Source organism: Fringilla coelebs (assembly GCF_963513975.1).
Source record: "Fringilla coelebs genome assembly, chromosome: 6".
In the NCBI taxonomy this organism is placed as follows: Eukaryota; Metazoa; Chordata; class Aves; order Passeriformes; family Fringillidae; genus Fringilla; species Fringilla coelebs.
This window is the reverse complement of record NC_140034.1, coordinates 16,681,966-16,814,378: the sequence shown is the minus strand read 5'-3', so window position 1 is coordinate 16,814,378 and position 132,413 is coordinate 16,681,966. Positions and strand designations below refer to the sequence as shown.

At 40.8% G+C, this 132,413-nt stretch overlaps 2 protein-coding genes across 2 annotated transcripts; both read right to left on the bottom strand.

Annotated features, from left to right (window-relative positions):
- Positions 1-2,107: 2,107 nt before the first annotated feature.
- GPR68 (G protein-coupled receptor 68) lies at positions 2,108-3,184 on the bottom strand (the record flags this gene model as incomplete). The annotated part of the gene is made up of 1 exon (XM_084207317.1): positions 2,108-3,184. One exon carries the CDS (start codon positions 3,182-3,184, stop codon positions 2,108-2,110), a length of 1,077 nt encoding a protein of 358 aa, XP_084063443.1.
- Positions 3,185-27,980: 24,796 nt separating this feature from the next.
- Positions 27,981-122,956, bottom strand: CCDC88C (coiled-coil domain containing 88C). The gene is made up of 31 exons (XM_084208149.1): positions 122,542-122,956; positions 122,344-122,444; positions 114,982-115,090; positions 84,697-84,766; positions 75,625-75,683; positions 73,937-74,020; positions 72,516-72,656; positions 71,632-71,816; positions 71,016-71,097; positions 70,407-70,565; positions 64,015-64,161; positions 62,522-62,666; positions 59,663-59,844; positions 56,593-56,730; positions 54,122-55,192; positions 51,770-51,897; positions 50,750-50,891; positions 49,947-50,135; positions 49,414-49,575; positions 48,016-48,293; positions 43,228-43,371; positions 41,700-41,886; positions 41,321-41,466; positions 40,038-40,127; positions 39,028-39,269; positions 34,936-35,118; positions 34,505-34,573; positions 33,663-33,731; positions 32,576-32,877; positions 31,413-31,628; positions 27,981-30,208 (listed from the first exon to the last, which is right to left on the bottom strand). Exons 1-31 carry the CDS (start codon positions 122,599-122,601, stop codon positions 29,207-29,209), a joined length of 6,282 nt encoding a protein of 2,093 aa, XP_084064275.1. The 5' UTR covers positions 122,602-122,956; the 3' UTR covers positions 27,981-29,206.
- Between the last annotated feature and the right edge of the window lie 9,457 nt (positions 122,957-132,413).

The following is a 132,413-nucleotide window of genomic DNA, read 5'->3' as shown; positions in this document are numbered from 1 at the left end:
CAGCAGCTGACCAAAGCTGACCACATCAAAGTTCCCTCTCGAATGAGCCTTAATCCCTCAGATGACAACTCCATGTAGTACAGCAAACTCTGCATTCCAGTTGTCTAATTTAAACAGCATGGGGAACTGTAAAGGAGCAACACAAGAACACAACAACAAACATTTAATCCTAGAACAAACCACGCGTGTCTTGCAGCCTGACAGTCGTGGGGGTCCAAGGAGTTGGTGCTTAACAATGTCCAAGGTCAGCTCTCCAGGGAGGGAGTCCCTGCCTTACAAACCCCTTGGAATTCACAGCGGAGGAGATGAAAGATTAGGAGAAAATAAAGCTAAACAGTGCTAATAGTCAGGAGAAAAAAATGTAGATGTAAGGTAATTAATCCAGCTGAGTGGTCAAAGTATAAAGAAATGTAAAATAATTAAACAAACCAAGTGTTAACCTAAGCAAACCTAATCCCATCTTGGGACTGGGGACATGAATCCTTTCTGCAAGAGGAGGGAGGAGAGGATCTGTAGTCTCACAGATAGAAACTGTGCACCAAAGCTAAAGATAGTTATTTCAAACATGGTGTGAAAAAATATAAAAAGAAAATTATAAAAACATTCTTTATTAAACATATCCACTAATTATATCCAATATTGCACTCTCAAGGTGGTTCCCAGAAAACTGTTAGAATACATTCCTTTTGGAATATGATGACTAGCAAGGCTGCGTTACAATGACATATTCAGATAGCAGGAGTAGACCATCTGTCTAGACAATCTTTTGACTCAAAAGCAAACCAAACAAAACTGATTATACTGCTGGAAGTTATCAGCTCTGGGTTGCAAAGAGAGAGAGAGGTGTTTCAAGGAAGGTTTGAAACCAGAGAATTGAAAGGACAAGGCAATATTCATGGTGTAACAGCTGCAGGTAAAAGGAGATGTGATGAGCAGATCACAAAGAAAAATCACACAGGAATCATTAGTGTAACAAAAAAACCCTAAGAAACCTAGAGAGGAGGTGGTGGTAGAAACAATACTGTGGAGCACAACTCCCAGGTCTTTAAAAGCCATTATTCCCCACTTACTCCTATATTTTGTTTCTGTCTAAACCAGGACACAGATCATTCATACATCATATTTCTGATACTCTATTTACTGAACAATGATCCAACCCTAAACTGTGTTATCTGTGGGCAAAACTATGGTTTAAACAGAATTCATTCAACAGTTTCCCTGACAAATGCATTGTTATTTAATTGCCTGCATGGTCTGTGCTGCACAAGATACACAAACTGCAAAGGACACAAACAAAACCTTAGCAAGGTGTAGCAGAATTTAGATGTAAATAAATACTCTTGAACACAGTGACTCAGAGAAGCACATGGGGTCAAAGTGCCTCACATACCACCAACTTCTTGTTCTCTTCCGAGTCAACAAACCAAGTTATTGACACCCACTGGAGCCCAGAGTCTCCTACTTCCAGAAGTCTCTAGGAGACTTACCATGAGGTTTAACAGTCTGAGGCTCAACAGTGCAATAAGAGCCTGGAGGTCTCAGCAGCTGCTGAGTTCCTCGTGCATGTTCTCCCACGTCTCGCACTATCAGACTGATTGTTTTAGGAATCTGGTTCTGACATGGTCTCTGCAAGCTTTGAAACTGGCAATAGGATAAGTTTTTCAGAGAGTTACAGAGATGTTGCAGAAGGGTTTTGTTGGGCTTTTACTTTTAAAAAGTATATATGGGGACATTAATTTTTTTTGCCTCTAACCTTTTCAACAGATGATGACAGCTTGTAGAGAATTACTTTCTCTAGATGCAAACAGAAAGCAGGTAAAGATGAATTCACCAGAACTACACACCGTGAGTACTGGCTTATTCCAGTTGGTGCAGTCATCAAGACAAACAGGTTTTAAGTGGTAGCATAACAGTGGTAGCATAACTGACTTAGCACATACTTTCCTCACAATTGCCAGGGTCCAAGCACCTCTAGAAACATCTTCACTGTACAGCATTGCTCATAAGCCTTTTGGAGGCCACACTGTTGTAATACATGAATAATTCAGACAGATCCACAAACACGGCCAGAGCTGCAGGTGTAGGATTAAGGTCCTTTTGATAATTGCTATAGGCTGTCTGCATTAGTTGTGAAGCAGTCCTTCATTCCAGCACCATCAAGTGGTATTTGTAATAATCCTGGTTGTTGTTCATGCTGTTTTCTGTTGGGAGTTTCAGTAGTGTTTAGTGGATAGGATTCCTTTGTCTCAGTACTCAGATGGCCTAAACATGATAGACAAGAGTCTCTCATCTTGACAAAGTTCTGGTAAGTGCTTTCACTGGAAAAACAGTACAATACTGGGTCAGCAACACAGTTAAAAGTAGTTAACAGGAGAGAAATGTGGTAAACATTAAATATTTTCTCAGCAAATGAGCAGTTGTTCTCCAACAAGCTACGAACTACAAGTAGGATGTGATATGGTCCAAAGCAGACTAAAAATATGAAAACAGTACTTGATACCAGTCTTTTAATTTGGATTTTCTTCTTCTTTTGGGTGCCAGGACTCTTGTGGACAACTCGTAAAATCCCACAGTAGGAGAAGGCCAGCAGAAAGAAGGGGAAAAGGAAGCCAGCAGAGAAGCGGTAGTAATTGACATTGTGCTCCCATTTCTTGATGGGGTAATGCTCAAAGCACACCAAGTGGCTCTCAGCATCCATACTGATCTCCCCGTGTGTGAAGACAAAGCAGCATGTGATGATTTCTTTGGCCCAGATGATGATGCTCACGATGGCAGCAGCCTTCATGGTCCGAAAGCGCTGGAAGCGGAAGGGGTGCACCACGGCCAGGTAGCGGTCGATGGAGATGCAGCACAGGAAGCCCACGCTGATGTAGATGTTCTCATACAGGATGATGCCACAAACTTTGCACAGCAGCTCATCGTAGGTCCAGTTGTCATGCTGTAAAGCATACTGAAGCCAAAAAGGCAAAGAAAATATGTACAGCAGGTCTGCTATAGTCAAATTGCAAAGGTAGATACCTAATTCGTTTTTAGCCTTGATCTGTAAATACCCATAGTACAGTGACAAGCAGTTAGCTGGCAAGCCTAATATAAACACAAATATGTACACCACAGGGGACAGTGTCTCGTGGATATCATGATTAATACTGCACTTCTCAGTCGCATTCTCTGTGAAATTCACCATCTTCTACTTCTCCCTGTGTATCACTCATCAGGGTCCTGAATGTAAGACTTAATTACATTCAGTTTTCATGTAGAGTTTTTTTCTTCCACAAACCTTTAGGCTGAAGTGATGACTTGCTGCAGGATGTTAATAACCTGAAGATAAAACACAAGGAAATCTTTAGAAGGCATACGATTGTTAAATATATAGTACACTTTTCAGAAAGCTGCCTTTTCTTAACCCTAAGTGCTTGATAAAGATAAAGCCTGTCTGGGAAATCAAGATTCACATAACTCCTAGTACATAACAGAAAAGTGCCAGAAAATTACGAGATTCAGAATCACAAAGCAAGTTACAAATATTTGTTGTTTTAGCTTTGGAGGTATCTAAAATGTGAAGAAATATCATCTCTGGTTTACAGATAGGGGCAGAAAAGCAGAAATCAGATTTGACTGTGATGGAAAAGGTGTCTCTGGTAAACCAGCAGTCCACACAGACTTTCTCAGAGGATGTAGGGTGCACAAAACTCTTGAATATTAATTTCCATTTCTTAAATTTCCCTTTACATACAAGATACCATGTAATATGCAGTTTGATTAAGCAGGATGAAAAAAAAAAGGAATTTTTAGCACCTTCTCTTACAGTTACTTGTAAAAACAATCCTGAAAGCAAGGTCTCTTCCTTGTTGGAAGGACATGGTGAAACTCTAGTACAGTGCATCTCCATAGTCTCAATTCTACAGGATATGCTATTAAATATTCCTTATTTGCCATCAACTCCAAAACCGACACATTTATGTCTGATTCATTTGTATCTTTCCTTTCATCTTCACTGAAAATGGATGTAATTGTTTCCACCTGAAGAATCTGGTATAATCCAAACACATACTCATAGAAGCCATTGCTATGCTATGCTATACTATACTGAACTGTACTATAACAATTTAATACACAAAACCCACTGCTGACAGTGGATTAGCACTCAGTTCCACTAGGTCAAGCCTGGACCCAGCTCACAGTGATGAAACCCTCAAGTGAACAGTGAAATCCCCATCCAGCATTTTATCACCTCATGGGCACAGATGCTCAGCACTGGAGAACAGCAGGGCAAACTGTGCCTAGTCTGAAGGGAATGCATGTTTTACCTGGTGGTGCAGAACAGCAAAGACTGTATTTCTTTCAATCTCTCCTCAGAAGATTCAGGGATGTTGGGTATACCTTTGTAAGGTTAACAATGTGTACTCTTGTGCGCTCCTTTCACAGCTTCAGATACAATGGATTCAAAAGAAGCACTATCCAAAGATAAGGCCTTGCTGCTTTTTCCTGTTTGCTATGCTAATTTGCATTTTTGTCATCATCTTCTGTCCCATCTGGGAACATAAAATTTCTTCCAAGGCAATGCTTACAAAAACATGACCACACTACAGTAAAATTACTGTCAGCTTTAGCATTTGAGGATGCTACTGTCAAATTAATTTTTTAATATATGTGGGTTTTTTTAAAATAGTGATAGATAGGCTTTACTCCTGTAGAAACTGAGAAAAAGTAATTTGCTTTAAGCCAGAAAAGAATTCCCTGGCTGAAATAAGTGATCAAACCTGCAAAGAATTAAATTTTTTAGCTTCAACCAGCATAGTTCCACAGTATTCACAGTAAACACATACAAATAAGAATTGGGATGTAGTTTTCATCCCTTTACTTTTGCTTTCCAACAGAGGGAACATCATCCCTGGTTTTGGTGGAAATATGCTCGGGAGCTCAGAAACTTTCAGTCATGAAACAACAGGTCAAGGTAAGTTCATCTCCCTCAAAACTTTTAACTCCACCGTCCAATGCAATTTGTGTGAAAGACTGCTCAAGTCTGGCACTCTGCCCTCCTCCACCTCTCAGACACAACAGCTCCTTTGGGGTTTAAGAGACTCACACTCCCCAATACTGTCACCATAGTTAGAGCTCATTTATCAAGCTCAGCGGGAGAAATGCTGTGAGGGGACCCAGGCACAGGTACCTGTGCTTCAGTTTGAAGTTTGTTCCAGGAGATTGCCATAACCTTCCCCTGGAATAAACATGACAATGTTAGCAGTGCTGACATGTACAGCAGAAATCAATCACTAAAGTTATGTACAAATTTCCCCAAACACTGATACCTAGGAGCCATTAGCTCCCCTGTAACATTATGCAGTTTCTCCAAGGCTTCACACCCACCACATTTCTCTTCCATCTGCAGACAAGGGCAGTGCACAGAATCTTTGCTGAGGCAGGTTTGATAACCTCCTTACCCCAACCCACCTGAGTTTGTATTTTATAACATTTCTGTATAATGATTTGGTGACTTTTACATGTAAGGGTTTGCCTAACAGGATGATGATTGGCACACCTTAGTTATTCTCTAAAATACCTACAGTCTGAGACCTGTCATCATATCTACCAGCACAGTGCCCAGCCAGTGTCCAGCTCCTGTCAGTAGGGGCAAATAGTAATTCAAAAGCTGTTGACAGTTTTGAAAATTCAGAATTGTCTTTATATGTCTAGCACTGAGTTTCATTCAGTGTTACCCAGTGAGTCATTATGGATCACAGTATCACAGTATGAGGAAAAGCAGATGTACTCTACAGCTGCAGTGTTTTTTTGAAAATGTTTCTTTTCCTCTAAGAACTCTAAATGTTTTTATCAAATTATGTTTTCATACAGAGAATATAATTCTCTGTAATAAGTAAAATCATTTCTGCTTAGTTTAAAAGTCTTGCCAGAATGCAGAATGTGAAGGAGGCAACAAAAGTCTTATTGATACAATATTATGGTAATATAATATACACTTATGATTACAGCAACATTTCCTGCTCCTGGAGGAAATGCTGGATTGGGGTGTTCGAAGGGGGAGGAAGAGAAGGTTGGCAGTAACAAATCTCTTTTCCTTGTGCTATCAATCCCTCCCCAGTTTTAAAGATGGGGATGAAAAAGAAAGATCCAGATTCTTGTGCAATAGCTGTCTTATACTGCTGTTCTGGTCAGTAGCAACAGTGAGCCAGGAAATCCTTCCCTTGTTTCAGCCTCCTCAGTGTGTGGGCTCTGGGCTGCCTTTGCCCCCTTTGACCACTCATGCCTGGCTAAGGACAGACTCAGCAGCCAAATGGAAATACAGAGGCAGTTCAACTTTTCCTCAGCACCAGGCTCCTAAATATAGCTCTGCACCAGCCAGGGAGTGAAACTGTAGGATTTTTGCAACAAACCTGGTATCAAAGGAATGCACCGGCAGGTTTAAACAAAGGCATGAGGAAGAGCCCACTCTGTTATTTAGAACATGTGACACAATACTTTGCAAGCTGTCTGAAAAAGTGGAACATGAAGGAAAGGTGATGTAGGGTATAGAAGAGAAAAGATAAATAGCTTCCCCATTACTTATTGGCCACTTCTGTACAGAGGGAAGAGAAAAATTTTAAATGTTGCTCTATGAAAAACATCTGGGGTGCAGACAATCATAAAGCTGAAAGCAGTTATGAACAGGAACACACAGGCATTTCTTTTAGACAGCTTTAGTATGGATATTGTGCAGCTGTGTGACTTTTTTTTTATCATAATTTATGCAACACCTTCAGTATCATGAGTCTACAGACATTTCCATGCAGTATTTCTCTCTCCTATATGCCCACATCTTTTATATGATACCCATCTAAGCCTAAGTCTTGGCAATAAATTAGAAGACTCTCTCCATCTACTCAGCTCCAAATGATTCTCTTGTTCCTGGATTAAAAACAAAGCCAAGGATCCCAGAGCTTCAGAAAGCCTCACTTTTGCATGGTTTAAACAAGCCAACTTTATTACTCACTGGAGAGTTCAACAACAGTTCTTTTCTTTCCCAACTCCTGCGTGCCTTTGCTGTTAACAAACACATGACTTGCCCTGCACCATGAACCATGGGGCAGCTCACATGGCAAGTGCTGCCTGCTGGCAATGGCACAGGAAGCAGCCAGAGCCAATGGCAGCAACAGCCTCTTCACCTTGGACCAAGTAGTAGCATGGAGCCCAGGTGGGTCTTTTCAGTTTCAGTGAACACTGCTACAATTTTCATCGTAAGAAATCTGTCTGCAACTAGGCCTACTTATTTTTGGCAGAGACAAGAGGGACTGAACCAAAGAATTTCCTAGCTGGAATCTGCAACCGTTGTGCACCCAGCTTGTCTCATCCACAAAGAACCCAGTTCCATTAGCAGGGAGTGTAGCATGCTTGTGTGCCTGCATGGTCTCTTGCTACTTAATCTGTCCTTGCACCTGTCATACAGTGCAGACAGGCCTGAGATGTTTGGCTGTCATTGCAGGACTTCAACTGCCCTGCAAATCTTGGAATCAGAAACCCAGGGTGGTTTCAGTTTAGGATTTGGTTTGGGTTATTGTCTACACAAACACCAGCCCTAAAATTCACACGCTAAGCTTCCTTCAACACATGCAGGTTTGTCAGATTGTTTGATCCTGTTTCACAAAGCCTGGAAGCACAAGGTCAGATAAGAAGGCAGGGAAGCAATGAGCAGCAGAAGAGACTAGGGACTGGTCAAACAACATAAAATAGGAAGGAAAGGCATAATACCCTTAGAGTAAGTTTGAGGGGAAAAAGAAGTAGAGGAAAGTAGAAATTTGGGTGTATCACCAAGAATGAAGAAAAAGCACAATGATATTTGGGTTTAATCAGAAGAATGATGATGCAAAAGATGCATCTGTTGGAGCACAGAAACAAGACAAGAGGGGTGGAGCACTTCTCCTGTGAGAACGGACGAGAAAGTTGGAGTAGTTCAGCTTGGAGAAGAGAAGGCTCTGGGAAAACCTTGTTGCAGCCTTTCAGTACCTAAAGGGGACTTACAAGAACCATGGGGACAGACTTTTTGATCAGGACTTGTAGCAACAGGATAAGGGGCAACGGTTCTAAACTACAAGAGGGTAGAATCAGACTACATACGAGGATGAATATTTTTATGATGAGGGTGATAAAACACTAGCCCAGGTTGCCCAGAGAGGTGATGGATGCCCCAACCCTGGAAATATTCAGGGTCAGGTCTGATGGGGCTCTGATCAACCTGGTCTATTTGAAGATGCCCCTGCTCATTGCAGGAGAGTTGGACTAGAGGGCCTTTAAAGGCCCCTTCCAAGCCAGACTATTCTGATTCTAGAAGGGTATCAAGTAGAAGGAGACATTAAAGGCAATGGAAGATATTTCTATTAACACATACTAAATAAAGGAAAAGAAAGACAAGTACATATGAAGCACAAACTCAAATATATATATTTGGTTTTATAATACAGAATTTAGATAATATAATATATAATAATATAATAATATAATAATATATTAATAGTATCTGTATTATATATTATATAATATGTATAACAAATATACACTATATATTTAATAATATATATAATATATAATTTATATGTTTCTATTGTATATAAGTATATTTATATTTATATAAAGATAGCTGAAATATTTACTGTTGATTTTTATTCCAATCTTTAGAACCAGAATTATTAACCAGTATCTAACAAAATTATTTTTAACAGTATCTAACATAATTATTTTTTAATAGGATGGGGAATAGAGGAGAATAGATCAGCGAAGGCTAACAGGTATTTTTAAAAACTGTTTATTTAGGGGATTTAGTTACAGCAATTTGTGAATTATTGCTGGCTGTGTTTCAGAAATTATGACAAATTAGGGTAAAACAGACACAACACTTGTGAACAAGACACTTTCACTTTGTGAAAAAGAGGAGTCAAATTGAGCTTCTAAACTAAAGTAATTTACATCTATGCAATATCCATTCAGTGTTTGTAACTTCCAAGTGGATTTTTCTAATGTGAACTTTTGAGTACAATAATTATTACTCTGTATATCTGTTTCAGGTGGAGGGAACTGTAAAAATGTTCTGTAAATTACAAATTACTTTTGTCATTATCAGATGACTCGTCTTATAAACCTATTGTCAAAGAAGGAAGTTGGCAACATTTTTTTCAGAAGCCACATAAACAAAAGACTAATTAGTCATCCATATCCAATTTTTCCTCATACAGACATGCAATTTTTTACAGTCTTGAGTAAATCATTCCATTTGCTCCATCTTTTGATATTCTGAGAATTCCATGTACTGTTTCTATACCTCTCCATTTCAGATTTTTATGACTTTGGATTTCTTTGTTTATGCCTGCACTTATAAAGGACAACTCGAGATGAAGGGCAAGGGAGGTAGGTGGGATAATTAGCACAGTTAGTCCAATATCACAGAATCACAGAATGGTTTGGGGTGGAAGGGACCTTAAGAAACATCTAGTTCCAACCATGGGCAGGAACAGCTTCCACTACACCAGGTTGCCCAAAGTCCCATCCAGCTTGGCCTTGAACACTTAGGGATGAGGCATCCACAGCTTCTTGGGGAAACCTCGTTCAGTGCCTCAGCACCCTCACAGTAAAGAATTTCTTCTTCCTACTATCTCATCTAAACCTACTCTCTTTTAGTTTGAAGTTATTCCCTCTGTCCTATCACCTCATGCCCTTGTAAAATGTCTTCCACCATCTTTCTTTTAGGCCCCCTCCAGGTACTGCAAGGCAGCAATTAGGCCACCCTGGAGGCCCCTCTTCTCCAGGCTAGGAAAATCCCAATTCTCTCAGCCTTTCCTCACAGGAGAGGTGCCCCATCTCTCTGATATTCTTGGAGACCCTCCTCTGGATTTGCTCCAATAGGTCCATGTCCTTCCTGTGCTGGGACCCCAGAGCTGGATGCAGCACTGCAGGTGGGGTCTCAACAGAGCAGAATGGAAGGGCAGAATCCCCTCCCTCACCCTGCTGATCATGCTGCTTTGGATGCAGCCCAGGACACGTTTGGTTCTCTTGGCTCCAAGAGCTCCTGTCCAGCCTCTCATCCACCAACACCCCCAGGTCCTTCCCAGCAGAGTTTCTCCAATCTGTTCATCCCCCAGCCTGTGTTGATACTGGGGGTTTCCCCAACCCAGGTGCAGCCCCTTGCACTTGGTCTTGTTAAACCTCATGAGATTCCCATGTACTCACTTCTTGAGCTTGTCCAGGTCCCTCTGGATGCTGTCCCATCCTTTAGGTGCAACACTCCTCTCTTTGGTGTCATCTACAAATCTACAAATCTGTTGAGGCTGCCCTCAATTCCTTCATCTATGTCATTAATGAAAATGCTAAATAAAACTGGTCCCAGTATGGATCCCTGAGGGATACCACTTGTCACTGAGGTCCTTTAGGACTCTGAGCCATTGACCATGAGCCTCTGCTTGCAGGTGTTCTACCAATTACTTATGCACCTAACAGTCCACCCATCAAATCCATCTCTCTCCAATTTAGAGAGAAGGATGTTGTGGGGAACCATGTCAAAGGCTCTGCAGAAGTCCAGAGAAATGACATCTGTGACCCTTCCCTTAGCCACTGATGCAGTCACTCCATCATAGAAGGCCATAGGCTGATGAGGCAGGACTTGCCTTGGTAAAGCTCTGCTGGCTGACCCAAATCACCTCCCTGTCCCTGATGTGCCCTAGCAGAGTGTCTAGGGGGGTCTGTTCTGTGATCCTCCCCAGACACAGAGGTGATGCTAACAGCTGGGTAGTACCCAGGGTCTGCTATTCTACCCTTTTAAAAGATGGGTACAATGGTTCTGTTTTGCCAGTCACCTGGGACTTCTGACTGCCACGACTTCTCAAGTATCATGGACAGTAGCTTGGCAAATACATCAGCCTGTTCCCTCAGACTACTCACTCTATCTCAGCCTACTACTTATTCTTTATCTAGGATTAGGGTCTTTTTACCTCATGTGAGGTCTGAACAAGTGGTTGAGCACAAGAAAGTGCTGGAAAAAAATCTTTGGAAAATCCCTATTTATGGTAATAAGAAGTTCGTGCAATGTGTAATTTCAGGCAAGCAGTCCAAGTAGTATCAGGGAGGTGAATCACAGCTGAAATTAGTCATGCTATAGCTGCCTCAAAGCTTAAAAAAATGACCCTCATTTGCCCCCCACTTCCTGCTGTTAAAGATCAACCAAGTGGACGACATGACCCTCCAAGTATTTCACTGCTGAGTTACTATGACTAGATCCTACCCACGGGGCATGTTGAAGCTTCGTGTATGACTTGCTGAGTACAGAACAGTGGGTGGAGGGAAACACATCACACCACTTCCTCCAGACATCTTCAATCACTCTATTACTTAGAGAAAAAACTCCAGATCTTCCTTTCCCCTGAAATAAAACCTCAACCAAGTCAGTCCCTCTCCCCCACAACCCTTCTTGACACAAAAGCCAAAAAACCATCCTGTCTCTGTTGAAGAAGCAGCAGGCAAGTAATAATCAGTCATAGACAACAGAACTGCTTATAATTCCAAACTTGTACACTGATCATCATTAACAGGACAATGCAAGAAAAGCCAAGATTACACAGGTCTTGCTTATTAGACGTGACAAAAGCCATGATCAACATACAATATTAGTAAGGAACAATGACTAGAATAACTGTTGTAGCCTAGGATTGAGATATAGGAACTTCACCCTTCTGAGTTAAATGAGCTCTGATTCATTTTACCATTTACAGCCTTGGGTATAATCATCCTTCTGATTCATTTTCCTAAACTGTATTATTACCTCTTGATGCTGCAGCCTGCTCTGACAACAGCACAGTGCTACATCAGGCAATGCTAGATATCTTGCATTGAGGTCAGTGACTTCAGGTTGAGTTCATATCTGTATTGCATTTCAATGACTTTTGCCTTTCTCGGATTACCAGTGTGTCCCTGTAGCCCCAGGACTTCCACATAGTCCCTATTTCAGAGTGGCTACCCAAAGGGAGCCATGGGAGTCACCCACAGATTTCTCTGCTGCCCATGGGCCACAGCATACTGCAAGCACCCCATCCTGGGCAGAGCATCCCATCCTGGGCAGAGCATCCCATCCTGGGCAGCACACACCAAGGCTGAGCAAAGAACTGGCTGTCAGCCTCTACCTTCAGCCAGGTGCTCATGGCTCTGGAGCCAATGAGTGTACTGAGAACAACCTGCTCTCTGTACCCACATGCTCACGCAGAAAGGGAATGGAATGCCAGCAACGTGCATGGCAGTCCTTTCTGTCATGCTTCCCCAGCTTCACTCAAGGGAAAACTTGTTCAAAAACTGGCAAATTAGAAAATGAAGCAGGGACCAAATTATCTTTCTGCTTGCATCTTTTGTAATGCCACTCTGAACCCAAGGAGCAGAACACCTTACCCTCCAAACAAAACTATCTCATTAACTAAAAGTCATTTGGAAAGCAACCAAACACCCATCTATACAATTTTTTCTCCTTGTTTACTGATAATTCAACGGACAGGACTTATTGCACAGTGCTGCTGATAAGCTTGGGACATCCATAATCAATGCCTGACTAATAGCACTTGACAACCAGCAAAGGCTGTCTGAGAGAAAAATTGCTAGGTCTAACAGAAATGTGGTTGAAACTCTGGCATGTCTAAAGAGATTGAGCAGATCTCCCATTTAAGGAGAATGTTAGCATTTTCATTATTTCATGCATCAGCAAATTATGATACATTCAATAAAGTAATCTCTTTTTAAAATGCCCTTTTCTGCATATATGATTCAGTATATGATTCATTTTGTACTGCAAAAGTTTTAAGACATGTTAAAATGAAAAGCTGCTTACAATATTTGAAGACTTTTCCCTTCCACTCCTCATTTTTCTTTGACTTAATTATTTTTCTTTTCTTCTGTTTGGATTTATCTTAATCAAAGAGAATAAATTCATCATGGGATAGGAGCCTGTTCAACTGAAGCACCTAACACTGTGTGCACTGTTGCCATCTAAGAAACCAAAATCATTCTTCTGTGCCTTTGTACTGTTTGTGTTTCCAGCTTACACTGATCACCATTGTGCACTTCTGACATGTTTCTGTTCTAGATCCAATTCTTCCTAGTCTAGCACACCATCCACCCTTCCACACACTTCTGTTTAGTGAAGCTCATTTCCTTTCAGGCTCAGTTGAGTCTTTTTGGCTCTTGTTATGTATTTCTGTATTTCTTCCTAGGATACAGAATTGGAGGGGTGGTGTGTGGGGTGCATTATGCACATGTATTTGTGCATGTCTTCAAATAGTCCCCATCTAGTTGTTAGAAACATAACTCTACTAAACTATCCCTTATTGCTATCTTTAATTAAATTTCTTCTCTTTTTTTCAGTTTCCCTTTTGGAGATTAACCAAGTTTCCTGAGTAGAACTGAGTCAATATTCACATGGAAGACATGTTCTTCCATTGTTATTTCTCAGTGTTCTCACGAGAAGCAGTGTGCCTTGCAGGTTTCCTCTGTGCTCTTTCCCTCGTTGCTGTTCTTGCTCCCCAGATGACTATTGAAAATGTCAGTCCTTTTTTTTTCACTTGAGGGTACAGGACTCCAACAACCTAGTTCCCAGTAGATTAATCACTTTAAATAAAGAGCTGGCATCTGTATCTGCAGGTTTGCTTACATTACAGTTTCCTAATTTTCCATTTTGGGATAAAAGAGATTCAACATGAAAACTGAGAAAAATAGTTGGAGAGGCATGACCTCATAGAAATGCAATTCCCCCCCCCCACCCCATTAATAGTATTAAAGAAGCAATTCACAGCAAAAGCAACGACCTTGCTGTAAACCATTCACACTTCCAAACATGCTTCTGACCAGAGAAAAGGGAGAGAATCAAATGCTTGTTACAGGGGAGCTCATGAGGAGATGGAAAAGCTGGCACAGGAGACGTGAGAGTCCAAATTGAGAGCTGTTCAGAAATCCAGGTCCTGCTTTGGGGTGGAGGTGTAAAACCAGCTCTGAAATTTGGACACAAATTCAAATTCCAAATAATAATGTTCTGACATGATAGTCTCAGAGATTTTAGTTTAAGACTCTTGTAAGTTTAAAAGACAACTGCTATTTTAAAAGCTATGTCTGAACAGTTCTTAAACATGGAGCATAAACCGGATACACCCTCTAATTAGATACCAGTAGACACTAAATCATTATCCATCACAGAGTAAAAGCTTTCCTTCCTTGGCAGAAGGAAGATGAAATGTTTCCAGATATAAAATGGAAACATTCTAATGGTTACTAAAATACTGAGTTAAAAGAAAGCCAAACCAAGAGATCCCGGACATATTTCCATTCTTCCCTACTGATATTTTCGCATTTTATTCTGATGTCATTAAAGTGACTGAACCTACATTTGCTTTTGTAATTAATTTGTTTTTTCTCTCCCCTTCCTCTGTTGGCAACTCAACCTCTCTTCAAGGCTTTGTGTCTTTACTGCTGGCCCATAGGACACAACAAGAGAAAGGAAGCTTGAAGCCTTGCTGAATAAAGTAACAATGTTCAGAAGGGGAAGTCCAGGCTCATCCCAGCAGCAATAGCTGTCTGTAGCAATATCTAAATGGAGAATGTCAGGAGGACAGCTCCTGTGGAGCAACAGGAACAGCAGCAGAGTTCCCTCTCTGTTACATGTAGGTCAGATCAGTTTTGCATTTCTATTTGATTCTGGCATGGTGACAGATCTGAGCCTAAGGTATCCCAGATCAAACTCCAAGACAACCCAGCTAAAAAGAAGTTTGTTGCCGCAGAAACAATTTCTGGCAAGAGGGCTCCATGTAGAGGAACAGAGCATATTCTTTCAGGTGAGCCTGTTTCTCACTCTCCCTCTAACAGGGTTTTAAACCTGTTGTCTACTCTTTTTCTCTTTTTCAGAAAAATTAGCTACAGCTTCCAGACAAAGTGCCTAAAAAGCTCTTGTTTTCCTACCCTATTAACAGAGTTCAGAATGTGTTTCTAGTGGAAGTATCCCTTAGAGAATAAACTGCAATGTTTTTCTTAGCTGCTGTTGCTTACTAATACCTTTAGTTAAAATTATTGGTCAGTTTCTTCTAAACATTAAAGCTGTTCTGTGAATTTTCAAAAACAGTTGCCACCAGCTGTCAGGGTCAGCAGCTCTGCAAATGCTTCAGCTGGCAGAATAATTCATAACAAGCAATAAAAGCACTCAGAATAAGCTTTATAGAAAAACCAAATATATTAGAGGAGACAAACAACTAGTTATAAGGTAATGAGCTTCACAAGGCTGCTGTGTCTGGAGTTCTCTTTCCACAGTTCTTCCCTTACAAATAATTAGATGTCCTCATGAGTGGACATAACTTTCTTTAGTTACCACCACACTGACACAATACAGCCATCAGTAGTGAAGCCCCAGTGCACCATGAATACACCCTCAGGTCAGGACTAGAAAAACTGGAAGGGAAGAAATTTTCTTCACCAGGCACTGTTCGCTGGGATGCCACGATAACCCACATTTAGAGCACCAGCTGGTTAATCTGAGTGACATCATCCACAAGGCTGGTTAGGGGAGGAAAATTTACTTTAATGCCCCCACCCTTGAACACCTGGCCCTGTGCAACTGTGCTCAGTCATAGGTAAGAGGCTTCCTGTCTGTCTGACCTCACAAGCAGCCTCAGGCTCACCCTAATCAATGACATCTAGTACAATGACTCCTGTGTACCCCTAGCTCTGCAGAGACTCACTTCCCTCCCTTCTCTTCCCTTTCCCCATATCCCACTTCTCTCTTTTCCCACTACTATAAGATTGCTTACAGTCCTCAGATCCAGAGCAAAGGGGGTCAATTTTTGTCTACCAACCACAAAGTGAAATAAATACCTCTCACTGAAGGTGTCAAGTGAAATGAGATTTTTTTTAATGAGATATTGGAACCACCAAATCTTTCTTCATCTAAAACAGTGATATTCAAATCAAAATGCTGCGATGTAGACATTTTTACCTCTGCTGTCACAGAACAACATACTTGTCTGATCCTATAAACCCAACATTTTCTTACAGTATTCTTCCTAGACCCTGTAAAGACTTTTGAACTTTGAGATGTACTTTCCATGTTTTCATCTTACCTACAGCTGTATAGCACTGAATGTTAAATAAACTGGAAATGGAATTCTTCTGCCTCTTCACTCATGTAACAGAAAAGCTTTACAAGAGCATGTGCAGGAGCAGCCTGATATGGGAAACAACAACATCGCAGCAGCAAGATGGGGAGGCAGAAAGGACAGGGACAAGGACAATAAAAAATTATGTTTCCTTAAAGAAGAAATGAAAGAGTGGGTGTTAAATACACAGGATTGAGTACCTTTTACTGGCTTCTTGATTAAAGAAAACTTGAAAGAAGAAGTGGTTAGACACTCTTCTCTTCTGGGACCAGTGTGAACGCAGGGTGCTAGTGTGGAAAAAAGTCACAGTGGGCACTGACTAACAGACTGCTCACAAAGTCCCATAATGCTCACAGTGACACTGTCACATCTTGTGAGCCAACATGTAGCCATTTTTACTGACTTTACTGTTAAGTTCCTTTATATTTTTATTAAATATCTGCATGGGTTTTGAACAGAACAGGACAAGCTGTTATATTCTTCTAAACTCTCTATTTCTCAGCTTTTCTCCCTATGCAACACACAAAAGAAGAAAGCATCACTCAGTGAATTGCTTTTCTTGTTTCTTTACAAAGACTGACAAGAACAGGAAAAATATTCTCATAACACGGACAAGCTACACTAATGAACACAAGTTTTTTATCCTATTGAAAAAAAAGATTAATTTGTCACCTGATGGATTTCCCTTCCCTAAACAAATCCTCACATTTCAAGTTTTCCAAGCTAGATTCTGAACAGCAGGAAGAAAAGCAGCTTAGTGTTTAGAAAATATAGTAATGACATACATTTGAGTTACAAAGACAAAACTATATAGGTGTACACAGAGCACCCACACATCAAGGTATGTGGTTTAGCAGTTTCATATTAGGTGTAACTTTTGGCTTGTGTTCTCAGGGGAAATAAAGTCACTTACTAGTCCTTCAAAATATCTTGTATCAGTACTAGTACACAGTCTTGTACAGTACACCAGTACTTTTACACAGTACTAGTAAGAGCTCTGAAAATTACTCCAGGAACTTATCTACAGGCTACTGCTCTGATTACTTGCTGCAAACAACAAACAGTTTCTCAGTTTATCTTAACAATTTCCTTTCATCAATACAACTTGAACATTCAGCTCTCCTTTGCCGAATTGGAACTCAAGAAATTTTTTTTTGGGAAAACCTTTATTCAAAGTTCCTGTTAGTAGGAACTTTGCCAAGGAAATTAATTTTGAAGTTGTGAATTTTTTTCAACACATTGCTTTGGTTGAGTCCTTGGAGCACCTCACTGTTTTGCTTTAACAACTCACCTAGAAAACTCTCGCCACCTTTCCAGGGGTGAGACCTGCTCAGTGATGGCAAATTAACTTGCTTTCAAGAATGAATAGATAAAAATGAAACTCACCTGTTAGCAGAGTTTATACAAAGAGGTTTTGCCTGCAATGTGAAGAGCACAAAACTTCCCTTCTCCTCACTCCTGCTCAGGCTGCTGGTGAAGCTTGTCCTCCTCCCAGCTGTGAGCAAGCCTGTCCGTGAAACAGCGCAGGAAAGGAGGAGGAGATTGTGTTTCAGCTCCCGTGCTCTTTATGGTTCATCTGTGAAGGAGTCAGCCCAGCCCTCTCCTCCCTCACCCACTCATTCATAAGAGAGAGATGAGAGTGCCAAAAGCAGGCTCTGAATACAGAGATTGCAAAGTATGAGCGGTGTTCCCAGCCATCCCCACCGGCACACGCACTGACCAGCAGAAAACTGTACTGTGATCACAGCAGCTGGTGCAGAGGCCAAATCCAGCTGCTTCCAGCTTATCTAAACACACCCAGATGTTGCCTCATGCAGGCTATTGAAAAGTATACAGAGTGTTAGTGTTGTTATTAGTATCATTTACAGGAAGTTGTTTCTAAAGCTCGAGTAGATCAGACCTTTACATCCAAACACAGCAGAAGGTGATCACTGCACAAGGAAGTATCTTCTCTCGCTGTGAAAGAGCAAGGGCTGTGAGGGGGGGCAGTGCCTTCCTCTCTTGTCTACACAGCCAGACAGACTACGGAGGCATAAACAGACTGAAGAGCTTGCCCCAGGTCATCCAGGAAGGGTGTAGCAGATGAAAAAGCTTACCTCCTGCTAACTCACACCCCTACTCCCACAGCAGTGAAAGCTGCACTGTGGGATATGTTTAAATTGTCTCGCTCAAACTGAAACACACTACTTTTAAAAACACAGATAAATACAAATTACACCATTGAAGCTGGAAACAAAAGCTGTTACAAGCTCAGGCTCTAAACTGGTGTGTAACTCACCTGATGCAGGGCTCTGCCATGCAGCTGTAGGGACACCAGCGGCACTGCATGGTCAGAGCAGCACCCAACTAGAGCTCCCTTCTGCTCACTGCAGTGGGCAACAGTGCTCTGAGGACAGCCAGACACAGTGAGTCTGGAAACAGAATCTTGTACAGGGAATTCCAAGATGTGTTGTCCATGTCCAGCCTGGTGGAAAGCAGAGTGACATAAGCACAGAAAAAAATTAGAAAAAATTAACCAAAACAGGAGAAGACACAAGAACATTTATTTAGAAAACTTGGAAATAGTCCAGGAGTACCCATGGCTAACATCATAACCAGTATCAGAAATAACTCCTCATTCCAAACACAGGCAATGGGCTCTTCAGGTAGAGCAGGCTACCAAATGGCAGAGCCCTTCCTCTCGCAGGGCCTCTGGCAGATCACAGATCTAAAATGATCTGCAGGGTTAGGAAATGTTGCTGAGTTTCTGAGGAGGGAAGCAACAAAAGAAAAAAGGAAGTTCTTGGATATGGTCATGAAACTCTGCAGCAAGCAGAGAATTGTCCTCTGCAGGCTCACTGTGCTGCTTGGAAGATGTCAGAGGTCAGGCAGCACATCTGGCTGAACAGGCAAGGCACAGTCTCCTGGAAGCACAGCCAGAGGCTGAACACCCTCTGCAATATTAAGAAATATGAATGGCTGGTGTCAAATTTATTAGGACTACTGGGACTACCTTTGTGTGCCAGGGAAAGCAGAGATACTGGCAGAGGTAACATTGTGGGCAGTATCTCTTTCCTGGTTCCCACCTTGGCTGCAGTTGTCTTGTCATGCTGATATGTGTACATGCTCAAAGATGTGTTACACCAATGCTGGATACAGATGGACAGAATATCCAGAAAGCACTGCCTGGACCTTGCTCATCAGACACAATACAGGTCTATCAGAGCAGGCTAAATGCAGCACCTGACCGAGGAAGTTGGTAAATTACACCTTGAAAACGGAGCAGAAACAATGACTTCCACAAACCTCCCTCTCAGAAAATGACAGAGGAAAGTGAACTCCAGAAAAATCCTGGGTTTGTTTCTTTTTCATCCAGACATTCTATTTTCTTGTCTCAGCATGCAGATGCTGTAAAGCAGGTAACTAAAATAAGGGGATTTAGGGGCTTGGGCTGTCTGCCCTCATCACTTCCAAGGAGGCAGAGCCATGCGTTGCCACTTCCATCACACACAGCCACAGCATTTTGGCAATATTTAAAACTCTCAAAATGAAAAGAAATAACTTTTTTTTGTAGCCTTTTATGTCCATGAATTATACAGTAGTTATGAAAGCTGACAAACAGCTATTACTCGCTGCAAGTAGCAATTCTAGCTTTTTGCTCACTTTGGTCAAATCATTTTAATGCATGTGATGATTAAGTAACACTGTTGAATTGAATTGCTCTTGGCTTGTGTATGTCAAAACCAGAAGCAGCTAGATTCAAAAAGAATGGAGCTAAACTGGTGTTATAAATGTCACAGATGCCACGGAAATGCAGCAGGAAGGAGGTAATCTAGACCATTTCCTCACCCATTGAGGAAAGCTAGACTAGCTCCTCTAGAGCTTTAGATTCTCTTAAATTGCCATTAAGGAAGACTCTGCCTTGCCTCTTGCAATGTCTCCATTCCATGGCTAGGGCTGTTCTTAAGAAGCTTGCACTAATATAAAAATCTTTACCTTCCATGTTTCCAATTAATTTATCTTTTTATTGCCCTTCTGTGAATGTACATGAAAAACAGACTATTACTACCTTTCTCAGTATCGATCATTTAAATGTCTGAGGATTAATCATGCTGTCCCTCTTAGATTTTTGCAGATTAAGCAACCCCACTTTTTCAGTATTTTTTGTAGATCATGTTTTCCAGGCCTCTGCTCAGCCACACTGGTCTCATTTCCAGTCATCAGCATCCCTCCTTAAGCACATTCCAGCAGAGACCCTTTCTGGCAGTGTCAGCCTTGATTCCAAGTACCCGATCTATGCCTTGCCTATGAGGGTCAACTTTCTGATGAAATTTGATTTAAATCCTTTCAAGCACCCATTTTGGTGAGGAAAAGAGGAAAACAAGCAACTTCTCTCTTTTGCAGTGAAAGCCACAGAGACATTCCCATTTTCTACAGGCGACTAACAAGAACTTGCTAATGCTCTTCCTAGTGCCACCCCAGAATCACTGCTGGGCCAGCTTTTACACTGTCTGGCAGGGTGGCTGTGCAACAGAATGCTATACTTGTTTCAGAGGTTTCACTGCAGCCAGGCATCTTGCTTTATCCAGCTATTCTCCTATTTTCCTTTGCTACTGCTCCTGGTCCCATCTGCACTGCACCCACAAGTTAGAAGGGCAACAGGTTGTTCACAGGAACATGTGGACAGGAGGAAATTCCCTCTGTCCTCACTATGCTGGTGTTTTCCAAGCTCCTTCAAAATTTAAATTCAAAAGCACTCAAAATGTCCTACTTTTGCCCACCTCAGTAGAGGCAGGAACCTGGAAGGGCAGCAAGGACTCAATAAGCTAGGGACTCAATAAGATAGGGACAGCAAGCCATCCCCACAGGGTTGGGGTTTTTTGCTATGTAACATATGCCTCTCTACATGTTTCATTTACACTGAAAATGCAATTTAACAATCTTTTGCACCTAGACTGCAAAGAGACAGAGAGACAGAGACTTCATTTTGCACACTAGAAAGGGGCTTCCTAGGGGTGAACTTGGCAACCAAGTAATACCAAGTATGGTGGCTACATGTGAATTAAGGACCTGTAGAGGATCAGCTGGCCTGTCCTAAAGTGCTCTGTGGTACAGCTGCAAGCACCCAGTTCTTCCCTTTGCCTATAAAGGCAGAAAGGCCTCACTCTTACAGAGGAGTGAAGAGTGAGGTGGTATGAGCATCACACAGCTATCCAGGAGCTCTGCCTGTTTCTGTTGACAACACCCAACAGCACAGATGCAGACACAAAGGAAGTGGAGAATGTAGAAATTTCTATGCCAAGACTATCAGAATGAATAAAAAAGGTTTTTCAAAATCTCAGCATCAAGGGTAGTGAAATTATTGGTAGGAATTACAGCTACTCCAGAGTCCAGGATCAAAATACCTCTGCTCTTGTTATCTGCAGAAGACTGAGTTAATTCTTCCCCAGTTATGGTGCCCCTAGAGACAGGCTTTGGTTGCAAGGACCCATGGATGATTTTGGATGTGTTGGTAGACTATAAAGGTATGCATGAACTTCCATTCCACTATGGAGAAGAAGGCTGGTCACAGATAAGTGGAGTTCATCAAGAGGGACAGCCATTTGGACTTGATTTCCTGTGCTGCTCCTCTTCCCCCTATTAACATGGATGTGGGAATTTTAGCTTGAGAAGAATCGTAGCCATAAGGTAGTCCATACACCAGTGCTCCGACGCAGTGAGGAAGTTGGGGCCTAAATGCCCTTCAACCAGTACTTCAAGGACAAAATATCCCCAATCTTCTATCAAGGTATGAATGTTCATAGTTCCTCAGATACTGGTGTTTACCATAAAACACTGCTACAGACATCGTGCTAAAAACAATAGACAGGAGTCACTGTTCACTTTTTGCTTTCCTTCTCACATTCAGTTTTAGATTCCCCTCTAAGCATATTGTCCTTTTCCAGACAAACCCCGTGAAACAGATATAACCTGAGAATTTAACACATGAAGGGAACATTTCTTCTGATTTTACTTATAAAAATTAATGAGGATAAAATTTGATACAATAAAGTCTTCTTGGTATCTGTTTCCATTGATTTGCCTGATTACATAAGGAGAGAACAAGCACATGTTCATATAGGGGAGAGTGGGAATTCAGGATCTGCCAAATGGGACTCTGTTACCATTGATATGGCTGGTTAAATAAACAAGGAAAAGGATCTGTGTTCACGAGAGCTAAATGTAGGTAATGGAACTGGGCTTCAGGAATTCCAAGTTTTTTTCAATTAAAGAAGCCAAAATAAGCAAGGAAGGAAATTCTAAAACAATGAAAATGATGTGGAAACTTGTACTGTTGAAAATACTGAAGACTAAATAGAAACAATACTGCCTCAATATGCAAACAGTGACACGGATCTTCTTAAATGTGTCATTCTATGAGTGTTTTTAAGTATTAGCTAGTTCCCACAGAGAATAAAGATAATACTATGGGGTGAAGAACAGAAAGATGTCTAGTGCTGGCAAGGAGAAATCACAAAGGAAGGAAATTTACTGGGCTTGGCCAGACTCTAGCTGGTTGCACTATCTGAACTGTAGGACAGGACCTAGCAAGAAGGCTCCTTCAAACACTTCATGCAAAAAATTTTCTACCAACACACCCTGTGGTTGTTGTTGGATGAAATAGTTTTAAGAGCACACCAAAACACTAAAAATATACTGTTTCACATCAAACATACATAGCCCCACCTCATTTAAGCCTCAGGTATCCAGGAGCAAGATGCCACTGTGTAGAAACACAAGACAAAATAGCAATAGCAGAGAGATCCTCCCGGCACTGAAGGTACCAAAGCTGCATTCTGGAGTGCACACAATGGTTCCCTCACTGGATGCTGCTTTAAACTTTTTGTGCTCTAACTGATCTAAAGCTACTCTGCATGAAGAAGGACCAACTGTCTCAGAAAGCTGGGAGGCATGATGGAAACAGAGTACATAAACTGCACAGTCCTGCTTAATACAGCCCACAATGCTCTTAATACACTTCCTAAACATTCTACCTTTACATCATTTACTGAAGGACCAAAAATGCTGTGAACGAGCTCAAGAGACTGAGATAATTTAAGGTTACCAACTTCAGCTTAATTTTAGTTAAATCCCAACTAAACTGATACAAGGGCTATCCCATACAGTTTGTGCCTACCTGTTTTCTCCATCTGCCTTTTCACAGAATCACGGAATATACTGGATTGGAAGAGACTCAGAAGGAATTGAGTCCAATTCCCTGCTCCTTGCAGGACTATTTAACACTCAGTCACATAACTAAGAGCATCATCCAGATGCTCCTTGAACTCTGACAGGCTTTTACAATCCAGTGAGAAAGCAGTCCTTGTTCAGAGGATTGCAGGTGTAAAAAAAGGTCACAAGATTTTTCCTTCACATAAATTTTCCTGATTTGCACAATTTCTTTTACTTCCACTTATAAATAGCCATATGGGCCCTACAGGGGCACTCAAACTGATTGGGAGTTTTCCATCCTGTAGAAGGCTGAAATACTGCAGCTGAACATCCTCAGCAGCTCTAAAACACACTTATCTGTAGATTAGGTATTTAGTGGGCTCACAGTGTACACAAATGCAAGTCCAAGTTTTGCATAACTAGGGAAAAAAATTATCTTGCAAAGGTGCAAGGAAGAAATGTTTCATGGGTTTAACAAGAATGGGATAATTTTGGTTGGAGATAAGGGGACATAGGCTTCCAAATCACATAACCTCCAAAATACCCTGCCAAATGGTAAAACAATCACAGTACTAGCCCTGTGAAACACTCACCTCAGTTCTTCAGATATACTTTTCCACTTCTTGCAGAAAACTCCCTCTTCCCTCCAATGCAAGTCTCTAGAGATGCCTCAGCAGTCCACTGGCAAGTAGATGTGCTTCTCCATCTGGAATATCCTTCTTAAACTCTCATTTCTTCCTTAGCAGCATGTTCCCAAACAAAAATGGTGCTTTTCTTGCCATCAGTGCATCTTGCACTTCCAGACCACTCAACAACTGCAAAAATGAGGTGATCTTTGACTTGTAAATTTCAGTGGTTTTTTACATGGAGAGGGTGCTTTCTGTTCCCAGTGTGGAATCCACAGGCAGTCAACACATGATGTTGGAGAGGAAGCAGGAGGATTTTATACTTTTATCTGATGATGTTTTCTTAAAGCAGATGCTGTTAAGCTCTCTCATATGATAAATCAAAATAATTATAACACTATGATATTCTAATAATCTATTTCATTTCATTAGAGCCTGGTGCAATGAATCTCACCAACAGCTTCATTTTCCCTTGCCTAAGCACTCTCTCCTTTAGCAGAGTTTCAGATCAGCCATAGGGTGTCACTCACTGCAGAGGGAGCTGGGCTGCTTTTGGTTTCCCTCATGCAATACAGCTTTTCACAGGCTGGTGTCAATACTCAGATTGCTGCTCTTTTTCATTCTGGTGTGCAACACACACATCACACACTTTGGCATGGTCTCACCATCAGAGCCACATAATCCTCAGTTATGATAATCTTTGGATAAAAATGTTCAAGTATTTTAACTAGAACTGATTAGAACATCTGGGAATGATGAGCTGACAGTTTCCATGGCATTCTATGTTATGTTTTGGAGATGTTTTACATTCCTAGTTTCTGGGGAATAATCACATTTTCATCGTCCTGTTCCCAGGAGAAAACCAGTTTTGCTTCCCTACCATGACATCCTAACCCCCCACAAGAGTCAATAAATAAACTGTCTCTTCCATGTTTCAGCTGAGAGAAGCACAAGTACCCTTCCACTGGGGCCCCTTACTCATCCATGTTACTCTTTAATGGGATTCTTCACAATCCTTCAAATCTGAACTAACCTCAGCTTTCTGCCACACTTCACCAACTCCCATTTCTGTCTTTAGGACACAGGTTAGCCTTTTAAGGACTCTCCTATTTGAGAAGCTATTGAACAGAAGCCCTTTATTTCCTACTGTTCTCTTCATACTTTCAAAAAAAATCCTTGTAACTGGAAAAATACCATTTAGTTTTGTAAAACTTGCCATAGCTTCTTCCAGTAACTTTAAACTCCTCTCAGTACTCTATTAAATCATAATTTTTTCACCATTTTCCACCTGATGCCATTCTCTGCTAGTTCATATGGCAGCCTCTAGCACCAACCTTCAAGAAAGACCTTCACAGCCCAGTCTAGTTCTCCAGTCTAGCAGCCCTTCAAAACAATAACTTCATTTATTATTTCCAGTAACTGAATTATCTCACTCTGCACTGTTACATCAGGTTAATTCTGCCTGGTACTGGTGATTTGTAAAAATATTCACAAATTTTCCACCTTGTCTTGAACATTTCCAGTGCTGTTGGGATCTGATATTCCATGATCATGATGGGCAGGGAAGCAAATTTTAGGACAGATTTTTTTTTGTAAAATCTACAACTGATTCCACACTCTACTTTCCCCTTCATCTAAAAAGGGAAAACCACAATCAAATGCTCTCTGGACAGCTGTGTTCATGTTCAACCAGAAAAAGAAATGAAATTGTGTTGTTCTTTGTACATCAGTTTAATATCCAGGCAGCAATCCTTTCACACGAACTAACAATTTCTGTGTAAATGTCTTCCATGTTCTGTCTTAAAAGCCATTTACCTGTAGGTGAGCTAGTATATCCCCAAATGTCTGGACAATCAGATATAATTTCTGACCACATGCTGATGCACGTTTTCCTAAGCTAAGCACTAGTTATTTTTGCAATATCCTTAACCTTTAGAATTTCCCTCATTATAGAACGAAAAAACTAAATTCTATTTTTTCAAATTTTTCTTCTGGTGGTTTTAACTTAAACTTATGAACTCAACTGAAATCAGAAAAGTTCTGCTCACTTCACAATCAGGTCTCAAGTCCGAGAGCAGCAGCAGAATCTCTAACGGGAAAAGGTTTCCGTGGCACGCTACCCCTGTGAATGACCTCAGATTTCTGGCAAGGCACATTCTCTGTCACTGCGGAGCACGCAGCCCCGCACCTATTCCCTCAGCAGCCATTTATTTATCGCACTTCAAACGCACACCGTCATTTGTTTCCTCGGGTCAAACAGCTTCACTGACTGCAGAGTCTGAGCCCACAGTCACAGCCCTTCAGCCCTCTTGGAAACCTGCTGCCAGCTCAGCCGCCTCCTCGGGATGGATCCCCCTCGAAACCCCTGCCTTTAATAAGCACTCCATCTCGAGAATTAGCGAGCCGCTGAACGGCTTGAAGCGTTGAATCGAGAACCAATCGCAGCAGCACTTAGCACACAATTAGCAACTTCACAGAGCACACCCTTCCCTCCTGTCAGGAAATATCAGCAAAGCCAGTGTGCCGAAGGCCGTGGCGCCGGGAGATCCCCTTTCCCCGGTGTGCAGGGGGCAGCGGCGCCCTCAGCCAGCCGGCCGTGCCCCCCCCGCAGCCGGGCCCGGCCGCACAAGCTGCAGATCGAAACTGCTGCGATTCCATCTGCGCTTCTCGGAAGGCAACAAGCAAGGGTCGGGCAGCTCCGCGCCATCCTTTACCGTCCTAGCAACACCTCTCCCCACAGCTCCCGCCACCTCCACCTGCACAAAGCCGGGAGGATGTGCCGATCTGTGTCTCTCTAAACACAATGGCTTTCCACCTTCCCCTCAGGCACCAAGCGCGTTTTACGCCACCGCTGGCTCCGGGCGCCCGAGGAGGCCGAAGCGCAGCAGCCCCGGAGCTGAGGGCAGGCCCGGCCCTTCCCGAACCGGGCGGGGCACGGCCGGGAACCGCCGAGCACCGACGAACCGAGCAACGGCAAAATAACCGCACCTGCCAGGGCAGGGCAGGCACCTCCACCAAAACCTCCCGTAACATCCCCAGAGAGCCCCGAGGGCCACAGACAGCACCGTGTGCTTCAACAGCTGTTCCATGGCAGAACTTCTGTGTTTAAAATTATTCCACATCTGAATGGTACTGCAAATGCATTCAGTACTTTTTAATTCAAGCTCACTAGGATTGAGAAGATAAACAATTGTAAATAACTCCGAAACTGTCAACTAAGGTGTGCCACTGGGCAGGTATTTATAGCAAAAGCAGATCTACAGTATTTATAGCAAAAGGAGATCTACAGTAACCAACAAGTCACAGACCACTTCCTCAGCAGCTCAGCTTGCAGGTGTCCTCCAAAAAGGAGCTGAAACAAGAGAGAAACACCAGTCTCAAACCTTTAGTGGTCTGGCCAAGAATCCATTTTGAGATAAAATTTATGGAAGCAGAATTTCAGTTTACTAAGAACATTCACTATGTTCTAAAATTGCCATATAGCACACATTAATTTTAAATTCATTGTAGAACTATAGTTTGCAATTAAAATTGTACAGAAGGCAGAAATGGTTTTTTGCCATTCTCTCCATGTTGAAAGATGAATAATTTCTCACTTCCATAAGGCATCCTGAGAGTGAAGTACAACACAGACTATATAAGATGCAAGCTTGGTCAAAAATGAGAACGTTTGCCCTTGTCTGAAGTGGTCAGAGAAGCATAAAAATCAAACAGTCCAATTATGGATTGAATTTTAAGTCACTTATTTTTGCATGTTCAACCCACCTGCAGTCTTCAGTAAGAAGGTTACAATTAAACAAAAAGACTTCTGGTACACCTTCTATGTTATAAAAACAAACATAACTTCACCACATAGACATGAAAATCAATACTAAGGCTTGTGAAGAGCTGTTGCAGACAGATCTCCAGCATTGTGAATCAAATTTTGGGAGTTTTTATTTTTCCAAGGACAAAAAGTAGAACATCAATCTATTTTATTTTAATCTTTATTATAAACAATTTCGTAGTTTTCAGAATGGGATTGCTACATATTAGATAACAAAAACATCAAATGAATCAGTTTAATCTTTTACTAAATTAAATCTGAACCAGCAAAACAAGTATTTTGTTTAAGGACTTAGTCTACTGCAAGAAGAACAGCTTTACAAACATGGAATTAAAGATAAACACTTGATCATATATACATAAGCAGCTGATGACACTCTGGACAGAAACATACAAAGAACTTCTTTGCCCATAAATAGATTTTTTAAAGTATATTTCTTTCACATGTGTACAAAATTATTTTGCTTTCAAGACTGAGAAAAGTTCTTGGAGACAAACAAGGATTTCTAAGAGACAGAAGCCCACACAGGATGTGGGCTGTCATGCACACAAGAATGTAATAATACAATTTACACAGCATTCTTATACAGTACTTGAGCTTCTTATATACATACTTACAAGACACTTTTGTACACGAGATGCCACCTTTGCAATTGAAATGGCATCTCCCCTGAAAAGGCTGCATTAGTTCCAGTGTTTGTATAAAAGATAAAACAAGTTTCAAAAGGCAGCACCACTCTGCAGAGTCAGGGATCCACTGAGCTGCAGCTATATTGAAGGCAGTGGGGTAATTATGCTGGCTTCTGTGTTTACACAGCCCAAGTGGGAAAGGTTGAGATTATGACCCTTGAAGTCTATACAATACCTTCTACAAGATGTGTCTGTGGCTAGAAAAACAGATTTTACCAGATCCATGGCTAAAGCCACACACTTTTGCTCTTCATCTCTACGCTACTTAAGTCAAGCATTTGCTTCTGTCTTTGGGGGAGAAGTCTGGCTTTCATATGACCTTTTCAGTATGGTTATTTACCAATGGTGGGGCTGAGTTTAGCACACACAGGACCTGTGAAACGTTTCTTTAATGCATGCAGAAGGGGTGCACAGTGCAGCAATGACAGGGGACCCTGCGAAGCTTCTGCTGGACTGGGGAATGCTCAGAACCTGCGAGAATCAGGTGCCAAGTTTGCCATGAGATTAGGTCAGGCTTCCACTTTGTTTTAGGCACAAGTGTCAGAAGGACTGGGGTTTTGCTCCTTGATTCTCTTTATCACACTTTGTCCAACTAGGAAACAGTACCCAGAGAAAACTCAGAGCAACCTACAGGTGATGCCTTTTAAGACCTGACAGTGTCTAGATAAATGGTACCTGGACATCAGCCATACCAAACATACGCATTACAGCTACACCTGTGGCTTACACACAGCCATACTCATACCAAACCGTCTGCTGATCCCCCTGGGGGTCAGGAGACCCAGGAGTGCTGTTGGAGCTGTTTGCTCTCACAGGCTCCTCTACAGCCCCAGAGCTGCTTTCCAACAGCTTACCCTGGCACTTGGTAAGTAGGGCATCACCCTGGCCTTGTCCTGGGGAAGTATTTGCCTCAGTGCTGCTGCAAACAGCTCTGGCAGAGGCCTCCTCAGTACGAGGTGCTGACTTGGGTTTGACTTTTGAGGGAGTATGGGATGCAGAGGAGTAGTGTTGCCCTGTGTTCACACGCTCTTGCTGCTGGACATTCAGACTGCTGGTGGATGCAGTGGGTGAGGCAGAGAACTGATGGAAGGAGAGTGGCCTCTCATCTTTTGGTGGGACCAGGGAAAGGTGCCTCGCTTCAAGCTGCCGACAGCGGGAATCGGCACCTTGAACAGAACCTGCCACCTTTGCGGACTGCGGCCTCTCTCTTAAGGGTGCATGGGAGCTCGTTGGCACAGAAGCCCTAGTGCTCTGGCAGACAGTGTCCTTGCCCCCAAGCAGCTCTGCTCCTGACTTCTGAGGGCTCTCCTGCCTGTAGGCCTCTGGGCCAGCAGCCCTGAGGAGGTCTGCAGAGGCCAAGCTGAATGCCCTGTTCAGTGACGTGCTCCTCCTGCTCACGGTTCCAGGCTGCTGAGGCTGTGCCATCTGCCGCATCCCGCTGGCAGACTGGTGCTGTGCCGGGAGAGGAAGCTTAAGCGACCCTTGGGGGTTTGCCAGAGCATCAGGTTCAACTTGTCTGAGGTTTTGCTTCATGTAATTGTCAGGCTTAGCCGTTCTTCCTTCTTCACCAGGCATGGCCACCTTCAGAGTTGGAGCAACAAGACTAGTGGACATCTTAGCAGCCTCCTTTCTGGATGGCTGAACCAGCAAGTTTCCAGTAGCTGAAGGCTCATTTGCTTTCCTAAAATAATCAGCAAGCAAGTCATCTCTGTTTGTGGAGGTGTCCTGGTGTGAGAAAATATGCATGTCACATTAAAGACAACACATTTTGTTTAAAGAATCATGCAGAACTCTGTATTCATAAAATCTTCCTTCCCACTTAATTTAAACCAAACACGATAATAGATTTTACATAGTGGAAACAGAAGAGATGAATGTTTAAAATGGGTATAAATCCAACTCAAGGAATAATGTGCTTATTGTAATTAGATTGTGACAACCCTGCTTGCCAGGTTAATTGTCATAATTTAAAAATAATTTTGGTTGCAACCTGGACAGCCGTTCTTTTGCTTCCTTTCACATCACCCACTTTAACATCAATATCATACTGATGACATCAGACCTTGTTATCAGCAGGTATCAATTATATCTGTCATATTCCAGAATACACTTCATCTGGATAACTCTCTACTGTAACTTCAGGAATATAACAGAAGTCAATACCTTGAGGAGATGTGCTAGCATTAAAAAAAATTTCATTCCTTCTTCATTGATTCCCCTCACTTCTCCCATTCAATATACTATGTATGTTAAGAGCTGCATGTACAATACAATGAAATGTACAAAAATCATTACAAAAATTGTTTGCCTACAATTAACTTGCAAATTTCACGTCAGACAATTAACCTGGCAGTTAAAGAAAATATACAGTGAGTATTTCATGGGGATGGTCCATGCAATCCAAAAATGGTGATGTTTGATCAGCTGCCATTGTACTATTAGTAAAAGACATGCTCAGAACAGTTAAGGGACATGCTGTCATTACAAACAACAATGCTAAACAAACTCATGAAATTTACTTCTTTACTCTTCTCTAGGGAGCATGTTTAAAGCTTAATACACTTATTTCACTAGTGTTCCAAATATTTTTTCCAGTCAAAAAACTCATTTTCCATAAGCAAGCACCATCAATGGCAATAGTGCAGTGTGAAAATTTCTAAGCTCAACTAAGTGTTAAAGTGTTAAGGTTATTTTTAACTTTATTTAAACAGCTGTTACGGGCATTAGCATTACAGAATGACGAGTCCTCCGAAAACACGCATGTGTACAAACAAACGCTGCAAATACTTCATGAGCAATTAATGCAAGTGATCTGGCAGCCTTTAAAGTAACAACTAGGAGTAACATTATGCTTCTACAGGTATTAATATGCTAGCAAAAGCTGCGGTAAGTCAGGAGCTGTTGCCTTCATAATAAGAACAATGGATACCCTGGGGATATAGAATGAAGCAGATCTCCTATGTCCCCTGCCTGTTCTGTGCCTCATGCTGCTGGGATATGAAACACTGAGGACGGATTCGAGTGACTGCGAATGTTCCTGATGAATAGAAGGACATAGGGAGTAGCAAGAGGGGTACAGTGCATCAGCTTCTAACAGAAATTGGTGTAATGAAATCATTTCACTCTCATTTAAACTGCGCCGATGCTGAAAAGGAACAGGATGACAGAAAGAATGAAAATGGACATGGTCAGGTAGGTACAGACACACAAAAGTAATAATTTTAAACATCTCTAAAAGCTAAGAATTGTACTTAGGGTAATGAGGGAGTAGGAGGTATATTTCAACATTACTGTGAAAATTCAAGGACCAGAATTTACTGATGCCACAAAATGGTACAGCTCTGCTGATTTCAATACTTTTACTAAGAAAACAGAAATCTCCATTCACTTACACCATCAACTAACTGTTTTTAAGATATTAACCTGTTCAATAGTGCACTGCTTCACTATTGTACAGCATGTCTGAGTAGTGAAAGACAAATGCCATCTTGAAAACAAACATTTAGTTCCTGAAAAAAGCACTTCAATGAGTGACATATTCTTGCAGTCATTGAACCAACAGGGCAGTGTCAGTCAACACGCAAACATGGTGAAAGTATCAAAAACTTCCTTCTGCAAGAAGAGCCTTTCTCAAACCCACTGATATTTTTAGATTATGAGATGGTTTTAACAACTGCCATTTTGCACTTTAGCTGAAAATTATTCTAGGTTTCATTCCTAATTAGCAGCTGAAAATTACACGGAAAACTTACCAGTTTATAAATAAAGATACCTGGAGCTGAGAACTGATGATACGAAACCTTGACCACAATTATTTGCTAGCAAAAAGCCCCAGCAGTCCACTACACAGTACGTGCAGTGAATTATCTGACTTGCCAAAGCTGATAAACAAAAATAAATTACCAGAGTGCTATATGAAAGCTAATTTTACCTTAGTTATTGAAACTGTCTCATTGGTTTTGCAAGATTTGATAGTACTTGAGTATATGAACAAGGATCATCTTGTCTGTTTCCCTATGCCCTCATCCTCCTAAATCAGCTTTGAACAGTTTTTTGACATCTGAAATGGGCTATCTAGCTCTATTTACTTACAATTGGTACAGACAGCCTGTTGCTCTCTTCCAAGAACTCTTCCAAAGTTACCATCTCACTGCCAGGCGAGGCAGATCGCTGCCTGCCTGTGTGAGACTGGGATGCATTGCTCCTCTGAGGTATATCACAGGACATCAAACCATTCCTGTGGGAGGAGGACTCATGCCTGCTGCCAGGGCTTAAGAAAGCAGCAGGAGAGTGAAGGGAATATGTATCTCGGAGCAAGACTGGTGCCTCTCTGCTTGGCACCATATCTTCACTGCTGAGGCTCTCAGTTCTACCATGGATATGGTCTAAGGAACCTGAGGAGAAGCATAAATACCATTAATGACACTGCTCTGACATAATTTTAGTGGATTTCACACTCAGGTGGGAACTTACCACCCAGGGCTGTTTCCAGACAGACTGGGTGGCATTTTTTATCTTCATTTTTTTCTCCTACAGAGTTCAAAGCAATCAGAGCTTCAAAAAATCAGGACTACTAAATATCTTACAGCACCTTAAACAAACACAATTACTTCACCAAAGAATAAAAATAGCACTGGGGGCTAATAAGCCTTATATTAGTAAGATAATATTGGGGTGTCTCTTTACAACCCGTGTGCCATGGAACGATCTCTCAGTCTTGGCTGTGTGATCTGAGAGTTAGAAGCTGACAGTGGAAAAGCAGAAAGTGGATTTTTTCACAGTATCAGGTCTCTTGGCATCCTTCGAGGATGCACAGTTTGCAAAAGCAAATCTCCAGAGCACACTGATTCCATACACAAGCTGTGTGCAGAGTAAGAACCACAGAGATCTCTTGTTGTAGAGAGCCTGAGAGTGGCCTGCTATTTCCCACAATACGATGCCAGACAGACTGAAGCAAAACTCGACTGTCTGCCTTAAAAGCCACTCCTTGCCAGAATCAATCTCAGTAAAGCACTTCTTGCCAGCAGTTTTGATTCCCAAGAGAGCCATGTCCAGATTGCATAATCACTACCATTTCAAAACACATCTTCAAAATTAATTGGAAGGAAAACAGCATTTTACGCACAGTTTCATGGAATTTCACTTCCTGTTTGTGACAACTCAGCTGTAAAAGCTTTACCTTTCAAATTGAGAGGTGAACTACTGCTGGAAGCGTTCCTACTGCTCTCTAAACTGTTTGGCCTGGACACTGAAAAACACAAATCAAGCATTGAACAAACAGATCTTAAGTTCCTTTAATTCTCTAAAGGACTTGGCTACAGTCTCCCTTCTGAAAATAAGACCTGTGCAACTACATCACTTTGAAAACATTAACAACATAATACACACAAGATGCCAAAATCTGGACAGAGTAGAAAACATCTTCAATTTTCAAGTTGTTTAGGATCCATCTTGTTTATCTCATTTTTTGCACAAAGAAATACATTCTGGGTTTGTACAGTAACTATAAAGTAATGCAGATACCAAAAAAGTTCAACAGTAAGTTGCTGTCTCTTTTTCAGTTTTCTTTGGAAGGAGCTGGTGGCCAGCTTGCAAATTCAGTCTTCTGCAGCCTCTAAGCAGGCAGTGCTACTGCTTCAACAGCATTCCCACTGTGCATCCACAAGCCCCACACCAAATTTCTCCTACTGCTGATTCACTCCCTTAAGGAAGGAATTAAACATTCTCCAGAAAAATCAACAACTAATCTGTAGGACATGCATTAAAAGGTCTGATGGTGGTGAAAGGCAACTTGCCTCAATGCCAGCATTGTTTTGAAAATTCATTTTGGCAAAATATCCACTAAAAGCTTCAACAGAATACCAGAAGCAGTTAGAATCCCATTCCCAAAATGGTGCTGAATTACTACACCTCCTTCTATAATATAAATGCAACTAAACCACTCCAGGACAGCTCATGTGGATGCAATGAAACAAGTTTTAATGCAGATGTTTAGAGCACTCACACATGCTAAAAGCTTACCTTGCCGTCTGGTGCTTGCAAACTCCACCTCTGGGGACTCTTCACACAGATTATCTTCTGAATTATAGCCTGGAAAAGAACATAGAACTTAAAAGGCCAACTGAACACAGAAAGGTTAATCCTTCAGGTCTGTCTCCAACACATTCTAGCAGTGTAGAAGACTGAGGTAATCCATAGGGTTTTATAGGCCCATCTTCTAAGCACTGGGCAGGGAACCACTGAAGAACTGACACTCAAACACGCTCTGCCAAGTTGATGACACTACAAGAGGGAGCAAACCCCACACCTCATCAATTAAACCATTCAGCAGATAAAGTAGGAGGAAAAGTAACAGTGCTCTGCCCTTGTACTCGAATGGCACTAGTAGCCTTGCAGGAACAGTGAAGCAGCCTGCCTGGCATTACCAGCTGCTGTATCAAATGCACACACACCTTTTGGCCTGCTCTGGAGCCGGGAGATGGGGGTGGAAGTGTGCATGTGAATGGCTGAGGTTGAGTAAGTCCTGGGACCCATTTCCACACAGCTGGCTTTTGTTGCAGTGTCTGCTGAGATTTCAGCATTATCATTGCTGCCTCCGTGATGGGAATTCCTTTTTTGCTTTAGGTCCATTAGCACTGGTGGGGAGAGAAGTAAATGAATAAGACTCAGTGAAAAATAGCATTAGGGGATTTGTATTTATCTGCCCATACAAACATGACAAACAGGCACAAAGAAACTGCACAACAGAGGCGCTAATTTGGCAAGCTTTTCCATAAACAGTGCAATAGTGGATAGGAAATTTCTGCCACCAGCTTGTCAATCATGTGTGCTCTCTGTAAAGTGTGGGAGTGACAAGGGCTGCTTAGTGCCAGTGGGAGGGCTGATATTATACATGCAACAATTACTGTGAAAGGAGGAAGAAAAGGAGCAAAGACATGAATCCAGAAAAGATAAGTGAGGTGTGAAATTCCCATAACATTATTACTCGTAGGTGCATTTTATAAGAACTTCAGTAATAAAATAGAATAGGGAAAGAGTGACAGTAGTCATGCTCTTACTCAAAGAAAAATAATGCTGATTTGAAAATTATCTATCATGATCCATGCACTAAGCTAACTCCTTTCAGGTTTATATCTCTGCTGTGGATAAGAGCTCAGTCTTTACAAGGCTGAAACTCTGCTCTTACGATGTCCTGGTGCAATGATTTTTAAGTGGAGTTCCTGGGATCTTAGTGGGAGAACAACAAACTGTCTGCTAGAATATTATCTAGATTAAGCATCTGAAAAATTATTTTCCACTGATGAAGCAGGTTAATTAATTTCTTGTAAGTTCAATGCAATGCTTTAGGGTACACACAGAACAAAATTTAAACAATTTACTGCAGAAAACACACCTAATGAGATGCAAGAGTCTAGATTTTATATATTTCTACGGAACACTTGATTAAGTAACAGAAGCTAAATATTGAAAATGCAGCAGAGTGCAGCAGTCGAAATAAACAACTTGCAGAGACAATGGACAGACAGTTCAAAGCACAGAGCAGCTGTGAAGTTGTATTAGAGAAATGGACCAATCTGCTTTCATCTTAGGTGGCCCCTGGAAGCTGACTTCATTCAGGAACAGTATTTCCTCCCTAGGTCTGCATGGGCTCTACAGACTGGGTCAGCACTTGCACTCAGAACTGAAACATATGCCATGCCTGCAGGGGCAACTGCTGGTAAAGCAAACCTGTATTTCTAATTGACTCCATAGATACACTTAACACCTTCCATGAACATCAAAAATATTAATTGCCCTGGAGACTAACACTCTCCACAAATCCCCATATGGCAACAAAAACCAGGCTGTTCTGCCAGAGTCTGCTGATTGTGCCACTGGGGACAGTTCTCAGAGCGAGAAGGGAAACAAGATCTTCTGGCCTCTCTGTGAGCCCCCGGTAGCACAGTGCCTGTGCTGCATCCAGTTCTCTAACAGGTGGGGACTGGACCTGCACATTCATTTCAGAAGCCACCAGGTCAGGAATATTAGGCAACAAGAGTTCTGGGCAATGGATTAATGAAGGTTATTCCCAGCTTTAATAGAACAAATCTACATTCTTCTTCCAAAAAAATCTGTTGAAACTGAAGCAGAAGAAACTGAAACATCAGCTCAATTCAAGATGAATTTTCTTAATTAGAAGTACAAAACCTTGCTAAATATCAGGTCTGAACGTGAGCATCAAGACACTTGGCTGAGAATAATTTTTCCGGTATCTTCCATTTAAAGCTAGACTACTTAAAAGCAGAAAAAGGTGTTATAAAACCTTCCTTTTTGAAATGATTTAGTAGCACAGACTATTGGAAAAATCCCTGGATCTTGAGACTGTATTTTTATTTTAGTAGGACTACCACACTGTAGAAAGCATAGCAACAGGAAATTAGTTCAACACTTTAACTGGACACAACGCAAGTACGTGACTGCAAGAAAATATTGAAGCGAATAGCAACTTCACTTACTGACAACATGCACCACAGCCAATATACATACGCAAACTGTATGCCATGAGGTCCCCTAAAGTGTGCTGCATTGAAGAAATGATCCACAGTGTGCAATAGTGATTCATCTTCTACAGGAAAAATTAAGTCCATGTTCACTAATCTTTGCTTGTATGTAGAGTATTGTATAGACATGCTGAGTGTCTCTATCAATGTGCGTGTTCTTTTATGGCATGTGGGTTGTTTTTTTTTTTTGGTTTTTTTTTTTTAGTATTTGTCAGAAATAAAATGAAGATAAATGTTACAGAGAAGGTGTTAGAAAACTCCCAGTTCCGGGTAAGAAAGAATTTCATTAGGAGAGGATGGGATGTCGGAAGAAGCCCAGAACCGGAGCCGATTAGAGAAAGACTGATGATTCGATGGAGACTTAGGAGACTTTTCTTTATCCTTGCTTTTGCTTCTCAAAAAGGCAATCTTTTTGCGCTGTGCAGCTAAATTGTTATCACCCAGGTATCCCAAAAAGAAGAAGAAGAAAAAAAAATAAAACTTAAAATGTCTTAACACAGATTAAAGACTACACAACCAGTAAAAACAGAAAAGGCTAAAACAATGACCAACACCTATAATGGAGGACTGATGAATGCATAGCTAAACATACCTAATCTGACTCAGATTAAGGCATAGATTAACACATATACACAATATTTAATCAAGTCCACTAAGAAATTACTGTTAGATCATTCAAAATGTTTTTGCTTTATAATATAAAATTTAGTTGGTGTACATGTTACTCAGTGATAACACCCTCAAATTTCCTAGATGTCTCCTAGGCGAGCCTCACCTCCACTTAAGTGTGGCTCACATAACATCAAAATGAATGAAGCCCCAGAGACCTCCTGTTGTCTCTGACACTCTACAAGGGCCTTGTTCTGTGGCAGCCCAAGCCCAACTTCCCATGCTGAACTTGGGATGCATGTTAAACACCGGGAATCATATGGATGATCTTATTCCATAAAACATCTCTTTTTACTTTAAGTGAATAAATGACCTCAAAGAATTAAAGTAGAGAAAGGGTTTTACTCAATCAAAACAAAACCTTCAGACAGACAGGTACTTGCAGTAGTTTATAATAAGAGCTCTTTTCTCAGCTACTCCCCTTCTGTTTCCCACCCCCCACAGTTGGGAAACAGGAATTATTATTCAAATATCGATTTCAAAATTGTTTCTTGGAAAGTGTTCCTGGAGTACAACAATCTATATATAGAAGCTGACAGAAATTATCTCAATGGAATAAACAGAGCTTGGGACATAATATATTACCTTTAATAAGGATGAAGAGTATTTATTTTGAGAAACTTTCTTTTAAATTTCCCATAATTAGGAACACCTGATTTAATGTATAAACTAACTTAACAGAAAATCATTCCATCTTCCTTACACAATCCTTAGTGTTAAAAAAAATAATTTCATCATTTTACATGAAAAAATTTCCTAGTTTAATTCTATATCAAAACATGGTATTGTCTCCAAAATCACCACATTATGATAAACTGGTTATTTACAATAAATGAGTTATTTGTTCTGCACGTGCACCACCTGCTGGCAGTGGCTGTCAGCCAGCTCATAGCCCTCAAAGAGCCTGAACCACACACTATTCCATAACCCAGCTTTAAATGCTTTGCTGCAAAACTCCCGTAAATGAAGTGTTAGAACCAACTTATTCAGTAACAATGTATTATGCAATACATAAGGGCAAACAGAGGCTGAAGGGAGAAGTTGTAGATAAAAGGAAGAAAGCAAACTAAAACAAAAACAAACCTATTCTCTTCTAGAGTTTACTCAAATTTCTAGCTTAGGGTTTTATGCATACTAAAACTTCTATTGCACTAAAAAAAATCCAACCAAACAAATCCAAAACCAACCAACCAAAAAAAAAAAAACCCACTAAAAAACCCTAAAACAAACAAAAAAGGACATAAAATATAATGTGATTGGGTATTAACATATCCTATATATTAAATCTTTTTAAAAAAAATTTCAGCTCATGAATTTAGGTTGGACATTGCTTACCTTTGTTTGAAGAACACCCAGGGCTCTCTCTCTCTTCCACAGGGTTTGACCCTTGAGAGGTATTATCCTGAGCCTCGTGTTGATGTTTCAATTTTTGGGAGGCAGATGGAGAGTTTACCATCTCTGGGGATTCAGAATGCCACGTGGGGCTTTCTGCTGCTGGTCTCAACCGCTCCCTTGGGGTCTCCTTCTTTGGCTTGATAAATTTGACTAAGGCTCTGGCTCCAATCCAGGGGTTTTTCCTGATAAAGCAGGTTTTGTGAATGAAATTCAGAAAATGCTACAAGAAATACTCCCCAAAGAAGTTTACAGCTGTGCTAAAGTCATCAAGCCATCCTACATTTTTTGTTTGCTGTCATGAATTGGTTCAAAAAATGCACCATGAATTTCACAGCACTTGATCCATTTCCCTAGTGAAGTCAAAATTGCTTTTACAGAAATATTTCTTCAGCATGAGAAATGTGAGAAAGACAACTGTTCCCTCTGCTAGAAATCTAAACTACACATATGGGCCACATAAGACATTCTTACAGTGTGACAAACTCCACTACAGGAACAGACTGAGGAGGAAAAATGAAAGCTGCTTTGAAGCCTCATTGCTAAGGTTATCAGTCAGAACTATGTATAGTGGAATTAATTTGGCTCTTTTTTGTTGTTTTTAGTATAATTTTTAAGTCTTTCTCTCCAACAGACTGGTTATCCCTTGCTTTGAAAGAGCAGCTCTGAAAGCTCCTAGTGCTGCTTAGTCACCATACAGGGAGCAAAGTGGTTCTTTCCCAATTGTTTTGGGAGGTTCAGATTCCTGTATTAATACAGAGGGTCCCACATCAGGCTCTGTACATTGGCACAACCTGCTGCTTCAAATAATATTTTGCAGAGTAAGAGGGAAGAGACAAGTGGAGACGACACTACCCTTAATTCAGATGAAGTTTCTGTTATCCCCAGTTATGGAGAGCCCTTTCTTGCCCTCACTGATGTGTACAGCAGAACTGAATCCATGTGGAACCTACTTTTTTGGAGCAGGATCATGGAACTTGTACTGGTCCATTATCTTCTCTTCAAGCTTTTCCTTATGTCTTCTTAAGGCATTCAATTTATCACTGTGAGGAGGGAAAGCATATTCTGAGTCATCTGTATGAAATTAAGCATAATCAAAAAACTGAAGACCAAAAGCCACCAAGAGAAGAAAGAGACTGAAATACCTTCCTCTCCTGAACCTTCAGGATTCACAGTCTGTTTGGAGAGGGCAAATGCAAAAGCCTACCAACCATGCTGATGGGTGATTTTTGTGCAAAAAAGCATGAAAGGTGAAAAAACAACAGTAGATGGTGGTGCAAGATTGCAAACTAATATCTCAGGCAGATTTTGTTTGGTGGGTGTTAAGACTAACTGTGGTTCTTACTGATTATTTTGTTAACCTACACAGGGAAGTTGGCAAATCTTATTTTCATTCAAGTAGTAAGGCAAATGTACCTCCATCAAAGAACAGTCAGACACCAGGATAAACAGATCAGAGAACATCTGGACTGTATTCAACCTATTTCAGCAAACTATTTCTAACACTTCAATTATATAAGCCAGTAGTGCCATAAAACTCAACTCAGTAACTCCTACATCATCCTGATGTGCTTAAACTAAAATTCTTGGGGTTACAAACATTTTTCTTCCTTCTTTCAAACCTACAAGAGAAATTCACTGCAGTGAAAACAAGATTCTTTGTAAACACACAGTGTATCTTTAAATAGGACAGCTCACTTCAACCTGGGCATGAAGGACACAGCAATGTCCATGTATGTTGATGTCTGTATCCTTAAAAACAACATGAAAGCAGGTATTTCTTGAAATGCAAATGAAAAATGCAAGAGGGGTATGAGTATTTCCTATTCTCAGGAACCTAAATACAAAATAACTCTAATAAGACTATATTTTTGTTGCAACTTGGCTGTTTTCCAAAACCTTAAAACTCTTTCCCAGCCTCCTCTTCTTTGAGAAGTACCACTGGGTTTAGCATTCCATCTTTTCTAACTGTATTTTCCACATAGGTTCACCTGTATTATTTGAAAAGAGCTGTGTTTGCCCAGGTGTTTTGTAAGCAACCCTTTGCAGTAAGGCAATGTGGAAACATTTTGGGCTCTTCCATTACACTTATCTCCTACCAAACATCCCCTTTTCCAATAGATATCAAGAAGACCTATCATTCCACTGCCTGCTCTTCTAGTCCTGATACATTATTTGTATTCTGCATTTGTTTAGATTACTTAAGGTTTCACAATTCAAATCTCTTTTTTCTTACATGTACTGTTTCTGTTCTTCATGATACTGCTCCTTGCTCTCCATGTTCTGCTCCAATAACATCTGATTCTGCTGGCTCAGCATCTGAATCTGACTCAGGAGATGATGGTTTTCTTCTTCCAGATTTCCCTTTAGACGGGACAGGAGCTATTAAACAAGACAAATTAATCTTTCCTCTTCATCTGGCTTCCCTGGAGTGCACCATAATCAAGATAACACAATAGCATTGCAACCTAAAATAAAAACGATACACTTCAAACTATATGGGGGTGCTGTTTCATAGTTTAACCTTCTATATACAGCAGGTCCAAAGCTTCACACCATGTATGGCGGCTCTCTAACCCAAAAGCAGCAGTAGCTGGGTATTCACAGCTACTCACCTCACAGTGGTTATCCAGCTTGGTCAGAGAGATATCCATGGATTGGTGCTGTTCTTTCAGCTCATCATAGCGAGCTTGCCAGCGATTCAACTCCAGCTGAGAGTTGTTCAAGGAAGTTTTCAGCTCTTTAGTGTGTGAATGGAGCCCTTCATACTCTGCCTTTAGTTGGTTGTGCAAAAAATTCACCCTAAACACGAAGAAGACAGCCCATGAAGGACACTTCCCAGAAATGACCTCCCATTCAAAGACCACACCATCAGTTTGCAGCTCTCACTAAATCAAGCATAGTTCCAAAGAGTCACTCCTAAGGACATTTTTATTCTAAGCATTCAATACAATTTTAAGAAGTAGTGGTAACATTACAAAAAAAATTCAAATTTACAAAATAACTGAAAGGAAAATACATGAAAAATAAAACTGCCATTTCTTCAATATGTAAGAAACATACTACAAATTTCTGAGGCACAATGTATTTAAGAGCATTGGGATATAAAGACAGCTCTATGTGGCACAAATAAAGAAAACTCACATGTTATTTTTTTATCCTGATGCATGAAATATGAGCATTTAAGTGCCCTGAAGTGTCAAACACTGTGGTGTTGTAAGAAGATACTGTGGCATTCTTTTACACTTTTAGGTAAATCTAAAAACGTCTACAAATCATGAAGGCATAACATTAAATAACTAAATGAACAGATTAAATTCTGTATCTGCTGACAGATAAGCCAGCCCTGCAATCAACATTATGCAACATCTTTGTCCCTAGGAAAATGAATTAGGAACAGCAAACTTGAGAAAACCTCTCGAGAGCCCTGTACTGTTCTCAAGTACACTTGAACAACTGTAGCTCAACTTAAAATGTGATTTTTAAATATGATTCAACCTGACATTGCTTTAACTTGATATGGTCTTGGATCCTTATTCGTACCAAAGAGATTGTCAAAACACCTTTGTAGTATGAACAAGGTTACAAGGAGGACTTTGGGTACGGCTCTCAAAAGGGGGGCTCTGCCCTAAGTTAACAGCTACCCACTGATCAAGAGTCTCTAAGACTGCTTTTAATAACAGGAATGGCAATTTTCTCTGGGCAGCAGAAAATAAACAATGGTAACTCGGAGCTAAAATCATATTGTGTAAAAACCACAAACCAGTGCTGCACAAGGGGAAAAAAGCCAGTATAATTTGGGGGCTTGAGCACTTGCCTTTAGGCATTTTTCTACCTAAAGGCAAGTGCTTGCAAACAATTCACTGCAGAAAATGCTTTTGAACTGAACCAACCACATGTAGAAGTTTATTTTGTATGAGCCAAGGTCCCAGGTCTGATCACAAATTAACAGTATTGGTTGACAGTATTCATGAAGCTGACAATCTTTAACAAGTAAAAATTACCAAATCAACAATAACAAAATAGAGAGAAAAGAACAGACACGTTATATGAAGGCACTTCAGAGCAAAGGCAAAACATACATGTTTTGCATAATTGACTTTTAATTGATATATATATAACAATTTAGCAAAGAAACCATACCTGTCCAGTTCCTCCCTCAGCTTCTGATTTTCCCCAGTGGTTATTGCATTTGATCTTCTCTCTTGTTGCAGAACCTCTCTCTCACTTTTTAAAACTAATTCCAACTCCTCCAATTCTGCCTTGTGTTTTGTTAAACTGTTGTATCTGCAAAAGGAAGAATAGCATACACTCAGCTTTCATTTAAACATTTTTCTTTCTCTGGGTTAATATTTTTAATAGGTAATATCACAATGATTAGAACACATCTTTTTTTCTGGCTTTATTTATTTCATCCACATTTATGTGATTAAGCTTCTAAGCTGAAGAATTCAACACTCTGCATGAAAATTCAACTTGTATACAAGTCAGCAGAGAAGACTTCAGGAAAAAAAAAAAAAAGAAAAAGAAAAGCATATTTTAAGGAAACTGAAACACAATTGTCAGAATCTTACTTCAATTTCAAATTCTGGTCATTCAGTAAGAGCATGAGATTCTGCAAAATAAGTGGAAACTACACCACTAACAAGAATCCCAGTCACAAATAACTGACAGTGGCAACTAGAAAGTAACTCCCAAAAAGCAAGAGGAAAACAGTGCAATGAGCAAGGGTTTGTTAGGTAGCCACCTAATCCATATTAGGTTATATGCATTGGTAATAGCATCCTGCACATCTACTGATCTCCTGCATATTTCAGGCAGATGATGAGGTATCAGTGAGTTGACAGCAAAACACCTTTAAGCAGAGACTGCCTCACCTGCTTGAGTTGCTCTATTTGCTCATTAGTGAAAAAACCAAGAGCAAAACCAGTGCTCGCATCCAGGCTTCCACTATTACCTGGTTTATATAACTTGTGCATAAACCATTCAGAGCAGGGAGATGGGGAGAGAGAGAGGGCTGATGCCATCAGCCTTCTCTTTAATTTTGATCTCTAGAATGCTAAAATAACCGAGGTGTGGAACAACTTCCCTGATATTTAGCACAGACATGGATTAGGCATGCTCAGCCTCCCTGAGGTGCAACACCACCTGCACCCAGAAAACTGAGAAGAACGAGGTGGACTGAGGCAGCAAGCTGTTCCCAGATCTTTTTTCCCCTCTGGTGGCTTCTGTCAGAATCTCTCTGTGCCCACACACACCAGCAGAGGCCACTGGGGCCACTGGTGCAGTAAATGTCCAAAGTCATCAGCACAATTTTTGGTCACTGTAATAAAAGGGTATTTCTCCAAACTATCACATATATCTGTATCAAAAATGGAGAAATACTCTTCCAAGCACTTTTAAAAGAGAATCTAGGCCGAAAACGCAGCATTGCTTAAAAAGCTAAAGAGAACAAGCATCTTTCTGTGACTCTCATGCCAGCAGAGATGAATGCAGAGCAGTTACTCTGCAGCCATGAAAACTTCAAAACAAAACCAAAACCAGCAGACAGCACCAAATACACTTACTCCTGCCAACTTGTTTTTCTTTCAGGCTACCATTCCATTCATCCCAGGGTCAAATTACAGCCTGTCCCAAATTCCAGTCCATTGAAGGGCCACACAGGAAAGTACCTGTCTCCTAGACAGAAGCTGCTTTATGCTACTCATTCCCAGTAACAGCAGTAGAGTTTAATTAACCTTATTTATTTGTTTTCTTGCTTCATTCAGCTCTGGGACATTTCAAATTCAATGTCCATACAACAAATGGAAGAACCTGAAAGCAGAGGAAGGTTTCACATCCAGCTCCAAGAAGCATTTTAGACAAACTGTGTGCCAATGCAGAGTCTGAGAACACAAACTCCAGTCAGTCCTTTGGCAGAGATTACCATGGCTGTCTCTGCAGAAATTGCACTGTAAATTCTTTTGCTGTCTCTGTATGTAGGGCTACTCTGTTCATTTTTTTCCAACTCCTCTATGTTTTAAAGAGGGCTCCTTAGAGAGGAGGAGGATACTGGTCCAGTGTTACCAGCCAGCCCACCACCACAGGCTGCCACACTGAGCCTGAGGTAGACCACAGCTGCTCCCCTAGTTGTTAGGTGAGAGGTAGGAAAGAGGAGAGAGACTGTCTGCAAAACTGGAAATGACTGTTCATGTCTGATGAAATGATTTTGTCCTAATGAAATCCTCAGGCAAAATCTTCTTGTAGTACAAATTCAGCCTGGAGTTTACAATTTGAGCTCAATCTGTGCAATCTCTACCACCAGGGACCAGGTTACCTTTCCTGTAGGTTATTCAACACTCATGTTCAGTTCACTTTTTAAGGCATCAGGCTTTTCGACAGAAGAGTTTCAAAAAGATTTTCTTATACATGCATATAGAATTCATTTTGGCTGTGACACAATCCATTCCTAGGACTGAGGAAATGTAGTCCTCTTTACTCCTTTTGACTTTTATTCTTTCTCCTGCTTTTTGAAGAGAAATACTATGGCTAGATATTTGAGACTGAGACAACTTAAGATGATGTTCAGCTATGATAAGAAGTGTGACAAAAGGAACCCAGAAAAATAACTACCAGGCACCCCGGTAATATAATAATACAACTCCCTGTAATATGTAACCCTACAAAGCAGGGATTCTTTTCCCAGGGTCTCTGCAGGATTAGACTTCTCCAGACTAAGCCACAAAGAAATGCTCAGAGATCTGTTAATCATCTGTAGCTACAAAATTATTACCTTCCCTTAGTAACATGCAATATGTAAAGCAGTTTCAAAAATGCAGAAGAAGCCAGCCTTTCTGTGTTCACTGAGACAGTCAGACAGACACCTCAAAGTCAAAAAACTGCTATTAATGGTAAATGACCCTAACATACTAACTCTTCTCTTCTTGCTGAGCCAAACCCACACATCTGTGGTTTGCTGGGCTATGACAGACCATTTCACTGCAGTTACAAACAACCCATTATTAAATCTCCACTGCAGTGTTAATATGTGCAGACAGAACTAAAAGAGGTTTAATGAAGTTTGCTCAGGTGCAGAAAATATTCTGTGGTTAGAATGCAGCAGAGTGAACTACACAAACCTTTGGGACCTTGGCTATACATATTGTTGGATGTGCACAAACTAACTAAAGTCGCTGTGGATCTTCCTAGACAAGCTGCAGTCATAGCTTTGTGTGGAAGTGTAATCAGGCCTTAAGCAAGAGAACTCTTATTACAATGCTATCACCAGCTGAGGAAAACCAATCACCTTGGAGTTGTGACAGGCAAAATCCATCTCCTAAACACCACACAAGAAAACTTCTTGGTTGCACTGAGCTGCTCAGGGGAAAATTTAGCTGGTGGTGCATTCTAGCTGAACTTGAAAGTGAAATATCCCATCTTAGCAGTCAAATACCTTAGTTAAAAAGAAGAGGTGTAAGAAAACTTTTCTTATGTTACTCTTTCTCCCTTCTGCTCCCTCAGTAGCATATGATGGAGGGAGAACAAAACATGCACTAAAAAAGTAGCTTGTGGCTTTTTTCCTGACAGCCAAATGGAGTCCTTGGACAAATCACCTTGATAAGCATCTTTTAAGACTGATCTGCTGAGGAGGATACTGCACACTTAGTACTGCCAAACTCAACTTGTTTTGAATATAGAGAAGGCCACCATCTGCTCCCCTGCAACACCTCTCACCAGGAGTCACATCTCAGAAAGAGAGTCCAAACTGTTAATGATTACAGCGCACCAAGCACCCACCTCTATAGATAACCTATGCTTTTGAAAAACACTTTTTCCTTAGGCTAGAGCTGCTTAGTGTTTGGTACTCATCAAGCAAAGAACACAGCAAATTGCCTTAACACACTGAAGTGTAGTAATCTCAAGCAAAGCCTGAATCAATGAGAACCATTAATCAGTCTGAGAAAGACTTGGTAAGCAGGAACAGTGTCTGTGTAATCACTTACAGCTCATTTAGTTGACAGCCAAGCAGCTGTCCTGTCACACAGCCTCAGTGGATATTTTAATCACAATAGTTTACTTCTGTACTTTATAAAAATCTAGCACATATTGTACTTGCCAGCTCCTTAGTCTTTCGGGAAGAAAAGTTTAGCACCAGTTTTTAGTCACCATCAAGGATCACCACTAAGCTGCTCTGAACCCAACTCATGATCTTGCACAGAAATTAAATCTAAATAAAAGTGTTTTGAGGAAAATCACTGAAAAATATAAGAGACTGAGAGGTAGGCAGAGCAGCATTTTTATAGTAGTATATTATATATATTGTTCAATCCATGCACAATTGTCAGAAAATGACAGTGATTAGAGATGAAACAATTAACAGTTTACTGATTTCCTAATTCAACTGAAGGGCCTGAAGCAAAAGCTACAGATTATGAGAACTACAAGAAAATTAATAATACATCGTTATTTCATAGGTCAATATAGCTTCCTTCAGAGAGCCTCCTTTGACATGACATGGATGTCACAAGGTTCAATGATTGAAATTTCTCAAGGTACACACTACTCAGATATAGGTGACCTGCAGACTTTATGGTAAGGAGAGAGACTCCACACAGTAGAAGTGGAGAATATTTTTAATGCTGTATGTCATTATACCACAAATCCTTAAATGCAGTAGAAGCATTTAAGTTACTTCTGACAAAGCATCCAAGATCTAAGCCCATGTTTGCTGAATATCACCAGAGTCACCTCTGTTCTGCCACCTTTAGAGATCTAAAATCTAGAATTTTCCAAATATTTTCATCTAATATCCCAATGACAATAGGAGTGACTAGGCACTTTTTCAGGGCAACAACTTTGTAATTCCTGTTTGTAATTGGAGACAACATTTAAGGCTAAAATTGTAACATAGGCACATTCTCGCTACACTATACCCCTGAGCAGTGAGCGTACCTCTCACGCAGACCTTTGTGCTCCAGATCCAGGGTTTTGTGTAATGTTTTCAGGCAGCTGTGCTGATTTATTAGCTTTTCATACTCTGCAGACTGCCGTTCATGCAGTGAAGCAAGGTGTTCATGGTCCTGAAGCAATGATTCATACTCAGCTTTCAGCTGCTCCTTCTGTTTCAGTAGATTTTCATTCTCGTTCTCCTTGGCTGTCTGCTGATTTTGCAGTAAAGTATTCTGGGCCGTCAGTGAAGCACTCTGGGAGCTGAGAGTTGAATTTTCTACCTGAAGTTTTGCAAGTACAAAGTATTACTTATTCACATCTCCTGGTACATACAACAAATATTTTCTAGCAGCTTACATCCATATAGATTTAGTCAAGAATGCCTACACTGCCTTGTCAACTTAAGACATCGATGTACAGTTTGGCATCATTTTGGGATTACTGCTGGCAGTATGCACCACAAAAAGCTATGCTGTCAGTAGTATGAAAATTATCACAATAACCTCTAAATTGAAAATACATTGTTTTACCAGAAGCTCTTGAGCCGAAAGACCAAGATGATCTGGAATACTTACAACTCAACTGCATCTGACAATCATGATCAGAGTCAAAAGTTATTCTGTATTTGTGTACAAGTAATGAAACTCAAGTTCACCCTAATTCAGAAACATTAACTGCGCTACTGTGTATGTGGACAGTACTCCTAACAGGTCTGGTTTCAGTAGAAAGATGGTGCACTAATTTATATAAGTCAATTACAGATAGGAAACAATTAATGAGAACAAAAAACCCCCATCTCTCCACCTCTGAACATGCAAGAGGAAAACCTTGAAAAGTGCAAGTCATGCAAGAGAAACAGAGTTAATCCAATGTTGTCCTTCGAAAGTCGTCATCTTCTCAAAGTAAGTTCATTTTTTCAAGTCAAGTAATTTTTATGAGTATCTTTTCCACTGGCAACTTTGACATTTGGTCTGAAAGTCTGAAAACTGTCACTGGAGCTCATTGCAACAACGCCTAAGGGGAGCTGACTTGCATCCTCTTTCCATTTCTGCTGAGCTCTTTCACAGGCATAGCATTAACACGAAAAAGAAAAGCTTTTTTTTATTTCAGAAGTGTAGCTTCTGGAATAACACATCTGGATTTTGCTATATTAATTTTAATTTATTCTCTCTAAATAACCACCTTCTTGCTGAACGTAGTTACCAGACATTAGCTACAGACCCAATTTCCCTTCTAGCTTGGAGATATTCAGACCTCAAACGGAGCTCCACCTCCTGGGCTTCATCTTTCCATCACTACATCAGCCTACCAACACAAACATTTCATTATTGGCTGTCATCTCCTCCACACTACTGTAATCAAATCCAACCTCCTGGTACAGAGGCACAAAGATGTTCTAACCTGAAGTTTGGCTGTCTGTGTCTGCAGGGCAGTGTTATGCTCTTGAAGGAAGACATTTTGCTTCTGTAGTGTCAGGATCTGATTGTTGAAGGAGACATTCTGTGATTCCAAATGCTTTAGCTGTTCCTTAAGTAGCTGCTTCTCAGTATGCAGGGCTGCATTCTGAAAGAGAGATGGCATTGAAGGGGTGACAGGAAGAAAAGAAACAGCTGTCCTGATTATCTGGAGTCTTATCACAGATGAGAACCAATTAGTGATGATCATTCTGCAACAAAGGCATAAAAAAACCTCTTTGCAGCATTAAAAAAAGGTAGGACAGATGTTAACACACAGGATTACTCCTTGCAAAGATGGGACAAGATGGACACAAGACACAGGAAGCACTTTCCTACGAGACACCCAAGGAATCTGGTAGACTTGGGTGCTCCAGAAAGCCTACCAGCTTCCTTTAAGCTCAAAAATCCAGTTTCCACCAACCCACTCAAGAGCACAAGAGAAGTCTATGAGCTAAGAGGAAACAGGAGAAGGCTTACATTCCTTTCCAGTTCAATGGCTCTGTCCTTCAGTTTCAGCAGCTCTGTAGTAGCCTCTTGGTGCCCTGCTTCCAATTTCTCACTCATTTGCTGGTTGGCAATGAGCTTCTCTGCTGAATTCCTCAGTGACTTCTGAGCATACTGCCCATCCTGCTGACTCTGCTTGAGTGCATCAAAGTCCTTCTTTACCTACACAATCAACAAGCAACAACCTTCAACACTGAAGGAACTGGAATAAGGCATTGATAATAATGGGATATGTCACTCCTCTCTTGCACTGTACAGACTTTCAGAGATTCAACAACCATTACCCCACTTCACAGAGAAGGAAGCTGAGACACAGACAGGTGGAAGAATCCACGTCTCTTGGCCTCCAGTCAGGTGCCTTTAGACTCAAGCTCACTGTCACCTAACAAACAGGCTGTTCTTAGGGGAGATGTTTCAACTGCAGTCTTCCTCAGCCTATGTCTCCACTAAACAAGGCAGAAAAACACAGCCATGCCAATGAAAAAAACCATGGGAAACCAGATCTACAAAGAGCAGTTAATCCAAGAATTTTGTGTCATTACATAGAAAGGGACAAAAAAAAAAAAAAAAAAAGAAAAAAAAAAGAAAAAAAAAAAGGAAGTCCAGTGGAAAAAAGGTTCTTAGGAAGGATGTGTATAGGGAAGGGCAACAAGAAGAGCAAACCTGTTCTTCAATTAAAAAAAAAAAAAAAAAATCAAACCTCAAACCAAAAAATCCCCAAGCATATGAATGTGCAGAACTGCAATGTGAAAATTAAAATTCACTTAAGCTCTTACCATATTTAGGTCATTCTGTAACTGCTGGTTCAAGTTCAGAAAGTCTTTCACTTGAGCTTCCAGCATTGCAATCTTCTCCTCTTTCACAGCTAGAGTTGATTTTAGTGCTGATTCAGTTTTGCTTTCCAAAACCTTGTATTTTCTGAAAAATATGATAATAGCTTTCAGGTGTCTGGCAGTAGGATATGAGCCACCATCTAAACAGCAGACTTCACCTTCACCCGTTCCAAATCTCACTGCATGTTAAATTATACATGCCTGCCTCTTCAGGAAAATTATTTCCTCTACTGCTGCAGTTTACTACTGATATATTATAGCTGGGGCATTCACTTATGGAAAATCCAATCAATTTTAATAGAGATTAACACCAGCATGGTTCTACAGAAATACCAAAGAGTTACATAACTTGAAAGAAAATTAATTTCTCTCTTTTTCCCATAATTACACCACAGAAAACTCTTCTAATGGCTCTTTTGTAGATTCTTAACAAGGAGGAAGATCCACAATTTAAAGATTCCTACAAGATGGGGAGGTTTCTCTAAGCAGGTCTTACCTTGAAGCCAATATACACATAGGTTATTGGGATTTTCTGTTCATTACTATAGAACTTAAAAAGGAATTCCTTGCCACCAGATATTCCTTAGGCAACATCCATATTTATATTAACAGGTATCTAGACCACCAATTACATGAAGTAATGACAGACACTGTTTAATAGACACCATTCTACATGAAGAGAAATACACACTGAAATAGCTACCCAACTACTCTGCTGGGGAGTACAAAGGAACTGTAACACCACTACTAGCATGGAGACAGAAAGTGGCATTTCTTCCTTTCGCTCAAGAAAATGCTTTGCAAAACTTACATTATACTGCCAAGCTTGCCTCAGAAAAATGTGGTTTATGTCCAAAACTGTTAAGGGTAATGGCAAGGAGGCAGATGAGAACCAAAAAGAAAGGCAAAGGGCTTCAGTCAGGCTGAGTCAAAAGAATGACTAGAAGAGCGCAGTTTCCTTACGTGTCATCATTGCCATTATCATCCTCCAGCAGCAACTCTTTGTTCAATCCCATCTTCTCCAGTTCCTGGCTCAGTTTGTCCAGCTCACTAGACAACTTTTGACTCTTCAGCTTCTCCAGGACCAAATCCTGAAACAGCATTAACACAATTAGTTGCTATGCAAAGGGTGGTGGTAATTATCCAGCACTATACATTTTTTTAAGAGTACTGAAAAATTCATTGGATAAAATCCTAGTTTCAAGTAGGTCAGCTAAAATTCTTCATCAGTGACAGCTGAGTGCAGAATTAAACTGATTGGTTTTATTTATAGGTCACTTGAAATAAATCTGCAGAATGCTTCTTTTGGCCTTTGTTTCGCTCACTGTACTGAACTACTTCTGCCAACACTGGCTTTGTGCCTGCCTGCTGAAAGAGGGAATGTGCAGACCAGGAGACACCACGCCATCTCTGTGCCACACGAGGATGTGTGCAGGGCAGGGGACACCAGCAGGGGGAGTTTCCACCTCTCAGCTAGGACAAAAAGCCCTGCCAGCACTGGCACACGCACACAGGAGTAACAGGACTTCAGTATGAAGTCTCCTGAGGTATTGTGGCTATGATGTTATTACCAAGGGACTTGGTAACAGGGTCAGCAGTGAATAATGCACTGAGTTTCTCACATATGGTAAATTACGGCCCAAAATTTCAAAAGTGTAACCACATTGTAGAGTAAGAGACAGGACAGCCCTGGACATGAGAGCTTGGTCACTTATTCTGGTATCTACTGATGCAGCCTGGTTTCATTTAGGTTTCTTTGGGAAGAAACTAAAGCAGAACCCAGCAAGAAAGTCATACAAGGAGAAAACTTGGTGGTGCTGTACCAGAAGGTATATTTGGACAATGCTTTGCTGTTGTGCCAGTAAAGTGGTCTGTGTGGACATGGCCTGGAGAGACTCAGTGCCACCTGCATTTCTAAAAAGCACAGATTATTTTTGAGGCATAGCTAAGTGCAAAGATCCCTACCATTCAAAATTCTCTGAAATACAAATGCACCATAGAGATCTACACTGCTTGTGTTTCTAAAAGTTTTCTTAAACATGTGAAGAACAAAAAAGCTACTGAAGAACTTTTAAATAAAAAAAAATTATCCTGAATATCAAACAGAATGAAAAATAAAATTTTATAAAATTACTTTGTCAATCCGTAGTTATTCAATAGTCCTCTGACATCAAAAATTTAGCCATGAATTCATTCACATGGCAAGGTAAAAAATATGGTTAAGGTCAGTGCCAGTCTAGTGATCTGTAAACAGATCAATATCCATTAACTCCTTCTGCAGGATCCATAGAAAGTAACTAAAGAAAAGATAGGCTACTCTATGGGTGTGCACCACCAGAAATCTGCAAAATTCTGAGACTGGAAAGATTATAGAGCAGCCTTTTCAGAAATTATATTATTTTAGTAATTTTTAAGGAAAGTCAGATAGAAACAGAAATTGGGACTGTTTCAAGTGTCTCTGACAGACTTTATTTCTCCTCCTCAAAATTACACTAATGCTTCAAAAATTGAAATAAAACTAAACCTTGAGGTAAGCAATTGCTTACTGTATTAATCTTGCTAAACTTATCTGTTTCACTGAGCTACTGCAGCACAACCCTCTTCCATTTTAATAGTCCTTCACAGGAAATCTGGTGCTGGCAGGACAAGAGCAGCCAGGACAGGCAATGAGAGCAAACTGCAATAATCTGAATCTGCTCATAGGCCATGTATAAGAGTGTCAGGCTCTGGGACACACATCCTCAGACTGCCAATGTCTTAATGCTTGGCACAGGGAGAGATCACTGCTGCTTAGCATGCCCTCATCCAGCAGGGAAGCATTTGGGAAAAGATGCTGTAAGGTAGTTGTAAAGCAAAATCTTGGTGCAGCTGGTTTAGGTTAGTCATTTGGGATGGTTTTGACTCTCAGGTCTAGAAATTTCTAGCACTTCCTGAGGACACATAGACATCCCTGTTCTGAAAGAGACAATCTCCCTTGCTGGAGATCTCAAGTTAGCAAATAATTTTGTAGTCATGGTTAGAGAAAGCATCGAAGTGTTTGGTTAACAGGCACCGCATAAGAACTGCTGTAAAATTTTATTCTGCATGAAAAAAATATGTAATTTAGAGACTGTATTGTGGAGACACAAAATGGATACTGCACAACTGCACCATGCAGTTCTTGGCATGTTCCACTTTCCAAGGCAACACTTTCAAGTGACAGTTGTTAAGGCTGTGAAGATCTCCTGTGGGACAGATATATCCCTTTAGTACTAGACTGAGCTGAAAAAAAAATAAAAATAGCACCATCAAACCCAGTAGAAATAACTTGCTTACCTCTCTCAGTGTAGCTAGTGTTCTCTTATCAATTGTAACTTGCTTTAGGAGGTCTTTATTGTCCTTTTCAAACTCTTTCAGTTTACAAGATGACTCTCTGAATCGAGCAATTTCCTTTTCTAGTGTCTTGTTTTCCTTCTCAGCGACTGCTAGCTTTACTGTACTGTCATCCAAAATAGCATCTTTCAGCTCCACTTGCTGCCAAAGCCGTTTCGTTTCTTTCTCTAGCATTTTTTTGTCTTTTTCTAGCTGAGACATTCCTTGTTCAAGGGCTTTGTTTTCCTTTTCTAAGCTCTCTAGCCGTTTGGCAGAAACCTTTAGCTCTTCAAGGCTCCTCTGGAGGACCTGATTTTCACTCTCCATTCCTTGAACTTCTTTTTCTAATTCCTGGATCCTTTTACTGCTGTTCTCCACAATTTGCTGAAGTCTCTGGTTTTCAGAACTGATACTCTGATAGCTTAGCTCCAGCCTCTCTGATTTCTTGTTCATTGCTTTTAACATTTCCACATTCTTTCTTAAGTCCTCTTTCTCCCTCTCCAAATCTTTATTTTCTGCTTCTATTTGTGCCATTTTTGCGCTAGTAAATCTCATGGTCTCTACCACTCTTCTAAGCTCCAGATTTTCTTCATCCAATTGCTTGTTGTCCCTTTCCAGGTCACCAAGACGGATGGAAATATTTTGTAATGTGTCCAAGGATTTTCTTAATTTCCTATTCTCCACTTCCAGATCACCATTCTCCTGCTCAAGAACTTCCATTTTTTCTGTCACTATTTTCATCGCTGCTGCTTTTTTTGTGAGCTGTTCATTTTCTCTCTCCAGCCGGTGGAGCTCTTTTTCCATCTCTTCCACTCTTTCCACTTTTTCTCTAACCTGGTCAAAATCCTTTTGCAATTGTTTCTTCTCAAATTCCAGCTTGCTCAGTTTGCTACTTGTCTCCGTTACTGTTTCATGAAGGATTTTGTTTTCTTTTTCAATGTCTTTCACTCTTGCCTCGCTGCTCACTTGTGATCTTTGTCTCAGGGATAAGACAACTTGATTAAGGTGATCATTTTCTTGTTTAAGATCTTTTATCTACATAAACAGTTGTGCAAATGTTATTCACCTACTTACAAGTGTGGTACAAATTAGTCCTAAAGCAGAGAGATGACTGTTAACAAAATCATATCCATTCAATCCAAGACAAATTTCTCAGCAAATTATTGATTTGGTAACCAAGAACCCAAACTATTAAAAAAATTGTTTTTAATAAATTAAATACTGCTACATTACTGCTACCATACAAGAAGGCTGGGGCAGAAAGAGAAAGCAGACAGAGGACCTTCAGAGAACACCTTGGAGAAGATGCTTTGCTACAAATCATTCTTAATAGAGGGTATCTTTCAATCTACCTTTACCTTCATCTTGGGGACCTGAAGACTGAAATTATCCCTGGTAAGGTACCAGGAACCTCAGAATACTTGAAAATGTAGAGCAGCTACAGATGTCATTAAAGACATGCACTTCCTGTAAGGACAGTAGACTTACCCCACTGGTCAAATTTCAGCTGATGCAATTGTAATTTAGACTGCAATTTGCATTTGATTCTTATACTAGACAACATCCACACAAATCAAAAGGGCCTAGACTTGAAAAAACCACAAACTATTCTTTTTTAACAACTGGGAATATTTCTGGTTTTACTTCCTGCCCTACCTTCAAACCATTATTAATTCCTGCCACAAGGAATCTGTATTTGTTCTAACTGAAATTTAAGACTTTGTTGGTAAAGTGCAGTTTCCCAGGGAGAAGTCTGGGTAAAAATTCTTCAAGATGAAAAGAACTACACAAATTAGACATTTTGCTATTTAATTTTCACCTCACCAAAACTTAAGAGTAGATTTTAATACAGGTTGAGACTATTCAGACCAGTCTCTAATGATCTGTGTCTGTATTTTTTTAATTTGTCAAATCAGTACAGATGATACTTGCACAAACCTGCAATAGGAGAGTTTTCAGGCATTGCACATTAACTGCAGCACAGTGGTAAAAGCTGAAGGGCAATTAAAATGTCAATCCAGAAGACATAAGTACTTTCTCAGCATCTCTTTTAAACAGAGCAAAAAGGCTGGGTGGCTAAAGACCCTCAACCAAACCAATCATGCCATACAGGTGGTGGAAGACCAACCTTTAGCAACAAAATGGGGATTTATTTGCACATCCTAAAACCAGCTGGTATTCCATTTAGTAAGATCCAAGGGCTTTTACCCCTCAAGGGGGAATGTCTGTTCATATAATAGCCAAGAGCAGGAATCAGCAAAACATGCTGGGCTTTTACACTTGAAGAAGATTTTAACCTAGATTTGAACAAGCTCAACCTGCACTTAATAGCTCTTAAATTGCCTTATCTCCCTGAGAGAACCAGATGCTGTAAATGGCATCACTGAATTACCATTACTGAGCAGGTTGTTATATTACATTTGAAAAGTTCGCACCTGTCTGTCTTTGTCAGCTTTTAGAGTCTCCATGACAACTTGTAGCTGCTCTTTATCTTTTATCAGCTCCTCACTCAAAGTTTCCAAATCTTGATTGCTTTGCTTCTCTTTTTCAATTTGATTTTGCAACTTCTCAATCTGTGAAGAGAACACATGAAAACACATCAACCACAGCTGGACACAAGGACTGTCTGCACTTTAAGTCATTTTGAAGACCAGAGAGAAATGAGATAGGGACTATGGCTAAAAGATTAGATCCCTCTCTCCTGCAGTTACCAGTCTCAGAGGAGGAAATGGACTGTCTTGTTTTCCTCACAGCGCTAAGAATCTTCTTCATGCCTTTTAAGATCAGAGCATATAAGGCACAGCAGTAAGAAATGCTTAGTTCACCTGCCTGCTGAATGCCCTGTTGTGCTCCTGTCAACCGGGATTAAGTTTTTGGTGCTCCCCTTCCTGAGGAACTTGCCTACTCCTAGCCTCTCCATCACTTATCTACCAGTTAATGCAGGCAGTTATTAAGACACTTCAGTGAGCAACAGCACTAAAAGACCAAAACAACAACCTAAAACAGGAACAGAGGAAAAACACTAAAGCACTGGAGTGATCAAGTTCATGCTCCCACTCCCTGTGTTCTGTTCTGTGTTCTCTTTTCCCCAGCAGGTGACAATACCACATTGGAAAGATTTGTGAATAAGGCTCCAGTCCTACAACAAACAAAGTTTTCTTATTATTCATTTTGAAAGTTGTAATGCATGAGAAGCAGAAAAGCAGTAGCTCTTCAGTACTTAGAACAAGAGGTTCTGGGAACTGTACTTCCCAAGTCAGGAAATAATTCCTTTTTAAACTTGCAAAGTACTATGAGCACCTACAGCTCTGCACAAGTATCAGCTCATTTTTGTTTTGGTATTATCAACTCTGCCAACAGTGAAAATGTCAATGAAAGGGGTATTAAACCTAATTCTTACAAGTGGGAAATAGCTGGAGGCTGGGCTCTGCCTATGTCAACATGCCCCTCATTACAGGAAGTGTTTAAACAAGCAGGGGCTGCCCAGATTGGAGATAAGGAAGGCTCAGCAGCCACAAATGTAACCATGTGGAGGTTCATTGGTCTCAAAGGAGCTGTTCAGAGAAAGCTGCAACAAACTCAGTAGCTCAGCAATAGCTGATCTTCATCTGCACTTCCCAGAAAATGGGAGGCAAGTAAGACATTACTATTTACAGCTCTTTTCAGTAAGTCAGAAAGGCAGAGACAACAGACAGGTACTTGGACTGCTACTACTTGAAAGTGTGCCTGAAAGGAGGGTTTTCTACTACCAGCTCCTCTGAAAACCTTGTAAAAAGGAAAAAAAAAGTACATAACTTCTTTATAACATCTCCTCTGGTACTACCAAAATAATCTTGCTTCAGCTTTTTGATCCCACCAACCACTAGATCAGCAGATAAACAAGCACATTCAAACAACAATTTTTGAAAGTCTCAGTCAGTGGATGAAATCTCAGCTCAGTTAACTTCAGGGAGACAGGATTTTACTATAGCTATCTCAGGAATGTTACCAAAAGAACCCCAAAGACATAGAACATTTGAGGAAAACACTTCTTCATCTTTTGTCCACTGACTTACACATGCTTGACTTTAACACTCCTCCAGAGCTCTTGCACTCTCCCCTGCCCACCTTACTGCATTCTAATTGAGGGGACTCACAACTGTTGGCACCAATACAGTGCCATAACAGGAGGTGCCCACAGGAATCTGCCTAGGGCAAAGCCAGAGATTAATCACAGTTGTTCAAGTGACTTAAATTGCAGTACACCACAGGTATCTGCTGAGCACTTTCTATGCCTCCATCTCCAGTTTTAGGCATGTAAATTAGAGCTGGATTGAATTACTTATACACAACAAGTCATAAATGGAAGTGTGGAAGGAAAATTAGAGTGAACTGAATCTTTGCAGTTTTCCTTTTTCACAAAAGAAAGTAAAAAAAGGAGAAGTGATCTCAACTTAGCAAATGAATTGAAGATGGAATGATCCAGTGCTGGACACTGCTCTCCCTAGCAGAGAAATGGGCATGTTACAATCTAGGAATCCACAAGCAGTATTTCATATGTAGGTGCTTTCTCCCCTTGTCCTTTAAGGGACTCAGATAGCTCACAGGCAAGCCAAACAGAACTGAAATCCTTGCATTGATTTCTCACACACACACAGGTGTAAGTAATGGAAAAAGGAGAAATGAGCCTTATATTCTGGATAATTTATGAATCATAGGAAGGTGGAAAAAGCCAACATAAAAATGCTTTATACTTTAGAGTAGGAAGCATCCTTTTTTCCCAGCAGCATTTGGCTCAATTCATCAGAACTGAGGAATCAAGTAACTAGTCAGACAAAAAATAAGGCTGGTAGCTGGAGGTGAACTGAGCAGTGTATTTCACAAGGACAAGGACTGAGCTGGCATTTGAACTAAATGTGATCAAAGTTAATAACAGAGTGCAACACATGTAAATTTACAAAGTGATGACCTACATGTTTGTTACAAAGATGGAAAGAGCTGAGGTCTTTACAGAGAGAAACACTGGAGAATTTATAACAGCTAAGAGGACAAGAAAAAGAGAAAGCAAGTCCAGGACTCTGGAGAGCAAGAAAGACATTTAGAATACACTAACCTGAATTCACCTGTATAATTTATTTGACTTAATGTAAAAATTATTTAACTTTCAAAAACCAAAAATAGTTCAGTGTGACCATGGCTTCCTTTCTGTGAGACAACAGAGGGACACAATGAACAGTACAATCTGACAGGGGCAAAAAGGCACTGAAGGCCACCTTTTATTTAACAGGAACAGTCACTTTTTCTTACTATGATGCACGTAAGCAGGCAGTGAAGTAGAAGGCATTAAATAAAATTATTAGAATTCAATTGCATTAGAATGCAATTAAATAGAACCAAAATCATGGTCAGTCTTAAGGGGATCACGAGTGAACTCCCTGAAAACTCTCATTCAGGAAAGCTGCACAGCCCTTTGTGCACTGTGTTTAAAAAAACTAAGAGCTCCATTTGCTCCTGTGAGCAAATTACCTTTTTGCTAAGCTGCTGATTTTCCTTTTCCAGTTCCACAAACTTTAGGCTGCTCTCTCTGGAGGTCAAGGAGGCATCTCTCAGCTCTTGGATTGTGTTCTGCAAGCTCTGATTATCCTTCTCTAGCTTCAGTATTCGACTCGAAGCACATTCATTCAACTCAAACACAAAGGACTTTCTGGCTGTTGAAACATGAGAAGCAGAAGGTGGCACTAATCAATTCACCAACGTCTCCTTCTGAGGTGCACAAGATCCACTTAGATGAAGATTATTGCTGTCAGTCTTACAACTTCAGCTTGACTGCTAAGTAAATACTTGGTTAAAACCAGAACCCATTTTCACAGATAACCATTAATACTTGGTTAAAACCAGAACCCATTTTCACAGATAACCATTAATACCTTCAATAAATAGGTACTATCTGAACAGCCAGCCGTCTAAAAGTTGCTTACTTTCTTAACTCATCTTAAATTTGCTTTAGTCATGTTGGGAGCATGTCTACTGTTAGTAAAAAAATATAGTGTGATATCATCTCAGAAATAAACTGCGGCAGAAAGTAAACCCCTGCTAAGCTTTTGCTAAAACAGCAAGGTGGTGCACTACCAAGAACTAGTGAAAACTCAGGTATTGAATCAGATTCAGTCCTAGAAAATATTCTTACAAAAGAGAACTCCAGTGCTTATCTTTATAGCTTCTTCATCAAGAGTATGCTGAAGCACAGAGAATAATTTACTACTAGGTATCCAGGCACGGGACACCCATCATAATGCTGATCTGAGAAGTGTCTGAAGTTGAAATCTGAGAGCTAAATTTATTCAAGTCTTACAACAGAGATGTTGTTTTACTCAATGCTTGTAGATCAAAAGCCTCACTACTTCTCAGCCTCCAATCCATCACCTGAGCCTCACTGCTCTGGTAATTTCTCTGCCCACCATTTGAATAATTACAAGAGCAACCTTCTTGTACACATGAAGTAATTGCTACCCATCACCTCAAAACCACATTTCATATGAAACTGACTTTAACACTGTCTTTAAACCTAAGAAAATTAGTAACTCCTTCTAAATAAGCACTACAGCACACTGAGTACTTTAAGCTGGCAACTTTCTGAGATTGGTAAAATTCTGTTTGTCTCTTTTGCAGAGCAGCACCTGGAAAGCTTTGGTCAAGTGAAGACTCAAATACTTAACATTTACTAACTAAATACTCCAGTTGAGTTCTGTTCTGAAGTGAAGTCCACCTAAATTACTTTTTCCCATTCTTATTTTTAAAATTATTTTTAATAAAAAATACCAAACTAGCTGGTAAACTCTTCTATCCACAAGCCTTGCAGACTCAACTTGATATCCAGGAATGGGAGATTTTCCAGAAGAGTTTTGCAGTCTGACTCTATTTGTACAAACAAGCTACTTCAGAACAGCAACATGGATTTAAATAAAACTTCTTACAGAGAATTACTGTAAAGTCAGAACAGCACTTCCATGAAATAAAAGTTCAAAGTTATATGTTCTTTAAAAAAAAAAAAAAATCTACTTCCTTCACCATTTTATTTTCCTACTGAATACAAATTTATGGATGTTCTCAGTTCCTCATTCTTTTTCTTTGGTTATTTAGAGAGCTTCTGAAACTCCAGGGCTAAAATGCTACACATCAGTGCAGTGCTAAATCACGCAAGCAAATTTTTAATATTATGTTTGGTAGAAATTAGTAAATAAGAGGCAGCTAGCATTCTTCCTTCTATTACATCAACAGTGAAAGCAAATCAGGAACGGAACAAAATGTGGTATTTTAAACGGACCATAAAATTTAGGTATTTTTACATTTTCCTGAAATACTCTTGATAAAAATTTTTGAGTTTTGAGAGAACCGTATTTTCCTCCCATTAACACAATGAGCAATATTGTTGATTACACAGAAGGAGTAATAGAGTGACATTCATTTCTCAGGCTAACATAACCTGCTCTGCAAGATTATTATTTAGAAGTAACTATTAACTAGCCATTAATCTCAGTGAAGAGAACTCGGATCCTAGACAGCAAGAAGATTCCAGAATTGGTGTCAGCCACACACAGCTGTTTTACAAAACAAAGCTATTCTAGACAGTTTCACTGAAAACTTAACATCTGCTGATTCTAAACTGTTCCTGGCTCACAAAGCCAAACATGCGAATCTTAACAAAATACGGTGAATACTCAATACTCAAAGCTGCATGTTGAATTAGAGAAAATAGCTTGTATTTCCCAAGTTCCACTTAGAATCATTATTTAGGCTGGTGTAATAGACAGAAGAAGTTTTAAACACAGGAACCAATGCTAAAACCTGTCCAGTGAAGAAAGAATAAGCTATGTTTGTGATAGCTACGGAAATCAAATCAACCACTCAAAGAAAAAAAATTAGCCAGTTATTTTAACTGCACACATTTTTCAGTATCTTGTAAAAATAAATGACTTCAGCATACATTACTTCCTGGGACTTAAAGACCACATAACTGTCTGTATTAACTGTACTAAAGAATACTAAAGATCACAGACTCCACCCAACCATTCAGTCAGAAATATTTAATGTGACATTTCTGCTGTGTCATTTACAAAGCTTGCTTTATTTTTTAATTTTTATTAAAGTGTAATACTTAAAAGTCATTCAGTGATGAACATAACAAAAGGAAAACATTTTGATGCTTTCAAAAGATAGTAAAAGGAAAAGGAATACATTTTAGAAGTTCAAAAAAATGAAGGTCAAAGTCAAGTGGCTGAATGAGAGAAGCTTTCCAATACTGAATTCAACTTCTGTTCCCATCTCAGTTAACCATTGTGTTTATTCTGAAACACAAACACCATAGCTACCCCAGGTGGTACTCACTATCTGCAAGATCAGTGCTTTTAGACAGTTGTTCTAGCTCCCAGCCTAGGTGTGCAGACTCGTTCATGCTCTGTTTCTGTGCAATCTCCAAGACCATGTTCTCCTCCAGCAGCTCTTCAATTCTCTTCTTGTCTGTGTCCCGGTCCTGTGCAAGACACACGTGAATGAAAGAGTGCTCAACTCATCTCTAAGACTGCAGGCTGAGCTGCTACAAGCACAGTTTATGTTGAGGGTAGAAGAATCTCCTTAAACACTGGGGTTTTATAATGAAATACATCTTCAGCATTAAATGTCTGCTGTGGGCTACCTGTATGAGCCCCAGAAAGCAAAGCCTAACTGGCCCTGTTCAGCACCAGCTCTGGTCCACGATACACTTGGAGAGAAGGGAATGGCAGCAAGAACTCACTGGATGATGACAGCGCCACTACAAGCCAAGACTAGTATGGCAGACTGCATTCAGTATGTGTCCAGAGCTAAGCTCTTCAAAAACATGCAGCATCATGCTCTGACACACTGGAAGTTTTTCAGATAGAACCTTCAATTCTGCAGAGCTTCAACTCATCACATCAAGCTTGGACACAAGTCGTATGGATCAGCAAGTAACGCCTGCCTCATAAGTTGAATTCTAACTCCTGAAAACAGACCTGGAGAATTGATCTATTGTTGCTTCTTGTGACAATTTGGGCCATTTACTTTTGTTGGAACTGAAATGTTGGAATCTTCATAAATGAAGATATGAAGTAACACTGGTCCCAATATGGATCCCTAAGGGACGCCCCTTGTCACTGATGTACATCGAGATTCAGTAATCCCATACAGCACCCTCCACATTTTTATTTCCAACAAAATCTGTTGAAAATCCTCTATAGATAAACCACAAGAATTCAAATAATGGTGGGATAAGAGGAAGACTCTGAAGTAAAATACAAGAGATAAAAGAGTGTTTATTATTTCTAGTGGTTTATGAAGTCCTGCATTGCTTTTTGTTTGTAGATAATAGTCTCCCACTTATTACCTTTCCTTATTTATGAAGCAATAAAACATATCTCTGATTTACACATAAAGAAATTCTAGAATTTTGTGTCTTTTACAGTGGTAATAGATTCTTAAAGACTCTGCAATGGTTGGGGATTTTGTTTCCAACAAGAAAGACTATTTACTGGAGTAGATTTAATTTCCTAATCTAAGAGATTTCTACTTAAACAGATTTTAGTATCTCCATTAACGAAATGTATGAAACTGTATTATAAAATTGTGATGTACCTTCTGCACAAAAAACCGTCAGTCTCATACAATGTAGCATTGGCAATAACTACACTGTTAACATTGAACTTTCTGTACATGATTTCTTGAAATAGTGTAATCTAAAAACCTCTTCAAAAGCACTACTGATTTATTTGCCTGTCTCTACCAGCTTCTGTGACTTGATTTTGCAATGTAAAGACAAAAACGGAAGTTAAAAAAATTAGCATAATGAAAAAGAAAGTGCATACCAGCTCTACATCATGAAGTTTGGATTTCAACTGCAAATTTTCCTTCTCTAATTCATGCAGCTTATCACCACGAGCTCTTGCCATGGTTAGCTGTTCTTCTAGCATGGCTTTTGTTTCAATTAATACAATGTTGTCTTCTCTCAATTCCTAGGAAAAAAGTAACATTATTAATTTCTTACTGACTTTTCACAGACCAAGTGATTTAATAAAGTGACATTGCAAAAAACAAGAATGAAATCTGAAATGCTTGTTTCATAGCGAGACTTTTACTTAATATTTTAATGAGAGATGATAGTAGTTTTTATTACCTTCGAGTCACTATGCAAGTAAATCTAATATTTTAGGGTTTTTTCCTGAATTTTACAAGATTAACAGATTTTCTTTTGCTTTATATGAGGCTAGATCAAAAGACGCACACAAAAGAGCAACTGTTCAATTCCACTGTTGTAATTCCTTTGCCAATTCATCATAGTTCCTTGTTTTCCCAGCTTCAAAATAGATTATTTACTTTCAAGGGATGGGGAACAGTATCCATCAATACGTTCAAGATCCACATTCCTGTTTCAGTACACTCATGTGCAAATGTCTGTTTAATAAAGTCTGTCTCTCTCTCATGAACAGAATTTTAATTCACTTGAACAGCAGAAGTTGTTTTATACTTAACACTTTATCACTTGACACTCCCTGCCACTTCCCTGCTAAACACATGAGCGTGAACTGCACCAGCCATGTCACTCACTCATTAGAGCTTTAGGATCTGGTTTTACTGAGTAGAAGTTCAATTTATTCCTTCTTTGTAGCCACAGCATTGGGAACAGGTGAATTAGACTGCACTGCAACTGTTCCTTAAATGGCAACTCAAATGAAACTCTGTTCATTCAAGTATCTTATTCTGGAAACATGAAATATCCAAAGCATGAAATCTGGCCATGAAATGTTAGTCATGTTTTAAACACATTTATCAAAAATGTCTCATTTTAAGCTATAATACCTCACTGCTAGCTTTTACTTTAGTTGATCCTCAGGTAAGTCTTGAGTCCAAGACATATGTTCTATGGCTGGAATTCATCAGCATTTCAAGATTAAATGGATACAGTAGGGAATTTTCCCCAGATGAGTTACAACAGGGCAAGAAGTAGATTGATTCTCTACAAAAATTTCATCATTCTCTCCCCATGCACTCTGCTGTTCCAATGATATATACAAAACCAGAAAATGTGCAAAGAGGACAAACTGCTAGACAAGTTTATTCCTGGATAACTGACTTCAATGTGATGTTTTTGCTGACAGTGTTCATGTCTGGTCTCTCAGACCACAAACATCCAAACCAAGTAGATTCCTGAAAGATCACCAGGCATGAGCAAATCACTTTCACAACTTAATCAGTAACTATCTTCTCATTTTTTGGGGTGTAATCAGCTTTAAGAAGCCTTATATAAGCTCATTTATTTGCAAAGCAAACAGAAAAGAAGAAAAAAAAAGAAAGAAGACAGATGTAAAGAATGAGTTAAGAGTGTCTGATGACAGCCACTCCCCCTGCCTTTTGGTACTACAGGGGGCCATCATTTAAAAGCCTTTCATAATCATAGTTGTTTGTTGCAGCTTGACTGTATATGGCATAATATGGAAAGTCTACCTTATGCAGTACCATACTGCCCTTGATCTCCCAGTGGGTCAGCTACCAACTTGCAAATCATGAGAGAAAAAATTTCCCTACTATAGTAGCATTAAAAGGACAAGCATGTCAGTGTTTGTGAAGAGGTTCATCCTCAAATTAAAATGTCTGAGTATGCAAGTAACTAAAATAACAATACTGAAACACTAAGGTTCCAGAACCTGCATTTTGGGCCAAGTCTGATCTAACAGGGTCACTTCAGGGTGGGCAAACTTAAAAGGCTGACACTGAACCGATGACAGACCAGAAGAAGTACATGGCACAAAAACTGCTGGGTGTTATGGAAGCTGCCAGAATATCTGTAATGAAACAGCAATGTGCCAAGAGTTTACTTTGCTAGATCACCACACTCAATCTGGACCACAGCCCTAAGAACTGAAGTGGTGTCTGACCTCAAAGACATGACCTCATAACTATCCTTAAAACTGCCTACCAAGCAAGAACTAGTTATTTTAGTGTCTCATCAAGAGCCAAACTATGTGCCAAGTACATACACATATGCAAGGCTCTGGTACAAACCACAAACCAGTGGGAGCTGCACTATATGGAAAACTTTCCATTGAGCACCCAGGATGGGCAGTCATGCCAGTTCAAAGTAGTTCTGATGAAATATTAAATTAATAACCAGGTGGAAATGCCTGCTGTGATGATGTAGACATTGCTCACTCTCAGATCTGAGGTTGTCTTAATACTGAAAAGTTAATATAATTTAAATAATTAGTCCATGGGAGCTTTCCATGGGAAGAAAAGCTGTCCTAACTAACACATGTCAGCACTAACATCTCCCAGAAGTTGCTGGAATAACACAGCTGACCTAAAAATCTAACTGGCTACAAATCGCACTTGTTAGACAGTCAGCAGGTGGTGGTCATGGGGTGGTGCTGCTTCCACTGGAATTAAAGTTCATTTTTTAAATCAAATTAACAAATTCAAATATAAAAATAACCAAATATATAATTCAAATATAAAAAACAACCAACATTATTTTATAGTTATACGGCTATTTTAGAATCAGCAACAAAAACTGTTGGCTGTAGATTTTTTTTTTTTGTTTAATACACTGGGTATAACTCAGATTTTGCACTTTCTAAAATGAATTACATATTGTGGTTGGATGACCTTTCAACTGTAACTTGAAATAGCTTTAACAATGTGCACCGTGCATTCAGATGGTTACAATTAACTCTGGGGATAAGTGGTTGCACAATCAGGGTGTGTTGTCACCGGGAAACATTTTAAGAAACTAAAGTAGCAATGAGATTGTTTAAATCTGAAAAAAAAAAGAATTTTCACATGCATCTGGCCCAGTTCAGAAGCTGTTGCTACTGAGCCATAACACAGTTAACATTTTGTGACAATCAAACATTGAACACTAAAATGACAACATACAAGACATGATTTTGCTTTTATTTTTTTTTAATTGACAAGATATTCCTCCCATCATCCTGCATAGAAATTTGATTATGATGAGAAGGAGACAAACTTGGCAAGGCATACTGCTTGGCCTTAGAAAATAATCTCATCTCAAGGAACAACAAAAGGTTCAGTGGAGATGACCCTGGAAGGGAGCTTTGCACTGCAAGGAAGCACCTCCATGGCGGAAACCCTGCACTGAGCTGCTCCTTCACATTCACAGTTGTGACCTCGTTAAGCAACCCCAGCAGTAAGGCTCCAGAGAACATTCATGTTCCTTGAATAATGGTTCAACTAAAATGTCACTCCTGAACAATTTGCCAAGACATACAGAGAAGGGAAACACCACACAAGCCTTAAAAAATGTTACATTGACATACAGATTTCAACCTTTTGCACTCCTCCTGCAATACCAGGAAGGAAAATATTTTAAGGACTCATTTAATAGCTTTCTGCATTGATGCACAACATTAAATTCTCTTTTTCTTCTCACCTACCAATCTGGCACTGCTTATTAACAACCCTGTCAAGACCCTACGAGCCCTAAGGTGTCACATTACCACAGAAAAGCAGCTGATGCTGAACACACATTTTCAGTGTATGCTCTGGATGATTTGTTCAGGTCTTAAGGGTTAGAGCTTAGTAAGCCATTGGCAACCAGTAAATGCCATGAACTGAATAATCACTGTACTGTCTAGAGGTAAAAATCTCTGCCATGTTATATCCCTGAACAAATCTAAGCAGAGACTATACTGACCCCAGACATTAATTCTTCTTTCAGATGGGGCAGAGGACTTGAGTCAGATTTGACAGAAAACTGAGGCCCCGTGGAAAGCTGGATATTGGCTAGCATGCACAGTCTTTGTGCTACTCTATGACCATAAAAACATAGAACAGGGCCCTGAGGAATCCCCTGAATGCACCAGTCTGACACCAATAGAGTTTGCCGGCTGCTCAATGCAGTCAGTCCATGGTTGGATTCAAAATTTGATCAATGATGCAAGAGGGAGTGGTGAGAATGTGAAACTCGCTGTCTATTCTAAACCACACAGCACCCTGCACACAGCTGTGCAATCCTGCTGCCTGTTAGAAAAGCTCCGTTCCTACAAAAATGACTTTTGCTAAAGGCCACACTATGGCTCCAAATTAGACACGTGCCAGATCGATGGGAAATGTTCCTGGTTCCACTACTATATTTGTGCTGGTTTTGGCTGGGGTAGGCCAAATGGCTAGTATGGGGCTGTGTTTTATGTTTGGCTGAAGACAGTGCTAATACAGACATGTTTTTGTTATTGCTGAGTAGAGCTCACACAGAGCAAAGGCCTTTTTTGCTTTCTGTGCTGCCATGATGGCGAGGAAGTTCGGAGTGAATGGGAAACTGGGAGGAGACAGAGCCAGGACAGGTGACTCAAACTGACCAAAGGGATATTCCAGACCATATGGCATCATGCTCAGTATATAAAGTAGGAAGAAAAAGAAGGAAGGGGAGGACATTTGGAGTGACTCTTTCACTTTCCAAGTCACCATTACATGTGATGGGGCTCTGCTCTCCTGGAGGTGGCTGAACACCTGCCTGCCCATGGGAAGCAGTGAATTAACTCCTTGGTGTGCTTTGCTTGTGAGAGTGGCTTTTCCTTTCCCTCCTAAACTGTCTTTATCTAAATTCATGAGTTTTCCATCATTTACCCTTCCAATTCACTCTCTAATCTCACTGGTGGGGAGTGAGTGAGTGGCTGTGAGGGGCTTGGCTGCTGGCTGGGGTTAAACCACGACAGTATTGCAGGGAGGTATCCCTGGAGAGCCAGCACTAATCTCTGACATTCTGCAGTTCCACCAAAAACGGACAGGATGGAAGAGAGAGCAAGGAGAGTTAGAAGAAATTTGAAACTAATATGAAAGTCTCTTAACTGAATGCTATGTTAAGCAGGATTAGCAGTGCAGCACATGCAGCCAGCAGTCCAGGAAACTGCTGGCTCTGGGACAATCAAGAAAGCTACTCCCTTGATCTCAAATGAAGGGGACACAAAAACTCCTCTCCGAGCTCCAGGTAAATCATCTGAGCAGCAGGTAAAGCTAAGCACCTCCAGTGCACAGCCAGGAGGGGAAGGTCAGGATGGCTCACTGATACCAGTGTGCCAGGGCAGAGCATGACTGATTTGCCAGCTTGAGGGAGGAAAACAGAGAGAGGCAGAGCTTCATTCTTCCTAATGCAAACTGGGAATTACCGAGAGGCAAGACAGGCTTTTGCAGTCTATTACTACATTTAATAACCATCCATTTTAGTGAACCTATTCATAAGAAGCAGCAGCTAGCTGCCCCCTTAGGTTAAAGAAGGGGAACAAAAATAACCTACAAAGTAGAGTTTATAGAGCAGAAAAATAAGGTCTGTGCTCTCAGCCAGAGGTCTGGCAACATCACTCTTCTACCTCAAGACTTGGAATTTTATCTAATTATAGTGAGGCTGTCAATTACTGAACCTCCATTTGGTTCAGCAATCTGGATATTTATTTGACCTTGGCTGAAGCACTATGTATGTGGATTATTGAGACTCTTGGTGTGAATTCCTCAAAGAACTGAAAGAAGAGAAAGAGAAGTCCTGCCTAAATTTAACATCAGCCATGCTGAGCCAATGAGTTTGGCCAGATGATCTCTAAGGTCTTTTGCAACCTAATTCAATTAATAATTCCAGGATGGGCATAGCTGCAGGTGACTAAGCAACTGACATTACTACTGGAACAAAGCCACACACTTCTCACTGACATACCCCACTCATGACAACTAGGGAGGATCCAAATTTTTTCTCCTTTCTTCTACAAATAACAGTTTCAAAAAGGGGTTGCTAGAATTTGTCATCTGAGGTGATCCTTAAAAATTTTAACAGTTGCATCTGCTCCAAAGCCCTAAGGAAAAACACCCAGAAATTAACTAATTTATAAATGCTATTTAAAATGTTTGTCCAAGGAACAACTTTGGAACAGAGGGAATTTACCTGAAGCTAAACTAGAGATCTGGACTCTAGCAAAAGCATCCAGAAAAGGTCTGTCCTGTTTAGCCACATAATGCTGAACTAAGCAGAGTTCTTTAAAACTAATGGCCATCTATTTTGTGTGCACCAAGTACTTCCTCTACTGAAAGAGGTTTTAATAATGCTCAGTCAATAGCTACAATGTATGTTATGAAACTTCTACTTGCTCTGATGTTCTGCTACAGTCAGCTCAATGACAACTGACACATGAACCAGTAACACAACAAAAGCCAAACATTAAGGATTACTCAGCAAATCTTTCTCCTAATTTTCACTTGCCTCCATGCGAGCTTTGTAGAACTCCACATCGTGAAGTTTCTCTTTGCACCGAACCAGCTCCATCTCCAGTCTCTCCACGCGGTTTGCCCTCTCTCTCAGAGAATCCAGCTCATCTCTGTAGGCTCGAGCAGAGCGAGCATCTGCGGCAAGGTGCATGTTCTGCAAGGGATACGCAGGGAGAAAAACCTAAGTTAATGCTTTTAAGCATGCACTTTAAACTTTATTTTTTGTATTTACTTACTGATTGTAAGCATAAACAAATAGCATTCCTCTGGTTAAGGAGTAAGAATTCTCCTAGTAGCCAGTAAATCCTTTACAAGACAGAGAGGTTCTTCAGCCTGTTGGACCTCTGACATTACTAATGCCTCATGCTGCATAAGCTTCAGGCACTACTAGGCTATCTGCAAGCTGAACAGATGAGACCACTCTCAACAGTTAAGTGGGAAGCATAGCACGGCTATGCCACAACCATAATCTTTAAACAGCTTGCTGGACTAAGTTGATTTCCTCATTATAAAACAGACATAGCAGTAATCTTAGCCTCATACTGAAACAGGATTTTTTTTTTTAAATAGGGAAAATTGTTACAGTAAAACGAGCCCATCTCACCTCTTGCTTTATTTTTTGCAGCTCTAGGGTGAGCTGCTCAACTTCATGCTTAGAATCTGCAAGCTGCTCAGACTTCTCTTCCCTGAAAAGGATTAGAAAAATCTTAGTAATTTTTTTTCTTTCCTCAAACAATATTGATTATATGGACACTGCCAGGAATCTGTAAAGGAAGAGAAAAATCTCCCAGCATATTCTTTGTTATGACAGCTTCATCATTTTCTCATGGTACTGTACACATATCACGGATCCGAATTTGCAATCCTGTTTTTATACCAAGTTCCTGTGTCCAAATCTCATTGGTGCACTGGCTGTCATAGATAGCTTCCATCTCAAGTTAAAAAGCAGAGCTAGCAGCTGGTATTTTGAATGGGGAAAGAGAGAGATGAGACACCAAAAAGAAGAATGCAAGTAGCCTTCACTCTACATTTAAAGGCCAATTATGAAAGAAGAAAAGATGGAACACACTACTAGCTTCCTACTGCTCTGATTTGAAAGGTGTGCTTCTGAGAGCACCTAAGGAAGCCAGTGTATTGGAGCCAACAGGCTCCTGCACTTTCAGGATGTACAAGACTTAATATGCAAGTCTCTCCAGAAGAACAAAATAATGGTGACTTACAGCTCCTGACGGATTCTTCTCAATTTAGCCTTTGTGTCTGCCAGCTCAACTGCAAGGTGCTGCTTTTCTTCATTAGAAAGAGGGTTTGCAGGGATTGGTGAAGAATCTGGACTTGGTACTTTCAGAGGGCTTGGTGGTTGCTGAGACTGCAGATAATCTCTTTCTTGAGTGAGATCTACAATGACCTGGAAATACAGAAGACTATGTAGTTCCAAGAGATTAACAGTGTATTTATACATTGTTTTAAAAATACCTAAAAATTATTTTTAGATTTGGGAAATTACTTCTCTGGCATGATACAGAATTCAAGTGACAGCCAAGAGTGAAGGTTTCACAGAAAAGGAAAGGAATCTCCACTATGCTCCAACTACTAAAACATTCCCCTTCCAAAGCTCAAAACAAGTAGTCTGTTTCCCTTGAAGAATTCATAAACACCTGTAACAACTAACAGTTTTAACTAACACAACTGCAGTCAAAAGCATGACAGAAGATTAACAGGCTAAAGAAGAGAAGGCTTCTCCAGAGATCTGAAGGGAAAGGAATTGATGAATCAAAAAAACTAGAGGAGACAATGGAGCCCAATGGCTAGATGCCAACAGAGACTAACAAGCACTGCCTGAATGACTGGACAGGCATGAGAGACATTTGGTCTCCCCTTGGTGGAGACACTGCTCAACTGCTCTTTACCAATCATTTCACCACATCTTAGTGCTTACGCAAGAATCAATAGAAAAGTCAACATCTTTCTACAAATTTTCAGAGATGTAGTAGAAAGGTCCAGAAGAAATAGAAACCTAGTTCACAAACAAGACAATGAGAGAAGGAATGAAGGCCACATCTGCTGCTTCTCATGAGCTCTATATGGGAGAGATATGTCCTCATACTTCTGTGCATTCATCTCTCTCATCAATGAGCCTCCTGAGATGGAAAACCATATTCCTGGAGAGAGACTCTAGTTCTTCTGGGGCCATATCTGGGAGCTCCAGCCACTGCAAGTCGAAGACATTCTCCTGATTGTGAGTCACCTAGGAACAGGAACAAAAAAAGTATGTGTTTCCACTGGTTGAGCTGAAAATTTGTTCACCGTATAAGCAGCATCCCCCCATTTCTTCTACCCATTAATTAAAAAATATATCCATTTTACCAAATCCAGCCTGAAAATAATAAATGCAACTACTTCAACTGTAACACTACCCAGAAATTTTTGGTATTTGCATTTTTTATAATTATTATATCTGATTTTTAAAAGTGATCAGATAAATATTATGATCAATTGTATGTGCCCTCACATATTAGAAGGGTGCAGCTGTCTTACTGACCCAGAAGTGATCTCCACACAGAAGGGACTTACTCCACACTGAACATTACTGAGAAGAATCCCTGATATCAATGAATTTGCAATTTGCAGCTGATACAGCTGGGAGGAGCTGTATCAGCTGCAGAAATACCTCTGGTTGCTGCCAGCAGTGTATCTTTCAACTGTTACCCTACCTAAATTGATTTACTCTGAATCATTTAGCAGAAACATCAGGCATGTCTCTCAAGCTCTCTGAAGTTAATGATTGTTCCAGCTTTTGTTACAAAACATGTGCTTAGCTCATCAAGATTTTTTTTCTTTCCTAAAAAATGAACTATTTTTTAAATGTTAAGAAAAAAGTTCCTGTCTTAAGACTTTCCCTATTTATTCCTCAAATTTGAGTGTACCAGGCTTTCTACGCCTGCATGCACTGACACCTGGGCACAGTCAGCATACATTCCCAGTGAGGAGCACCTCCACTTGGCTCACCAAAATAAGAGACTTTCTGTATTCTTTGGTAAGTCATTCCTTCTGAAGCCTTAGAAATCCAAGAATGTTTGCCATTGTATCAAAACCCTTTTTAAACAGAACATATATCCAATTTCAGCTCTTCAAGATCATCTAGCTCAGAGGTCACTGTCTGAAGCAATTCACTGGGCAGACTGTGCCACCTCCCACAGGGCTTGGGGAATGTGCAGCTTCTAAGACACACATACATTTTGTCACTACTGCACATGGATCCTTACAACAACTCCTTCTGCATAGCCTATAAGCAGCAAGCAAGGCATTTACCACGTCATCTCTTTAAAAAAACCACTGAGCCAAGTAATGATCCCAATACTAATAATTTTCATCTTACAGTTTGAATGCAGCAGCATATTTCATTTTCTTTTTTGTGACGTTTATATATCCATTATGAAACTCCAAGCATTATTATTTTATAGCAAAAAAATCCTGCTAAGGAAGGGAGAGATACAACACCAAAACAGACAATACGTAGAATCCTACCTCTTGAATGTGTGACACAATGGCAGCTTGGGTTTCAATATCCAGTTGTTTTATTCTGTCAATAAACTCTTCTTTTCTTTCACACTGTTAAAAGAAAGCACACCCTGAAACAGTGCTACACACCCTAAAACTTACTGCTTCATTTTTCATTTAAATTTAAAAAAAACCACCAAACTCAAACAACTTACACTGCTAATAAAAAACTGTTCAAGATCTACACTTTGTCACACTAGAAGGTATAAAACTTCACTGCTCCATATGGAACATGAACCAAATTATGCATTAAATTATTTAAACTTTTTAGTCAGTACAATCAAGGCTAAGTTAACTGGCTGATTTTGCTCTTAAAAACAAGTTCAACATGCAATGTGATCAAGATCAAGAGGTGGGGAAACAGCCAGAGGAAATCATCACAGCTTCATGAATGGAGCTGCACAAATGCAAACCTTCATTTACACTACATCATTTAACCTGTCTGCCTTGTTGTTTGCATTTTGTTTGGTTTTGGCAATGAAAAGAGATGCATCACTTTAGATACTATTTACATCAACACTCAATGTTGATTGTTGGAATAAATCAACATATGCTTCAGATAAAAAAAAGAAAACATTCTGGATAAAAATGAGTGACATTTCAGACAAACAGATTTTAGTAAATCTTTTACTTAAGGCTTTAGGAGAGGCAGACATCTGCTATCTCTGTATCTGTGATTGTGCACTAAGAACGTTATTGCCTTCTTGTAACAACACTGCACTGTGAAGAACTTAAGCAGTATTTAAAAGGGTGTTTTTAAACTCATTTAGAGTGTCCTTCTGGGCCTGGTTCTGAGACTCAACCATTTACTTTCTTGGGAAGAACCTCAGACCAGCAAATGAGAACTGAGAATGCTCAGCAGCCAAAACAATTCTTTGTGCTGCAATGCAACACTAACAGTTCAGAGCAGCAATACACAGACAGCTTTACCCTGACATAATTGAGCTGACATAGCTGAGCAGGGTAAGTGTCCCAAGGCATGGCAAAAACACAAGGCAGACCTACAAACAAGGTCAATTATCAGCAAAGGCCTTCCTGCAACGCGGCCATTGTTTGCTGCCACAGAGGTTTGGTAGGGAGAACACTGATTTCTTTATCTGGTAACTGCTGTGCATTTCTCCAGAGTTTCCCATATACATTGTCTCTCTATTTATTTAAACAAATGTCACATCAAGATCCCCACACTAATATACAAAGTATCTATTAATCTGGTATTTTTGACACATAATATTAAATCAAAATATTGTGCAAATAAAATCATGATTCATTAAACAAATGTTTACACTTGTTAAACTGTTTGGCATTAACATGTACTGTTCCATTTTATATTTTAAAACAGTAAGAAAATAAACCAACAACAATCTTGATATCAAGAACACTGTTCAAAACTTATCTCGTCCCACTGTGTTATGGAAGTTAAAAAGCACACATCCTGTGTCTGATTAAGCACTGGCAACAAATTGAGGCTACTGCTATCACACAATGTGCTTCCTCTCCCCTGCATTTCTTTCCTTCACATACTGTGTTTCTCACAATTTAGCTCATGAGCCGTCTTGAGCTCAAGATTTGTTCATACAGCACTGATCTTTGGGTAGATTTTCTTATTCCAGGAAAAAAAACAGATTAAAAAAATCTTAATTTCCATGAATTATCACCTGCACAGCACATCCCAGAACCAACAACAGCAGCTTCTTGATTTCATCCATGCTTTTACCTAGAGAGGCAAAAAAAGTCATCAGTACATACATATAAGTACTTGCAAGTGATCCTCTACAAAATATGTGCCTAAAACAAAAAGACCTTTGAACAAGTGCCTGAACAATATATATATGCCTGTTATAAAGTTACCGCAACAGTACAGCTCTCATGGATTAGTTTAAAATCCCAAATCCAGCAAGACATTTTTCACTTGATATGCCATCCTCACCCATAATTTTCTAAGCTTTTCTGATCAATGCATTACCAAAAAAAAATCCATTAAATAGTTCAATACATATGACCAGTGCTTGTCTCTTGTGTTGTTAACAAAGGTGCAAAAAACCCCAACAAACTACCAGCAGCTCTCCCCCTTCCAAAAAACCCCATCAAAATAAAACAAAAACACCATGGGTGAGGCAAAGGAAGGTTACTCACAAAAAACGCCCTAAATTCTTCTGTAAAACAGTTGCCACTCAGTCTTTCCAAAGCTGAATACCATTCTGTGCATATAAATTCTCTCTGAGATAGATGTTGCAGCAAATAAGTTCTGCCCGTTCTGCATCAAAGCCTGTTCACACTTTGAAGCTAAACCCCATGTGGTAAGAGAGCAGAGAATGAGGCATGGCAGAGGGATACTGACCATATGCTGGGAGCCGTGGGGAGAGGAGACACAGCCCTGCTGCTGCAGGGAATCCTGCTGTGACCAGCAGCCCTGCCTGGCATTTCCCACTGTTAGGAGAGGGAAAGCCTCAAGTTCCTCAAGGGGAACTGGTGCAGCATAGAACCAGCTTGTTTCAACAAAATTTATGTGGATTGTTGCATGGTGAAGGAAATTATGTATGTCAAGGTTAGACAAAGGGCAAGACTAAGAGGGCAAAAGGAAGGCAAGGAGTTTCAATGAGAAAATAAAACATCTTTACAGAGCTAGTTTAAGAAAAGCCTGTCCTCGTCCACACTGGGGGAAGATGAGGAAAGAGAAACAAAGAAACAAAACAGGCCACATGCACATTTCTCTCATCCCTACACATTTGCATTCTTCCTGAGTGTGTAATTGTGGGATTAAGTCTGTCATTTTACACTGGGTGCTCAGTTGCTCCTATCACTAAATAGACACTAATAGATACTAGATTTCTGAGTGCAACTGTGCTCCTCCACCAACACCGTGCCCTTGTGAGGCTGCCCTGGCAGAAAGTCAGAGGCGTGTGCAGGACCCAAGGCCAGGGAAGGGGAGTTAATCTGACTCATCAATTAAACTGCCACAGCCCCACAGCTGCACAAAGGCACTGACCTAAATTACCACAGGGGCTCCTGCCATTCCCACAACCTTGCAAGCCAGCACAGCCATGTGCAGGCAGCCTAGGAAGTAACTTGTTTCCCGATTTCCGGGCACACAAACGTCCTAAACCAGTCTTTAAGCATACCTACAATATTTTCAACAACTTTTAGGTATGTTCATCTTTATAATGACTCAATAATGCCCTACAAAAACCATCAGTAGACTGTATGAATGAATACTACAATTCTCAATATCCAGGTCCTGCATTAGTAACCATTAGGATTTCGCAAGCAGAAATTCTTCTCTTCAGCAGAAACAGCTATCTTTAAGACATGCTAGCTCACACTTCACTCTGTAAATACAAGCTTATTCCCCTGCAGAATATTTGAAAACTGGTTTTGCAAGACATAGAATCATTCTTACTCTTCTCCCTGTATGAAGAAGCACACAAATCTTCCTCTTTCCTGAAAAGCTGCAATTTCATATACAAATTCCATTTCAGTCTGTAAAGTCTGATTGTTCTGTAGAATTCTCAGTAACATAATCTTAAGCACAGACAATGACACAAAATCCTCCACCAACAGCAAAAGAAAAATAAAAAGAAAAAAAATCAGTTACTTCATGAGCAGTTCCTTTGAGGGCCCTACTGGGACACTATTTGTTTGGTCAGAAGGTATTTTTTCAAGAAACTGAGTTCTCAGTAGTTTCAGCACTGGGTTTCATTCTACAGCAGCTTTGAAGCAATACAGAACAGGTACTAAATGCAGAACGCGCCTGTAGGACACAAAATCAAGTCCTTAAGTTATGGAGACCAAGTGATGTGAGCATGTCTCTCATTGACCTAAACTTACTCAGGCAGAGCATCTCCATGGAGAGATTGAAGGAGTCAAGACTGCTTGCTCTGGATCATGCCAGACACAAGATCTAACCCTTGTGTGCTCTGGGCACCTTCATCTGTCAACCATAAATTCCAATCTGTGCACCATAGCATCCCAAGTCTCCTTGGGGTGAACACAGTGATATGACATCACTCATTTTAGGAAACACCATGGCAACTTCCCAACTGTGACAGCACCTCTACCATCCTAAAGACATGTGAGCTACTTAAAGCCACTCAAACAACACTCTACCTCTCTGCAACCAAGGCTCTACTATTTTCTCAGTGAGGTAACAGATGGGCGTTGGTGTTGCTGCATGACCCTGTGAGGTGAAACACCTTTGGCTATTACAGCAAAGTAACTTACCAAGGTCAACCCTGGTCTCCCAACAGGTACTGACCTTGCCTGGAAATAGCCCTTTGAGTGAGACCTCACCCCACTCCAGTCCTCCCATGAGGAAGTGAACTGGAGGCAGACATGGCAATCCATGGCAGGGATGGACAATCTGGAAAGCTTGGACAAGCTCTTTTCTATAAAAGACTGAGAAATTAAGACTTGAGATAATCATGAACTACTAGTTTCTTAATGCTTTAAGCATAGCATTTGGCAGTCTGCTCTCTCCCCTAGCAGCTTGCAGTGAAAATTTAGCTGTCAGGATTATTCCAAGGTTTCCTTTTCAATAATTTTTTCTATACTTGCAGACAAGCTACATCATGTAATAAAAATGAGCCTGTACTACCCACTAGAAGCACTTCTAAGGCTTAAAGGTCCACTGAGCAGATATACCAGCCACACAAGTGTTTCAGAAGATATGTGATCGAAAGTTCCATTCCTTGGGCTTTGATTCAGAAGTTGTCTCCCATGGGAAGGAGACAGTTTGTTGACACAAAGGCACTCCCAGATCATTCATTCTCAAGCTAGGTTTGAATAACATTTTAAAGCCTTGTGGAATAACACTATTTACCAAAGATTCTTAGCAAAAACAGGGTACAAGTATAAAAACCTCTCTACCAACCTAAAGTGCTTTAGAGTTTTCAATTAAACTTCAAAACAAGCCAGGAAGGGATTAATTATTCCTCTGCCCTTTCATCTCACCCACAGTAGAGCTGAGCTACCACACACTTCAGTGGAATGCCCAGGTAGACAAAGTGAGTCAGAAGCACTTCTAGGAGTATTACAGAGTGCTATATTCCAGTATTACAGAGTGCCTCTGTCCTGCAATGAATGCTAAAGAAAAGCAAGTGCCTTCATCCCCAATTCAATCATGCCTTCTAAACAGTTCTCGTGTTTTTCAAAAAGCCTGATTTGTGCCCATTTATAACATGGTAAAAGTTCCTTGTGCAATCTCATAAGCAGGAATGTCCTGGCTCCCCTATGCTGGCTCGCTGGGATGACACAAATCTTTCCCAGACAGCTGGGAAGAAAGTCTGCTGAGTCTACTCATGCTCATCAGCTGATCTTACCAAGACATCGTCCTCCTGCGACCCAGGATGCAAACATTTCAGCCTAGCGTAGCACCTTGCAGAGAGGTACCCACAAGAAAAATGGACAAGAGTCAAACTATCTCTTAAACAGAAACATGCTAATTTAGAAATAAACACTTTTCTTTTATTCCTTTCCTTAAAATTCCAGGGCAGTTGCTCTCAGGCCCCGTGTTTGTGCTGCAAGGGAGCCAGCCAGCCACCTGGAGCATTTGCAGAAAGCCCATCTGCTCCCAGCCATGAGAGAGGGCCAGCAGGTTTCCTGGAAAATAAAGGAAGGGAAAGCCCAGACACCACTTGTGCAGCCTGGGAGCCTCCCTGTGCCAGAGCCAGAAGATCCCTCTGCTCTCATGGGGCTGGAGGCTGGAAAACAGATGGCAGGACTCAGGGAGAAGGCGGGCACGAGGATTAGGAGATGCAACAACAAAAAAAGGAGGATCAAGGTACAGAGAGAACACAAACAATGATAAAAACATGGGGGGATGGGAAGATATCAGAGGAAATGGGAACAAGAGGGTCCAAGCAAGTGCAACTTCAGGCATGAGCTGCCTGTTTCTCCATACTTCTACTCTGATCTTACTCCATCCAGCAGAGGAGAGGGAATGCTGAGGGTGGCACACGGGGCAGCTGGAGGGTGTGCAGAGAATGTGGGGAGGGTGAAACATGCAAGTGCTGTTTTTCCCAACTCCAGCAAGATTCTCAGTGAGAAAAGTTTGAATGCTAAATTTACACTATTGAGGTAGTGTTTTGCTATAAAGTGGGTATTTTATGAACTGTTGTGCCTCTGGAGGACTGTGAAACAAAATGAGGAAGGAAACCATACATGAAACATACCCAAGTGAGAGTAGACCTTAACAATTTTAATGAAAACTAGATTCCTATAGGCACTTGTTAGCAGGGACTTTGGGGTCCTCTCATTCACAAACTTTTCATGTGATTTGGAAAGCATATATAAATAGCAAAGTTTTTTGAAGGGAAAGAAATGAGCCTATTTTAAGGCAAGTAAAACCTCATTTCCTTCCTTGATCCTAAACAAGCTAAAATCTCTCCCCCGTCATGATTATGACTGTTCCAGAAGATTAACTGCCATACGTTTCCAAGTACACTCACTAGCTAAGAATGTCTAGAAATAGAGAAATTTTAAAATGCATCTAAGTGGAGGTTCACAACCATTACTGATATTCCCTGTGTGGCCACATGAATGAGTGGCCATTTATAAGGCATGCTAAAACCAGACATAATATGAAGAAGTGATTACAGCAATGTCATAGATGATAAGTAAGCTGATGATTCTCTTATTGAACACAGGGGGATTTGTGGTGCAGTAATGAATTGAAAAAGCTGTTCAGCAAGAAAAACAATTGAGAAGAGACAGAAATTAAGAGGAAATTTAATGGTAGTAGCTGTCTACCACACAGTGCAGTAAAGAGAATAAATCCTCTGACATCAGTTGCATCACTCTGCAAGTCAAATTCCTGGGAAAATTCTTTTTAAATCCTTTAATTGAACTTTCAAGTTTATTTTTAGCTCCCTATATTCTAGAAAAGAGCCAAGCCTTCATCTTCTAACAAATATTTCTGCTATTTTTATGCCTTTAGACAAATAAAGTAGGCAAATTTGCCATGACCTGGAACCAAACTGTTTATACAGGACATGAAAGCAAGTAAATAAAGCTCATACACCCAACAGACATATACCTTTTCCTATGCAAAAGCCCAAGTGCCATTTCATTTTTTGTGATGGCAGTCCTGTTTTTCCAATAATCTCATGTTCAAAGCAGAGCAGCAGAAGCCCTCAGCAGTCCCAAATGGTGAGTGCCAAACAGAAGCTAAATAGCAACAACAGCATTCACAGCCTCAGTTCAGTTTATCATTTAATGCCTGTAACATCCTTTTTGCTGTGTTTTAGAAGGCAAAAGTAAAATTCCTGAAAAGCGTGCATAGCAAAACATCTCATGGGCATGTTACAAGAAATAAGTCACTGAAACTGTACACAGTGCATCACATTTAATGGCTCCCTGGTCTTGGACCTGTGGAGACAATACAGTCATTAAGAGCCTTCCCAGCTCAAACAGTACAAAGCAATACTGGATTTGTTCCAGGAATGTGACCGTGGGATTGGCTCTTCTTCCTCTGATCAAGAGGGACCTTTCAGTGAGATAACTTAGCTACAGGAGAGAGAATATCTTTGTTTTGCTTGGTTTTCCCCTCCCAAGCGTTCCTGCCTTCCACTGACTCCTCTCTGCACAGACAGTAACAGAGACATCATCACCTGGTCATCACTCACACTGCTCATCATGGCCTATTCCTTCATTCAGCTTTTTTACTACCTTTGCCTCAGCCATCTCAGTCCTCTTCCCTCTTTCCAAGCTTCCCATTAGCTCTCAGCCAGATTCTTCTTCCTGAGGGAAGTTCCAGTTCTCCCCTTCTCTAACCACTTCCCCTGCATATCTTACCAGTGGATGCCTACCCCACAGTAAGATTAAGATGAGCTTTTCAGACACTCTCCTCCTTAAGTACATTCTTTAAAGCAAATACATCTGAAGTCTGCCTTTGCTCACCACCTAGTCTGTTGTGTCTAAGCTGGGACTGGTTCTCCACAATCATTATATAATATGGCTAAATGAGAAATCTGGGGTTTTTTTGTACACATACCCCAACAGTTTTAGATGTTACAGTCCAGAATTACATTTTTGCATTTTTTATCCTTTCTTCTCGTGTTCCGTCAAAATAATGCCAGTGATAAATCAGCAATGGGGAAAATAATTTTTAAAAGATCATATAAAAAAACCAAAACCAACCAAAAAAAACACAAAAGACAAGAAAGTTTTCTGGTTGTAATTAAAGGAGCTAGAAGACAGCAACACATGTATGACCAAGTGTCTTTCCTACAAGAGACATAGGTACTTTCCTCAAAGAGAGATCTGAGGTGCTGACAAAAACCAGCAGGCCAACGATAGCAAATTATAGCTGAATACAGGACAGCTTTCAAATGTGCATTTTCCCAGGAACCAAAACTGTATTTACCACATTATGAGTCTCCTGCCAGCTGTCGCTCAGGAATGGCTGTGACAAGAAACCAGCCAGCCTTTCCCATTGATGCTTAGCCAGCAGAGATACTGCCTTGCTGGCCCAGACACTTCTATTCAGAAGCACGCCTGATGCTAAGGAGCCCAGTGCCCGTATTACCAATAAGAACAACAGCTCTTGTCTTTTGACTTCTTTGTCCATAACAGTAGCCTGTACAGCCCAATTAAGACTTGCAGACTTTATTCTGCTTGCTGAAGAAGTGGATTTCTTACTCTCAGTTCGATTTTTACACAGAAGTGCCAAGACTATGAGATTCAGTGATTCAACATAATATTCTTTTCTGACAATTTTTTTTTTGTACATATGCACTCTACAGCTCCTACGAGCAGCAAAACAGAATCTTCTGCCAAGGTTTCTGCCATTTGTTTATTCTGGAGATGCTGATTAGCATGTCATTCCCCATCACTGCTGACAGGGTTCATTCAGTTTACCTTCTTTGGTAAAAACAAATACAGTGTCCTTGGCACTAGCACTGGGCTTAGCGAGAGATAGAATGGGCATGCAAAAAGAAAAAAAAAAGTAAGAAACACAGCAATAAATCTTTCCATTTCGGATATGTGTTTCAAAGAAGTTAACTCAATTTTCAGGTTAAACTGCTTTCTTTTGTCTCACCAAAAGCACTGGACTCTGGACATGAGCTTACTGGCTTCCACCTTACTTCTGATATGATACTTAGTGGAACAGATAACCCTGTCTAAACAACATAGTCAGACAAATGTTTTTCTTTTTGTCCATTCTCTTCCTCACTTTTTCCTGTTTTTTTCATACATGTATTTTTCTCTCCATTCTCATTTATATTCCTTCTCACATTTAATTTGCAACAGTTCCTTCATACCTTATGTTAATTCTGCAAGACTCTGGTGTGTCCATATAGCAAGAACTAAACTCATTATACAGGCACACAGGAACACCTGGAGGACAGCACATCTTTGTCCTATGGCAGACTACATCCTGGGTCACTTACAGTAAGGGGTGAAGAGACAACTTTCAAACAAACAGCTCTTCTGGCTTTGGCAAGAACTCACTCATCATACATACATATGCATCACATGCAAATCCACATGTATATTTATATGTACAGGTATATAAATACCTCAGTGTTACATTCTAGATATATAAAGTTGTGAGATGCTCAAATACTTGTAGTTTGCCTACAAATACATATGGTTTACTAAAAATCATATTTGTATTATGGCCTATTTAGGAGACTGGTTGCCAGAGTCCCTTAGGAGCAACTATCAGTCTGAACACTTAAATGCAGCTGGTGGCCAGTCACAAGTGGGATTCCCCAGTGCCCAGTATTAAGGCCAGCCCTGTTTAATGTCTTTATCAATGATCTGGACAAGGGGATCAAGGGCACCATCAGTATGCAGATGACACCAAATTGGGTGGGAGTTGATTGGGTTGATCTGCTGGAGGGCAGAAAGGCTCTACAGAGGGATCTGGACAGGCTGGATAGATGGGCAGAGGACAGTGGTATGAAGTTCCAAGCAGTAAAGGTCCTGCCCTCGGACCAACAAAAGTCCTAGGCATTGCTACAGGCTGGGGACAGAGTGGTTAGAAAGTGCAAAACCCCCAGGTCACCATCTGACAGCGATGAACATGAGCCAGCAGTGCCCAGGTGGCCAAGAAGGCCAATGGCTTCCTAGCCTGCTTCACAATAGTGTGACCAGCAGGACCAGGGCAGGGATTGTCCCCCTGTACTTACACATCTCCTTGGCCCTGCTGAGGTCACACCTCAAATCCTGTGTTCAGTTCTGGGCCACTCACACAAGAAAGACACTGAGGTGTAGAAGCATGTCCAGAGAAGGGCAATGGAGCTGGGGAAGGGTCTGGAACATATGTCTGACAAGGAGCTGCTGAGGGAGCTGGGGGTGTTTAGCCTGGAGAAAAGGAAGCTCTGGGGGGACTTTATTGCTCTCTACAACTACCTGAAAGGATGTTGTAGCAACATGGGGGTTGGTTTCTTCTCCCAAATAACAAGCAATAGGTCAAGAGGAAATGGCCTCAAGTTGCAGCAGGGGAGGCTTAAGAATACTCTTATGGATACTAGGAAAAATTCCTAGCTGAAACAGTGGTCAAGGATTGGAACAGGATGCCTAGGGAAGTGGTTGAGTCACATCGCTGGAAGTATTTGAAAGACACAGATGTGGTGCTTAGGGACATAGTTTAAGGGCTGGACTCTTTAAAGTGTCTTCCAATCTAAATTAGAACAAAATTACAGAATCGTTTAAGAAAACAAAAAAATACAGACTTTATTTAGTATTACAGAGGAGGAGGATGAAGAACCCAATGAACTACTCACCAGAAAGAGGATCTTTGCCAATCATTAAAACATTTGGTAAATTCATTACAATCAGCTGCTGAAGGACCTCCTAAACAAGAGAGAACAACAGACAAACTTCAGTGTGAAGGAATCCAAATCAATCCCACCACAAAGAATACAAAGCTCCATCAGTTACAAAGCTTTTAACATACTGGTAGGTCAGAGGCCACAAAAGGAAGCCCCACTTGAGAGAGAAATCACTATTTGAAGATAGCATCAGGTTGCACAGCTAACACACACTAATCACCTCTTTTAACAATGGCTAATATGGAACTTAAAGGGTCCCATGGCACTAATCAGGAAAAATGCATGACCATGCCAGGCACACCAATCATTCATGCCTTTACCCCAGGCATGACCTGTATTCATCTGATGTGCAACATACAGCTGCTGCCATGGTTCAGGGCATATAAATGCAGCTGGTTCAAACATACCTAAGCCACTCTGTGAAGTCTGAGTGACTCAAATAATTGGTCAAATTATTTCATGGGTCTGAAAATTTAAGGATGGGCTGGGGAAGTGGGTGTGGGGAAAAGCACTTGACCAGGCATCTGGCACTGCCTAGAGAAGCTGGATGTAAAGTTCTACATTTATTTGCATTGTTTTTAATCAGGAGTAAAACAATTAAATTATATTCATTACATACTTAAGGGTCATTTTATTTTCAGGGAGATGACAGAAAGGAGATGTACATCAGGTTCAACATCTGAATGAGCATCTGTCTGAAGCTGCTCTGAAATTACAGATTGGCTTAAGGGGGAAGAAAGGCTACAAGCCCCAGGGCAGGCAAAGTGTTTGAAGTTGTTCAAATAAATACATTGCAAAGGGGATTCTGTACAGTAAAACAATCAGCCATGCACCCCAGAAACAAAGAGCAGAGCAGAGCAGTACAGTTGTTAGCTTTGACTTGCAGTTACCAGCACCCCCACTTGTGATGATCTGGATAAAACATTTTGCAGGCAGGTTTTTATTTCACATAAAAAGCGAGGGAGGAAAATGGCTGTATGACTGAAACACTGTGCTGAGATTCAGGAAACAAAAGTTCACAGATACAACTCGACCAAATGTTTGGCAGGTGCCTTTTTCCGGCTTGTCTCCACTTCCCAGACTACCCCCAGGCCACTAGAAGGGCACATGCATTGATACTTGCAAAGCATTCAGACCAGGGGAAAAAGCACCACAGCGCAGCAAAGTAACACACTTCCTGAAACAATCACCCATTCACCCGGACACTTCCCCTCTCAGCTACCCATTGTTATTGCTCTGCTTTTAAAGTTATACCACAGGAGGAAAATTAAGCCTGATTGAAGGAGGAAATAATTCAGAGAGCCTGCAGCCTTTGATAAGCAATCAGAGTGCATATTTTAAAAAAATGTTTTGGACAGAACACATTTCATTTTTTTCTTCTGATCCATACCAACCACACTCCTTGTTGGAAAAAGTAGAAATATCTGTGTCACAGCTAATAGGATTTCTGGAGCTGCTCAGGAAAAAGATTCTGTAGTCCTTTATGTAATGTGAAGCTTGGCTAACGCAGACCAAACATTTGCTGACTCATTAGCCAAATGCATTTTCTATTTTGGGCATTTGAGACACATTAAACAAAGTTTGTTAACTGTAACAGGTGCAACAACTATTGGATGTAAGAGCACACGGCTGGACTGCAACATGACAACGCAGCATGGCACGGCGGCTTTAAACAAAAACAAAACAAAACAAAAAAACCAAAAACAAAAAAATAAAATCAGGCTTTGCATATACTGAAGTATTGAGCTTTAACCAGCAATTTCCATGGCAAAAAAAGAGGAGAAAGAATTCTTCTTCCAGTCACCCAGCACGTGGAGCAGCACTGAGACAGGAATGCATAAGGAATTTGCATTGTCTTTGTGTAACCATCAGATCACTAGCTTTTTAACTGGCAGACACAAAAGACATTACTGCTAACCTTTATGCTGTTAACATTCCCATGAGCTCCTCCTGCAAAATTATTTGAGTGTACCACCCAACACAACCATGACTGAACTCCCTCATAATTGTCTGAGCTCAGTATCTTCTGGCAAGAATCTGACAGTCACTGAATGGAAGCTGAAATGGCCCCAAGCCTGGAAGAGTGATTTGTTAATTCAGATTGAAAGATTCCAATTGTTGCAAGAGGTGATATTCTGACCCATTTATTTTTAAAGTAAAATATTTAAACAGATAATTATCTGTATTATTCTAAAAGCTTTTGCCTTCAGATTAGTGCTTGTGATGATAACACCTGACTTACAGTGCAGCTCACCAGCAGACCTCAACACTTTATAAAGTAAGGTCAATGCCACTGCTCTCCATTTTCAAGCTCAGGAAAGCAAGTCAGAGAAACAGAGTTACTTCAGTTTAATAAACTACCATCTGTGAACCAATGTACCAGTAAACCATCCACTCACACAACCACAAGCATGACATAAAACATATCAAGGAAAAGCTCCCACACTGATGAATTTAGCTCAGATTTTGTCCAGACTGAAAACCCAGAAAGTTAGTGAAGCTCAGCTGACACTCAGTGACTGACACGGATAATGTGACCATGTGTCAGACTTACTGCCCAAAATCCCACATCTGGAAATAGAACTAACATCCCCCAAGAGCAAATCAGGAATTCTTCAACTTCTATAATTCATCACTGTTTTCTTTTTTCCTTCTCTGAAGCACCAATAACACAGATTATTACACAATAAAAACATTTTACACAAGTAAAATGCTGTGCCTCAGCCTGGCCTCTGAGCTCCCCTCAGATCTTATCATTCCTCCTTGAAGACCCTGTGAAGCCAAACTTGCTAGAGGAAGGGAGCTGGGCTGTTTCCAGCCCGTGAACTGCGCTGAGAATCAAAGGGCCCCGTGGACCCAACCTTCTCCCCAGGTACAGCTACTCTGGGCATTGGGTTAACCTGGACAAAAAAAGAAATAGTAAATAAAATTACCCATTTCCCCACAGGGGCAGCAAGCTATATTATTATATTACATATAAATGTTATGCTTGAAATCAAGCACAGCAGAGGCAGAAATGGTGCGTGCATGTCCTTCTGCCTCAGGCAACCAGCATGGCTAGGGGCAACACATCCAGGCAGGAGCTGCTGGAGAGGGAAGCAGGGTTTTCAAACATTTCAAATAGCCCACAGCAACCCAGAGTACCCTGGAGAGCAACTGTACAAGCAAAAAGTCTAATTCCTCCAGTGAGAAGCCTTTTAATCATTTTCACAGCACAACTTAAGCTTGGTTAAAACAGTAAAGGTTACAACAACAACACATGGTAAAAATTTCCCAGACTATTAAAACCATTAGAAACTGAGTTGCCAGATTTATAGCTTAACCAACTCAGAAGCCAGCTACTGCAAGTCAGCAATCACCTCCCTCAGACTACGGTTTGTGAAAAAATAATGTTGGTATCAGAAGTGTTATTCAAGGAATCAAAACAAAGCCCTGTCAGTGCTCAGTGCAGTGCCTGTAGGTTTCTAAAATGCCCCTCACCCAAAGATCAGGACACTTTAAGCTTGAGATTTGTCCAATGTCTTTTGACAGCAGCAACGGTTGCAAGAACGGATACTTCTACGTAGAACCTTCAACACCATGATCACAAAATATAAGGATCAGCAGCCAAGTCTTACACTCCTTAAGCCAGGCACCCAAACCCAGTACATAAAGCCCAAAAAGGTTTGAGCAAGCAGTTACATGACCCTGTATTATCAGGGAGGGCTTTTCAAGTGAAGGTCACACTGGGTGTTCAGACCTTGACTGCTGCGCTTGCTCACACAGACATGGAGCCTGAAGCTGGCTGGGATAACTGTGGTGCCCCAACAACAAGAGGGATACTGCCTAAGCCAGAGGCAAGCTTTGCTGAAAGTACCTAGGACTGGTACACCAAGAAACAACAGTGAGTTACCTAGAAATCCTAAGGTAAGCATAAATATCGATGCTCTGTTTCTCTCAGCAGCCTTCTGGTGTCTAAGCCCCTGCTATGAACTTGCTTGACATTTGCAAGCTCTTTGCAATCACTTTTTTAAAAAGAAGCTTAAGACGAAATAAAGCCAAAATTCCTCCACATTGATTCTAACAGTCAAGGGCCTTAGGAAAAATCAAGACACATACAAGATTAAGGATAAAATTCTAAGCACCAAATTAAGCATTTAGGCTTACTAAATGCATGAATAAACACATTCACTCCCTCCATCTGAAAGTTTCTAATCATTCCTGGAGTGCTGAGGCAGATTCTACATCCTCTTTTTATCCCTCCAAGATCACACACACCAGATGTTTGCTCTTTGCCTCAGATCCTCAGCAGAGATGCAGCGGAAGCTCTCCCTCTCAAGTCTCCATGGTCACATATTAACATTCTATTTACCTGTAACAGGGTAAGTGGGCCTCCTGTAATTTGGTAGGAACAAAGTCTGCTCGGTCCATACTACACTTCAATACATATTTGCTTCTTAAAAATACACATACAACAACAGCATGGAATAAAATGGTCTTGAGGTATTATTCTTGGATGCACTTTTATAGTCCCCCCAAGTGTGCCAACAGCTCTTGCAATGAATGGATTGCTAGGAAAGGAGGAGGTAAAATTGTTCTTTCAATGGCTGAGAGACCCAGCAAACACAAGCTTTACACAAAAACCTTTCCCTGCATTACCATACAGCACAGCATTAATGTAGAGTAACTACTAGTTTCTCATGCAGAATTAAATTAACCTCTGCCTGAATCCTAAACAAGAAGCAGTACTAAATAAATTATGTAAGGAGAGAGGCAAGTCTAACAGTCATTGTAATTCAATGCTCAAGCCAAGCAATTCCATTTAAGTATATTGCTTCGCTATAAAATGCTAATTGCCCAGCTGACTAGAAGCCAAATGGTGCTTTCCTACTTAAAATGCCCATGAGGAAAAACCATCATCAGCTTTATTTATACCAGCAAAAGCAAACAGTACCTAGCCAGGGAATTTGGCTTACATTTTATCTGCAACTCAGGCAACAGAGGAGGAAAGATGAGTCCTATCTGTCGCTGCAGCACAGGCAACACCTTACTCTGATAACCTCAGTATGGATATGATCTCACAAACATCCTTGGAGTGGGAAACATTTGGTGAAACACTGAATCCTTAGAGAAGGTCTCAGCAGGAGTCGGCGGCCATCTGCACCAGCCTAATGCCTCCTAGCAGCAGGATGGGGTGGCAGCTTTGCCCCTACACATCTGAAGGGCCCTTTGGATGCTGCAACAAAGACAGGCTGGGAGCTGCATTTCTCAGGCAAAGTGCACTCCAAGGGACAATCAAACAAATTTTTCTGGAATCAGAATTCTAAGGAAGAGCAAACTCACTAATGAACAAGCTTTAAAATAAAACACAGTTTAAACAGCAATTTGTGACACAGGGATTGTTTTTTGAAGTATTTTCTTTCGAAGTTCCCAGTTTTGTATTCAAATAATAATGAAAAGCTGTTTTTTAGCCTACAAAGAGGTTATATTTTAGATAAATATATTTGTCTAACAATAGATATAAACTTCATAAAGGTTGGGGGGGGGGTTGCTGTAATTATTAGAATTATTAATGGTGTCAGAGAAATCAGCAAGATTCTGTGAGCTGTATGGCAGGGTCTTAAAGAAGATTAGACAAGATGAAACAAGTTGTTGCCAGAAATTACAAGGAAGTGAAACACAAATGGTTTATTGACATGTTTTTCATGTACATCTTACCATGCAAGCACGCCTGATGACACCATGTATGTGACTCAGTACTGTTTCCCTGCCAACACATTATATACATGGCAAAATGTGATTAAGAACTGTGCTCATCTCTGCAACAATTGTACTCGTTATGTGATGGACTAGAGGATTAGCTGGCTTTAAATGGATTTTTTTTTCTTCTGAAAACCAGCAAATTACAAAGCACATTTCTAAAGACCCTTCAAGTGGAAATGCAAAAGCCACTAAAATAACTGTGGCCTCATCTGCTGAAAATAATCAGTTCTGACAATTGTAGACTGGAATCTCAGTGGGAGGGGATGTGAAGGAATCATACCTAGTCTTAATTGTGCTCAGTCTGTGCAGGGTAGAGGCAACCAAATAAATGACAAAAGTGTAATCAATGTGTAAGTACACCATGCAATACAGATTTTATTTTTAAAAATTACACATATGAGATTTGGATGGCATATAATAGACTATCATATAAAACCTCTCAAAACACCTAGAAGGACCCAGGCATAACTATCCACCCAATTCATTGCTATTGCTCAGGTTTTGTTATTTGTATTCAAGTAGTGCAGAGGTCCCAACCAGGAGCAAAATCTCATCCACTGGAGCTGTGCAAACAGTTAGACATCCCTGAACAAAGAACTTTATTTATATATACCCAAGTATCAGTAAACTAGTAATAAGGGGGGAAAAAAAGAAGTAACAAGCAATGGAGAAAGGAAATGAAAATCTGTGGCTATAATGTGATCCATCATGTACATTCTCACTGCTTTATGAACTGGTTAAATCAAGTTATCCAGGCTGGAGAGAACTACATCTCTCCAAATATCAGAAGGTATGGGAAGCAAAACAAGCCCTGATAAACACATTTTGCTTTAAGATGAAATTGTTCACAATGCCCTTGGTTCACATCACAAAACAAAAATAAAAATCTATGTGTATTTAAATAAAGGTACTTTCATATGTGCAGAAAGTATTTTAGGACACAATTAGTTTTACTTCTAGTTTAGTGGAATAAATAATGGAGAAGCTGACACAGTCACACAAATTTCGTTTTTTAATCAATCTAAATACAAAAGTGTACATTGACTTCTGAACAATGAAATGTATAGCAGCAGATTTTTTTTATCCTAGTTTCACTAACTCCAGGCTGAATCATCTGTGTTAATAAAACATACAGCTCTATGGTTGTGGCTAGTGGCAATATTGATTTGACCCAGAGAGGAGAAAATCCAATTGCAGAGCGCTGTGTTTTCCTGCTTTTATTGCCAGCAGCACCTTGACTAATTTATCTACTTTTGCTACAAATAAACAGCCCATTTGATTTATCCTCAACTTCTCTTTTCAAATCATGTGCAAGTGACTAGGCATGTTTGTAATAGTGTCCTGACAAATTACTCTTGACTTGTATTTTATTTCATCTTAGATTTGTCCTGCGGTGGTTTATGCAGTAACAGGGAGTATGCAATGTTCTGTGTTAAAGCTTGTCACTTGACATTACAAATCTAACCAGCTAAAATGCAATCCATCTGTTGAACACACTTCAGCTAATCTACAGTGGTCTCTAAGGAGCAAATTCACCTCAAAAAAAAAGTAAAAACACCACGGGCTATCAGAATAGACTTAAAGCACCACTGAATTCCCTGAAACTCAGCACCAAGCACATTCACTTGTTTTAAAAGGAAGTCCGTTTTCCCCATACACTGGGCATATTTTATTGGGATAATCAAAAAATTTCACATCAAACTCTAAAACCGAGCAACTATATTTAAGCTCAACACTGAAGCCTGACACCAAAACACATTAGCCATGCAGAGCTCCAAGGTACAAACTCTGTTCCACTGCCCTTGATCACTGGAGTGAAAACAATTATATTAAAATACAGCTTGTTATCAAGCAACAAACACCAACGCAATAAAAGTTTCTCTAAGGAAGACTGTGTAACATCTGTTTTTTGCCATTTCTCCTATTACAAGCATTTCTAAAACTTGGGGGGCTTATGTGTTTATATGAAACATACACAGCAAACACCTAACTGGGCACATGACACTAGTTCACATAAAATACACTGAATTTCTTAACACAATTGCTATACTGCCATGAAGAAGACCAAACTTAATTAACCCAAGGCAAGTATATGGCAAGTTTTGAGGCTTACTTAGAGCGGTTCAGAACTAAAGATCTGTACTGCAATTTGAACACTGCAGTGGGGGTCTAGGCTCTGAAAATGTGCCAAGACTCTAAAGAAGCAGGCGACCACTAGACTGACAATTATGACAATTCCTGAAAAAGCAGCAGCCAAAAGTAGAGGAAAAAAGGAGTCAAAGATGGGAAGATGTAGGAATACCAGCTACACATTATAGCAATACTACTTTCCCAAAGATGAATAATGAGCAGGAGCTAGGTAGCACAAACATACTTTTGTAATTTATTAGTACAATTATTGCTTGAAAAAGAATGTGTTTTCTTGGGGAAAACCCTGAAACAAACCATTGCTTCTGTGAGGGCACAGGGGCATGTGTAACAGGAATAATTTTGAGGTTTCTCTAGTACAAATATTGAAAAGCAAAATGAAAGCTCAGGTTTAAATATGAAAGCATATCTGTCAAACTAGAAAAAATTAAGAAAGCAGAGAGGGGACAAAAATTGGGAAAATTTAATTATTTCTAGTATTATGAAAATTATTTTAGTAGCAAACAGAAGGCCTAACAGATGCAAGCGATTTTAATGTGAATGTATGAGTCAAATTTCATCAGTGACTAAGGGTAATAGAAGTAAAACAAACATCAAAGTTGACTGTTACCAATCTGATACTCTTATGCCCTGTTTGAAGCAGGAACTCATGAAAAACCTTTGATCTACCTCTCAGACACCAAACAAAACAAGCTGCTTTACCCTGCCACTCTTACTAATGCTGAGTAACATCCTACTGTCTCAGCCATCTTGACTGCCATGGGGTCAGAGCTCACAGAGAGAAATATTTCTTGATAGCAAAAGGCTCCATGCTTTGCCTTCGCTACATCCAAACTGCTCAAATATAAGGTAGTTAAAAGCTCAGAAACAAGCACAAACATGCTTGGTCTTTCCAGGATAATACTCCCTGAACAAACAAGACTTAATTAACGTTACACTGGTAAACCATTTTCAGAGACACGAATGGGTAGCCCTGGAGAAACACAGAAAATAACACCTAGAAACTAAGAAACTGTAACTACATGGACAGTATTCAAGAAGCGATGACCAACAGGAATTTTATGGGATAAACATTTAGGTTATTGTTAAGATCACTCTGAAATGCATGAAAATCTTTGTCTCTAACTCAAGAAAAACTGTGTTTCCAGAACTTATTTTTTTCTTCCAGTGAAGAGAACGGTTGTGACAGTGCTCGAAGAATACCTGTTAGAGAACTGAGCAACTGTTCTGTCAGCACTTGTCCTACTTTTTCCACCTAGCAGGTTTATAAATATGAAGGGAAAAAAATCAGTTAAGTTTAAATTAAACTGACTAATTTGCAAAAGCTAATTTAAAGATTTTTAACCATGAGTCTCCACACAAGCTTGAAACTTGTGTTTGGGCAGCTTACATGCAACCCTGTATTGGGCAACAAATTAATGTTTCAGAAAGCATGCACACAGTCACTATGCCATCAGATTATTATCTAACTGCAACAAAGAATGGAGCTGGGCAAGAGAGGTCCTTGAGGCATTTGCAGATGACCATGCAAAAACCCATGTTGGATTTACAGAAGAGGGAAGTTTCCAGCTGTCTGAAGAGGAGAGGGTACAGGGAACAAGCTGTTGTACCCTACAAGGATGCCTGATCCAACATATGGCACTATGGGACAAATGAGGTGATTGCGAAAGTTTTTTTTGGGAAGGTCTGTAAGTTGAATCAAAAGAGTCCATCCTTGCTAAACATTTGATTATGTTAGGTGCTTTCTGCTGCAACCACCTGATGGTCTCTTGTAGGCAAACTCCCTTTACCAACCAGTTACCAAGGGCACTAAAAACTTAAGTACCATTAATGCAGAGAGAGAGTCCTTGCAGTTCAGACATGCCCTTCTCAATACCTTTTAGAGGTTTTTTAGGAGTATTTATTGCAGGTTAATGTTATAAGCTTTCCTGAACTCTGAAACAGAGTTTATATGCAACACTTTACTTCAATGTATCACTGCATTATCACAATCATCTGATTTAACCAATATTAACAAGTTCAACAAATACCCACCCTCGCCAGGTGCTTTGCCACTGCAGTAACAGTCTCAATTTTTTTCTTAAGTTAAGAAAAGGGAGAAGCTTCAAGGCAGATCAGATGGGTCTGTCATGCACAAACATACAGTGGTGTTTCTCTTTACAGCTAGCAGATTGCCCCAGGCAGGGAACACGCAGGGAATTTTCAAGACCATCAACACTTCTTGCACTGTACAGGTGGAGAAGCTGCAATAAATTTCACGTGACTTTCTCAAGGTAACCCAAGCACCCTTTGGAAGGAAAACACTCCCAGCATTTACTGTGATAATCATCAGTTTTACCATTAGCACCGAATTGCAGTTACAATAGAAGAAAAAAAAAGAGAAAAAGAAAGATGACCACGGAATCTATCAGTGAATAAAATGAGAGGGAAGGAAAAGGAAGCCGTGTCCTCAAAAGAGCCTCTGGGCTATTCGTTCCCTTCCTAGATTTTCTATGTTGATTTGTTTTCAAAGGCGAACAACCTTTCCATCTGGAAAGTTACTGCGTCCCCCTCGGAGGGGGGTACGGGTACCTACGGAGAGGAAACACAGTTATTTGCAGTTGACACTGGGCTATTCACAGAGTTTACTGCCAGCAATTTGCACCTCGGCAAAGCCAGGTCAGGCGCAAACCACGGGCAATTGCCGGGTCAAGCTGCCAAGCACAGCCTCGCGGATTGGCCCAACTTGTTGTCAGCGGGGAGGTGACAGAGGAGCTCGTCCTCAGTCCCACCCCACGGAGACCCCTCACTGACATCTGATCCCTTCATAAACTGCTAGCCTGCTGCTGCCAGGACAAAAAGCGACAGTGCTTCACGATGCTGAGTGCTCAGCACCCACCCGAAGCAAGCGGATCCAGGAGGGGACCTGGGGCAGCTCCAGGACATCCTCCATCCCGGGACACTGGGGACTTGTCCTCTCCTGTGCCATCCCCATCTCATGTAAGTTCACTTGCTGCCCCTGCCTTCTGGGCATTCCACAGTAACAGAAATACTGTCCCCTAACAAGAAATGGATATATATATATATATATGTATCTGGATAAATGTACACATACTGAGTTTCGTGTGTATGCGTTTCTGCTATTTCTCCCACCTACTACTCCGGGATTATTCTAACTGCTCAAACCTGTAACAGGCAACATCCTTCTGGAAGCCCCATCTGATTTGCTATATGCAAGACGGTACCCCACATTCAATCATTTGTAGTCCCCACAGCTCAACAGCAAGAGCATCAGGAGTCTCACCCTACACCATACAGGAACAAGGTGGCTTCCTAAACACACAACATTGAAAAGGCCGCCAAAGGCTGCTAAAGGCTGAAAAAAAAACCCTGTCACACAATGTATACTCGATAAAATTTAATGTTAGTCTTTCATGGTCAGGTCAGTTATCCAACTTACCTGAAGTCTGAGAATTTACATCAAAAAGTAGTTGCTATAACACTTGCTTTAAAAAATGAACACACAAACACTTTGAACAAACATGGAAAATCATAGCACAAGGTGCTGTGGTATATCAAGAATTTACATCTGCAATTATCAAATTCTTCTTTTTGATTAACTCACCCTCTACACACAAACCCCAATCACCTTCCACATTCTATTTCACAGATTTGCAAGAGAATGCCATTAAAAATTCATGCTGAAAAGCCATGAAGCCACACTGCGTCCACAATTCAAAGAGCAGTTAATATCACAGGATAACAAAGATCTCCTTACTGCACAGCAGGGGAATTATTTCACAAAAAGAGAGTTAGGAGCAAAAAGAGATAAAATTAAAAAGTCCCTTCCAACACCTGCCACAATTTCACCTATATACAGAACAGGAAATAGCCAATATCCCTGTGTGGTAGCTGCTAGGTAAAATTTACTTATCAATGGTAATCCAAGCTATGCATTCACACATATGCATACTTGCTCATGCAAACACTCTCTCAAGAAGAACTTTCAGTCTTGCCAGCGCTTAACAGTGCTCCTTTAAGTATCTGAAAGGACTGATTAACCCTGCTTAATACAATCTGTGTAATCTACTGTGAATCTTGCAGATAACTCATAACTGTTAACATTAATTAACTCAGCAGAGCTTTACCCTTCTTGCTCCCCCCCCAGCCTCATACCACAGAGCTCAATTTAAGCATTCTTTCACTACAGCCCTAGCAGACAGCTTCCACAATCAAGCAGCAATGGTGAGCTTCTGATACAGAAAATTCAGTTAAGTAATTATACTGTTTTAAGACAAGACTTTTCCCCACATTTTATACTTCTCTTCTTCATCACTGATCAGTAGTCACAGCTCACACTCAAAGCATACAACACCCTGGAAATACCTATGATAAGAGAAGAAATGTGAAGGATACTGCTGCATCCTAGAAAATCCTTTCTTTATGCTATCTGTGAGAGAAACAGACATAAGCTGTGGCACTATGTTATTACTAACATTTCGGAGAAATTAACTTCTAACACTACTATGCCAGTTTTTAGGCTTCTGACCACTGATTTTTTTTTTTTGTATCAACAAAATACAGTTTCCTTCTAAGCTGTGGTGTTTAGCATTTTCCTGAGAGAGGATGTCAATCTATCATATGTTCATACAAACATATGTAAGAAAAAGAAAAAGCAACTTTCATGACCTTGTATTTATAGAGGAAAACCTTAAAAAATGATCATGAAAGACTCGAAGTCAGCAATGGCCCCCAAACACAAGGAGATGCCTTGGCTATAGGTAGAAAAAGCAGAACTATGCATACTACCAACCCCCTTCTTTATTACTAGCATAATTTTTTTAATCATACTACTTAATTTTCAGCGTCCTCGAAGGGCACACAAAGGTGGCAGGCATGTATGGCTCTGAGCATTTCCAAGCTGCCTCACATGTGGCTCATATCCCTTACCTCCACCAGCAGAGCTCAGGTTTATTACTTAAGCAACATAATGGAGGGAAACCCAATATGAAGTATCAAGTGACTTGGAGCTCCCTATCAACCAGATCACAAAACAACAGAAGCACAACCTTGTGAGCTGGAAGCAGAGGAAAGCACAGTAACCCCCCAAAAAATTGCTCCAGGCAAGAGAAATTCAAGCCTCAGGCTGCAAAGAACAGCAACAGCTCCCATCCAGCACATCTGGGTGCACTGCTCTGTAGAAATAAAGATTATTAGTATTTCAGAAGATACGGGTTATAAAAACGTTTATATTGTTGTTGCATCTACTGAGTACCAGATATAAGCCTAGCAACACTCAAAGCAGGCTGAACCCTCCTTGGTGGTATGATTCCTAGAAGTAGATTCCATTGAAATTCTAAGGGATACTACAATCAGAAAAATGTAGCACAAGCAGTATTTTATCTACAAAGACAGTGTTTACACCCTTCACCTCAGTAAAGTACAAAACCTTCGCAAGGAGTTCCACTATAAAACATAAAAAGGAGCTATGCGAGCTCCCCTGCAAACTCTGGAATGACAATGATGTTAAATGCTGGAATAAGAACTATCTTATTCTGGTTTAGTAGCAGCTTTTCACAAAACTTATTAAAATGGCTCTGCATCATTGTTTAAACATACTTCGGTGGCGGCATCGAATTACTTCGACAAACCTGTTTGTCTCAGAGTACCATGAATTAGTTCAGTGATGAATGGCCAATCAGAAACTGGAGCCCTATGGGAACTGGTGCAGTCACTCACCAAAAGAATGTTACAGTAAAACAAATTGTGCTCTTCAAACCTATAGTAACAGTCTGCATGTTGAAGCTGGGCATCCAAACTAATGGTCTTACTTCACATTGCTCAGAAAATATGCAGCTCCCACAAATTATAAAGGGATAAATAGATGCTTACTACTTGGAGGAAGCAATTAGAGAAATCCAGCAGTTATAGTACAGTACCTTAACACAAGTCTAGGTACTCTGGCACCTCATTTGCAGTACCCAAATCCACTATTCCTCTAAATACCAGAAAATGCAAAGTCTGCATTTCCACGACATTAAGATACACAGTAAATACAGGGTGCTAAAATCAGGCATTTTCGTTTGAACCTCCAAACAGAACCAATTTCTTTTGACAGTGGAAATATGCAGATGATCTGCTAAGTTGACCACACAGTACTAACGACCAGAATTTTCCCAAAACTAAATTTGTATTTGCTGATGTTACTTTCTAAGCAGCAATACAAAAACAGGCACAACTGAAACTAAAAAGAGTACTTGCTGAATTTCAGACTAGTAGATACATGATTCCTTGTGAATTTTGACTGGAAGTCATTCTCACGAGGTAGAGGCAACAGGCCCTTTGAAATTGGCTCAGCACAATGCAGGCAGGAACTAAGCAAACTTCTTCAAAAAGCTCTGCCAACACCATTCAGCTCCAAGCTGCACAACTCCTGCTGTTTCAAACTTAGGGCCGCCTGTGAGCAGACTGCTGATTACACCAGGTTGTATGGCAGGTTTTTGATATATGCTCAGGACAGAAGAATAAGAATGAAACCTGCCCACTAGTCACGTTAAATACAAGATTTCACACCAGACTGAAAGAAAAGGACACTTTGCCATCTATTCATTCCCTTGCCCTCCATTAAAAGGAAAATTCACTGTAGTACACTGTACACATGCCCTGCTCAGAATGCATAACTCATGCAAGCATTACCGGACACACCGCTATCACAAAAGATAAGTGGGAGACAGCACCATGCCAACATCTTATCTCCAAAGAGAGGAGATATGCACAGTCAATAAAGCCAGAGTGCTGAAAATGCAGGGCTGCAGCACATTTAATGGGGTTCTTTATCCCCAGTTATGCTTGTACATTACAAAACACTTGGAGCAGACAAGGAAAACAGATTATAAGCATTCCACAGGCATCTTTCATATTGGTTTTTATGACACCAATCCAGAGGAATCAAACTTCTACAGGTTTCTGTGAAATTTTGCCAGGGGAGACCCCTGAGTATCACCCCAGGCAAGGAAAGAGCAAAGACTACCATAGCAAGCAGCAGTCAGGTCATTGCACACCTCACTGCACACCCCCCCCCCCCCCCCCCCCCAGCATGTGCCTGGTGCCATGAGGAAACAGCAAGGGAAGAGGAGGACACAGGATCTGCAAAAAGCTCTCCCTTGCTCCCATAATACTTGTTTTTTATTTATGAATTTGAGCAAAGAGGCCTTTTCTGTCTAATCAAGTGCAACCCCCTTGCTGCCTTACAGTATCACAGCTGTGAATCTCCTAATTGCATCTTTAGTATGCAAAAGGTAAGAAATGTTCATGAAAAGATGACAGGAAAGGCTTGGCTGGTTGGTCAGAAACATGGACATGAGGGTTTTTCCTTAGGGAATGGCCAGTACAGAAATCAGATGTTCAGAATATATTTCTGGCCATATGGTTCAAAGTGATGAATAATGTGTTTCAGAAAAGGAGGATGACAAAAATACAGCGTTGCAGTAAAGCACCAAATTAAACAAATAACAGGTGGTGACTAAATGCATTTTTAATGAGCACCTCTTTATGAATGCACACAATGCAAAGTGCTTTCCACTGTTTTGTAACACACCACTCCTCATTATGGCTTTAAAATATCTCAGTTATATAGAGCCAGATGTATTAACTCTTACTCTTTGGACATTTCATAGAATTTATTTTTGTGAGATTTGACAGCCAAGCAACAAGAACTTTAAATTCTGAACTCTTAATACTCACAAATTCTTTAATTAACACTAACTTTTTTCACAAGGCAACTTTTTTATTAAGTGTTGATGTGTATTTTAATAAACTTTGATGTGTTTCCAGTGCATCTGCCTCATCAAGTGTTCTGCTCTTCACATGTATGTAATTGAGGAAGACAGCAGTCCAGTGGTTAATACAGAAACAGTGTTTGAATTCCTGAGTCCAGACAGACATGGAACACAGATCCACCACCGTTCTTCAAAGTGAATTACTGCATTCCCAAGTTCTTCCCAAACCAGCCTGCATAAAATCAAGTGGCCAAGAATGAGACATTACTCCATACCAGGAGGTACTGCTATACCATGGGGCATTAAAACTGGGGTTACTTATCCAACTGAGAGAAAGCTAGAGAAATCATTACAGAGACCAGTTATCCAAGAAAGCAAGACTAGTTTAACTGGCCTATTTCTGCAATGGAGGAAGTATCAGAAAGAGTGCCAGTCAGTTAATGCAGTCAGGAAATGAGAGTTTGTGGTGTTAGAGCTACAGCGTAATGAAGTATGTTCAGCTAAATCTGTAGCCTGCTTTGTCTCACCAGAAGAGCAATATTATCTCAAGGACTGTGGCAGCAGTTTAAGTGGTTACTCAAGCCTGAATCTTCCTGCATGAAGGAAGGTCAGTGTTACAGAACATGAAAACAAATGTGTTCCTCCTCTCAAGTGCAGCTGTCTTGTTAATCTCAAAGATGACATGCTCCTCATGTATCAGTCACCACTTTAAACCCTGATTCATACAGAGAGACTTAGGAGCACATGGCAGGTTACTATTTCAGCAGGTTGCTTAAATCTGCAATGCATAATACTCCTTGTAATTCTTAATTGCTTTACCCCTCAAGGGCATAGAGCCTATGTTTTGGGAACTGGAACAGACTTGCTCTAAATATCAAAGAAAAATTAATGACTTGTCATTAAAAAGGTGAGAGGTAGTAGTTAAACTCTACCCTCTTCTAGCTGGTTCCTTGGAAGGACAATAATTTTAAAAATTACTATTTTTCCCTCTTAATAGTTGTTTTGATGATATGCTAAAAAAATAAACAAAAAAGGCTTGCACCCACTCTGCAAACAGAAATTATTTTAGGTCCCTGTATATTTAATATTGTATTACATTACTCAGTATGGTTGCTCTGTTAAACACAAACTTTGATGGCTTCCCAAGTGCCAGGAAACCAGTTCACTTCATTCATAATTTCTCTGATACAGCAGCAGTGTGTGCCAAATATGTGGAACTCAAAAGGGCATGTATCACACAGAGAGGAAGATGATTAAACACACTGGAAGTGCTTAAACTGACAGTGCAAAAACCTTCGTCTGCCCCCCAATAAGAGAAGTGAGCTGATTTCAGTTAACACTAAGAGCCAAATTCTTTTTATGAACACAGCTTCCCTAAGGCCTTAAGATCCGCATCACAACTTACAAAAACTTTAAAATACTTTCCAAATTTAAGACTAGCAGAAGGAGTCTAGAATAACCTTCTAGGAGACTCCTTGGAACACCAAGCAAAAAGCACTGCACTTCCATCGTGACACTTGAATGCTGCTTCATATAGACAGGGAGTAATTAAATGACATGCCTTATGCCAGCCAGCTAGATACCAAAGGGACAGATTATTCTGAGATAAATAAACTGAGGCTTATGAGCGTTTGTGGGGAGGAGATGCCTTGTTGAAGCAGCTGTTCATGGCTGCAATTCTCAACCATCATACTTGGGGGAGCAAAATCTACTCAGTGACAACTTCCTTTTGTATTGCAAGATGGCAAAGCTGCAGTTTTCTAGAGGTAGGTGTCAGCACTTCAAGGGAACACACATAAAACCGAGCTCCCTGTACCTCACTGGGGTCTCTGCTTCCAGGCATGGTCTCTATGCCTGAGGTTTTGTGCCCTACCCCACATGAGCCCAGCTGGAAAGGCTCTCTGCCTACCACAGTCACAACACACCCAACAGACAGACAACCAGTCCTTAGAACATGGCATTTATCTGATAGAAGACTTGTGCTGCAAAGTCTCAGACTTTGGGAAGCTGTACATTTCAGTTTGTACAGATTCACGCTTTAAGGAAGTCAAAGTCACCATGAACACTAGCACATCTACCTGGCAATAAAGCAAAGATTTCAAAGTTCAAATCCAGCAAGTGACATAGTATCTCAGATGTGACCCTTCTCCCAGGTAAATCTATCAATATCTAGAGTGCAGATATTCTGGGGTCTTTTCCTCTGAGCACAGCTCCATTTATTTCATTTCATGTTCTTAACTTATCTCACCTGAGTCACACAGATGTACTTTAATACCACTTTTTCTCATTTTGTGAAACTCCCTCTTTTCTTACAAGTGGCCTGAAATCTTTCATTTGGGGAAGTTAAACTTTCATCTGACAGCTAAGAAAGTAAGAAAAGTTGTTTTTTAAAAAAACAGAACCCTAATCCTAGTTGAAAGTGGAGTAAGACAACAATGAAAATTATTACTCTGCATGAAAAAAGTTTTAAAATCCATCCTACTCATACATTATTTTTGTTGCTGTAGAATCAAAGAGATGTTTGAAATACTAAACAAGTGTTACAATTAACACCTCAAACACATCTGAACTGACCAGTATGAAACACTGAGCAGTACATTTTTGCAGTTTAATCTCCCTTTCTTTACACTCAAGCACCCTTCCTTGTAACTCTCAGACTAATTTGACAGTACCAGAAAATTCCATTTCTGGAGAGGAAGGAGTTCCAGGAATGTATCTTCAGACCTGTACACTTGTCCCTTTCACAATTTGTTGGTACCGGGTCAGGCAGGACTCATTCCTTATCTCAGAAAAGGAAAGACAAAGGTTGTACAGATCCCAACAAAAGAACACTGTGGCAGTCAAACACTCCCCACCACAGGCACCAAAGAGGATAAATAGAGAACCAACTGCAAGGTCACAGCACATACCAGCAGCATGCTTTACTCTTTCTAAAGAAGAAAAAAACCAACTACCCCAAAAACAACACACACAAATACAATGAAACCCACAGTTCAGAAAGCTAGTCTTTGTTATAAATTTATGGGCAGGGAGGAGTGTGTGTGTGAGATTTTATTTTCAATATGGCTTTGTTTTGGGGGTGAAAAACAAGGACTGAGTATTTCCCAGCCTCTGCTTATGCAGATATATCTATCAGCACCTCTTTACCAGTTACACAAACTACTCAAACTGCAACACTATATATTAAAACCAAAACAGACAAACACCCCCCACAGAACAAAAACAAAAACCCGACACACAGAACAGAAAACCCCCACAACTATAATGACTTAAATCTAGCGTTGACCTGATAACCTCCTTTGGCACTCTAGTCAGACAGCTGCTTTAAAATCCCAGATTCACTGATTCAAAATTAACACACATAGAAAAGCTTATTTAAAACAAATGTGCTGAAGGCCAATCTGCTTCTCACCTCCTTTGCATATTAAATATGGTTGGTGGAAGTGACTTAAGTATTTTACTTGAGTTACTGCTGAAGTTTTGAGCTGGGAATTATATGCTACCTATTACAGAAAAAGCAGCTGTTCAGGAACTTGGTTGTGTTTTAAGCACCATTCAGAGGCATTTAACCAACTAAAAATAAATCACTCTTCACCATTAATTTTCTTAACTTACAAAATACTTAGTGGAATTAAGATTAATGCACCCTGAAGGGAGATACTTGCATGAGTATCAGTAAGATCAAAGTGGCTTGTGGGTTTGGGGTTTTTTTGTTGTTGAAGTTTTTTATGTATTTGGTATTTAAGATTATTCCTTTACAGTCTCAAGAGTTATTACCAATAACTCTATATCTACTTAGTTATAAGCATATTTTCTACTTGTTTAAAAGCCTACTGAAAAGAAGCTTTAAATGAGTTGTTCTTTATAAATGGGTGACAGTACAAGCCTGACTGCAAAGTCTGTGTACTAGAAGAGCACAGCAATTTACTGGGTTATAAAAACAACTGCTTTTTACTCTCTCATGCCAACTCAGCTCTCCCATCTCAGTGGGTCTCTCTTACAGCAGGTTTGGCAGAGCACTCAAAGCCTCCAAAACTAGGTGCCCTGCTAAGCTCAAGATAGGGAAAACAAGCCAGTGTATCTTCTTTAGATATTCAAGCAGCTGCCATAAACACAGCAAAACCTCTAAGTGCTGATCAAGTGTGATACATACCTCACACTGGTAAAAGCTGCAATATGTGAGCAATAGGTCAAGAAGAACCAAAACAAATCATGATCTGGCAGACAGCTCTGGTCTCACAATATCCAAGGGTTTCAAAGCAAAACTGTTTGAAGACCCTGTTATGCAAGATGCTCTGCACCTCTAGTCCTCTAGGACCTTAAAATCAGGTCCTATGCCATACAAAGAAAGGACAATTGCAAATGCTTTAGGAAACAAAAGGCCAAACTGCAGCTGCGTATAAGGGAAGACAAATCTTCAAGTAAAAATAAATGATTTGAAATCTGAATCCCTCAATTGCACAGAAATTGGACCTAACAATTCATAAAAAGAGAATGAGCTAAGTGAAAAAAGGGGATGAAAATCACCTCTCCAATCTTGATTTTGGCTCAGGCTACAAAGGAAATGCATACTGGAAGAAATGTGAGACAGCTCTACCAAGTTTGAGAATTAGAGCACTCTGGTTTAGTTCCTTCTGCATGACTGGAACCTGGGAGCTAGCTTAAGTGCCAGAGCACTGAAGTGTAAGCAAGGCTTCTAATAATGGCAGCTTTTGTGATCCTCTACTACGGAATCATTCCTTCTGCATGTAAAACTGTAAAAATACATCCACATGCTGTTCAGATAAGCATTTGCCACAAACTCTGAAAACAAAGAGAAAGCTTTCAATACTGACACACAGCTTTTGAATATTCAGGAAAACACAGAACAAACACAGATGAGGCTTTTCTGGTTTGGCTGTTGGAGGTTTCTTTCACTTTTTTAAATACCAGCATTGAAGAACTGGCCGTAAGACACTTATTACCTTAAAGAGGCAGCTCCTTGTAGATGAATTGTTGTTTTGCTTTGAAGTAACTACACAGTCTTGAGAGACTCCAAATAACTCAATCAGGTTACTAGTCAAACTAGAAGAGCTTTAACTGTAGGGGTTTTTTCATGACTGCAGTTTTTGAGGGATTTTTTTTTTTGTTGCTGGTTTTTGGTTGGTTGGTTTTGCTTGGGGTTCTTTATAGTTTTTGGGATTTTTTTTTAACATTTGGTTGGTTTGGGGTTTTTTTAGGTGAAGCGTACTTTACTTTTAGAGCAACTGCTTCTTGGGACTGACACTTTCTTCAGAAACTTCATCCTGACAAGTGACCATTTTAACAGACTTAGTAACTCTGCCCATAGTATCAAAAAATTCTAAAAGAAATTCACCCCCTTCCAGTTTATACCAGTAAATGCTCGTGCCTTCCTTGGGACCCCAGTCATTTAGCTTTACTGTAACACAGCTGCTCCAAAATGAACCAGGCATTAAACTCAGCACCAACCTCCCCTCCCCTATAACACACACTGCACACTAACAGATCTTACTGAGATATAATTTTGATGCTCCACTCCCTTGCAAAAACTGTTCCAGTGGATACATTGAAAAAAACACCATTGAAAAAGCACCATTGAAAAAAACAAAACCAAACAAAAAACCAAACAAAAACAACACAACCCACAAACAACAAACCAAGACACCCAAGAACTCTAAGATTCCAAAGGGAACTTATCCTTCTTTTGCTTCTTAAACATACAGCTAACAACTCAGACATTTCTGAAGTCTGTTTATGCAAGGTAAATAAAAGCAAATTCTTGAGAGAAAGAGCATCTACTGTAGTTTAAAAGTATTAATAACCTACTAAATAAATATCTTCCTGCCCTGTGAAAATGGATACAAATACAGTACTTTTCCTTTGTGCCAAGACAAGTCTTTCCTACCAGCTCCCAAAGGAGCAGATGTCTATCACTTATCTTGATCACCTAACACACACAAATGATGCCATTTTAAGCCTAAAAAACAAATTAAATAAACATCTAGAGACTTTTAATAATGCTAATTATGAAAGAGAACAGACAGTGGCAACTCCACAGGGGCCATTTCTGTCTGCTGAGCAGATTTTTATTTAGGCACTTTTACTGGCCATATGAGGACCCAGCAGAATTTAAACATTTAACTTCTCCTTCAACTCCATCTCTTAATCATAATGGAAAACAGAGAGGCACAAGCTCACACAACTTATATTCAAGCAGCTTATCTGAACAGCTATTTCAAAAAGTCATTCTGCTTACTCAAAATACAATGTGCACACACTTTAATTTGCTGCTTTATTTGCTCCTTCGAGTTTGCTCATTTTATAAATCCTTCTTTTCAAAACTCAACATATGCAAATGGGAGATATATGCATGAGGAAGTGACAGCATTTCAATTTCTGTGCATTCACGAGCAGGTGCCTGTCTTAACTTGTGTTGGTGTAAAGTCCATACACCATGTAAAGTAGGAAATAGCTCACCAGAAGAGGTCTATTTTTAGCAAAGAAATGAGCACACAAACTCCCTCCTGTCCCCAGGTTTGTGACTTTCTCTGGTCCAGTGACCTGCTCAGCAGGATAAATCCCATCATTCTTAGCCAGGATAGGTGTCTCCAGAACCTTCACACCCATCTCTTGGCCCAAGAGCACTCACATTTGCCAAAATACTGGAGGTCAACATAAGCTCAAGCAGACTTGTACAACACAAACCACAAAAGCTTTCAGAAGTAAATAAAACTCTGCATTAGATCCATGATCTCCCACACAGTTCTGAAGCATGATACTCCTTCAAAAGGACAGCAAAGCATTGCTTTAAAAGACATCTCAAATACCTGTCTGAGATGAAAATGAACTGTGGAAGGATTGCTAACAGGTCTAATAAGCCATTAAAAAGAGCAGTGTACAAAAAGGTGGGAGTTCATTACAGACCTTTGTATCAACAGCTGAACTAGGATGCTGTTGAGCAGAAAGCCAAGGCCAGCTGAGTTACAGGCACAAAGAGACACCTTTGCTTGCTCCACAGATCACTGCCTGGAACAAGCCTGGACACCAGACCTTAATCTGGAGTCAGAGTTCCATGAAATCAAGGCTGTGGACTGAACCCTGTATATCACAATACAGACTGTGACAATAACCTCAATGAAAGTGACACTGGATTAAATACCACTTTTACAGGCAGAACATGCCAATAAATTTCAAATATAAATCACTTTCCTTTACTACCTGCCATTAAAAAGCAGAAGTTAATTGCTTTGGGAACTGGTATGCAATTAGGGGACTGTTTGGCAATCATACTTTATACATTTGTGGAATTCATCTTCTCTCTTTAAAGACTTTTTAAAGAAAAGTACTAAATGACACGGAACTCGTTACAGAAACACAGGCAATAAAGTAATCTTTGGCTTTCATTTTTTATTATCTTTAGCAAAAAAATTAACCTCAAAGCTATTTTCAGCTGTAAGTAGCATGCAGGCTGTTTTCTAGCTTACCCAAAATTGGTAGGCTCTATGCAACTTAATTCACCCCTTTGCAAAATTTCAGCTAACAAAAATAGAACACTTGTCCAAAACTGAGGCAGCAGGGGTGAACATGGCTGTCTGAACAGCAACTAACATCTCAAACCTAATATTCAAAACTACATAAGTGGTAGAGGACTGAAATACTCAGTGGCTTTAGCACTGGTAATAACAGCAACAGTCAAGGAGATTAACATCAGGCCTTGGCTTTCGTTAAGGAAAGTCACACACACACTCTCACATTACTCCCTTTTAAGCCATATAAAGGACACTGTGCATTCCGCAGTTCAGACATCCCAAGAATTGCTCTCAATTAACATGTCAGAGGTTAAGTAAATGCTGCCATGTGGGAGCCAAACAGCTATTCCATACTGTAAAATTTTACAGGTCTCCTCCATCTGCCACTGTATGTTAGGACACTCTCTTAGCTCAGTTTCTTCATTTGTCTGCACAATACATTCACACCCCTCTAGCCTATTAAGCAAAACAAAGACAAGATCACAGACATATGTCAGACTATTCTGCCCTTTCCCATATTCTAGCTCCAGGAGAAAAGTAGTTTAAAAGTCAAACCATTCTCTTCCATCTGTTTGAGGTCACTATTTCATTCTGCATTAAAATGCACATAGAGCCTCAAGGAAAAAAAACAGGTCTCTAAAATAGTTCTCCCTTGAACTTCCAGATAGAACTCAATCTATCAGCCAAAACACACCCTGGAATCAAAGCCAGTAATCTCAATCAGCTGTCCAACAGCATGCTACTAAGTCACTTGGAATGGGGTACCTCTCACCAGCCTGGGAACACTTTTAAAACTGACCTCTTCAGAAACTTATTTCAACTCTGAAGCAGAAATGTTTGTTTAGTTCTTCTGGAAATGATCAAGACCACTGTCACTAACAAAGCATCAGACAGTCTGGCTGCTAGTGATGAGTCACTTGTCTGTCTCTTTCCCACTGAAATACCTGATAACAGGACCTATACAAAATTATCATGATTTTTGTGATTCTTGTATTTGTTCCACTGCAGAAGAGTGGTACCCATTTCAGCTGAAGAACTAAATCAAAGACTAACATCACTGGTTCAGCATTTCCCAGAACAGCAGCACCAAGGTCAGTCACTCCCTTGCCCTGCACACAGCCCTGCAGTAAGTGAATGTCTTCACAATTCACTGTGGACAATACCAGTCTTACATGCAAGCTTCATGCCTCATGATCATGCTCCTGCAGAAGAGAAAGCCTAACTCAAAATATTTTTGTCACTGCAGAACCAAGAAAGCTTTATTAAGCTAAGTACTGCATAAATACATGCAGACAGTCTGTGCCTGCAGCAAGTTTAAACTAGCTAGAAGTCAAATGAAGAACAGAAGCAGAAGCAAACACACAGCTAATAAGGTTCTACTCCAGGTTGTGCCAGTGGCAGAATCTCGAGTCCTGAAAGGCCCACTGCCTCAATGAAACACAGACCATCCCTACAATAGTACCTTACAAGTAATTATTTGTCACAGGAGTTGGTTTATTTATTGTAGTCTGGTGAAAAACAGAGGCTTCATGGCTTCTCCCTGTTGCTGCTTTATGCAGCTGTAACTTCAGGCCACAAGAACATGCACACTACCTCCGGTAGCTGCAACAGCACAATTGCCAATGCAGAAAATTTTGGAGACTCTATGAACACAGCCCACTTAACTGTACAGAAAAGGGAGAGAACTGCACTTAGGAGGACATGACATCAGCAAAGCGTTTGAATTAAAAAGTTTCTTTTGAACCTTAGGATACCTTTGTACGGATATCTTTGTTCATGAGAAAGTTGACACTCAGTTAATAATTTTGGAATTTAAAGCTCAAGATGAAGAAAGGTTGGCCCTAAGCCAAAACAGTTCCCTAGGGAATAGGAGTCAAAGGAAAGCAGTCACTCAGGCACAGTATAGCTTAACCCATCAAATGGACAAAGCTAGCAAAGAAATTCAGTTTTATCTTATTTTAGCAGGCCACTGCCGGTACAAACTTTCCCCTAAGAACAGAAAAATACTTTTTTGACTTCAGGGTGTGTGCATTTATGTGCATTTCTAGCATTTTGCTGTTTACTTTCCTACAGACTAGCCCACTGAAGTAGCCTGCCTAGTAGAGAAAGATTCCAGCTCAGAAAAGAGGACACTGCTACTTCCAGAACTTTATTTATAGATTGAGTACAGTTGCTAGTCCCTAAGCCGTGCCCAAATCTGGAGCTCCAAGTTGGAATTTCTCTTGGCAGGTCAGTTAAGAGCTCCAAACCTGACTCAGTGCTTCAACTACAGAAGTGGGAGTTGTTTACTGATCTGGAAGCTATTGGTATTGCAAGACCTTCACTGATCCACAGGGAAAACCAGCATTTGCCTCAGCCTGAAAACAAACTCCTATCTATTCCAAAGGTTAGAAACAGCCTCAGCAACTCATGAGTACCTAACATCCTTTAACACACCTGATAAAAACTCTGCTGCTTGCACTTGTTTTACACAAGTATAGAGCAGTGAAGCAAAAGGAGGACACATGTCTGAAGAAATATGCCTTAGAAATAAGGCATCCATGCCCTCCATGATCTCTGGGCCCAGCTAAGTGATTTAGGTGGGGACAGTAGGATTTGTGGTAAGAGTCTCTAAAAATTCAGAGAATTGCTTCCCTTTAGCCATCCCCCTCACTTTAATGAGAACACTAAGGGTTTTTACGAGTTTCTTACTGAAGTTGCACATGCCACACAGTCACAACTCTTGTCAGAATTGTGCCTCAGTTCAACTTATTTAATTAAGAGATATTTCCAGCCTTTTAGAAACACGAGGTAATCCATTAGGTATTTAGAAGCCATAAATGCAGGGAATAGAGGCAACAAAAATACAGCCATGACCACACTGTAGCATTTCTTCCAATAGCACTTCTCATCCACATACTCCAGATGTGACCATAATACCCATCCAGGCATAGCCAAGGAATGATCACATTCTTTTCTTTGTCAGCTTCAAGATTTTCATGTAAATGCACGGAATTTTTGCTTGAGAGTACATTATGTACTGCTGGAGTGATTACTGACATTTTTGAAGGTTAGGAAACTAGCTGTTTTCAAAACAGACCCTTTCTTAAAACTTTTTTGTTTACTGGTATCAAAGCGATTTTTTTGTTCCTTAGAAAAAACACTAAATCAAAAGATTGACACATGAGCAGAGGAAGCTCAATAAAGCCAGTTCAAGCTTCCCCTGCCAGCCTGCCTTAGGCTTCTTCCAAAACTCTACAGGTATGAGCATATTATCCAAGCACTGCAGATATCAGGCGCTGCTCTTACATGGAATCTTCAAGTAGCAGCACCTACAGGATTTAAATATCCTCTACAACACAGCAAAGGGAGAGGCTAATACCTTTCTGATTTTCTAACACTCTTCCATCTTCTTTCGGTTTAAAGACAGACAAGCATTATAATTCAGAACAAAAAGAGTCACATAAACTTCACACTATGAGCAAACTTTCTGCTGTGTTCAGCCTTTTCCAAGATATGGCACCAATTCCAGAAGTTTTATGATCAGCCATTTCTCTAGTGAACCAGTAGTGTAACTGTTATTAAATGCAATTAATGACATTATCTTGAACGCTCATAAAATCCCACAGCAAAATGAGTCATATGCTCGGTTTCAAAAGAGGGGGCCTCTCAAGTCAATAAAACTTGTGAAGGTACAACTATTGAGAAAGTTGGCAATGCAAAGATAACATGTATTACCTAGCCAACAAATAAATTTAAGTGCCACCAAAGCCAGCAACAACCAGTGTTGTCCTCTGTTTTAAGAGTCCTGACACTTTTTCTTAGTACCTACCAGCAATAAAGTCTCATGCAGTTGAAAGTTGCAAGATGGCAACTTTTCAGAAAATTGCAAATGATCAAATTCAGTCAGCAAATTTCTAAAATAGAGAGGTTATTCAAACAGGAAAAAGGCCTCTTCGTTGCACTAACCTCTCCCAAGTTCTGTCTGGTAAAGCATATACAGGGGCTGATCTTTAAAGCTTAAATCAAACCCAAATTCCACCAACAACCTGGCTTGCTCATATGTATCTCCAGCAGAAACCTTCAGCTTATGAGATCAGGAAAGTGCCAACACTGTAATACTTGGAATTGTGCTTCTGGAACAGACCTGTCCTTGTTTTCTGAAGTAGCATTATCTGTATTAATGAGAGTTTTGCTTTAATGAAGAGATCAGCTATACAGAGAAATCTGATATTAGACAGACTAGACAATTACATGATCTGAAATGTCAACTACCTTCTGAATATCAGCATTAATTTTAGTAGGCACTTATGTCACTTTCCTCAGATACTGTTTACAGTACCATGAATTTATGTCACCCTCTTAGTTGCTCCTGCCCAGTACAGAGAAGGACAAGTATTCTTTCACACCTACCCATGTCCTTCAAAAAAGGAGGAGGAAAATGACACTTCATTCTACATGATCTGGTCTCCCAAATTCAGCAATTATACCATAAACTTGACTTTGGTCCATTAAGTGAAGAGGAGTGTAAAATGTCAAGGTCAATAAATATCATGTTTTTAGGAACTTTTGTTTCTCTTGAGCAAGCAGAAAATTTGTGTTCCTATTATTTGTCAGAAACTTCTCCCTCACAGTCTGCAAACATGTTTTCAGTCAGTAAGACACTACCCTCACTTTAACTTAGGCTAATGTATTTATACTGCTTCATTAAATAATGCCCATAACCTAAGCCTATTTTAAAAATCTCTACTATTCAGAAGAGAAGTAGCATAACAGCATTTAATTATTAAGAATATTTAATATCCCATAGCACCTATGTAGCTGCGTGTTAAAAAAAACCCTAGCAAAACCTACTTAAATCATATACTAAATGACAAGAATACTCATGTCTCTGTTAGATGTTTGGAGGCTCAGATGCAACATTATACTACACATCAATCTCACACAGAGGTCAATTACAGCATAGATGGCCTCAACTACCCCCAGACGACGGAGAGTTGAAAGCTGCACACACCACATGAAAGGGAATCTCAGATTAGCATCAAGACCTTGGATTTGCCCTGAAGATCTGATTGTGTCAAGGAAATATAAGTTTCTTATATAATCTTATTGCCACAAAAAAGTTATTTTATTTTAAACTTTGTTGTAATTACATTTTCAGGGCCAAATACAAAAACTGATGAGCTCTTTCTCACGACTGCTTTGTTTACATACTGTATATATAGTCCTCAGGCAGAGATTCACAGTATTTAATTTCTGGACTACAATAGGAACATCATTGCTACAGCTGCTACTGCAAGCCTCAGCTACTGTTTCCCATTGAAAATTCTGTCTCTTAACCTATTTTACCTGTTACTAGCTTTATTTGATTAGCTCAACAGCTAGGTCAACAAGCAACATAACACGACTCTGAATCACTTTTCTTTTTTCCTGACTCTAATCTTGCTCCAGATACTTTTAAAAGAGGTCAGAGTATCAGCTTCAAGAAAGAAGGAAAAAAAAAAAAGAAACAGAAAAAAGAAAAAAAGCTCATGAGTGAAAGTTTCAATACCTGAAGTGCCAGACTCTAAGACAGCAAATCTTGTGGGGGCAAGGAGAAAGACTAGTCCTAGCCCTCTTTCTTGTAGACTCCATATACACTTAAACTAGCCACTGAATTACAGAAACAAACAGCAACAAGACAAAACAAAAAACCACCCCACTAAACCCCAAACTTCAGCCTCTAGTTATGACCAAATGGAATTTCCCCTTAGAAATCATAAGTCTCAGGAATGACATCACATCACATCAGCACCTCCAGATCTCAACAAGAGACACAGATCAGTGATCTTGAGAAATACGTGACATCCTCCCCTACACCATCTCAAACCTGAGTTACTTCGTTTTCCTAGCAGGCTACTGGAACTTGCACAGATGAGTCACACAGCACATCTTAGTCATTTTTCATGTCTCTTTTTCAAACTTCCCTAAGCAAGTCCAGGAGCAGAGTTGTGGCAATCACACGGAAGAGCAGTAGGCACACTTTGGAAGAGAACGGCACGAAAAGGCACTACTCTACATATCTTCTGTATTTTGAACACAAAACCAATACACAGTCTCTTCTATAAATAGAGAAAAGATGAAGTGTCCAGGGTAAACACCGTGGCATCAACCCCTACAGTTTAGCTGACTTGCTCATTATATGATTAAGACACACAGAAGCATTTTAACAATCCTAAGTGGTTTCAGCCTGGTTTATATACTGCACAGCATTCAAATCTGGCAAAAGACATGTAGAAACAAACAGTAGAACAGTTACCTCCTCACTAAGAAGTCCAAATATACACAACAGTGAGCATACAGAAATTCTATTTAGAGTACCAGACTTCATGTTATGGCTCTCCAGCAGCAGCCAACATGCTCGTAACTCTGCAACAGTGCTCAGCTGTCACCACCCTGGTTTTAGGGGAGCACTGTTACAGTAGAGGAACACTGACAGCTCAAGAATGACACCCAACAAGTGCAGTGCAAGACTCTGCAGTCATTCCTGCACTTTGCTCTCTTGGAGGAGTTCTGAACAAACAACTACTTGAACACCAAAGTACAGAGTGTAAGAAGTCTACCTTCAAGCTAAGCACACACTTGTCTTTCCTATCAGTTCAAGATTTATATTCTAGTGTTAGAAACATTTCTTCATCAATATTCTGTTTTCTAGCAGCCCCTTTAAGAAAAGGTTTCCTGTTTTAAAAAAAGTCTTATACCTAGAAACACTACTTCCATTTCAGCAAATCCCTTCACATACACAACCCTACCACAAAACAGCCCTTTTAGTACATACATCTCCAAATGCTGACAGTCTTTGAGGACAACAACTTCTTCAAAGAAAAAAAAAGAGGAAGGCAAGGAAGCAGCCTCTGGCCATGAGGAATAGATGAAGATAACCGTATTGTCATTTTCAGAAGAAAAAGCATGGTTTGTACTTTACACAAACACAATTTCCTCTCCATTTCCTGCAGCAAGCTTCTTTGAGCCCCCAGCCCCTGCACTAGCTAAATCAGTACAGCAGTCACCACAAATTAATGAGCAGAGAGCAGAAATCTCACCTGATAGTAAGTCTTAATGTTTCTGATCAAGATGGTCAGGTTTTGAACCCGAAGATAGGTATCATTATTTACATGGTTGTTGACACGTTGGTTGGTTGGTCGAGGATCTCTATAAAAAAGGAAGAAAATAAAATATTACTAAATTGGTGTTAAGACTTAACACCTCAGTAGTACATTTAAGTTTATGAATTAAATACACTGAATTAATACAGGGTACATAAGCATTAATTCATGATAGAATAAGCTCGTTATCTCTGCACCTATGTGTAAGTTGGAAATATTTCCTGCATTTCACAAAGTACCCTACTGCAACCCAGACAGTATTTCAGGTCAGCTTCCCTTCTTACCCATATTTCCCTGAAAAAAGAGCATATCTAGTTTGTGCAAGCTAGATCAAAGCAGTCTCTGATAACATGGGGTTTTCCTTATCCAAATAAAGGCAAGTCTAGGAAATACTATCATGCCTTCCTCGGCTTTGGGTTTTATGACAAGGGTATTAATACTTGATTGGTGATCACTGTAAAAACTGCAAAGATATATCCTAAACTGAAGGGAAAAAAAAAATACTGCACTTATTAACCCCATACCATTTAATAGATCTCTAATATACATGCTATGTTTTTTGTTTGATTTTAAAAACAAATCAAAATTGTACCAGAAAAGATTTTATTTCTAAAATGAAAAATAAGACGGAAAAAGAGATGCAAGCTATTTCATACAAATGTACACCTTCGGATCATCTCCATACACTCACTCTACGATTTTGGGGAAAAAAAAACAGAACCCAAAAATCTTTATCTGCCAATAGCACAGACCAAAGATTTGTGTTTGTCCTTTAATAATGACTCTTATCAGCAGACTCCTACACAATCCAAACACCTGCCTCCCAGAGCTCTGCTCTGGCTGTTAATTAAGCCATTCACAGCTCTTCCAGGGCCAACAATTGAACTCAGGCGTTGACAAGGAAATAAAAGAGGAACTGATCCAATATTTATTTTTAAAATATATTTGCCAATGTTTACATAAGTATGTCAAAGAGTTTACATAAATATCTTTACTTTTTTTAAAAATGCACAGCCGGTCCAGAGCACCTCTTGAGTGAAAGCAGTGCTATGTGAATAAGTATGAAAAAATACATAGATAATACAGAGAAGAGAGAAAACTGCCTTGACAGCAGGTAACATCTGACACAGTATTTATGTACATGCATTTAAGCAGATGCCCAGTACTGGCACAAACTAGCAAGACATTACACAGCCTTTCCAACAGCAAAGGACTTTGTATTTATACTATAATAAATTATGAAAGAACAAAAGGAGGCAATTGCAACAAGTTTTTGAAGTAAAATCTGTAGTAAGTGTTCCATATTACTGCTGCTTACATAGAGGAGTGCAGAAGCCATACTTGTAACAGTTTGACAGGATGGGTCCTCGTTGAGGGAGAAGACTAAATGCCACCTGGGCTTGAGCTCAGACAGCACCCTGACTTCAGTACACTCTGAGCAGACACTGTACCTCAAGGGAAGCTGGACATAGCTTTTTTTAGGCAAGGCCATGACAACAAAGTGGGAAGCTAAAAGGGAAGAAATATTCAGTAAAGAGAAGCTGGCCAAACAGAAGGGTCAGCCTACAGTTCTCACTTCCATGTGAAAGCTCATGCAGGCAGCACAGTGCCATGGCACTGGTCACTGTCTGGCAGTGTTCCCAGGTTTGTGGCCAGGAACTGACATCTTTGACTGGCTACCAGTCACTACTCGACAATCCTTCCCAGAACTGCACAAAGTGGAGCAAAAATCCACAAAACACAGGACACCAGCCACAGGAAAGCAGAGGCTATTTCCTCAACAGCTGCAGCAGTGGAACTGCAGAACTTGGATGTTTTCTAAGGCACATAAGACACAGAACAACTACTTCCTAGACAAGATCTGCTCATTCTGGCACAGTGGAGACTGTGTTACAAGAACATAAGCAGTAGCAGGACCAGGCCCCTCAGGAGCAATTCCAGAGCTTTTATCCTATCATCTTCGTTAAGGGTAATTGATTGCTCCAAGAGCCCTTAATGCCACTGACCTCAAGGTCCTCTTAACCTCCAGCAAAGCTGCAGCACGGCATAGCTCTGGCACTCCTACCACTTCTCCACCACAAAAAAAATGAAAAGCGTATCTGAAAATAGAATGTAGCTCAAAAACATGTTTTCTGAACACGTTGTGTAACCTGCTTCACAAAGCGCCCCAGCTTACTTCAGAGAGGACCCTCTGAACAAGATGTGGAAGTCCAGCACAGCCTACACTTCAAACTGCCACATAAGTTATTGTCTTCACAGGAAAATGGAACAATGCCTCCTCAACAAGCAAGATCCTATTTCTTCTTTCTGTGCTTAAAGACAATCCTACCCTAAAGAAGACAGGGCTGTTGGTACTACACTTTGAACATTACAGCCCTTGACCATATGGTGAAATTTGTTCATCAAGAATTTTATGGAACGAAACTCTAAGGATCACGATCACACTGAAAATTAAAGAGACAGGTTTTTTGGTTGTGGGGTTTTTTTTGTTTTGTTTTTTTTTTTGGTTTTTTTGGTTTTTTTTGTTTTTTGTTTTGTTTTGTTGGGGTTTTTTTTGGCAATACTAATCAGGTAACCCAAACAAATTCATGTCTTGATTTATCTGAAAAAAATCCCTGAACTCCTCAGATGCCTTTTCAGTCCTTTGATGTGTGGTCTTTCCCTTACACACAAATATAATGAAAACTTTTTTTTTTTTAAACCACCTACTTCTCAAGATCAAAAAAAGTTACCTAAATAAGACTGAGACAGCATAGCTGAGGTGTGACTTAGGGAAGTACTCCACAAACCAGTAAAAACCCACCCAAGCCAGATAAACAGGAAAAAAGTCTCAAACCTCACTATATACCTGAACATTTTAAAGAAGTTGTCTGGTTCATACATGCTCAAGTCTTCTAGGAACAGAGAGGAAAGAAAAGTCAGGAGACACAGATCAAGTGACAAGTTCAGCAGGCACGGGGCCACCAACACAAGCACATGATGATGCAATCCCTTAAGTCATAAAACTAACCATTAAAAAAAAATAAATTTCAAAATCCAAAATGACAATCCCATTCTTACAATTTCTGACAAGCCATTTTGAGGAGCAAGGGCAAAGTCCTCAAGCCAGGCACAAGGGTTATGAGATGCCAGAAGGACCTGACTGGCCCAGCATCCTGTGGCACTTCGCTCTGCAGGCAAGGCACTAACCAAAAATACACCACACTGGGACTAGTCTAATTCCTTCCTCTATCAAATGAGATGATGCTACTAAGGCTAGCAGATTCCTAAATTGCCTAGAAAATGGTGGAAGAATGCACCTCTATACAGCATTCTAAAACTTTAAGTTAAGCAGATGTACATCTCTAACATATCTTCTGGTATTTGTGCCATTTGCTACAAACCACAAGGAGCGGGCACTCGCAATGTGGCTGTTCCTGTCACGTGGTCTAAATTAAAGACAACAGATCAAGGTACCACAAACCATGACAGCAATTGAAATGGAGAAACCTATTATTGTGCATTCTTATAACAGGATTTTAACACAAATAGCATTATCAGCAGTATTCCTAACACACATTCCTGTTTGCTAAATGTTTTGACAGGAGAGCAGTCTATTTTCAATTAGGATAATTAGAACAAGCCAACGTGAAAACACTTATGTGCCTGCATAAACCTCCACGTAATTTCTTACAGGAAGTTTTATTTGAGAAGTTATATGAGGCAAATATTTGCTTATGCTTGTAGATATTATGCCACAGCTGCAACTGTAACACTGAAGGCAGTCATTGCAGTGCCACCACGTGCTAATTTCATACCAGGAAGTGACACACAGCCATCTGAAAAAAGTTCTTTAAAGTATGTCTGCAGAGAATATCATTAACCTGGTACACATAAATCCATCAGCAACACAAGCTTGAAACACAGCATTTCCACTTTGAAGATTAACACTTTAGTATGCAGAGCATTCAGCCAGTACTGCAAGTCTGCAAAAATCAACGTTGTCCTTCATGCACAATCAGGTTGGGATATACACTTGAGCAGGACGCAGGCAAAGGAAACCATTCATTTACAACAGAATTATTTGAAAAATCATTTCTCTTGTTTTATAATCTAATAAATCTGGGGAAACCAAACACTGCTGTCTGACTCTTGCTACTAAATTTACTCATTTAACAGCCAGGTGCACCTACTGGGAATCAATGCTCAGCTTTCTTAGAAACAGTCTTGCTTGTTTTAGAGACCACTAGTAAGCAAAGGGATCACCAGCAAAGCCCAACAGCTGGTGTCCTACAGATACAGTCTGCCTAAACCCAGGCCAGATTCCCCTCCTCTGCCCTTGTGCCATGGCTACATTTGGCAAGCCTGAGCAGACCACATTTTATTCTGGGCTGGCATTCCCAGGGGCAGTTCATTTCTGAAGGGGATGAAGTTCAGGCACAGCCCTATTTTCACCTCCTGTCACAAAGCCAGCAGGGATCTGGCAGGCTGGAAAAGCAGTAGATAGCTGTCACATATCCCTCTGGTGACACAGCTGCCTTGCTGAGATGAACCCACCACCTAAAAAACATTGACACTGCAACACAAAGCAGCTGGGATCTTCTCCACCCAAAGCTGCCAGACAGCATTTTGGAAAATCCTGAAGTATTACAGCAGAAATTAGGGACTGACTGAACTCCTACAGCCCCCCCATGACTCAAGCAGCTAAAGCCTTACTTTCACTCAGCAACCTCCACTCAACAGGTGTATCTGGATTTCTTCACAGATCCACCTGTCTTTTTTTTGCCATGAATTAAAATCTACTTTGCTGCAGGGCAGAAATGTTGTATTTTTAGTAATGAATTTCCCAAGAATCTGGCTTTCAAAATCCTCACTGAAAGAAACAGCTTGACTTGCAGCAAAGCACTGCATCACACCTGGTGTTTAGATGCAAGATCACATGCCCCTGTTATTTCTGTTCCCATAATCAGGCAAGCAGGATAAAAAAAATTCAAAATGAAACAACACACAAGAGGAGCCCAGCTCTTTCACCCTGCCTCCCCCTACCCTCTACATGTGTGTGCATGCCTGCATCTGTGCTTTCAAGCAATCAACACTATCACGGCATGGCAAATCCAATTCCATATTTATCAAAGGCCCTCATTAGAAGGCTTTTAGCAGGAAAAAATCTCCAGCCAAGCACTGAAATCCATCTTCAGGAACCAGGACTTAAGAAAACTGATGAGCAAGAATTTTTAAAAACACTTTTTTTTTTTGAAAGCTTTGTGAGACAGAAACATGCCTTGCAAGACTTGCCTGACTTACATGTAAGCAGTAATTGCACTGCAATTTCAAAAGTCAAAATCAAGGAAAAGTAAAGGTCAGTCAGCACCTTTCCTGAGCGCCTTGCTAGGTCAGGATATACTGACCTAAATAAAACTGCAATCCTGCCTGTATTAAACAATCTTGGGGTCTCAGTACAAAGCTTTTGGTTTCAAGCTCTTTAGTCACCATTAGAAGCACTGCTAAAGCTGCCTGAAAGGCTCCAACACTTCACTTTCTAAGACACCACTGCCAGAGATGTTTGTTGGGGAAAAACACAAAGAAAGAAAGACCAAAGCCTCACCAACTTATTTACCTGACAGCTTAAAACTTGTAAACATGCCAGGGCACCTCTCACAATTGCAGGAAATCAGACAAAATGCCAACTAGTGTCACTGCACTCAGCTTATTTTCCTTATTTCCATGAGATCTTAGAATTGCCTCCTTGTCCCCAGACCATTGTTCAGTTGCTCCCTCGAGTTTAACCAACAAGAGTTTACCAACTCTTAACTTCTCAGACATAGTTCAATGGCTAATTACAAACATTTAAGTTTGCACTCACCACCTAATAAAACTCTCCTAACAATTCCACAGTCATTCAAAAGCCACATCACGTCATAAATTCATTATTAACTAGGACTTGGTTAATTTTTCTTGTTTTGAAATAAGATGACTATTGCACATATAATGACACAAACGTATTAGATAACAGTGCTGTTTAGTTAAACCTGCAGCCAACTCAGCTGCTGTTCTTTGATAGTTAGGTTGGTCATCACTGTGCCAAACACAATGGTCAGGAATCAAAATTTAACTTCTCACATCTTGGAAAGCTACAAGCCTGGACCTAAACGTTCATACTTGAGGCTCTAATTTGCAGAAAATAATATTTTTAAAGTGTAATTATGCCTTTTAAAATTCTAGAAATTATGCTTTCTCTTTACAAGAGGCTTCTATCCCTGGCTAGTTTACGCCACCAGTTTGTCATCTCCATGTACTGGCTGATCTGGGTTCTGTTCTGAATCTGGATTTTCACCAGCTTCACTGTTTAAGCTTCAGTTCACAATTTTCACTCCTGGTAACATCAAAAGAAAATTTTATTACCCTCTCACGTGGAGCAGCCAGGTACCAGAAGATAACAAAATTTCACAATCTGAGTGGGTGAGGCATTGATTGCCAGATTTAATGTTATTTCTCAAGATTTTAAAGGATTCTAACATTAATTCTTCATTTAAATGCTCGGACTAGCACTGCAAACTACTGGCCGAGCTTCAGTTGATTTCAGTCACTTAAGAGAGCACACTGCCAAAACTAAGTTCCAAACTCTCCTCCCCTGAAAGCTAGACACTTGTCCCTACAAACTCTCCCTCAGATGCATTTCAGAATATTTAAAATAAAATACAGAGAAGAGTCAGGCTCTGCATGCAGCACAGTAGATCAGCAACAGGAAAGGATGTGGTTAAAAACATAGCACAAGTCCTAACGGCAATTCTATTCGGTGTTAGGGTATTTTCAGCACTCCACCTTTTAATCAATTTCTAAGTTCCCTCAGCACATCGCCTTACAGTGCCGCCGGAAAGAGGTAGCCCTAAAAGGTTTTTCCAAATTATGTATTTAGTATCAAAGTTTACGCAAGAGCAGACAAAGTTCAGATGAAACCCTCCTAGTAAAGCTTTATTTGATACTGTACTTTCATTTCCTTCTTTGTACTGCCACACACCTTCCACTGTAACGCTGACTAAGATAACTGGGAGGAAAAAAAGGAAAATAATATGAAAACCACACACATACCACGCAAAAAAAGATTAGAAAAACAAGTTAAGGAACACTGGACCTGGATTAGTTCGGAGCTTTATTCCCCCCCTACTGTTTTCTGTTAATTTCAAAGAGCAACCACAATGAAAACCGCCCCGGCCCGAGGCCGCCCCCGCGCCTGAGGAAAGCTCCGGGCCGGAGCCCCGGCACCCGCGGGAGGGGCAGGGCGCTGCCCCCTCACGTCTGCTGCCCCCCGGCCCCACTCACATTTGCAACATGATTTTGTTCAGGACGACGCCATCCACCAGGTCCATGTAGACGCCGAGGTTGTCCTGGTCCCCGCTCCCCAGGTCCCCGAAGGTTTTCACCTGCCGGAGGAAGGACAGCAGGGTTGGGGGACCGGACCCAGCCACCCCCAGCAGGACACGGCTGCCCCCTCGCTCCCCGCCGCCCCGCTCTGCTCACCCATGTCACTAAGGGGCTCTGCAGGAAGAGCTCCAGGAGCTCGGAGACGGTCACGTCCATGTCGCCGGGGCTCGGGCGGCGGCGGGAGGCTGCGGGCGCGGGGCTGGCTCACTCGGGAGACAAAGGCGCGGAGCCCATGGCCCGCCGCCCCGCTGCCCGCCGGGCGCTGCCTACAGGGCAAACAATGCACGGCTCATCGCTCCCCCGCCCCGCGCCGGGGGCACACGCGGGGCCGCTCGCCGCGGTCCCTCCTCCCGACGGCAACAGGCCGGTCTTCCCCCGCCGAGTTCGCTCCGCGGCTGCAGAAGAGGTTCCCCCGGCAAGAGCGAGCCACGCCGGGAGAAGAGAGAGCTGAGCCGCCACGGCGAATGCCCGGGAGCAAAGACGCGGAGCTCCGCCGGGACAGCTCCGAGCAGCCCCGCAGCCGCTCCGCTCCGGCCGCCCCGGTACCTGTGGTGGGGCGCGCCTGAGCCCCGGCAATTAGACCCGGGCGGCCGCGGCGGCGTGACGGGCAGCGGCTGCGGCCAATGGGAGGGGCGGAGGGGCCCAGCGCCGGCCAATGGGCGGCGGCCGCCAGGGCGGGACGCGGTGTGGGGTCGGGGCATCGCCCGCACGCGGCAGCGAGAGCGGCCGCGGCCTCTGCCCGCCCGGCGGGGGCGGCCCCGGGGGCGGCCGCGGCTGCGGCTGCGGCTGCGGCTGCGCCTCCTGCCCGCTGTAACCCAGGTGATGCGCGGCCTCGCGAGCAATCTCGCCCGCGGGCCCGCGCCGGGGGCGGCTGTACCTGCCGGGAGCCGCCCGGCGCCGCGCCCTCCTCCGCTGGGAACGGCGCCAGCGCCGAGCCGGAACGCTCGGGTCCGAAGTTTACGGTTTAAAAAGTACGAAATTCTCCACAAAGTACTTCTCAGGGGTTCTTCCAGACGCGCCCTTAGTGCAGCTCAAAGAAGTAAGAGGGAAAACTCGGAGCGAGGCACCCCCTTGCGCTCCGGCCCGGAAGGAACCGGGAGCAGGTGCCCGTGGCGCTCCCTCCCGCACGGGGCCGGTGAGCACGGCCGACAGCCCCGTCCGTCCCGCGGCCACAGCGCCCACCGGCTGCCAGCTGCTCTCCTGCGGGGCACAATTTATCCCGTCTTTAGTTAGGAAAATAAACAATGCCAGGTAATCTGGATGATTGCTGCTTTATTTATCGCAGGCTCAGAACTTGAAAAGAAATAGTGTAGCCGTGAAGCTGAACAGTGTAATGCATGGTGGCACGCGGTGGGGCTTGGTTGTGTCAGGGTTTCTGTTTGACAGTTTGTTCTACTTTTCACAGATGTAATCGCTTGTCTCTGGTATTTATCAGTCTGTGCATCCGCTGCTTCTTAGTGCATTCTGACTGTTTCTTGTTTGATCATACTGAACTCACAAAATAAAGTTTGGATCTTGCACAGTCAGACGAGACATCTGAAATTCTGGTTATTATTACCACCTACCTTCGATACATATTTTTGGTAAGGGGACGGGTACATGCGTGTTTTTGCATCAGCTGAGGGAGAGACATCTGTTGTTGTGCCTGAGGGACCAGAGAAGTTTGCAAGCAAACCATTTCTAAATGATAGACACTGGTGTGCATTGTAGAGGCCTGTTTGTCCCACTAAAGAGCGGGTTTAATGATCTGCTTCATGCGGGTCCTCATTTTAGGCAGCCCTGCAGACAAGGAGGGATAACTCTCGCTCATATGAATTGCAACTTGTTTTCAGTTTCTTGAGAGGATGGACCAGGAGGGCACAAGTGGTTAAATTAACCCTTTACTATGTAAGCCATGTAGACTCGGTCCCAGTCGTTTTGGGACCTGAAAAGAATGGAGTTTTGCAAGCAAACCATCTGTTGTAGTTGGATGGAGAAATAAGTATGCTTTTGAGTGTAACAGCTATGGAAAGAAAAAGAATGGTTAATAGTTTCTCAACACTTCAGAGAGATGGACTGCCATACCTTGATTTCTGGAAGCCTTTTGATTTCCTGTCCTGTGGAAAGATTTCATTAAATAAATTTTCAAAGCATTTACTACAGTGCTTACAACAGATATGAGTGTTAATCAATAGAATCAAAAGCAAAACACCTTAGTATTTGAAAACTATATAGAGCTATTCACAGAAGACAGATACAAGAATGCTTTTCACAACTTGGATGCAACTCATTTGTAGAACAGACTCCTGAAAAGAAGCAACAGCTGCATAGTCCGATCCAGGTGTTGCCAGTAGTAAGACAATTGAAAGGGAGGGCGCATGATGGAGCACGGTTATAAAAACCGAATTTCTTATCCAGGAAACGTTCCTGGGGATGCTGTTAGGTGCCAAATGCCCACGCGTCATTCAAGGTGGCTGCCTGTGTTACAGGAAACATTTGGCCTCGGGCAGTATGGAGGCGGGTGCGGGAGGTGCAGCCGCAGCAGCAGGACGGGGATGGGATCAGGAATGGGGCCGGGAATTCGGTCGGGGATGGGGTCGGGAACGCGGATGCCGCCGCTCGGCCACGGCGGGCGGGGGCCGGGCGCCCTCTGGCGGCGGCGCGGGAAGCGGCTGCGCGCTCGGGTCGGATGCCGAAAGCAAAGCAGCCCCGGGCAGGAACAGAACTTGGCTTGCTTTGAAATGCGCTGGGAGACGGATGTAGTCCGAAAAATACTGATAAACTGCTTCAACACGCAGGGGGCAAGGGGGATGCGCTGTTGCGAAGGGCTGCAGGCCGCGGGGACGCACGCTGGCAGATGCTGAGTAGCTGCGAGTCTCCTCCGGCCCCGAGCCGCACGGCGCGGGCGGCGGAGCGCGGCTGCCCCCGGGCCCGAACAAGCCCAGGCTTGCCCGGAGCTCCGCCGAGACCGGCCCTGGACGCGGGGTTGCGGAGGGCAGGCTGCCCGCCTTGGGCAAAACACATAGCCCTGGCTACGAGCCTCAGAATGCGTGCGGAGGGGTTTTCCCTCGGTAATTCTGTGTCATACCTGTCAGCCCCAGCTGGCTTCCTCCACGTCCTCTCCAAAATGTGCCTTAGCATTTATAGTGGGAGCACTTTTATTCACCCACCTGTGTTCCACCGAAGATGGATCTTGTAAAACCTCACCTACCTACCAAGTTCTTTCTGAGGGTACCTGAAGCTGCCGCCTTCCCAGAGCAGGTAAAATAAAGCAAATACCAATGAAATATCCAAGAAAGTTCAGATCCAGACCTGCACAAGCTATTGCATTTAGAAATCCTGCTTCTTACAGTAGAGCAATGATGAAAATTTGTAGTATTTAAGTTTAATGTAACTTGCAATAATTTTGATTTGATACCATTTCACATGGTCAGCTTTTAACTAAGAACATAATTATCAAACACTTAAACTGTGATTTAAGACGCCTACATAGGTACAAGCTACTAAAGACACCAGTGTGTTTAATGCTTTCGTTATCATCATGTCTACTTCTAAATCATCTTTCACAGCCACAAAGCACTCGATTTCCAACGACAGACTACAGAGGGAACTTTCTAAGCTCAAACATTTCCAAATGTTCCTTTAGGCTGACTGTAAATGGCATGATTCACCCCCCTCAGACTGTCCCCTAGCAACGAGTACAACCATCAACAAAGCTCCACCATTCATCTGCTGTCTGAAGTGTAAGTTGCTGAGGGATGGGAATAACAGAATTCATGAGGTTACAATACAAGAGTTAAACTCATGGTAATCAGGAAAGAGCTTTTTCTCCTCCTTTGCTTAGGACTGTCGTTAAGCAGCTTTCTTGTAAATATGACTTGACTGTTCATCAGCCGACTTCTCAGCTATGGAGCTAGTTTGCTTTAAGTAGACTCTGGAGCTGTAAACAATGTGTCCCAGGAGGAAAAGAAGGTGGTCTGAAGATAGCTTTGGTCCTTGCAATATTCGATTCTGAAATGCTGTTTTCAATATTGTTAGTTTTGTTTAGACAAAAGTGGTAAAGAAATTTGAATGAGAGTAAAAAAGACACAAATCTGTACGTGCTACCAAAACACAAACAAAACCCTAGAAGTATTTGCTAATGTGCCTTGGATCAATCTGAATGCGGGGGTGGGGGCGGGGGGAAGGCGGGATTCCAGTGATTTACAGTCTATGGCTGGTATTTGAAACATTCAGAGAGAAACTCACAGAAAAAAAACCCTAGAATTAACTTTCGGCACATGTTTGTTCAGTGCTGAAATATAAGCCAGCTGCTTAGGCTCCTGAAGAGACTAACATAATACAGAATCTAACATACAAAGAGAGAGAGTTTGGGCAGAATAAATATCTCATAAACCTCTGAATCCATAGAAAATAAATAGAGAGTCAAATACACAAGACAAACACAAGCAAAAGATATGGGGAGGAGATGAAGGGGCACAAACAGTTTATGGCTCTTTGCATGAACTTGAAAGCAAGGTAGGAGTACTCAACATCCCAGGCAAACACAAAATGGGGACATAACCTCCTTGACTTGAACCCTTCAGAGCAGCAATGAGTGTCACAGCAGTGGAGGAATGCCTATGGGCCTTCAAGAAGAGAGAAGAAATTTAGTTGGATTCACCACCTAAAGAGGTGCTAGAAGCAAAGGCTGATCCTGGTGATCTAATGCAGTGAGCTCAGGAGATACAGCAGGGTGGAAACTTCATGTCCAGCAAACCAAGGAAAATGTCCTCAGAAGCAGCAGCATCAGCAGCAGCAGCAGCAAGGGGAAGGTGTCTTGCAGGCTTTAGAGGCACAGTAGGTCCTGGTCTGTTGAGAAGGTGATTACTGAAGAGAATAACGGTGTAAACGCTTGGGCACCTTACCCAAAACCTTGTGTTCTCATCAGGGCAGGGAACATACCCCAGGCAGAAGACTGCCATGTGTGTTTCTCAGTTTCTTTTGCTTTGAAGAAAAGAACTACATCAGCAGCACTAACTGGTAATCATGAAACAAGAAAAAGAACCAGTAGGACCGCACTAGGAACTGATACTGACTGCTTTAAAAGAAAAATAGGGAAGCATAGAAAACATAGAACAAACTAAAATGTATTAAACATATTTTGATTATGTTTTATTAATATGGAAAATATTTGAAATCATAAGTACCAATTCCTATCAATCATAACTAGCAAATGTCCTTATAAAAATAGAATGTGATTTTGAAGGTCCAGCACTTCTGGGAATTTTAGGTTTTTAGACTGCTGTTTTGCCACTTTAGTTTACAAGAGTGTATCAACATCTATATTGATGACACTGGGAGTGAGGTAAAAATAATAGGCAAGCACAGCCAAAAGTTTTATAAGCAGCTTTGGGAAATTATTAGGTTGACTAGAGTTGAAGGAAAGTGTAAATTCAAAGGAAGGAAAACACTCCAGAGAGAAGTTTACAAAGCCTCAGCAGGGACGTAGATGGCAGCAGGGCTGGGACCACCACCTCTGATACCTACTAAGGGCAGAGCCATTTCTTGGAACAGTGAACAATATGGCAGTGAGGAAATCTGTGTCCCTACTACCTGCTCAAATAGCACCCCAAATTCATTTCTGTGTGCAAGAGTCACGGAATGTGGAAAGAAGAATTTGAGGAGCTAATAAAAGACTCCAGTTTTGAGGGGTTGTGACAGAAGGTACAAAACTAAGGTTGTCCGGTGATAGAGTTAGATATAGTTGTTTGAAAAGACTGGTAAAAATTGGTGGTCAATACTTTATGTATCATGTGCACTGACTTAATGTGTAGAAACACAGAAGGTGCCCTTAATTCTAGCTGAATTATATAAAAAATTAATGTTATTTAGAGAAGGTCAGTGTGGACAGAAACTGACTTTAAATCACATGGACTTGACTTACTCCCTTAGAAGTGAGACTTTTTAAATTACAGATGCTTTAGAGAATTGTTATTTGCATTATAACACTGGTATTTCACAGATGCTGGAGTGAGTGCAGACTCACTGCACAGCACACAAGGACTCTTCTGTGGTGACAATACTGTTCAACTCCATTTTTTAACTTGGCTGTTCACATCTCCTACCTGTCTTTATAGTCTGATGCAAGACCTGTAGGCAGATTACCAATTAGCATAACTCAGTTCTGTCACTCTTTGATGTATAGCAGCTGGGGTACCCAAAAAGCACAGAGACAATCAGACCTGTTGTACTGGTACAGCCTCTCTTCCTGGCCTATATCAGCCCCATCCCATACTCTGCTATATATTTTACAAAGGTCAGTAGGATGCTGCAAGCTGCCAGACACAACAGAAAAGATTAGCCTTGCCTAAAACCTTGGGAGCATGATGTATGGGCTCTGGGATATGTGTACTTCCAGAAAGAATGCTAACCCACACTGGTACACGTGGCCAGGGAATGCTGCTGAGCCCTCTCAGGTGGGCAGCCCACCTACAGTATCTTTATGCACATAATTTACACTGGCTTAGAAGATCAGTGCTATTCAGCCCAAATTATCCCCCTTCTGTATTACAGATGTACATTTCATGAGCATAGCTCCACCCTGTGCCACAGAATTTCCAGATCTCAACCTAAACCACTAACACTAACGTTGTTCCCATGGGACCATTTCAGAGTCCTGAGACAGATACTGCATATCCCTGGGACATTCTACAGTGCACAGCAAGGCCACAGGTGTAGATCTGAGGTCACTGTAAATCAGTGGTTATTTCGATCATTTGCCAGTAGCCTTCTGCTTTTTTAACATTGCCTACTGGTTTATATATTATTTTTACATTGGTCATAAATACAGTTGGCAAATAGAAGATGGCATCTTCCCCCTCCCTTTTTTAATTGCCTTTTTTTCCCCAGCAGTCCACAGGGGTTCATTTCAGCTTTCAATTGTGCTATTAATTTATATTAAACCCTCACAAGATTCATACTCCAGTGAATGTGGTTGCAACTAGAGCAAAATCAAATCAAATCTACAAGCTCATCAGGTAGGCAGGCACTGATGAAAATCATAGGAGAGAACCATAGAACAGAACCACAGAATATCACAGGTTGGAAGGGACCCACAAGCGTTGAATCCAGCTCCTGGCTCTGTAGAACACAAACCTAAAATACATTAAGTTATGTCTCCCACACATGAATTAAGACATTAAATTATGGCTCTGACTGAAGATGGGCATTACAGGCCCTCCCACGGGAGGTTTTCCTTTATCTGCAGCATGCCCACATGCTCCTTTCAGAACTGAACTATGAGCTGTATACTCCTTTATTTCTTTTGGACTCCAAAAAGAAAAACTGGTGGAGAACCTGCTCATGGACAACTTCTCTTTTTTGAATGCTTGCTCAGTTTTACACGTCGGCTGTGGGTGACCCATCTCGTCTCCTGCTTTCACATCTTACCTGGAATGGGAGTTGATGTTCTCAAGGCAGGGGAACTGCAGTGCTGCTCTGGCATCCACAGCACTGTTCCAGGATGCCTCTGCAGTTGTAGAACGGTTGAGAGGGGCAAGGCTGAACTTTGGTGGCCACTCTACAGATGCCAGGAAACATCATTTAGCAAGGCAACCAACGTCATTGTGCTGGGCTGAAAAGGCAGCTGCCTGCCTAACAGCACCACAGCAGCAGCATGAGAACAGAGTCCCATCACTGCTCCAGTTAAACATCTCTGCAGGGATGCAAAAACACAGGCAAACCCGATCTGAACAGTTCCATCCTTAGCACATTAAAAGGATTGGGCTGACCTGGCATTTAATTCCATGAGAACATGATGCCTCACCTGGGTGGGCTGTGAGAGATGGATGAATGAATGTGATCTTTGTTGCTAAGCAGGCACATTACAGACAGCACATTCTAGAGACAACTCACTGTTTAGATACACCAGGTTTCAGATCCTTTCACCTTCATGATACAGGAGATCTCTTTTGTGCTGATGTGCACTGTTAACCTGAATGCAGCCACACTGCACACATTAGAAGAAAATCTGGAAATATTCCAGATCACCTGGAATTTCTTTCGTTAGTGTGTAGGTTCCTTGAGGGACCAGGTAGTACATATACATTTTATCTGGTATTCCCAGTAAGTCTAGGCTCAAAGCTTGGAAGTTCATCCAAGGAATCAGCATCAAGCCTTTCAGTCACTGTAGGAACAGAGGGGCCTGTATGGATAATTCAAACACCCTGGCTCTTGTCTGCAAATACTGAAGGGTTTGCCCTGTAAACCATACATAGGGCACAGTTAAAATGCAATTAAGATGACTGAGCCATGCTTAGTACAATATACATGCAGGTCTCTGGAGATGAGGACAAATGGTTTTAAAAATCAGCCCAAAGAAAGATCTAGAGCAGATACTGTTTCCTAACATAATTTCTTCCAACAGTAAACTCAAACCCACTCTTTAAAAAAAAAAAAAAAAATTATCCATTGCTTCTCACAATCCTAGTATTTTTTTCCCCCTAAAATACATTTCAAGATTTCCAGAAATACAAAAGTGAACATCACTGAGCAAGAGTATACCCACCATTCATCTACTTCCAACTTCCATGAATATATTATATCAGTGCAGACATGTCCTGTCAGGCTATGAGCATTACATAACTGGGAAGACAACTAACCATCAAACCACAAGTCAGACAGCATTTAAAGACGTGCAGCCTGATGTTTTACCAGCCTTTTAGAGCTTCATAAAAATATAAAAATTTCCAAAATTTCCTGATTTCATTATTATTTTGACCAAGCCCAGTAACTTCAGCATAATACTTCTTCTGTTAATTGTAATGTTTCAAAATTCAAGATTCCTACAAGTATTATGAAAGTATCTGAAAATCTGGAAGACTGCAGCATCAAACATCACCAGATTCAAGCACTCAATTGGTAAAGAAACAGAAAAAAATCTTTAACAAAAGTGTTGCTTTGACCAACTCAGAAGAATGGTTTCCTGAGATAGAGCCTGGAAGACTTGCAGATGACTGTATGGATGAATTTTGAGAGCTTTAAGCTCAAGGAAAGTTTGACAGCTTGAGCTGGATTTAGGTTCTGACTAATTAAAAAAACCTGCAAAATTGCAGATTTCCTTGTCAAAATATCTGCTCTGACACCGAAGTTGCAAAAATCAAGTTTTAGACAGTTTGTTGCAACAGCATGGGGACTCAGCCTGCAGCAGATTGTGTCTAATCCTGTAGTGACCATATACATAACTCCTGATCTCTGTAAAACTGCTGAGAATTGCCCCATCACAGACATTTCAAATAAATTGTAAAAACAGAACCTTAGAAAGTGATCACAAATGAACTCTTTGAGGAAAAGATGGCTAATAATTTCTCCTTAATGCACACTTTTATTTAAATCCAAACTGGCTGGTACTCACAAAGCCCAACCACTGAAGCTTTGCCTTTTGTGGTTGGCAAACCTGCCATGCCATCTACACCATTCAGAAACAAAGTGCTCACCTACCCTTGGGTGTGATCACCTGTGATCCTGCCTCACATTCTCATTTCTCTTATTTCTATTTGTATTGATACATTTATGCATTAAACATCATGATTGTTGCAACCTGGTGCTTTGAACGCACAAACGGAAATCAGCTCTTGAAAACAGATGTAAGAAAGGAACTGAAGAAACAACCCTTCATAGGAAGCACTGCTGTGCAAAGCCATCTTCTGTAAGGAAGCAGGATATAATGACTGATTGCAAATTAGTTATTACCTAGACTTTTAGGAAAAGGGGAAAGAAGGTGGTCATTCATTTAGACCAAGCTAATTGCTGTTTTTCAATTGAGTATTAGAATAAATTTCAAAAGATGGTGTCCTTGTGAAGAGTTTATTCTACAACCATCTTTTATTCATGAAAACTGGTATTCCAAAGGGAATCAGAGATTTTTAAAAAATACTATTAATGCTGTTTTCCTTCAGCTTTAGTTATTTCTTTTTTATTTTTCTTAGTCAAATGAGTCAGTATATTGG

Excerpts from the sequence above, each read along its gene's own strand:
- CCDC88C (XM_084208149.1), bottom strand. The coding sequence starts at position 122,601 with ATGGACGTGACCGTCTCCGAGCTCCTGGAGCTCTTCCTGCAGAGCCCC. Across the intron at positions 70,566-71,015 it reads TGCAAAAAATAAAGCAAGAG|AACATGCACCTTGCCGCAGA; the intron begins GTGAGATGGGCT and ends TATCCCTTGCAG. Across the intron at positions 50,892-51,769 it reads GATAATGGCAATGATGACAC|AAAATACAAGGTTTTGGAAA; the intron begins GTAAGGAAACTG and ends CATATTTTTCAG.